General features: G+C 40.4%; 3 protein-coding genes and 1 non-coding gene across 14 annotated transcripts; 2 read left to right on the top strand and 2 right to left on the bottom strand.

Annotated features, from left to right (window-relative positions):
- Positions 1-4,289: 4,289 nt before the first annotated feature.
- LOC129178205 (protein MTSS 2-like) lies at positions 4,290-47,702 on the bottom strand. 8 transcript variants are annotated; one of them, XM_054770206.1, is made up of 15 exons: positions 47,400-47,702; positions 37,534-37,595; positions 37,324-37,397; positions 21,349-21,433; positions 19,452-19,543; positions 19,274-19,348; positions 17,867-17,875; positions 16,332-16,489; positions 16,142-16,249; positions 14,430-14,527; positions 13,581-13,848; positions 13,430-13,504; positions 10,967-11,143; positions 9,804-9,969; positions 4,290-9,733 (listed from the first exon to the last, which is right to left on the bottom strand). In XM_054770206.1, the coding sequence occupies exons 1-15, from the start codon at positions 47,484-47,486 to the stop codon at positions 8,883-8,885; spliced, it is 2,385 nt and encodes a 794-aa protein (XP_054626181.1). In that variant the 5' UTR covers positions 47,487-47,702; the 3' UTR covers positions 4,290-8,882. The 8 variants fall into 8 exon arrangements, with proteins under 8 accessions (XP_054626181.1, XP_054626182.1, XP_054626185.1 ...); XM_054770207.1 differs by having other exon boundaries at positions 13,581-13,845; XM_054770210.1 differs by having other exon boundaries at positions 13,581-13,728.
- A 7,960-nt stretch (positions 47,703-55,662) lies between these two features.
- On the top strand, positions 55,663-61,655 carry dhcr7 (7-dehydrocholesterol reductase). 4 transcript variants are annotated; one of them, XM_054770733.1, is made up of 8 exons: positions 55,663-55,886; positions 57,027-57,132; positions 57,212-57,434; positions 57,500-57,590; positions 57,650-57,863; positions 57,968-58,172; positions 60,190-60,321; positions 60,435-61,653. In XM_054770733.1, exons 2-8 carry the CDS (start codon positions 57,029-57,031, stop codon positions 60,897-60,899), a joined length of 1,434 nt encoding a protein of 477 aa, XP_054626708.1. In that variant the 5' UTR covers positions 55,663-55,886; positions 57,027-57,028; the 3' UTR covers positions 60,900-61,653. The 4 variants fall into 4 exon arrangements, with proteins under 4 accessions (XP_054626708.1, XP_054626705.1, XP_054626707.1 ...); XM_054770732.1 differs by having other exon boundaries at positions 55,664-55,807; positions 60,435-61,652; XM_054770731.1 differs by having other exon boundaries at positions 55,699-55,807; positions 56,967-57,132; positions 60,435-61,655.
- An 8,748-nt stretch (positions 61,656-70,403) lies between these two features.
- mmp15b (matrix metallopeptidase 15b) lies at positions 70,404-99,722 on the bottom strand. The gene is made up of 10 exons (XM_054771002.1): positions 99,135-99,722; positions 87,511-87,659; positions 87,230-87,352; positions 86,848-87,155; positions 83,327-83,488; positions 83,013-83,209; positions 79,867-80,005; positions 74,779-74,929; positions 73,770-73,888; positions 70,404-73,555 (listed from the first exon to the last, which is right to left on the bottom strand). Exons 1-10 carry the CDS (start codon positions 99,246-99,248, stop codon positions 73,053-73,055), a joined length of 1,965 nt encoding a protein of 654 aa, XP_054626977.1. The 5' UTR covers positions 99,249-99,722; the 3' UTR covers positions 70,404-73,052.
- trnag-ccc (transfer RNA glycine (anticodon CCC)) lies at positions 82,897-82,967 on the top strand. The gene has a single exon. It is a non-coding gene; the product is annotated as a tRNA-Gly (tRNA).
- Positions 99,723-101,711: the final 1,989 nt, after the last annotated feature.

The raw sequence follows: 101,711 nt of genomic DNA, 5'->3' as shown, positions 1-101,711 counted from the left end.
TGCAGGTGTGCAGTAATTAAACGTAGTCATAGTCGTTACTGGCATCTTTTCATGTCACATTCCTCCAAATTGCTCTCTAAATAGGCCCTAAAAAACACATCTTTAACACTGATATTTCAGAGGCTCAGTTATATAAATATAATATAAATATTATATGTATAGTTATATAATGTAAATATTTTGACGATTTAAGAAGAAAAGGATCAAGATTGATTGCAGTTAGCATGATTTGCTCACAGCTATCAGCACTTGTAACTACCGGTAGTTCATTTCAAGGAATTTGTACCCCTCGCCTATCTGAGTTAAAGTTGAGGGAGTCAGCTAGCAGTTCTGATCTTGTGTTCGTGATGTGTAGTCAGTAAAGCACCAAATAGTTCCATTTTCCAGTATCGTCAACAGAGTTCCTGCCACGGAAGCCCTCCCCAGTCGACAGCAAGAGGAAAACAAACAACACTTAAGTCAAAAATTTTTTTTAAAGTAGACATAACAAAAGTTATCGGTTATTGATATCATATCAGTCTCGAGAAGTAGAAAGTTATCAGTGTTGGTTTGAAAAAAACAGATACAGTCAAACCTGTCTATAGCTGCCACTAAAGGGAAACGGTAAAAGTGGCCGCTATAGGTAGGTGGCCTTATAGACAGGTTGGCGGCCATTTTGAATTTGTGCGCGCACATATTAACGTGTCTGTGATTAGAAGCTTGTTGTGTTTGCAGATACATATAATTATACTGTTACATGTTGACCAATAGAGGGCACTGTGGGACTGCGGATAAAAGAACTACTAGGCTTGTTATTCTACACCACCCACAGAACAAAGCTGTGCTACTATATATACAGCAGAGTGTCATTACAGCTTTAGTTCATCAGGGAGTGACAGGAAGTGACGGTGCGACGTCACGAGCAGGAGAGCTAGGCTCAGGGCTAACTGTGAGTGTCGAGAGAGTTGGGAAGTGTGTTTATGTTGGCGTGGATGTAAAGTCCTGCAGTGTTCTCCGCTGTTAATAAAGCCATTAAAGTGCATCGGCCACGTGAGTCTCTCCTTCCCCACAACAAGGGGCATTACAGTATTGACCAGTGCACATTGTCTCACACCAGGAAATAAACGGTGTCACTGTCTGCAACAAGCTCCAAAGAAGACGGCTTTTTTTATGTGGAACAACTGACAGTTTGTGTGGATCTTGTGAATGATTGTGACTGAGCTAGGACTCAGTAATTAAAGTCTACACACGACGGCTTCATTGATTAAAAAACAAAACTTTTTCGTGCATGAAGCTTCTGCTTGAGTCGGTATTTTGGCCGCTACAGTATATGCGGTCAGATATTGACCAAGGGATACAAAATGGGTGGCCGCTGGCCGCATTAGATAGGTGACCGCTACACACAGGGTCTATAACACGTAAATTTTCCGCGTGAGATTTTTCAGTGGCCGCTATAGGCAGGTGGCCATTATATACAGGTGGCCGCTAAGACAAGTTTGACTGTATTGTGCATGTGTGAGAAATGTGGAACTTTGAAACACCCCTTATTCATTTTCAATGTCCTTTTGTGAAGTGATCAAAACGGGATCCCACATAGTATGGCACAGCCCAAATCTGTTTGCAATCTGTCGGCTATCTGCCTCGTATCCATGGTTGCGATTTGGGCTCATGTGGTAAAAGTCTGTAGGGTGGGTTCAGCAGAATACGAGCCCTGGTCTGCGACTGGTTCTAACCCAAATAGCCTGCTTCACGTGCGTTTTACAACACGGGCATATGGGCAGCATATTTTTTTTGTTTTCTTGTTAATTTATTGCCATGGGCCAAAAAAACCCAGAATGTATGTAATCCATCTATCTTGAGTACATATGCACTGCGTGTGTGTGTATTGTGTATGTATGTGTTGTATAAGAGACAAAACTTCACCAGACACACAGTTGAAGTACAACTTTATTAATACTGGAATCATCACAGTGCGTTTTGTTACATCAGCGAGTGACTAAAAGTTAACCCAAGGAAATAAAAGTCAGATTTTTACAACAACAACAAAAAAAGGAAGACAGGAAAATAATCTGTCAAGAGATTTGCAGAGGCGACTGAACTTTTTTTTTTTTTTAAATTTCACAAGAAATCAAGAGGAGAAGGAGGACAAAGAAGACCGACTAGCGACACCTGCTGGAGGACAACATCTGAGACGTGATTGTTTTGTTTTGACTTGACTGAAGATCCAAATGACGTCACATGAAGTGCTTAAACACACTTTGTTGTCATTGACATACTGGGAAGAGTCACGACAGTGCATGATATGCTGGACAAGCCCATCAAACACAATTTGGGGGGGCCCAACATCAGTGACCTCTGACCTCGCAATGGAGAGAAACATCTCCAAAATGCGGTGAAAAGTCTTCCTGGAAGAATGGAAGCCGTCAAAGATGCAAAGGCGCCACATTTTCTTTACTGCGAAAAGTTTGGAGACACTTTCCCATCCTAATGAATGAAAGAATGTCTCCAAACTTTTGACTGGTTCTGCATGTGTCCCAAAACTTGCGTAATTTGTGTACCTTAAGTAAAAGATTAAATGAAATTAAACAAATCAAGATTGTTAAAAGCAAAGCTTAGTTTTTTTTGGTGTTCTTTGTTTGCTATTGTGCTTGTGTTCATTTTTGTTTTATTCCCCTTCCAGGTGATGAATACAGGCTTTTCTAATTCAATGAAAACTGCTCAGAAGGTGCAGAGCAGCAATAAAAGGTGATGAGGAATCATGGAGTGTACGTTATTGCTGTTTTCATTCAATCAATCAATCAATGACTAATAAGCACAAATGTTGATGACGTTTTGGAACGATGAAGCCTACAAAAATGATGTGAAGTATTTCAGAGTGCAACACGCATGCCTGCACACGTGTATGTTCCTAATAATGAGCTTCTACAAACACACTGGAGATACACGACATTTATTGGAAAACACATCCGAACACAAAGATGAAAAGAATTGTAAAATGTGGAAATTATATGAGTCATTCTTTCATGGAAAAGTACGTCTTTTCTGGTGGTTCTTCCAGAACCTTGAAGAGATCCTTCCAGACATTTTGTGTCTTCATTTTTATTTTGAAGCTACACCGGTCAAAAGTTTTGATACACTTCCTCGCTTCATAACATGAAAAAGTGTCTCAAAACATTTAGAGATGGTTTTGATCAAAAGTTTTGATACACTTTCTTACTTAATAGCATGACGTGTCTCAAAGCATTTGTAGATGGTTTTGATTAAAGGTTTTGATCAACTTCCTTACTTAGTAACATGACAAAGTGTCTCAAAACATTTGGAGACGGTTTTGATCACATTTTTTTATACAGTTTCTCATGTTATTCAGTCACCAAGTGTCTCAAAACTTTTGAAGAAGGTTTTGATCAAAAGTTTTGATACACTTCCTTGCTTAATCAAAAGTGGCTCAAAACCTTTGGAGATGGTTTTGATCAGAGATTTTGATACACTTCCTTGCTTAATAACATGGCAAAGTGTCTCAAAACTTTTGGAGACGGTTTTGATCAAAAGTTTTGATAAACTTTCTTACTTCATAACATGAGAACATGTCTCAAAACCTTTGGAGACAGTTTTAAGTTTTGATACATTTTCTTACTGCATAGCATGACAACATGTCTCAAAACATTTGGAGACAGTTTTTGATCAAAAGTTTTGATATACTTCATTACTACATGAGAAAGTGTCTTTTGGAGATGGTTTTTAATAAAAAAAAAATGTATACACTTTCTCGTTATTCAGTGACAAAGTGTCTCAAAACATTTGGTGATGGTTTTCATCAAAGGTTTAGAGACACTTCATTACCTAATAACATGACAAAGTGTCTCAAACCTTTTGGAGACGGCTTTGATCAAAACATTTGAGACATTTTCTCGTGTTATTCAGTGACAAGTTGTCTCAAAACCTTTGGAGACGGTTTTGATCAAACATTTTGATCCACTTCCTTACTTACTAACATGAGAAAGTGTCTCAAAAGTTTTGCAGACCGTTTGGAGAAAGTGTATCAAAGTTTTTGATCCAAACGGTCTGTAAAACTTTTGAGACACTTTCTCACTTAATGACAGTGTGTCTCAATTGTTTTGTGTTATTGTGTGTGTTAAATGAACACAAGTGAGAATCTTCGTCTTTAAAACATTTAAAAGTCCTTAAACGAGCTGACAACGTCGACGTGACACAAAAAGTCACACATTTGTTCCTTGTGACCAAAAACGTCCCATTTTGGATTTTTACATAAATGTACATCGTGCTTTATGATCACATTTCCTTTTTTAATGTATATATATATATATATATATATATACCTGTATATATATACACACATATACTGTATATACTGTATATATATACGTATATTTGCCCACAAGATGGTGCTACTTTTTCCCCATTCAAAGCTTGCAGCAATGCAGCATTTAACAAGTGTGTGTCACTCTTATTTGTTATTATAATTTTTTTATACAAAAAGTGTCAGAGGTTATGTAATATCTTGGCTTTTGAAGGGTAAAGAAACTAAATAAATATTTTATTCCTTTTACTTCAGCAGGTTTTGAGAAGCAGACATTTTTGATCATTTCGACCTTAAATCAAACTTGTCTATCGCGGCTACTAGAGGGCATCTGGACAGGTGGCCTCTATAGACAGCTTGGTCCAGTTTGAATGTTGACCAGTAGAGGAAAAAAAAAGGAAAAAAAGGGAAAAAAATTAATAATAATGTTGACTGTGGGACTGCAGATAAAAGTTGTACAGCACTACTAGGCTTGTTGTTATTATCCACGACCCACAGAACAAAGCTGTGCTAGTACGTAATGTCTTACGCTTGTTTTTAATATTTTACTTTTTATACGGCAGTGTCATTACAGCTTTAGTTCATCAGGAAGTGACGGGAAGTGACGGTGGGCGTCCCGAGCAGGAGAGCTACGCTCAGTGCTAGCTGTGAGTTTGGAGAGAGTTGGGAAGTGTGTTTATGTTGGCGTGGATGTAAAGTCCTGCAGTGTTCTCCGCTGTTAATAAAGCCATTAAAGTGCATCGGCGACGTGAGTCTCTCCTTCCCCACAACAAGCGGCATTACAGTATTGACACACATTGTGCACATTGTCTCACACCAGGAAATAAACGGTGCCATTTCTTACAGGCATTGCCGGGACAGCTATGTATGGGGCTTGTTTAACCTTTGCCTTGTGGGCAAGCAGGAAGGAGAGACGATGCTGAGAGATGTGTGTGTGTTCTGAGCTGCTGTCTGGTGGCCACGTTCAATAAATAAAGTTGGCAGAAGCAACAGGAGAAGTTTCCTTCTTTGCTTCGGAGCTGAATAACACTGACAAGTTAACAGACTAGTAGCGAACGGAAAAGAAGACGGCTTTGTTTGTGTCGAATACAGAAGATGAGGACTTTGATGGATTTGTGGATGAGGATTGATGAAAAATAACGTGAGTACATTCTAAAATACTTCAATTAAGTACAACCGAACTCAGTTTTGCTCCCGCTGCCGCATGCATGCTAGCGTATGTTTTTTTTTATTGTAGCGTCGCTGGGAGCACGTCCTGTTCCCAGCCTAATTTGTGGTAATGTTTTGGTGCAAATGCTCTTAAAGTTACATGTTTGACCAGGAAATAGCAAGCTCAAAAGAAGACGGCTTTTTTATGTGGAACAACTGACAGTTTGTGTGGATCTTGTGAATGATTGTGACTGAGCTAGGACTCAGTAATTAAACTCTACACACGACAGCTTCATTGATTGAAAAACAAAACTTCTACTTGAGTCGGTAATTTGGCCGCTATATGCGGTCAGATATTGACCAAGGGAGACAAAATGGGTGGCCGCTGGCCGCGTTGGACAGGTGACTGCTATACACAGGGTCTATAACATGTAAATTTGCTGCGGGGGATTTTTCAGTGGCTGCTATAGGCAGGTGGCCCTTCTATAAAGGTGGCCGCTAAGACAGGTTTGACTGTATATATATATATATATATATATATATATATATATATATATATATATAAAAGGCCTCAATGAGGCGCTACAGCAGGTATAGTTGTACACTGAGTGTGTTTCCAGCAATTTTTGTGAAGCGGAGAATTTTGGCTGTGAGGAACACATGAGTGACTATATTGAAAGGACCTCTTCAGGGCTCATGTGTGAAGTTCTAGCAAGTTCTGGTCCATGTTTGAAGACTTGATGGACAGTTCTGTCTTCAAGGTACTCAAAGCGTTTTGTCACCTCATTCACAAACTGATGACTCAGCATCAGGACTACCTTCTGGGGATAGAACCAGCAACCTTCACCACTCTGGACCTAAACCAGGTCATGTGGGCGGAGTTTAAATAGCATGGCGATGTCAGTGGTCTCTATGAAAACAGTATCCAAAATAAATGAACAAAACATCGCCCCCTGCTGGACACTTCATAGTGTCAATAAATAAAAATGTGACGATAAAGAAGAACTCTGGACCCGTACATACTACATCATTATGTTACACACAGCAGGATCTTTTTTTTACACGATAAAGAAAGAAAAATCATCTGCAGAAGAAAAGAAAAAAAAATCAGTCATCCTCATCGTGTCTCCATCATGCCCTCAATGTGTCTCCATCATGTCCGCATGTCTCCATCATGCCCTCATCGTGTCTCCATCATGCCCTCAATGTGTCTCCATCATGTCCTCAATGTGTCTCCATCACGCCCTCAATGTGTCTCCATCATGTCCTCATCGTGTCTCCATCATGCCCTCAATGTGTCTCCATCATGCCCTCAATGTGTCTCCATCATGCCCTCAATGTGTCTCCATCATGTCCTCATTGTATCTCCATCATGCCCTCAATGTGTCTCCATCATGTCCTCATCGTATCTCCATCACGCCCTCAATGTGTCTCCATCATGCCCTCAATGTGTCTCCATCATGTCCTCATCGTATCTCCATCACGCCCTCAATGTGTCTCCATCATGTCCTCATCGTATCTCCATCACGCCCTCAATATGTCTCCATCATGCCCTCAATGTGTCTCCATCATGTCCTCATCGTATCTCCATCACACCCTCAATGTGTTTCCATCATGTCCTCATTGTGTCTCCATCATGTCCTCATGTCTCCATCATGTCCTCATCGTGTCTCCATCATGTCCTCGTCATGTCTCCCTCTGGTCCTTGTAATGTCTCCATCATGTCCTCGTCGTGTCTCCATCATGTCCTTGTTGTGTCTCCATTATGTCCTCATAATAATTCCATCATGTCCTCGATGTGTCTATCTCATGTCCTCATCATGTATTCATCAAGGTGTCCACAAACTGTCTTGTTTGTCCTGAGCTGTGTGTATTTTGTGTTGCATTTTGGCGACTAAGTGAATAAAATGTTACATTCAGAAGTGAGTAAATGCTGATTTAAATGCTTCTCTCCAAATCTCAAACTATCAGTGGATCACTGAAACTTTTTCCCGCTAGACAACGACACTTTTTTTTTTTACACGTTTCCAACGCACTTCCAACACGTATTTTTGTCCACAGTGCTAACCATGCAGTTGCTACATTGTCCTAGCATGTGAATGAAACTCTTTCTCCTATAAAAAAAGACAAAACGCGTCCCCTTTTAGCCAAACCTGACTTCTTAAAAGAAGCTATTAAAAGTGGAAATGTAACTTTTTCATGACCTTATGACAGTAATATGTTAAGTAAACTTAACTTTTAATGCTGTTGTCTTTATGTGCACCAAACGTGATAAAAATCTATCATCTCCCTCCACTTTTGAGATGCTCACTTTTTAAGTTGCATCTTTTCACAACTTCCCCGGGCTTCGCTACACATCTTAAAATGCAGCCTGAGATGTTGTTGGGAACATAAAAAGACTACCTTCCTAAACGTTTTGTTTTCTGGCGATTGTTTGGACAGCATTCAAGACTTTCTTTCAACGTCCACGACTTTGATTTCCTCCAGATTCATCCTCATCACTTCCTCTCATCTTCATCATGTGGAAAAACAGTCTCATCACTCGTCCTCCTCCATCCTCCAACGGGCGTCAAAAGTGCTTCTTCATCCCCAACATCCTCTCCCTCCAAGCAAGAAAATAAAACACACTTATTGCTGCCTTTCTCATTCTTCTTCTTCTTGTTTCTAGAAAATATATATTATGTATGTATATTTCATATGTACTAGTATATATATATATATATATATATTTATATATGTGTGTGTGTGTGTGTGTGTGTGTGAATATGTCTGTACGCTTCTCTCACAGCGGCGAACAAGGAGAACGACGTCACAATAGAAACGAGAAGAAAGAACACTACACACATGAGAAGAAGCCTCATTGGCTCAACGGCTGGCCTGCAGCGGAGCCCCACCCACCGGCCCCCTCGCACACACACACACACGCGCACCCGCACACACAAGAAACAGCAGCACGGTTCAATGCCTACAAGCAGGCCGACCCACAGAGGGCGCCATAGCGAGTCAGCTCCCCGCGCTGGTGCAGAAGATTCAGTCCAAAAATCCAGCAGGTCATGTGATGATTTAACCCCTCCCCCTTCTGCCACTCCCTCCACTTCCCGCACAGGCCCCTCCCCTTTCTCTCCATCCTGGTATTCCCTGCCCCTCATCTTATTAGACAGTCTGGTTAATTGGAGAAGAAGATGCTAGAAGGTCCCGTGTGGAGTCGAGAAGAGAAGCATGCGTCCGACACACACTAGTAATGGCGGCCGCTAGGAGTTAGCATGTTAATATTAGATATGGTGGACCCTAACGGTGTCTTTATGTTTTCATTCATCTTGAGTTATATGAGAGAATTCTCCTACATGGTTAAGTTCTCACGAGCGCACTCGGTGTGCAAGCCACCTGACTCCCTGGCGGCCGGTGACGAACCTCCCCCTTCCTGACGGGAGTCCAATCACAAGATGCGCGGTGCCGATCGGTCGTTGGAAACCGTCTTGCGGAGGCGGACGCCTCTCCTAATGGTGGTCAGCATGTCCCCAGATGAGTCCTCCGCCCCCTCCGCCCCCGTCACAGCATCGTTGAGGCCGGCGGACGTGGGGGCGGGGTCATCCGGGAGGGCGGGGAAAGGGAACTGGCCCTCGCCTAGGGCGTGCGCACTGGCGACCAACTCACCAATCTTCTCCACGAGGCTGTGCCGGTTTGCCGCTATCATCTTCTCCTCCTCTGACCCGCTTCCCAAGCTCATGCCGTGCTGCTGGGCGTAGACCTCCAATGCCGCCCCAGATCCCCAGGCGGTGTTAGGTAGGCTGAGGCGTTTGGGCGAGGCCTTTACGTAATCAAGCACGCCCTGTGCGTCATCAGCACCGGTGAAGAAGACGCACTCCTCACTGCCCACGCGCACCGGTACGCCACCAACGTACCCGCCTGCCCCGGGGGAGTGGGAGTCCCCGGGAATGGTGGGGGTCTTGACAGGCACGATGGGAGGTCGGATGGGAATCGGGCCGGCGCTGGACAAAGTGCGCCTCACACCCGGTTTGGTGGACGGGGTTCTACGAATGGTGGCGGTTCCCGGAGTCCCTGATCCGCCTCCTGTGGCTCCAGCCTGCCCAGGTATCACGTGACCTCCCGAACCGAGGGCCCCGCTAGGTAGACCAGCCGTGCTGGCAGGCCTCTTGGTCTGGATCATACGACGGTAATTCTGGGCAATGTTGGAGTGACGAGGAATAGTGGAGGACTTGTCAAAGTCTGATTGACCATCTGGACCTTCAGCATCACCATTGACTGAGTAGCAGTCGTAATCAGAACCTGAGCAGGAAAACCAGGCCTCAGGATTAGATTCAAATGCAGATGAGGACTGAAGGACAAAAGGACTGACCTTGAGAAGGGATGGTGTCCTCCGAGCAGGACGGGGTGGTGGTCTCTGTGCTGTAGCCGCTGGAGTACTGCAGCGAGTCCCTGCTGCTTTTCTGCTGCTCCGTGCTCAGACCTCGGGTCAGAACCATGGCCAGGTCGCTGGCTGCTGGAGGCACCTCGTCCCCGTACTAAAGACAGGACAATCTGTGTTTTCATGAACTCTTTCCTCAAGGACATAGCACCTCTTACCCACCCTGAGCTAGATGAGCCCGCCCGTGTATCCGCCCACCACTTGGTAAAAAAAATAACTCGCTTTGCCAATTGAATGAATCTTAGCCAGGATTTGTTTTATTTATTCTTATTTTAAATTCAAGGGCTGTAGAACAGGAGATCTGCATATACACTAAGTCCCCTACTAACGAACATCCGACGTGCGAACACTCGTAGATACGAACACAAGCCGACTGGTCTATTTTTTTCATGATTTTTTTAAAAAATTGCCATATTTTGTCATTTTTTAGAAATACAAAGGCGCTATTTTTGTATTGCGTGCCATTCCGCCGCTACGAATGGTGGGTAGCAGCATCCCCCTCGTGTGATCTTTCTCAGTTCGTCTGCACTTGACGCTGATAACATCTCGGAGCACGCCGTTTGCATCCCATTTGACTCCCTTAGGAAGCACATATTTTTGATATACTGAGATATCATAATGCTTCACTCCTAAATACTCCTAAATAGCGAATAAATTGAAGCCTACAATGCCCACCACTTGACAGAGGACGGCATTGTAAAAAAGGTAGGCTTCACTACACATATTAAAATGCACCTTGCAGCTCTGCAAACAAGGCTACAGACGAGCTGTAAATTTTATTATTTTCCTTTATTTTCTTTGTTGTTTTTCATCTTAATCCTTAAACCCGCCCCATGTATTCGCCCCATGTATATGTAAAAAAGCAGGCCTCTCTACACATCTTAAACTAAAGCTCTGCCAACTATCCATCAATCATCTACAACAAGCTGTAAATGAGTGGGTTATTAATTTTTCTTCTTTTTCAGCAAATAGGCTAACCTAGCATGATGTTCAAATGTACTGTTAGCACTTTAGCTCACAAAGCTATGCTTGCGTTGTTAAGGTTTTAGCATGTATTACAAGTTGTAAAAAAGTGGTTCAAGTCTCAGCGTTACCTTGGCAGTGATGGCAGCTGAAGACATTCTTGGCCTTTGACCGTCATCAGCGTGCGAGGGGCCGGCGTAGCCCTGAGCGCTGGGCGAACCCTCGTTGAGCGGCGGTTCCTTCCTCCTTTGAACGACAGCGGCGGTGGCGGCGATGGGCTGCTCGTAAGAAGCTGCTTTGGACCAGTCCTGAAGAGGCGAGGTAGTTAATAACCAGGAAGCAGCCAGAGAAAGGGGCGTGTCAAAGTGAGACTTGTCTATCCAGCAGTTTGATGCTCAGAGGGGGCGTGGCCTGCATTTTGGTGTGTGGCGTTTGATTCTTTCAGACTGATCAGCTCTCCACAACCTGCTTCGTTTCAAACAATCCCCAGATTGTAAAACTAGCCAGCGACACAAATAACACAGCATGGGGCGGAGTCAAATGGATGAAAATGATGCACATTAAAGCTTGAATGAATGAATGAATGAATGATATGCCAGGCAACGGAAGCTGATGGAGAACAAACCTTCCAGATAGGAACCTTGGATGTGGGAGAGGAGGAGCCGGACCCGGGGGGGCGGTAATAGGGTGGGGACGCAGTAACGGGAAGAATGACAGAGTGAGGCCTGGGGGAGCCTGAGTGAGAGAGAGCGGGGCGGAAGGTAGCGAAGGACGAGCCAAACTGCGGGACGAGAGACAAGGTCACATGATCATCATCGTAGGAGAAAGAGGAGAAGGAGGAGGAGGAGGCGGGAGAGGAGGGTAGCGCCCCCCCCCAGAGGCGCTGGGTAGAACAACACAGCAGTTTAGCAAGATGACAACAAAGCCAAAGATGCGTTCCATGCGGCGCAATGAAGCAAAGTAGAAAGTAGATGCTACTTTGTGTTAGGATGACATGACTGCTACCTCACAATACATCCAATCAATATATCAATATGTCACATCAATATATCAACACGTCAAATCAATATATCAATACGCCAGATCAATATATCAACACATCGAATCAATGCGTCAAATGAGTCATACTTTCGTAGATCCACTTCAATGTCTCATATAAGACCTCCATTTGTAAAAAAATACAATGTACAGTATTTATAAGAATAAATGTTAATAATTTTAACAACTGTAAAATGTATAACATTTAAAATATATAATGATTATATTTTGATGATAGTGCAAATATGATTTCATTGAAATTGGAAATATAAGTATTAAATATATATACAATTAATTAATTAATCTATATACAGTATGTTATTTTATTATATTTACAATATTATCGTGTAATATTACGTTTTCTTACTTCTTTAGTAAGAAAAATATGATTGAACAATAAATGTCATATTTTTAAACAGTCCTATAATAAATACCTTGCCCCAAATAAAAGTCTGGTATGTTCCAATTTATGGTAAAACATATTACACTGTAATATTTTTCAATTATAATTTAAAATTGGGGTGGCGTTTTATTAGTACGCTTATCCAATCGACACCTTACTTTTCGTAAATGCATGATACGCTTTGCTTTATGGCAATACACATATATCATAATTTTGTACATTAAATATCCTTATTTGTAAAAAAAGATTTAAAAAATATGTAGTATTTCCAGACATTATTAGTCCTCTCTCTACTTAATACCTTACTACTAATAAACGCCTGATATTCTCTGGTTCATTACACTACTGTGCATATTGTAATAATCTTTATCAAATATTTAATAAAAAAACATATATCACAGTACATTCGGTATTATTGTAATATTGCAAATTACTAAAATATTACATAAATGAGTAATAAAAATGAAATAGCAATTTTAAATACATTTATACAAGAAAATATTGAATTGAAAATGTAATAAGTATTTATTTGTGAAAAATAAATACATACTGTAAATATCACTCCTCTCTACTAAACGCCTTACCACTAATAGTTGCCTGATATTCTCCGCTTCCCTGTAATACTGTTCATATTACATTGTAATCTTTTTTATTAGATAATTAATAAATAATATTTGTATTAATATACCACAGTAAATGATATATTATTTTAAAATTGTAAATAATTACCAATAATATTATATTTTAACATATATGAAATAAGTTATATAAATAAAGAAATAACATTAGTTCTACAATAAAATATTACATATAAAATGTAACAAATATTTATTGATGAAAAAGAAATATATAAATATCAGTCCCCTCTACTCTGCGCCTTACCACTAATAATTACCCGATATTCTCTGCATCCTTGTAGTCTGTATTACATTGAAATATTTTTCAGGAAATATGAAAACACGCCTTACTTCTAAAAAAAAAAATGGCTTGGCACTTTCTGCAAATTGTACCATTGTGTTGTTTATTGTATTAAAAATGTCTTTTTTTGCTGCTGTAGTTTTAGAATGTTATTATTGGCCCACAGCTATTTTGTTATTGTCCCTCTACACCTGATTATGAAAGGTGTTATTAGATATGGCAGTCAAGTACTCACGGTGGTCGGCGAGCTGCATTCGCTGACCGACTGACACGTCTCCGAGGCCTCCGATGATGCCGAGCTGGACGACTTCTGCCGTACGAAAAAGACAAAAAAGTCAAAAAGACGAAACGTGGGCCACGTTCGCGTCCTTCTACGTCTTCCCTACCTGGCTGGTGAGGTCAGAGGGCATGGGCGAGGACGGCTTGGAGTAGATATTGGCGTCCTGGGAGACGAAGCCGGAGTCGTGAGACGAGACGCTGCTGAGGCGGTGGGCGGCAATGCCCCCCGGTGGCGGGGGTTGGCAGGGCAGGCTGCTGCGGTAGCGATAGGAGGAGGAAGAGGTAGGTGAGTGGGGCAGCGAGCCGCCGCCGCCGCCACCGCCACCACCGCCCCCCGATGAGCGGGAGGCGCTACTGTGGGCGCTGTTGACGCTGCTGTGAGGAGGAGGGGGTGGGGGCGTGGCGTGATGTGATGTGCAGGTGATGTCGTGAAGGTCGCATTCAGGAGATGAAAGGTCGTTCGGAAGTGGTGAATGATTGGATTGGTCCAAGTGTGTGCAGGTTAGCGACAGGCCGCCAAAAAGTTACATTTAGAAAGAAGAACATGGCGGAAAGAGGGCGCACACGCACACACACACATACAAATACACGTGTGATGGACGGAAAGAATGGATGATATGGATTGGGGGGGGAGTGGTTTGGGAGAAAACGGGGGGAGAGTGTCAGATCATGAGCATATACGTTACATACACACACTAATACACAGTGACACACACCAGAGTGTGTTGATATACTTTGATGCACGCATATCCACTGATAAACACTACAAGACAGAGTTACACACGATGACACACACAGATACACACTGGAAGGACACACACGTTGACAAACTGCTCCTCTTTCATTAAACCACCGCTGTGCACTTTGTCACGATTCATCATGTCTTTTGATTTGGAGGCCCAAGCTTCACGTTAACTTGTGACAACGCGCATGTGTGTGTGTGTGTGTGTGTGTACCTGCACATGCTGCTCTTGCGTGAGCTGGAGCTGCTGGGGGACGAGGGCGGAGTCTGATAGGACCAACTGTAGTCTGACCCCTTTAGATCCTTGATCACCTGAAGTCACATGACACGTCCTCAGTGTGTGTGCATGATATTTTACTGCAATATTTCTTACCTCAGAAATTACACCTTAGGTTTTTATTTCTAATTTGCTGTATATAATTGTTATTATAAAATATAAATTAAATACACAAATAGATAAATGCATAGAACTATAATTAAAAATAATCAACAAGTGTAATATTTTTTTCATTGGGAATTTATTCATTAAAAATAATTACAAGCTAAAAATATAAATATAATGCAGTGGTGTCCAAAGTGTGTCCCGCGGTACATTCCTAAAACATAATTTAACAATACAACTTAAAAAAAAGCAAAAATAATAAGAATAAATTTAAAATATTAAGAGAAAAAAAATGACATTTATAAAAATAACAAGATATTATGAGGAAAAATGATAAGGAAAAACATTACATTAGCAGCATAAAGTTTAAAGAAAGAGGTTTGTTTTAAAGTCGTAACATTATGAAGAAAAAACAACAAATAAAATTGTAATTTTGCACAAATTAGGTTGCAGAAAAAGTTAAGAGAATAAAGTAAAAATATTATGGGAATAAAGTCACCATTATGAGAAGACCGTAAGAAAATAGTTCTGCTGAGTTAAACAAAAAATTTTGTTTTAACTCAGCAGAAATAAAAAAAATAGCAATAATTTTACAAGAATAAAGTCAAAATATCAAGAGAAACAAGCAAAGTTTACAAGAATAACTACATATGAGCCAAAATAATATCATGTTAGTAGCATAAAGTTTAAAGAAAGAGGATTTAAAAAAAAAAAAATTTTTTAACTCAGCACAAACTTTAAAAAACAGCAGTAATTTTACAAGAATAAAGTCAAAATATAATTTTTTTTTAAATTAAATGCTACAAAAATAATGAGGTATTATGAGAAAAATTATGAGGGAAAATAATGTAGCAGGATAAAGTTTAAAGGAAGATTTTTTTAAAATCGGAATATTATGAAAAAAACCAACAAATAAAATAGGAATTTTCCACAAATTAGGTTGCAGAAAAAGTTGCGAGAAGAAAGTCCAAATATTATGGAATAAAGTCATAACTACGAGAAGAAAATTTACAAGAAGAAAGTTAAAATAGCTGGAATTTTTTTTTTAACTGAGCAGAAATTAAAGAAAAAATAGTAGTAATTTTACAAGAATAAAATTTTATGGGAGAAGAAAAAAGTTTAAATAGTTGGGAAAAAAAACAGCATAAACACAAAAAAAACCCTGTAATTTTACAAGAATAAAGTAAAAGAAATTGTCATGTTAGTAGCATAGAGTTGAAATATTAAAGAAAATATTTTATTTTGTAAAAGTCGTAATATTATGAGTGAAAAACAAAACAAAATCTAGTTGTACATTTTGGAAAATTAGGTTGGGGGAAACGTTATAATGTTACAGGAAGTCAAAATATTACAAAAAGAAAATTTACAAAGATTACATCAGAAAAAAAAATTGGGGGGGGGGACAGCAAAAATGGGAAAAAAGCTGTACACTGACGCCTCTAAAAGTGTCTATAGCATTGTACCTTGGCAATATGGACTAAAATGCTTGCTGGAGTGTGTACTGACTTTGTGTGTGTGTGTGTGTGTGTGTGTGTGTGTGTCACCTGTTCACTAGCAGGGGGTAGTTTGTGAGGGTCAGAGGTCAGCACAGTGAGGTCATCAATGATGGCCTGGAGGTGTGTGATCTCTCCCAGCATGGCAATCTCTCCGTTCTGGACAAAACAAAGATGGAGGGACGCGAGCCGGTTAGGTTCAAAGCTCACGATGGCAATGTAGGCTTTCCCCGCTGCATACCACGACCGGCTGAAGGAAGCCGATGAAGGTGCAGAAGCGACCCCTCTCCTCCACCAGGGCGCGCCGCACCGCCTGCTTCTCCGTCTCCTCCATCAGCAGGCACATGTCTGTCACGTCCTGCATGGCGCTGTCCAGCTGGGGCTGCAGGTCGCCCCGCCCTGACAAACATGTACACGTGAGTACATATAAATCTGTCCACAGGGGGCAGCACAGCGCTATCATGTAAATCAGTGGTTCTCAATTGGTGGATCAAGAATTGTGAAGTAAAATTGAGCAATATAGTCAACACAATAAAAGTGTAAAAAAGAAAAGATCAAAAATAAAAATGACTTAAATGAAAGTGTAAAAAGTGTATTTTGTTTTTACACTTTTCAGTCAATTTTGTTTGTCTTTATTCTTATAATAATTGTATTTATGCCCATTTTCTTTTTTTTTTTACACTTTAAATGAATTTTATTATTGTGTATTTTTTTATTAAAGTGTAAAAAACTCATGAAAAATGAATAAAAATAATAGTGTAAAAACTTAAATAAAATACTCTTAAATACAAGTGTGAATAACAATAAATATTGTTATTTATACAAATAAATACACTTAAATATAAGCATAAAAAAATCTAATCAATTACAGTACAAAAAACAACTTAAATGTAAAAAAATTATAAAAACAGGATTAACTGAAAAGTTAAAATAAAAATACATACAATACAAAAAAATTAAATAATACAATAATTGAAAATGAAATTCACAAAAAAATTGAGAAAAAGAAATAAAAATAAAATTCACAGAAAAGTGAAAAATTAACTTAAATAGAAGTGTAAAAAAAAATAAAAGTGATTCAAATAAAAGTGAAAAAGCAATAAAAAATGTACTTAAATTAAAGTGTAAAATACAATTTTAGAAAAACCACTTACACAATAAAAAAAATAAAATTGAATAAAATTCACTGAAAATTGCAAAATAAACATAAATATACTAAAATACAAGTGAAAAAAATAAATGTAAAAAAAAACCTGACTTAAGATAAAGTGTAAAAAAAAAGTAATATAAATAAAATTGACGAAATACAAATAATAAAAAATACATTGAAATGAAAAATAAAAATGTGTTCCGACTTAATGCCCATTGTAAAATGTGGGTCCCAGGTTGAGACCATTTGAGAAGCCCTGATGTAAATGATGTGTGACGCCGAAAATGAAAGCCAGTCGAATGATGCCTTGTAGTTTTCCAGCATGCAGACAGGTGGCAACCAGTGAGAAGAGCGACACGTGCTTTCACGTCGTCTCCAAAAGTCTCTTTGCTAGATTTGCCGCTATAGTCTTTTTTACTGGCTAAATGTAGCATCAAAGGTCATGACGAGATGAAATGGAGATGTAGTTAAGATGTAGCTGCTAGCTCTCTGGCGTAGCGTGAATGAGTGCATGCAGGATGGGCGGCGTTGGAGTAGGATGCTAAAATGAAGACGCCTGGTAAATGCATCTTCATGAAACGCTGGATGATGGCATCACATCTACGACTGGACACGCCCACACTTACCCTGCATCTCTATTAGAGGCGGCAGCCAGCGAGGGGGGTGGGGGAGAAAGCCAAGGGGGAGGGGGCGTGGAGGGACAAAAGGGTGGGGGCAAAGTGAGGGCGAGCACAATTCATCGTTCAGATTAGTACAAGAACGACAGAAAAAAGCATAAAGGTCATGTGATTCACGTACGTTTCATGTAATTTATTATCCTTCATTTGCTTTGCATGAGTCATGACTTGCTCTCTGCCTGGCAACTGAGCGAATGAAAACACGATTATGATTGGTTGAGAACAAGGGGGAAAAAAGCCTGTCTGTGGCCACCAGATGTCGCACAAACCTCACATCTTCAATTCGGGCAGTTCATGATGTCACATTCTTTGTGCTAATCATAATATTAGTAATAATAATAATTATTATTATGAATGAACGCTTTTCATGATGAAAAAAAACTTTGAAATATTCAAATAAAGCAATATATGTGAAAACTGAAACACCGTGTATGATGGATTCACAATTAAATAAAAAAATATATTAAATAATAATAATAAAAATAATTGTATCATTATTAATTATTTTCTAATTTTAAAAACAAATAAAATAATATATAAAACAGTAATTAAATAATAATCTATTAAACAATGACAATAATAATAATATCATCATAAAGAAATAAAATAAACAACAATGAAATAATAAAACAATAATATTAAAATAATGAAACAAAACTATAAATAATAATATTCATTAATATTAATAAATATTAATACTATAATAATTTCAAAAACAAATAAAATAATAAACAAAATAAAGAGTAAACAGTGAAATAATAAACTAATATATACTAAAACTTATAAATGAAATAAATAATAATAGTAATAATGATACTAATAAAATAAATACAAATAATAAATGAAACAATAACGAAATTAAAAAAAGTATTAATTAATAAAACAATGATGGAAATAATTATGGAATAGTACTCATTTTAAAAACACATACTGTAAAATACTAAATAAAATGAACAGTAATACAATAACAACCTAAGAAACAAAAATAATAACAACAACAATAACCATAATAATAATAATAATAATAATAACCATAATAATAATAATAATAATAATAATAATAATAATAATAATAATAATAATAATAATACATCTATAGGCTCCAGCATACCCGCGACCCTAGTGAGGACAAGCGGCATAGAAGATGGATGGATGGATGGGTAGTAATACATCTAGTTTGTATAGCACTTGTCCTCACTAGGGTCACGGGTATGCTGGAGCCTATCCCCACTGTTAATGATAATAATAATAATATTGAATAAAATAATAATAATAATGATAATAGTAATGAAATAAGTAGCTCGTTTGAATAAGAACAATAATGAATTAGTGTTTTAAGTCCGCCGACTCTCTCACCTTTACGAGCTTTCTTCTGGAGCTTTATGGTGTCCGAGGACTTCTTCTTGATCTCATGCCGTGACCGTTTGTATTCTTGCGCAAGGACCAGAGAAAGAGCGCGAGAGAGAGACGAGTGAGCGGCAAAAGACGGAATGATCCAGATGATAAACTGATACTTGTGTCTGGGCATTGGCACCTTTGGCGTGGTCCTTGTCCAGCTGGTTGGCTGTCTTCTTCCAGTCCTCTATCTTGTCCTGCAGAGGAGTGATGAGGCTCTCCATCAAAGCGCTGCAAAGGAAGATGAATAATTCACTCATAGAAAATAATTCCGATGCATTCAAGGACCGCCAAGCAAAGTGCGAAATCTTAATAGAAGAAAAACACAGTCAGTGAAACAAAAACAAAAACATGTCAACATGGTGGACTTTCTAACAGAGACTCATGAAAGCACGTATCGCTTTTCTCAACAAGCGGCGGGTGCACTCACAGGCGACTCCGTCTTGTTTGTGACATTTAAAAAAACAACAGAAAGAATGTATGAATAATGTTCTAGTCATATTTGTGGTGCTTTTCATGTTTTTACTCCCTTTTTTGTCTCCCACAACATTATTTCTCCCTCCTATGGCATCCATCACAGCAGGGTTCTCAAATGGCATCCACCTGGGACCCACATTTTCCAATTCAGTCGTGATCCATTTTTTATTCTGATTTAGGTTTAGGTTTAGGTTTTTGTGATACTTTTTTAAAAGTCAACTTATTTGTTCTTTTTTTACACTGTTATTTAAGTCAATTTGTTCATATCATTTTTTGACACTTTTATTTAAGTTCATTTTTAAAATAGATTTTTGTCAGATTTCAGTCAATCTTATTTTTTATTTTTTCACTTTTATTGAAGTCAGTTTTATTTTTATTTTTTTACACTGAGGTAAGTGAATTTTATATATATATATATATATATATATATATATATATATATATATATATATATATATATATAATTTTTTTTACACATAATTACATTTTTTATGTTTACAGGTTTTTTACACTTTTATTTAAGTCAATTTTATTTTTATTTTATTTTATTTTTATTTTTATTTTATTGTATTTTATTTTATTTTATTTTATTTTTATTTTATTTATTTACTTTTTCACTTTTATTTAAGTCATTGTTTTATTTTTTGCACTGTTATTTGAGTCAATTTGTTTGTATTATTTTTTCCACTTTTATTTAACTCAGTTTTATTTATTTATATATATATTTTTTACTCTTACCCGGTATTTAAGTACATTTTCTTTTTTTTCTTTTAATTTTTTTTTAGACTTAAATCAATGTTATTATTTTTAGTATTTTTTTACACTTTTATTTAAGCCAATTTTATTTATTATTATTTTTTTATTTTAATGAAAATACATAATCATAAAATTCACTGGGGAAAAAAATAATACAAACAAAATTGACTCAAAAGTGTCAAAAAAATAATCAACATAAAAATAAATAAAATTCACTTATTTTTGAAACTTTAATTGAAGTAATTTTTCTTTGTATAATCATTGTTATGTTTTTACACTTTTTTAGATGAATGATGAATGAATTTGCTTTAAAATAAGTAAGACACGAGTTACATGACAGATACTCATGTCATTTTTGTATTTACTGTTGATGACCCACCCAGAGTGGATCTGCGACCTACTTTTGGGTCCCGAGCCACCAGTTGAGAACCACTGCTTTACAGTACCAGTGACATTGCTTAACTTCTTTTTACGCTTGCATGACAGTTAAGGCTGTTTAACGTTAAGCGTGGTAGAGCCTTTATGACGGCCAGAGATTTCCAAAGGCAGTTACTACTGGTCACGCTTTTATTCTGGTGAAGTCATTAGAGGAAGAGTTGCCTGCACACAAACCCTTGTGGCGCGTTAGCTATGCAGAGCGGAAAGCAACAAAACCACACAATCCATCTCAACGTAACCTGCAGCTAAGGTCGGACGGAGGTTGTGGGATTGAAGGGGTGGGGGGTGTGGTTGATGACCCAAACCACAAGGATTCTGGTCTGACAGTTAGTCATGTTAACAAGACAGGAAGTAGCGAGGCTTACTTGGTGAATTGTCGAAGTTTGGCCTCAATGCTGCGATGCCTCATGCACATCCTGGTCAGCGCTGATCCGATATCTCTGGTTGCCCCTGGACACGCAAACACATGACATAGTTTACCTCCTGTGATGCTAAAGTGACTTTTTAGCGATGTAGCAACACTAGTACGTCTTTATGAGCACCAAAGGTGATTCAAATCTATCATCTCCCGCACTTGTTTGCTTTACTTTTGAGAGAAGAGGCTTTCAAATGCTTGCTTTTCTCGTAGACATGATAGCGCTAGACGTGGGAGCTGTCAGTTTGATGGTGCTAACCTAGCGTCATGTTCACATGTAATGTTAGCACTTTAGCTCACATCCTGCCTGGTCCAAATAAAGCAGTGTCTTCCAAGAGTGTGTTTGTGTGGAGGGCTCAGCAGTGTCAACCCGTAAGTGTAAACACTGGGGTCTATTTCAGGACTCGACTCGGAAAAAGTCAACCCCCCCCGGCTTTGAGCGATGGCCACGCACACGACTGATTTCCAAACAAGGCGCTTAGAGAACGTCACGGCTGACACGGACGTGTACACACTGGAACCTTGTGATTTAGGCGGGATTTCCTGGAGCTTAGCGACTTCCAAGAGTTTACGCGCAGGCGAAAGTGAGGAGCGCTGCGGTTAGCACGGCAGATTCATCATTCCAGCTAACAACATTGGTCTTGAAATCCAATAGTCCTCCCAAAAATTCATTCTGCAGCGTCAAACATGTTAGCATTTGTGGTACAGGGTTGAAAATACAATGGACGGTGGAACACCACTTGGAACCCGAGCAAAAAAGATTTTTGGGAAAACGGCCTAACTCACGAGGGCACGTTCTTAGCTTTTCCTTTTATCAGTGTAGTGTTTCCCTTACATTCATTTATTTGTGGCGCTACCTGTTGGCCCTCGCTTAGAAATAAACACATTATAACGGGACCATCCGTGAATGGAGCTTGTCCTTCCAACTCTGTACACTAGATGGCATTGTAACCCCGCTTACTAACACGCTTCATACGCACCTCCTCTGCCAGAGAGTAAGAACACGGAGCAAGAGGGATCAGTGTTTTTTTAATGTAATTACATTTTTATATTTATTTCTGAAATAATACAGTAATAAACACATATATTAAATAAAAATAAATAACAAATATAATAAATACAATAAACAATAATAAAAAAATAAAATCAGGGAGGGATCAGTGTTTTTTATTTTAATTTTTTACTTGAACTTTTTTCAAACAATAATAAACATATATCATAAATACAAATGAATAACAAATATAATAAATAAAGTAAAAATAATTTTAAAATATATATATTAATTTGTTTTAATTGTTTTGTTTTAATTAAAGTTTTTCCTTAAATAATAATAAACATAATAAATAAGAAATATAATAAATACAATAAACCATAATGTGAAAAATAAAAATAAATCAGAGAGGGATCAGTACACTAGATGGCATCGTAACTCCGCTTACTAACACCTCATATGCACCTGCTCTACCAGGAAATAACAACACGGGGGATAAATACAAATACGCTAGGAAATGTTTTTGTTTGAATATTACGAGTGGCCAACTTATTTATCCACTTGTACAGCATGTCCGTTTAAAAACGTTTTATGATCATGAAAACGTTTGACCTTGGAACAGACAAATCCTCTCCACCCATGCTAGTGGCAATGAGAATAATTATTCATAATAATAATTGTGCTATTGATGAATCAGCCACATCTCACACACACACACACACACACACACACACACACACACACGCACACTTCTTCTGTGCTCCATTCATAATTAACAAATTCCTCCCTTGTGCCTCCTGTTCTACCCGGCAACCGTTCAATAAGTGGAGCCACCAACCATCCCACACACACACACACACACACACACACACACACACACGCACACACACGCACGCACACATGCATGCCGCTCTGGCCTGTACAAGTGAGGCATTATTTTGAATGCTGTGCAGACAGGAAGTGTCATCCACTACTAAATGACGATCATGATGATTATGATGATGCAAACACAGAAAGGGTGCGTGCGGGGCTGCGGGGGTGGTGGGTGACGGTCAGCGGACAAAAAAAAGAGGACGAGTGGCAGAGAGGAGAAGAAGGAGCGGAAGCGATGGAGGAAGTGTGGAGACGGGAAGGCTCGTCTCACACATTTTAATGAGCTCAAACAACCATGGGACTCAAACTACTGCCAAGTGCGTGTGTGTGTGTGTGCGTGTGTGTGTGTGTGCGTTTGATCTCTGCATTTATGATGCTGCTCTTCCTGTTTGCCTCACATTAACATGCCTTTCCAACACAGCAGGAGATCAACAAGATGAGGAGCAACTCCTTAACACACAAACTCTCACATCTGGAATACAGCTACACTCACTGTATGTGTGTGTGTGTGTGTGTGTGTGTGTGTGTGTGTGTGTGTAGCTGCATGTTCCAATCAGCCTTAATGACAACATGTACGCAACGTCAATTCCAAGCTGTTAAAAGTGACCATTTAGTAGAAACACATGAACTAAAACTCATATAAGAAATATACTGTATGTACGTAGCAGGGGTGTCCTAACTTTTCCCAGCGAGCGCCTCATCGTGAAAACTGAAAGGATGCAACTTGCCATTTTGTAAAGCAAAGCATGTAGATATGCTAAGAAGTTATATATATTTCATTTCAGCGTTGTTGTATAGGTGAAAAAGCACATTATTAATATCAACTTCACTCTTGACTGCTCTTTTTTCCACATTTGTACTTGTTTTTTCCAAAAATGTCAACTTTCTTCATAAATCATCTGCATTAATGTTCTTCTTGTGATATTGTAATTTTATTCCCATAATCTTATAACGTTTTGTTTGTTTCTCATAATATTACAAGTTTGAAAAAAAAAAAAATGCCACTAAATGCCACTTAAATGACATCAGTTTTATTCTCGTAAAATTGCAACTTTTTCCTTCGACTAAATACAAGTTTTTCCTCTTGATATTTTTTTATTTACTTTTTTAATTAAAACATTTTTTTTATTTTATTTTATTTTTTTTTACTTCAGCTTTCCTCTTAAATAATCTTAGTAAATTTTGTACTCGTAATATTTTGACTTTATTCCCATAATATTAAAACTTTTTCCCCAGCCTACTTTTCCAAATATGACAACTTTATTTTGTTTTGTTTGTTTTTCATAATATTATGACTTAAAAACAAGATATTTTTTCTTTACTATTTCAACTATATGCTACTAAACATAATTTTTCTTCATAATATTATGAGTTTATTCTTGCAAAATTGCAACTTTTTTCTCATTAGAATATGAAATTTGTTCTCTTCATATTTTGACTTTATTATTGTAAAATTGCAGCTGCTTTTTCATTTCTGATGCTGTTATTTTTTTTAAATTTTCAACTATGTCAACTTTCTTCCTTTAAATTTTCCTTCTTTCTTTCCCATAATATTTGGACTTTATTCCCATATTATGACTTTATTCTTTTAACATTATCACTTTTCCCGCCTCCTAATGATCAATTTTATTTTGTTTTTTTCTCAGATTATTATGACTTAAGAACACATAATTTTTTCTTTAATATTTCAACTTTATGCTGCTAAAATTACATTATTTTTCATTACATTATTTAACATTATTTTCATGAAATTAAAATTTTTTTCAGGTTAGATTACAACATTTTTTTCGTCATATTTTTTATTTTATTGTAAAATTACTGCCGATTTTTAAATGTTTATGTTGCTGTTGTTTTTTAGTTTCATCGTCAGGCTGCATCTGGCACGCACTGTACGTATGTGACGTAATATTCGTAATAACTAAAAAATGAACTTCATGAGTTGAATGAGTGAGTGTTTCCCTCCAAATATTGCCTGCTTCCACTTTAGGTTAATTACAGCATTTATGCTTTCCTGGTCCATCATTCCAGGTGGACGCACGCACACACACACACATGCACATGCACGCACACACACACACTGCAGATAACATTGCCGTTGCCATGGCAACACGATACATCTTTTGTGACTTGCATCTTGTGAGCCTCACAGAAAGATCGCAGTGGAGCATCAAGAGGCAGCCAGGTGTCAAATTCTAAAGCGTTGTCACGAGAATCTCTCTGTGGTCATCCAGCTGCAGCGTTCCCACGGCAACCGCTATCCATCATGTTGCAGAGGCATTACATCACACTCCGTGCCTGCCTTTGGCCGCACAAATTCTTTTCTTTTTCACATCAAGAACAATCATTCGGAACAAAAAGAAATAATGAAAAGTTATAAAAAGCAAAACTGTAGCTTGGGCGGCTTCTTATGTCCCAAACAAGATGGAGCCGCTCGTCAGTGTAAGGTGCCCACAGCGGCTCCGCTCAGTGCTCATTGAAAAGAGCGATACGTTTAAATATACTTTTAAATAATACTTCTTGGTAATTGCATTAGTTCTCAATTTTGACAGAAATTTTATTTTTTTTACTGTCCAATTTAAAAATATTAAAAAATAATGTTTAAACATTTAAATCATTAAAAATAAAATGTATTGTTAATTCATAATTAATATAATAATGAATTATATTTATTATTAATAAAATGATGACTATTAGAGTTATACAACAGTAGCATACTCAAATTTGCGCTTGGGAACTTGACTTCTTTCAGTGTAAGTTTGTTGGTAAAACTATGCAACGTGATGATAATATCATTAATAACCATAATAACAGCGTTATTATCTTTGCAAGCTATCTCTTGTGTTGGAAGTGTGGCTAATTGTGGAACAGACCACAAACCTGCACTGAAAACGAGCACGAAGGTGGGAGGAAGCCATGAGCAGGTAAGGTCTGCGTCACCATGACTACAGCCGTGTCCTGCATGCGTGACACAGCAACAATAAGAGGAGACAAAGGAGGTGGGCGCCGATGATGATGAGGAGGAGGAGGAGGCTCGCTAACGAGGCAGCGAGACTGCGGCGCCGGCGTGCGGATGAAGAGGAATTATTCATGAGGAGCATCCCAGATGCCTCACACGAGAGACGCAAACCTCAGCAAGGGAACACGGGACGCTCGTCGGGGTCGCTTGTAACCTCCGCCAAGGCCACGCAAAAACAACACACAAGGATTTGTGCCGAGAACCCGGCGATGCAAATCCATAAAAGTCACATTGGAGGTTCTGATCCGTTTTACCTCGGAATAAATACTGATGGGGGACGTTTACGCCCTGCGATGCGAGACCTAATTGTGAGACTTCTAATGGACACACCTGGCATACACGCGCACGCACACACACAGTGAGGCATGACTTTGGGCAGAAGGTCACAGCATGGTGCCTTCCTGTCACAACGCATCTGTCGCCATGGTAACAAGACTCCAGAAAGGACAAAAATATGGCAAACCCTCACACCAGGATGTTTGACACATTTTGCACATTGAAGTAACGATGTAATCGTCTATTTTCCATAAGTGTCCGTGATGCACGTGTGTGTTATTGTAGCGGGCGCTGCAGCAAAAAGGAATAACGTAAACATGAAAGCAAGTTTTACAGCGTTTAGAGCAGGCGTTCTCAAATGGTCTCTGCTTGGGACAAATATCTTCCAAACGTCATGAAGTCACGACCCATTTTTATTTAAGTCATTACTTAAAAAATATATATATATATTATTATTTTTTAAACATTTTTATTTAAGTCAATTTTATTTTTATTTATTTCAGTTATTTTCTTTACACTTTTATTTACTTTAATTTTTATTTATTTTACATTTTTCTTGACTTTCATTGAAGTCAATTTTACTTTTATTATTCACTTTTATTTGTATGTATTTCAGTTATTTTTTACACTTTTGTATAAGTTAATTTAATTTTTATTAATTTTTATTTTACACTTTTCAGTGAATTTAATTTTTTATTTTATTTTTATTTTTTTACACTTAAGTTTTTGTTTTTTACACTTGCATTGTAGTTAATTAAATTTTCTTTTTGACACCTAAAAATAAAATTCCCTTATAGTGCAAAAAAATTAAAACCTAAATTAATAAAAAATAAAACTAAAATCCACTTAAAGGGTAAAAAAAAAATAAAAATAACATTGGCATAAATATAAGTGTAAACAATAATAACAATTCACAAAAAATAGTAACTGACCAGACTTAAAAGTGTAAAAAAATACATATAACTAAACATAAAATTCACTTATTTTTTTTACACTTTTATTGAAGTCACTTTTATTTGCAGTCTTTTTTTTACACTTTTATTGTCAGGAGGAAGACGACTAAAAGAATGGACCCAGAATGGATCCACGACCCACTTTTGGGAACTGCTGCTTTAAAGCAAGTTTCTCTTTTAATGTCACAAACAAGACGGAGCCGTCCGTGAGCCCTCATGTAGCTAATATTGTGTTGTATAATTGTATAAATATTAAAAACGTGTTGGTATGACACAGAGCAGTTCACCATCTCCTCCTTTTATGTTGGATGTCATCGCATCGTGCACCCGCAATGGCTTCCCCCTGAAACGACGACACTTCCCGCCGTGACACGGACATGGAAGGAAGCGGCACGTCTCCAGGAGAGCAACCTTGACAGCAAACAGACAACCTTGACCGTAGACAGGACGTCCAGACAGCACGCACACGCTAACCGGGAGGCCTGCTCACAGACTGACTCAGATAAACGGCTGCTGAGGAGCTGCTAAAAATAAAACACAGCTTCCCACGTGGAAACAAAAACACGGCGTCAGTCTTCCACTTCCACTTCCACCAAGCCAGCAGCAGCCCAAAAGCCGAGTCTGCGTTTTGTTTCGCCAGAGTTCATGCTAACGTTCACGTGTCACGCCGTGATAGCATCAAACCTCTCATCTCGCCGCTGGCTTTCAAGCGCCAATCAGCCAATCGGAAGACTGGAAATGCCTCAGCCACCGCCTTAGTCGCATATTAGAGATAAAACTTATCATGCTTATGTGTAAACATACTTATCGCTATATGCTTTTAGTAAGCCCTGCTATGTCTGTGTGTGTGTAGCTTTAATGCTAATGAGCTGTGTGTGTCTCCAAGACGTGCTGTACTGAAACGCTGCACTTGTCCAAGGTAAACGATGTCATATATCGCATATGACAAAGTAACACTAAGGAGGGTTAGCACATTAGCAACACCAGCAACGCTGTGTGATGCTAAAGTGCTAACATTACTTTTTAGCATCATGCTAGGTTAGCGTATTGGCTGAAGAAAAACAACACGGTCAAACTCACAGCTCCCACATCTGTATCTAACTGACGGGTAGCTAGCAGAGCACCAGGCTGCATTTTAAGATGTGTGCCTTTTTACAACACTGTAGGCTTAAATCTATGAAATATTTATGAAATATTTATATTTATATTATATCAACAATACACTATGTGCTTCGCACGGGTGTCAAATGGCACAAACTTCGTCCCGAGGTTAAAAAGTGTGAGCATATATGAAGATCTCCTATTCTGCACACCCTCCAACGAAGGGGCTTGTTGAAGTTTAAAAATAACAAAAAATAAAACAAATCCTGGCCAAGTTTCATTCAATTAGCCTTCATACTTTTAAAAAAATGTGTAGCAAAGCTTGGTGGGCGTATACACGGGGCGGTGAGCAAATCAAGCGCTCCTTTTTCCTCCTGCCTGTGACGTTAACGGCCCCCTCGAGCTGACTTGTAAACAAACATTCACTTTCCGAGGAAGACATTGGTGCTCATAAACACGTACGGTAGTACTGTTACAACATCACCAAAAAGTGACTTTTGCATCACAGGAGACCTTTAAAGACAAAGCGTACATTACGCTACACTACGTAATGCATACTGTATAGTCAACGTGATGAATTATGCACATTTCCTTTAAAAATATTGACTTTTGAGCCAAATATGGTGACGATGATTTGATTTTGCATGTCACTCTATGACATGACCACAGCCTCAGGTCAGCCATTACACGTGAAACCACGTGCACAGCCTTCAAGACACACACACACACACACACACGCACGCACGCACACACACACATGCGCATGAGTAGCACAAAGTGCACATAACGGATGCAGGTCACCATCACCACAGTGCTAATAATGCCTCATCACCAGCGTAAGCGGTGCTGCTGGGCTGGGCCGTGCTGAGTCATACACTGCAGTGGTCTAAATATAGCATTGTGGGTAATGTAGTCCCCCACCCCTCCTCCCCCCACATCAACACCATGCTGCTTCATGGCGAACGGAAGATGTCAACATTTCCAGGAGTCCTGCGCGGGAGGGAGGGAGGCTTGGCGAGGCTGGCGCTGTCGCCACGGCAACGCAGCCCGTGGGAAAGCTGGCGAGTGAGAGCACGGGAGCGACGGCGGCGCGAGGAATCTCTGAATGGAGGAGGAAACGAGCGAGCGGCGCGCAAACAAACACACCGACAAGCCTGTTGATTTAGAGTGTGGGGGGGTTGCAAAGTGCGGCCCGGGCGCCATTTTCAGCTTTTTATTGGTCCTCGCTATGTTGTCAAAATAAAGTCAATGGATTAATAATAAGACAGATAATTAGATATGATTGGCATGTGCTTTGTCAGCTATAAAGCAAAGCTAAGATGATTTGTTCATGTAGTTAGCATATATTGACATACATCCAATTGCTTTTAGCATCTTTTACGTCTGTTCCCTCATCCTTTCATTTTCCCAGTGTTTCCCATACGTAAATTTGGCGCTATCTGTTTAGCCTCACTCACAAACACATTGTAACGCACCGCAGAAGAAGACGTAGCAGGAGTGACCGGTGGCGATACTGTTGCTATATACAGTACAGTATATATAAATACAGTATATAGCCACAAACCAGACCCCATTCAAAACTGCCATTAGAAAAGGGCAAAATTTTGCATGTAACCTCTTGAAGTGCAGTTTTTCCTATTGAAATGTCTCATGAGGGAACAAAGCACAGTTTACAATGTAACCTCTGAGTGCACAGGTGCTCCCATTCAAAATGTCACTAGAAAAAGGCACAATTTAGTATGTAGCCTTTTAAGTGCAGTTTTTCCTCTTAAAAAGTTTCAGGAAAAAAGCACAGTTTAAAATGTAACCTCTGAGTGCACAGGTGCTCCCATTCAAAAGCGTCATTAGAAAACGGCACAATTTAGTGTGTGACCTCTTGAAGTGCAATTTTCCCGATTGAAAAGTCTCATGAAGAAAAAAAAGCACATTTTAAAATGTAACTTGTGAGTGCACAGTTGCTCAGTTGTTACATTCTAAATTGTGCCTTTTTCCAATGACACTTTTGAATGGGGCAGCTACTGTTGATACCATCCATAGTCTTTTTCAAAAAAGCAACTCAGGACAAATCTAGTGAAGAAATTCTGACATGAAAGGACGCTTCCCTCTTCTGCCGCGGTGGGCCCCTCCCCCATCTAAATGGGTCTTGTTTGAGAAACATTATTAAACCACTTTTTACTCACTTTTTGCAAATGCATCATGCAATGTCAATACCCCCTACCCCCCACGCCACCACAGAAAAATTGCAGGAAAATGTTTTATATCCCCAACACTGCAAAACGGGCTTCACTACACATCTTAAAATAAAAGTCCGTCAGCTCCAGACGTGGGAGCTGTAAGTTTGATTTTTTTTTTTCAGCGAACATGCTAACCTCGCATGATGTTGCTGTTAAAATGTAATGCCAGCACTTTATGCCAGCTATGTCAGATGGTATAATATTGTAATTACTTCTTCGCAACACACTCTGTCGCAGACAAACACATCTCATTAGCATTAAAGCCACACACACACACACACACACACACATATATGCATTCACACTCGCACATGCACAGCATTGGTCAGCCTCTCGTCTCATTAAACACAAGTTGGCCTTGGAGCAGAAAAACTCACTGAGCTTTCCCATGTTCACTGAACCACTGTGTGCATGTATGCAGGCGCGTGTATGTGTGTGTGCAACAGAGCACGTCTGTAGCTGACCTCCGGGACAATGCAGGATTGTGACACGAGGAAGTGTCCTTCCAGAGAAGGATGCAGGGAAGGAATGATGGAGAGTTTGATGTTGGGAGGACACAGCGAGTGGAGGCAACAATGACGGGAGGGAGGAGACTCAGGGGGGCCCCTCTCATGGCCATCGTGTTTTTGTGGCCTTCAACAACAACATACGGATAGAAAAACCACATGGGCTATCAAACTGCATCAGAATCAGACCTCATTCAAATGCGGATCAATGTCACCGTAGCTTAAATGGACATGATCAGTCAACATCCTGCCTAATAATTTTAGCCAATTCTTGGGGGTCACACCCACGACCCCTCCCAGACATCAATTTTCCGTCAGATAAACACAAAAGCCCCCAAACAAGCAACTCATTTGACTTAAGAATAATTTGAAATTTGCAAGAAATTTTAAAATAGCTAAAATGCTATCTTTCTAACAGGTAGCATGCTAACTACTGAAAGTTCTGAGGTGGTTCAATAGTGTCCCGACATCCTGCCATGTTGCATTTTGACACGAGTAAAAGAGCTAAAATGCTATCATGCTAAAGTGCAGAGGAGGTTCTATAGCATGCCTACATCATGCCATGTACACTGCATTTCGACGTGAGTAAAATAGCTAAAGTGCTATCATGCTAACTTGTGAAAATGCCGAAGCGGGTCTATTGCATCCTGAAAACATCATGCCATGTTTATATTTACCTTTTGACTTGAGTACAATGAATAAAATGCGATCATGCTAACAGTTAGCATGTTATCTACTGAAAATGCCAAGGCGGTTCTATAGCGTCCCAACGTAATGCCATGTATATATTTGCATTTTGACATGAGTAAAATAGTTAAAATGCTAACAGTTATCATGCTAACTACTGAACGTGCCGAGGCGGTTCTGTAGCATCCTGACAACATGCCATGTTTATATTTACATTTTCACATAGGTAAAATAGAGAAAATGCTATCATGCTAACTGGCATGTTAACTACTGAAAGTGCCAAGTCAATTCTATAGCGTCCCAACTTCATGCCATGGTTATATTTACATTTTGACTTGAGCAAAATGGATAAAATGCTATCATGCTAACAATTGGTAACTGGTGAGGCGGTTCTATAGCGTCCAGACATCAAGCCATGTTTAGATTTGAATTTTGACTTGAGTAAAAAAGCTAAAATGCTATTATGCGAACTACTGAAAGTTCTGAGGCGGTTCCATAGCGTCCCGACATCATGTCATGCTTATGTTTGCATTTTGACATGAATAAAAGGGCTAAAACGCTATCATGCAAAAGTTAGCATGCTAAATACTGAAAGTGCCAAGGCGGTTCTATAGTGTCCCTACATCATTCCATGCTTTTATTTGCATTTTGACATGGGTAAAATAAATCAAATGTTAACAGTTAGCATGCTAGCACCTAGCAAGATGTGTCATCTGGCCCAAGTTCAGTAGCAAGGTCAGAAAGCCCACTTAAACAGGCAACATGCTAGCATGCTAGCATTTCACCCAAAATCCACAAGTCAAATGGCATACGTTGACACAGCATGATGTCAAATCACAATAGAACCGCCTTGGTGCTTTGGCTACTAAGCTTTAAACATTTTTCATGAAGGCTCGTCTGTCATGAGGACTCCTTGTTTGCCCTCCGCTCACAGCAACAAAGCTATTTTTCTCTCATTGCCTCTTCACTTGTTGCCTGGCAACTGCCCTCGCACATGTGACCCGGCCTGGCTTGGGTTGGCTGAGGATAGTCCGTGTCAGAGGAGCACACACACACACACACATGCACGTGTGTGTGTCGCTAGGAACAATCTGCCACTGTCGGCCTGTCATTGGTGCACACGAGTCATCTGTGGCTCGTTATGTTCGCCAAATCAATCGACTCTACTCTCATGCCAGCGCTTTTTAAACTATAAACACATGTCACTCTGGCAACACACGGACAAGGCCTTGGATCAGCAGGAGGGTTGTCTCCAGCACATATTGCTACAACACAGCAGTAACAGAACCAGTGTTGTAATGGCGGTAAGGAGGAAACCGCGCCACGATACGTGTAACACGTACGACTTTCAACATTTTACAGTGCATACAGAGCCAGATGAAGCTGCTGGATGATAACTGCTTGTGATATGGCGGCTCGCCACAAATAAATCTAGACCGCCACAACTCCATTCGAGAGTGTCTGTGAATGTATCTCGTCATTCCAACTCCGTACAGTAGATGGCATTGTGACTCATTGTGACTGTTATGTGCAATGATATGTGTTTATATTTTAAAATTCATGTTATTTACATTACGTAATATACTGTATGTAGTGTTTTTTTTGTCATAAATCTTTTATGTATTTAAAACATTTTTTTTTGTATTTTTCTGCGATTGGCTGGCGACCAGTCTAGGGTGTACCCCGCCTCATGCCCGAAGTCAGCTGGGATAGGCTCAGCATACCCCCGCAACCCAAATTAGGATAAGTGGCATAGAAAATGGATGGATGGATAATTTGTATTTTTAAAATTATTTTTAAAAATTACATTTTAAATATTAAATATTTTAAATGTTAACACTTTACACATGTATAATTTTATCATTTTAATGTATATAAAATATATATAAATATAATATATATTAAAAAATATACAACTTCAATTAAACATGAAAAACAAACAATTTTTTGTAATATTATAATATTTATCCATCTATCCATCCATCTTCTACCGCTTATCCAAGATCAGATTGCAAGGGCAGCAGCCTAAGCAGGGAGGCCCAGACTTTCCTCTCCCTGGCCACTTCGTCCAGCTCCTCCCGGCGGATCCCGAGGCGTTCCCAGGCCAGTTGGGAGACATAGTCTCTTCAACGTGTCCTGGGTCTTCCTCGAGGCCTACTACCGGTCGGACTTGCCCTGAACATCCCCCCAGGGAGGCGTCCGGGAGGCATCCTGACCAGCCACCTCATCTGGCTCCTGTCAATGCGAAGGAGTAGCGGTTCCCGGATGACAGTGCTTCTCACCTTATCTCTAAGGGAGAGCCCAGCCACCCTACGGAGAAAGTTCATTTCGGCTGCTTGTACCCGCGATCTTGTTCTTTCGGTCATTACCATAGGTGAGGGTAGGAACGTACATCGACCAGTAAATTGAGAGCTTTGCCTTTCGGCTCAGATCTCTCTTCACCACAACGGACCGATGTAGAGTTCGCGTCACTGCAGACGCCGCACCAATTTGCCTGTCGATCTCGCGTTCCATCCTTCCCTCACTCATGAACAAGACCCCGAGGTACCTAAACTCCTCCACTTGGGGCAGGAACTCATCCCAGACCTGGAGATGGTACTCCACCCTTTTCTGGGCGAGAACCATGGACTAGGACTTGGAGGTGCTGATTTTCATCCCGGCCGCTTCACACTCGGCTGCAAATCGATCTAATTAAAGCTGAAGTTTACGGCTCGATGAAGCCACATCTTCTGCAAAAGGCAGAGACTCAATCCTGCAGCTACCAAGCCGGAACCCATCAACGCACTGGCTGCGCCTAGAAATTCTGTCCATAAAAATAATGAACAGAATCGGATACAAATGGCAGCCCCGGCAGAGTCCAACCCTCACTAGAAAGGTGCAAAGCAAACTCTGACGCCGGTCATACAGGGAACAAACAGCCTGAATTAGCTGAATTAGTGGCAGCGACAGTGAGACCTGGAGAGGCGTGATTGGGAGGAACGGCCCCCCTGATCTGAACCCGAGCGGTGCTTTGTTATTGGACTTCTGTGCTTATCACAGATTGTTGATAACGAACACTATGTTCAAGCACAAGGGTGTCCACATGTGCACTTGGTACCAGGATACCTTAGGCTGCACTTCAATGACTTTGTGGTCGTATCATCGGACTTGTGGTTTTGGACACTCGGGTGAAGGGAGGGGCGGAGCTGTCAACCGATCACCACCTGGTGGTAAGTTGGCTCCAATGGTGGGGGAGAATGCCATTCAGACATGGCAGGCCCAAACGTATTGTGAGGATCAGCTGGGAACAAGTTTCAACTCCCACCTCCAGGAGAGCTTCGACCATGTTCCGAGGGAGGTGGCGGACATTGAGTCTGAATGGGCCATGTTCCATGCTTCCATTGTTGACGCAGGTGATCGGAGCTGTGGCCGTAAGGTGGTCGGTGCCTGTGGCGGGAATCCCAGAACCCGTTGGTGGACACCAGTGGTGAGGGATGCCGTCAAGCTGAAGAAGGAGTCCTCTCGGGCCTTTTTGGCTCATGGGACTCGGGAAGCAGCTGACAGGTATCGGCAGGCCAAGCGGTCTGCGGCCCTGGTAGTCGCTGAGACAAAATCCATCATCCGGCGTCTCAGGAGGGGGAAGCAGTGCACAGTCAACACCGTGTATGATGGTGATGGTGTGCTGCTGACCTCTACTCGGGATGTTGTGGATCAGTGGAAAGAATACTTCGAAGACGTCCTCAATCCCACCGACATGTCTTCCTATGAGGAACAAGGGAATCCCCTGAGGGAGCACTCTCAAGAACTCCCTCTAGAGACTCCGAAAAGGGTGGGTATTCTGAACTGCTGTTAATAATAAGCACAAACAGTCTGGACCTGTCCCCCCACCCTATGGCGGAGGGAAACTGCCCTCTCATTCATCGGGTTAAACATACAGGCCACAAGCCGGGGTGCAACAACAATTGTCACCCCTGTTCTGTAGCCGTGGATCGGACCGCCAAGGTCCCTGCCTTTGCGTGCCACTCAGCTCACTCTGCACCCGACCCCTTTGGCCCCGCCCATGAGTGGTGAGCTCATTGGGGTGGGACCCATGTCGTCTCTTCGGGCTGTGCCCGTCCGGGCCCCATTGGTGTAAGCCCGGCCACCAGATTCTCACCGTCGTGCCACTCCTCCAGGCCTGGCTCCAGAGGGGGACCCTGGTGACCCGCGTCCGGGCAAGGGAAAGCATGGTCCAGTGGTTTGTTTCGTCATAAGGGTCCATTGAGCCACTCTTTGTCTTGTCCCTCACCTAGGACCTGTTTGTTGTGGGTGACCGACAACTTAGCTCCTAGGAACATCGGGACACGCAAACTCCTCCACCACTTTAAGGTGGTAGCTCAGGGAGGGGATGATATTATAATGGAATATTTTAAATATTTGTTTTAAATAAAAAATAATAACAAGAATATAAAAATATAAAATAATATAGTAATATACATATATATAAAAACATAATAATAATAGTAATAATAATAATAAATACTTTTCAAATAAAGTATAAATAAAATAAAATATTTTAAAATATTTAAATAAATAACTCAAATGTATTTTCCATTTTTTAGATCATAAAATCATAATAAATATTATTTTAAAAATAAAACAATTAAAAAATTGAAATATATATTTTTATGTATATTTACAATGAATAAACAAACATTTTAATAAAAAATACTGAAATATTTTGAATATTTTTCTATTTTAAATGTCTATCTTATATAACAATTTTAATTAAACTATTACAAATATTTTTATTTAAATTATTTATTTTTTATTTTAATTATATTTTTCAAATAATATAATATGTATTATATATTTTTCATTTATTTAAACATTTTTACATTTATTTTATTTACTAATATATGTAGTGTTTTTATTATAAATCTTTAATATATATATATATATTTTTTATAATAGTTTTATCATTGTTAAATAAATTTTTTGTTTGTTTGTTTTTTTTACTGCCACAAATACAGTTTGGTCCACTTCTTTTCACTCCTACTTCCATTGAGTCCAGAGTGCATGCGTGTTCAATATGCTGACACAGCTTGATGACTTCCTGTCTGGTCTCTTCAAGCGTGCTGAGTCATCGTTGGTCTCATAGGAGACCACCTGAGGTCACACACTTTGAAACAGTTTCACCCAAACGTCCCTCTTTAACAAGCTCCTCCCCCTGCTGATGTGTGTATTTCTTTAAAATGCCATCAATCTAGACATTCTATTTTTCAGCATTAAAGCAGCAATACTTAACAACAGGCAGGCTGTGGTCCTACCTCTGGTGTTGGTCGCCATGTCTGCAACCTTCTGAAAGGCATCCAGGAAGGCCACGGCTGCCAGAACCGTGGTTCTACAGAGACCATTACAGTATAGCATTATTGGTATTATTGTGAATTTCTCTTGGAGAAAGTATCTATCTATCTAGCTCTCTATTATAATACACTCCATACAGAGCATAAAGCCTGGAGACGCACGAGTGGACTCACCTCAGCTGTGAATGGAGTTTGGTGGCCTTGGCGCTGAAGTCCTCCCATACGGGATACGAGCACTGGGAACACACAAAATGACGCATGTCAAAAACCAATACGATCATCAAACCTTACCTTTTTTCAGTCATTTTCTGCCCCAAAATTCAACATCATAAACCATCACAACCAAACATCTTTCATCAAAGGTTCTTCACTCACTACAGCGATAAACTTTGACCTCGCCATCACGCTACCTTGCTAGCTGAGGCTTTAAACGTGGCGTCCTCACACTGCGCCATCTTTGTACCGCGCTTATTGCTCACACCCCCACTGTGTCTCCTTCACCCCCCATAACAGAATCCTCACCTCCTTATGCCCGTTCCTAATCTACACGCACACACACGCAGCATCAAAGCGTCGTTGCTAATGAAATTCCTACCCCCGCCCTCTGCTGCTATCTCCCCCACCCCACCCCCCAGCAGCAGCCCAGATGACATTACACTTGATCCACATTGACCTTTCACCCCCATAAAACAACTGCAAATTCACCACCACAGCCGGACCCGTCAAAATGAAGGAGGCGAAATATGTGTGTGTGTGTGTGTGTGTGTGCGTTGGGGGTGGAGCTTCCTGTTGTGATGTCAGCAAACGATGCACTACGCTTTGATCTTCTTTGATGTAGCATCGTTTACACACACACCCCCCCCCCCCCCCGCCCCGGTACCACAGAATAGCCCCCCCGACACGCACACGCACACACGCATGCTCCCTCCTCTCATGGCTGTTTGAAGTGCACCACGCATCTTAGGGAGGAGATAACGTGCAGTGACCCCGCCCTGCTCCTCATTAGCATATTTGACAATAACATAAAACTGTATCGGCATAGCATCCTGTGTCAGGCGACACTGATAATGGTGTGATGTTAGCATAGCGCTCAGAGTGAGTGAGCGTGATTCTTCTTGGATTCCAGAATGTTCTTTGGCTGCACGGCCTCACAGGCTTGCACCACTTTCTGTGTCACGCAGGCCGTGGGGCAAACATGCATGAGCCTGCCACGATTGCACGCCGTGTTGTTACATCATCACTTCCTGTGTCACACAAGTACCTGACACACACACACACACACACACACACACACACACACACAGCTTTGTCAGGCGAGGTGTGATGACTGAACTCGAACTTTGGCGTTCAATAATAGTGCCACCCTGTGGCATATTTGTCCAAAAGGTAATAGCACAGGCAACACAGTAGGGATGCACGGTTTGACACATTTTCACCCTTTTGTGTGCAGCACTTCATGTATCCTCCCTTCCTGCCGGCCTTTCACTCTTAAGGATGCTGTGATTACTTCCTGTTTATCATTCCGCACCCTCCCTTTGCTTCTCTGATGCTCATATGGCGTTGAAACCATGCTGTTTCTCACCAAAGGCTCTCTTTAAAATTTTTAAAATTATTATTATTTTATTATTATTGAGATAATGTAAACCGACCAGTCCAGGGTGTACCCCGCCTGTCGCCTGAAGGCAGCTGAGATAGGCTCCAGCATAACCCCGCGACGCTAAAGAGGAGAAGCGGCATATAAAATGGATGGATGGATAATGTAAACCTGCAATAAAACCTGTTGATCAAGTCTGGTGCTAGACACAGCAAACAATTACTGACACCTAGTGACCAGTGTAGTATACTACATTCACTATTTAAATGCGTTTTTTTTATTTCCTTGTATTTGCATTCTGGTTCATTTTTATACTTGACAATGTTTCATTTAGGCAGGAAATAACATTAAAACTGCTTCAATATGCATATTTTTGGACTAATAATAGGCCGTATTCAACCACCAAACATATGCTCGTAATAAAAATTGTAATTGTTCCTGGTGCTACCCTACACTAAAAAAGTCATGTTTTTTTCTGTCTTGCTTGTGGCTAACGCTCGCTGTCCTCCGGCCTCGCGGCGGCTCCCAGTCCAGCCAGTGTTCCCAGTGCTCCATGGAGATCTCCACTCAGCGCTGCCATGGATGAGGAGCTTACTGTCTCCTCCGGCTCTTTTGTTCCCTTTGTTTCTCCCGCAGCCGCTCAGCAAAACAGAGGAAATCCAGCAGGAGCGACAGAGAGCAGCCGAGAGGGACGGAGGGATTAGTCTCATTTTTTTGTTTTTTATGTGGTATAATTCACACCTTAAAAAGAGAGGCTAATGTCACCGCCTTCATATGCGTTAAAATCTATTTTTTGTATTTTATTTATTTGATGTTCTCCACAAACAAGCGACAACGCTAACAGCATCCTGAAAGGTGGTCCTCCATCTAACCTGCATGGATTTAGTGCTACCTGTTTGCCGTCGCTCACAAACACACAATAACAGGCTGTGTCTGCATAGCTTGTTCCATGAAATGAAATCAACACCCGTACGTCAATAACGTCATGTTCTCTTCTTAGGGATTTGTGTTAGAGGGGTTTGGTTTGGGGGCTCGGGTTAGGGTTAGGGTTAGAGGGTTTAGGGCAGTGGTTGTCAACTATTTTCTGTCATGCCCCCACTGGGGTACAGAATTATTTTCACACCCCACCGATATGAAATACTATTGTGAAACTGATAGTATCTATTTATTTATCTGTACTGTACAGACTGAACTCAAAACTGAAACCAGCAAAATGCAACAAAAGGGAGAGCAGTGAAGCATACAAGCGTATTTAAGAGTCAAATTGCATGCTGAGTACGACAATTCTTAGATGTTGGCAGGTTTGCTCGAATATTCAAAGTACTTCCTGCTTCTCACGCTCCCCCCCTAACAGTTCACATTAAATAAATTGACATGTGCATCCATTTGTGTTTGTATTCCTTGTCTCTCTTTCAGGCTGGATGACAAGAGGTTTCACTCTGCAGCTGTCTGTGCGCTACAGTGGAATGAACAGAGAGAGTGAACCCTCCTGTCGCCTCGCCCCTCTTTGTCCCTCTACGTGGAGGAGCACCTACCTTGGCTAGCAGCAAATTAGCCTCGTGAGCCAGTATACGCTAACATGAATGACGTCACAAAAGCGATAGTTTCTAAGGCGAATGCCACATTTCCCAGTGTGAGAATATTTCGGTTTTAAAAAGACAGAACGTCAGCAACATTGCATTTTACTCAAATATGACGCCGTTACATTAATTCAACAATACACTGCACTACAGTGTTAAATACTTTTGAGAAATGAAAGTTTTTTGCTTTTGATACGATGTGCTCTCATTATTATGCCATATAATTAACGAAAAAAACGGTCTCAAAAAGTGTCAATAATATCGATTACCAACAATAATTTGCAAGGCAATTATCGACCAGCAAAATTTGTTATCGTGACAGGCCTACGTCAAAATCAATTGTTGAACTTGTCAAAACTATCAATATTGGCTATATTGTGAAAGGGTTCTTACGACAAAAATAAAACAGGAAAAAAAACATGGAATATAATGAATAATGAATAATGAATTACACACAACTTTATAGTATCCGCGTTTATGATAGGGATTGTTTTGGGACGGTAACCCTGTGGACATGATTAGACACTCTGACCCGCTCCATGTATACTTTGTTAAAAAGCAGGCTTCGCCGCACATCTTAAAGTACAACACTGCCAGCTATCCCTCAGTCAGCCACAGACACGGGAGCTCTAAGTTTCATCCTGTTGCTTTTTCCCTTTAGCGAATATGCTAACCTAGCATGATGTTAGCACTTTAGCATCACATAGTCGGACGTCTCACGCAGAAGCTCCTCTTGGAGACAAACCAGAGGAATATTGATTGAGGAGCGGCTCCAAATGATGAGTGTGATGAGAAGGCTTTGACAGGCCTCACAAAGGCAGGGAGGCCATCTTGGCCGCCTCCCAGCCGCCTCCGCTCCCACCCATTCAGCGTCACTTAACGAGCCCCGGGACTTCACCGAGTCAGAGATTTTAATGAGCTGGAGAGAGGGAGATGATCCTTCACACGTCCTCCGATTGTGTCGGCTTCCTGGTTATCTCCTCGCTCGCTGAGCTTTTGTGCCGCCAAAATAAAGCTTCTCTGTAAAAGTGGACGGTTGGGAGCAACATCCAAACCGCTTCCAGCTCCTCGATGATGTTCTGCCGGAACAGGATTTGGAAGGTCCGCCGCTGCAATACAATCAGGTTGCTCATCCCTGATTCTAGTCAGCGTTCTACCAGCATTAGTTTCCATCCAACTAAACAAACAATCTTCTTTTGGAGATTATTTCCTGATGCAAAAGTTGGGGTACACATTTCCCCTTGATGAACCACGGCTCCCCAAGCACCGGCAGCACTCCTGCACGTTACCACCATGTGTGATGATGATGATGAAGGTCACGCAGCATCAATGTTCATGAACACACACACATGTGAGGTGTATATATCTTAATTGATTGACAGCCCTAATAAATATATATATTGTGTACAAACATCTCTACAGTATCTCTATACCAAATATATATATATATATATTTGGTATAGAGATATATATATATATATATATATATATATATATATATTTGGTATAGAGATACTATATACATATATATATATATATTTGGTATAGAGATACTGTAGAGATGTTTGTACGCAATATATATTTATTTTTATTATATATATATATAGTATAGAGATACTGTAGAGATGTTTGTACACAATATATATTTATTAGGGCTGTCAATCAATTAAGATATTTCATTACAATTAATCGCATTTTGTTCAGTTAACTCATTTAGTTAACTCATAGTTAATCGCATTTAATCGCAGATAGAAATACGTTTTTATCTATAATAAGTAGGGATGTAAATCTCTTTGTGGTAAATGATTCGATATTCAACTACAACAATGACATTTTATGTAAAAGGATATACATTTTGGAAATATGGGCCAGTATTTTATTCAAAAAATAATATACAGTTAGACATCCCCAAGTTTTGAAATGTTTAATGCGAACGGCGATTTGTCCCACTGTTTGACGGTCCTTGAACGCATCATTTACGTTCTCCCATGCTGCACAGATAGTAGGGATGTAAATCGGCTCGCATCTAAGAAACACTCGTATGCCAAGGTACCACTGCATATGATAATAAAAACAATACCTGCACTGCTCTGGCCGGCGACATAATCCATGATAACTCAAATCACAACGACAGCAGATACAAAAACCTTTGGTCTTGTTGCAAGAGCCATATGCAAGGGCTTTGAAGCTAAATTTACCTATCAAAATGCCCTTTTCTTTCTCTATTTGTCATCAATATTTGTTCCCGCTTGTGGCTACACAGTCACTGGTGCATCCTCAAACTACGTTGTGGGCGGAGGATCAAACAGCATGTTTGTGCGTGTCAAACCAAATAAATTTAAATATTACTCAATGACAACCCAACTGAACATGAGCTGCAGTTTTTAAATGACACTTTTGATTATTAAGGGAGGAAAAATCCAAAGCTACATGGTCCTGTGTGAAAAAAGTGATTGCTCCCTAAACCTAATAAGTGGTTGAGCCACCCTTAGCAGCAACAACTACAATCAAGCGTTTGTGATAACTTGCAATGAGTCTCTTACAGCGCTGGGGAGGAATTTTGGCCCACTCATCTTTGCAGAATTGTTGTCATTCAGCCACATTGGAAGCTTTTCCAGCATGAAGCGCCTTTTTAAGGTCATGCCACAGCATCTCAATAGGATTCAGGTCAGGACTTGGACTAGGCCACTCCAAAGTCTTCAGCCATTCAGAGGTGGACTTGCTGGTGTGTTTTGGATCATTGTCCTGCTGCACAACCCGAGTTGGTTTCAGTTTAAGGTCACCAACAGATGGCCGGACATTCTACTTCAGCAGAATTCATGCTTCCATTTATCACAGCAAGTCTTCCAGGTCCTGAAGCAGCAAAACAGCCCCACACAATCACACTACCACCACCATATTTTACTGTTGGTATGATGTTCTTTTTCTGAAATGCGGCGTTACTTTTACGCCAGATGTAATGGGACACACCTTCCAAAAAGTTCAACTTTTGTCTCGTCAGACCACAGAGTATTTTCCCAAAGGTCTTGGGGATCATCAAGATGGTTTCTGGCAAAATTGAGCTGAGCCTTAATGTTCTTTTTGTTCAGCAGTGGTTTTTGTCTTGGAACTCTGCCATGCAGGCTGTTTTTGTCCAGCGTCTTTCTTATGGTGGAGTCATTAACACTGACCTTAACTGAGGCAAATGAGGCCTGCAGTTCTTTGGATGTTGTGGTGGGGTCTTTTGTGACCTCTTGGATGAGTCATCGCTGCACTCTTGAGGTCATTTTGGTTGGCTGGCCACTCCTGGGAAGGTTCACCACTGTTCCATGTTTTGGCCATTTGTGGATAATGGCTCTCACTGTGGTTCGCTGGAGTCCCAAAGCTTTAGAAATGGCTTTATAACCTTTTCCACACTGATAGATCTCAATTAATCTCAGGTAAGTTGTTTTAACAGGGGGCAGTCACTTTTTCACACAGGGCCATGTAGGTTTGGATTTTTTTCTCCCTTAATAATAAAAAATCATTTAAAAACTGCATTTTGTCTTCAGTTCTATTGTCATTGACTAATATTCAAATTTGTTGGATGATCTGAAACATTTAAGTGTGACAAACATGCAAAAAAAAAAAAGAAATCAGGAAGGGACAAACACTTTTTCACACCGCTGTATACACAAAATTATGTTTTAAATATCTTTAGTTGTACATGAATTATTTTTGTATATATGTAGAGTGGTTTATATATATATATATATATATATATATATATATATATATATATATATATATATAAAATACACATACACTAAGCCCCCAACTAACGAACACAATTGGTTCCAGACCGTTCTTAAGTCAAATTGTTCTTAAGTCGGGGAAAAGGTAATATTACCAATGATATAGGTACTACATGCACGTGTATACATCCATCCATTTTCTATGCTGCTTATATATATATATATATATATATATATATATATATATATATATATACCATATATTTTAATACAATGTATGCAAAGTTTATATATCTATAATATTAATATTTATATATTAAAAAGTGCAATCAATATTTTATATATACAGTAGATACAGTGTATACTAAATTCTTTTTAAAAATCTTTACAATTTTTCATGAACGTATTTTTTATAGATGGTTAAATCACACGTTGATGACGTTGCCATGGCAACAGGGAGCCAACAGCAGAACATCTGTAGTGGAAACACACTGAGTGAACACTCCTGAAGTCGTACAGGAAGTCCAAATTCAGACAAAAATTTTGGATGGGGCGGGGGACACGAGTTCAAGCCCATTTAATCCAGCGGGTGTCAGAGGATTAGCTTTTGCTTTTTTTGCAACATTGGTGGGAAGAAAAGAAAAAGACAAACAGGAAGCTACGTGAAGTAAAAAGGGAGCAAACTTAACATTTGATACGAATAAAACTGCTCCATTTCTTCCATGGCACCACTGACCACGCCTGAGACCTCTGTGTGACCTTTGTGTGTGTTTAGAATGGCACAATGTATGTCTGCCTGTGTGTATCCCTAGGGGCTAGCTTTTATCTCTACTCTATTACCACACACACACACACGCACACGCACAGGACTAAGATTTACGAGCATGTGGGAAGCTTTCCAGGGGTGTGTGTTCATGTCTACACAGCACAAAAGAAACCAAACTACTTTGCATGTTTGCCACACACACACACACTTGCACTTATGTGTGTGGACAGCAAAGGGAAATGGAGGATGGGGCATGATGGGGGTGTTTATAGGAAGTGTGATGATGATATATTACACACAGCTCTCAGTGTAATGCAATACACCACTATCAAACTACAACATACCCCTTAAATGATAATAATAATAATAATAATCCAAGAAGAAAACGCAACACATAAAGCTGCTTCGTTTTTGTGGAAACAGCTTTCACAATTTTTAAAATGAAAATTAAAAAAAAGCAAACTTTTGACAGGCAACCCTCCAGTAAATAAATAACATTTTCATTTTATCCATCAAAATGCTGACTTTTTTCCATAATATCAGCAGTTTACTCTTGTAAAAGAATGACATTTTCTCATAATATCGTCGTTTTATTTCTGCTAAATTACGACCTGAATTATGTAGAGGTAAGTGCAAGGTGTGATAGGTTTGGATTATACGTGGATTTTTATTTGCACTTGTAAATATTTTTAATGTGCTAAATAGTGCTATGCTAAAAATGCTAAAAAAGAAATTCTCATAATATTTTCCTGTCAAATGACAAATGTTTCCATATAATATTGTCACTTTATTCTTTCAAAATGACCACTTTCATCTTTTACAATTGCAAATTTAATCTTGCAAAATTTGCTCTTTTTTTCTTATAATATTGCCGCTTTATTCCTGCTAAATTATTATTTTTTCTTCATAATATTGTTATTTTATTCTAGCAAAACGACATTTTTTTCCTCATAATATTGCTATTTTATTCTTGCACAATTACAATGTTTTCCTATGATATTGCTACTTCATTCTTGTAAAATTCCGACCTGAATTACATAAGTGCAAGGTATGATATGTTTGGATTTTAATTGGATTTTTATTTAAATATTTTAAACGAGTGATAAATAAACATTTTCTCCCATAATATTGTAACTTTACTCTCCGAAAAGTACCATCATTTCTTTTTTCATCATATTTTTTGTAATATTCTGAGTTTTTTTATTTTACATAAAATTAGACAAAAAATCATCAATCATGAAAATGATTTTTTTTTCCTCACAGAAGTTCAGCTTTATTTCTGGTAAAATTACAACATTTTCTCATAGCAAGGTTTTTTTTTTCCACATTACAATACATTTTGATGATGATGATGATGATGATTTCTCCCTTCACATAAACTCACGGAGCCGCACAGACGCTGTGTCACAAGTGCGGATGATGTTGCTAGGCAACCCTTCTACAGGCATGAATGATGAAGCCTCAAAATGGCAGCAGAGACTTCCCTCCTACACGTCACCAGGAAGTGTGAAGATGATCAATACTTGCTGTTTTGTGACGTTTCGTACTATTTCACGGTATTGCAGAGCGTGTTGTATTGAAGAAAAGTGTCCTTATCACCTGCCTGGAGATCATGTGAACCAGGACAGGAAGTAGTTCCATGCGGCCTTGAGGGCAGCATGTACAGTTAATAAAGCTACCACAGCCGCCACGGTTTGACCCTGGAACAGACTATTTGCATTTCTAGCGTAATAAATGGCAAACCATAAGTGATTAGTCTAACAAAAATGTGTTTTTATGTATCAGACACAGTGCCAGAATGACGGGATGCGTTTAAATGCACCGTTAGTGAACATGGAGGAGGACACACACAAAGACCATGCTGGAGGAGACACAAAAAACAATAGATAGATAATGGGAAGGGGGGGTGGGGGCTGACGGCTGCATTGCTTCTCACGCCGTCATATTATCTAATCAGAAGATCCTGACAAGAAATCAATGAGCACAAAGCAACGATGAAAACGCGATGAAAGGGGGAGGGAAGGTAAGGAAGGAAGGAAGATGGCGTCACGTTTTTGACGGCGTGCACGCGCTCCAAATTGACAAGCGAGGAGGTCGAAGCATCGCTGACACCCCCCCCCCCCCCCCCCCCTCCCCCGGGTGTTTCCGCGCACAGGTGCACAGGCGGTGCCTGTAGCGGAATGTGACGCAAAGGCTGTGTCCGATAATGGAAGCAGGAGGTTACAGTATTGTAATGATGGATGCTGGCGGTGGGGGTGGGCCGGGGGGGGGGGGGGGGGCGGGGGGGGGGGGGGGGCGATTACCGTCGTTCCTCTCATCACTTTAAATTGAATTACATTTAGGATGACGGGGGGGGGGACAAACACACGCCACGCACATTTACCTACCTTCATGTCGTTGACAATGGCCTGGAAAAGCCCCCCCAGAGCCCCGCATTCCTTCTCCACAGTCTCCATGTTGGCCAAGTCCACCATTCGGCACCAAAGATGCAAGAAGAAAGAAGAAGAAAAAAAGAAATAGAAATGTATTTCCACAACGATCCTCTCTCCCGTTTCTCCCGGGAAAAGCAGACAGCGGCGGCACGAGAGGAGGAGGAAGAGGCGGAGGAGGAAGAGGAGGAACGTCTCTCTGTGTTGCGACGTGACGACTGCTGCTTCTCTCTACCGCTGTTCACACGGTACCGGGACGCGCACGCGCATTTTGGTGCAGCCGGCGTGTGTGTGTGTGTGTGTGTTTGCTCACGAGGACTCTTATTGGTTGCACGCGCTGCACACACACATACGACAGATGTGTAGCATACATTTAACATCGTGCATGACGTCACCATATGAATAATTTATTCTTTTTGCTTCTTCCTTGGCTTTTTATTTGTTGCAACGCAAGTTTCAAGAGCTGTAAAATATCCCTTATGATGCAAAAGTTATTTTTCCATGTGTAATATTTCTTTTTGAGCACCAAACTACAATCTACAGTCTACCCACTCTCTCACTTCTTTGCTTTTGGGGGGCGGAAGTGCACATACACTGGACATCTTCCTCCTGGCCATAAAAGTGTAAAGAATAAATGGATTAAATTTTTATTTATTTGTAATTATTTTTTTACACTTTAAAGTATGTTAAAAATTTATTGTTTTTATATTTTATACTACTATATTTATGCCCTTTTTATTTTTATGTTTCGGGTCCCAGGTTGAGACCATTTGAGAATCCATGCTAGGCTGCAGAATGAGGGACAATAAAAAAAACAGAGTCCAACGTCTCCTTCGTTTCTGAGGGGTCAGAAGTCAGCTGAGCTGAAAAGTGGACAAGTAAGCGTTTTTCCAAAGAGGAAGTGAAGCGAGCACGTTCCCTCCCGAAAGCAGATGTGAGCACTTTAGAAGCAGTTTGAAGCATCCAAAGCGTTTATTCCGATACCTTCTCATGACATCGCGTCCCTATTGAAGTGGCTGCAGAGTCTTTGTCTTTCCCCTCCTCTTCCAGTGCCATTATTTTGTTGTCCCGAGCAGCGTGACTTCCTTTCTGTGTGCCCAGTCAGCATGTCAAAAATGACAAAGTGGCAGCAGTGGCATACTTTTCTTTTTCACTTTTGCCACTTTATTCTTGCAAAATTAAAGTTTTGGTTCTTATAATATTGCCATATTATTTATGCAAAATTACAACTACTTTTCTCATAATATTGCCAATTTATTCTTGCAAAATTACTTTTGTCTTATCATATTGCCATCTTATTCTTGCAAAATTGCTTTGTTCTTATCATATTCCCACTTTATTCTTGCGAAATACATTTTTTTCCTCAAATTATTGCCATATTATTTATGCAAAATTACAAGTTTTGGCCTCATAATATTGTGGCTTTATTCTTGTCAAATTACAATCCAAATAATATTGCCATATTATTTATGCAAAATGACAACTTTTTTCTCATAATATTGCCAATTCATTCTTGTCAAATTATAATTTTTTCCTCATAACATTGACATTTTCTTCTTGCTAAATTAACATACTTTTGTTATAATATTGTTCCCTTTATTCTTGCAAATTTAACATTTTTTCCCCATAATATTGCCATTATATTGTTGCAAAAAAATTTTTAAAATTCTCATAATTGCCACTTTATTCTTGCTAAATTACAAGCTTTTTCTTCTCAGCAGCGTGACTTCCTGTCTGTGTGCGGAGTCAGCATGTCAAAAGTGACAAAGTGGCAGCAGAGTGGAGGGAAGCCAACGCGAGTAAAGTCTGCTAATAAGAGGGAGGTTAAGCACGGGGTGGGGTGGGGTGGGGTGGGGGGGTTGGGTTGGGTGAAGCCTAATTTTCCTTCACCCCCCAACACCACCCCCACCCCACCCCTTCCTCGCCGCCCTGGTCTGTATGGAAGAGCAGAATGTAGGTCTGTGCTCGCCTACAGCCATCAGCAACAATCAGTTCTGCCCCACTTCCTGACGCAAACACACACACACACACACACACACACACACACACACACACACGCAAGCGTAGTTCGCGAGACGTTTGCAAACATTGGAAGCTGATCACTTTCACCCAAGGAGGATTGCAGAAAGTATTTTGACATTTAAAATTACAGTACGCTTGCTTGCACGCACACAAAAACACACACTCGTATAATGTTTTTTTTTTTTTTATGTTAGCTTAAATAGAAAGCGTTTAGGTGGGTTAAAGCCCTGCCGCTGTGAATCCAGCAGAGGGCGTGGTCTCACAACTGTATACCGCATGCCTGCAGTTTCTTCACGCGAACAACTGGATTTAACATGCGTTTAATAAGTCTCAGAGGGTTTAGAATATAAAAATAATTATTTTTAGGGATTTTAATGGGTGCACCCATTATTGCGGGGCGGGGGTCTTGGAAGGCAACTCTCGTGAGTAGCAAAAAAATTAGACTTTCCCCATATAAAATAATGTCAATCCTTTTAACCCGTTAAAAAATACTGACAAAGAAGACATTTTATAAAATACGGGGGGGCTGTTTTTTATTGGCCTGCGACATATTTAAAAAATATACTTTAATGAAAAAGAATAAGCAGCAAAAATGGAAAACTCAGCAGCAATTTAACAGGAATAAAGTCACAATATTAAAAAAAAGGTTGTCATTTTACAAGAATCATTTTAGTAGCATAGCGTTGAATTATTAAAGATATTTTTTAAGTTGTAATACTATGAGAAAGTTGAACCCTTCCTGGGGGAAAAGTTATGATATTAAGGGAATAAAGTCATAATATTACGAGAAGAAAACTGACAAAGATTATTTAAGAAGAAAGTTGAAATATTTTGAAAAAAAATGCAAAAATGGAAAACTCAGCAGTAATTTTACACAAATAAAGTCTACATATTTAGTGAAAAAAAAGTTGTAATCTAACAAAAAAAAGGTTGTAATTTTGTGAGAAGAATGTTGTAATATTATGAGAAAAAATAATCTCATTTCAGTAGCATCGAGATGAACTATTAAACCAAAAATACTTTTTTGTAAGTTATAATGTTATGAGAAACAAACAAAATAATGAATAAATTTGTCATTTTTGGAAAATTAAGTGGTGCAAAAACTTACAAGAATAAAGTCAAAATATTACAAGAAGAAAATGTACAATAAAATTAAAATAGTAAATTATAAATAGTTGGAAAATAAAGAAAAAGAAGAAATACAGCAAAACAGCTGTAATTTTACAAAAAAATAAAACCAAAATATTTAGGAAAAAAGTCATATGCTAACCAAATAAAGGTCGCAATTTTATGAGATTAAATAATTTGAGGAAAAATAATATCTTTTTAGGAGCATAGAGTTTAAATATTAAAGTAAGATTTCTTATTTATAAATTTAATATTTCGGTCGTTGGAGCATAGAAAACTTGTTTGCCACCTTCTAAATAAGACCCCCATAGTTACCTTTGCACTCCTATTACCTAATGTAGTAGACATAATATGAGAAAATAAGACATATTACGCATAGAAAACCCATTTATAACCTTCTAAATATGCTTTTTTAACATTATTAGAACCCTCTAGACATGAACTAGCACCCCTATAGTCACCTTTACAATCCTATTACCCAATATCGTAGACATAATAAAATAAAATAGGACATATTAGGCATACAAAACCATTTATAACCTTCTAAATATGCTTTTTAACAGCATCAGAGCCCCCTAGACATGAAATAACACCCCTATAGTCACTTTTACACTCATGTTACCCAATATAATAGACATAATTAGAGAAAATAAGACATATTAGGCATACAAAACCTTTTATAACCTTCTAAATACATTTTTTAAACTTTATTAGCGCCCTCTAGACATGGAATAACACCCCTATAGCCACCTTTACACTCCTATTACCCAATATAGTAGAAATAATAACAGAAATAAGACATATTAGGCATACCAAACCATTTATAACCTTCTAAATACAGTTTTTAACATTATTATAGCCCTCTAGACATGAAATAACACCTTTATAGTCACCTTTACACTCCTATTAGCCAATATAGTACACATAATATTAGAATAAGGTTCGTGCTCGAGTGTGTTGCTGTAAATGTGTTCCTGTTCAGTGTATGAATGTTAAGTTTGTCAGAGGCGTACTTGTGTTGATATAGTTACGTAACACGTCACCCACAGGCATGTTTCCATGCATCCATGCACAGATTTAAGACGTTTATTTATCTCCCCAGCAGGAAATGCACTTCCAAAGTCACGCCTCATTATGAATGTTTGGCTGTCATCATGCCACACTTTCCCACGCTGCGTTTGTTACTTGAACGTGTCATTCCCAGTAAGTAGGTCCTTACTGGGAAAGGATCATGTTTGAGTGTATAGTAATTGTGTTTATTTACCATGAAGCACAGAAGGAGATGATGGGAGGGGCGGGGGGCACACACAGAGGGGAGCAACCACTGGCATCAATATTCATGGACAGTAAATTATTGAAGAGCCGTGTCGCCTTCATAAACCACTTGAACGCCAACAAAATGTATGAGGTGATACACGCGTGGGTCATAAATCTGAATATTTCACGTGTACACGCACACATGCTGCATCCCAGGGGAGCTGATTAGGGGAAGATTTGTCAGCACCCCCAAACACACACCCCAACCCCCTCTTGTCTTCATATTCACACACTCACAATAATATTTATAGATTCTTTGTCACACACACAAGCCAACAGCGAAAGAACGCTTGAAATCGTTTCGGGGTTTTTTTTGTTTTTTTTAATGGGAAAATTTAAACATTTCATTGGCTGACGCATGAGATTTTTTAAATTCCCTAATATTGAAATCGCCCTCCCAAAATTACCCACTTATGATGAATGAGATGTTTTCCTATTTTTGGAGATTTTGTGTTTGTTTTTTTGACCAAAACTCCACAAATTTGCAGGGCTGTGATTGCTGAATCGCAAATCAAATAGTTGGCTGTTTATTTATTGGCCAACGGCTCATTCTAGAAGTATAATTTAACAAGAAAACAAAACCAAAAAAAAATGAAAACACCAAAAATGGAAAAATCAACAATGATTTGACAAGAATAAAGTCAAAATATTCTATAATATAATACATATAACTAATATAATATAATATAAAAATAACATATTATATAAATAACAAAAAAAAGGTCGTAACATCCAATATAGTCATAATATTATGAAAAAAATAACATAATTTTAGTCGCATAAAATTGAAATAGTAACATCCATTCTTTTCTTTTAAAGTCATAATATTATGAGAAACACATAAAATGAAATAAAGTAATTTTTGGAAGATTAGGTTGGGAATAAAGTTTAAAAAATACACTGTACAAAAAGTATCTATGAGGCGAGTTGAAAAATTTGGAAATGTAAAAAAAACCCCAGCAAAAATGGAAAAATCAGCAATAATTTGACAAGAATAATGTCAAAATATTCAGTGGTTGCACAAAAAGTTAAAATGTTACAAGAATAAAGTCAAAATATGTGAATGAAGTCATAATTACGTGAAGAAAAAAAAGTCATATTCTAAGGAGAAAAAAGAGAATAAATAACATGAGGAAAAAATTAATTAATATGAAATATTAATTAATTAAAATAAAATGTATTAAATATATATACATATATGTGTGTGTGTGTCATTTTTTAAAAGTCATAATATTATGATTAGGCCTGTCATGATAACAAATTTTGCTGGTGATAATTGTGCTACAAATCATCGCCGATCTTTCATATTATCTGCAACATTTTTTGAGACAGTTTTTTTCATTAATTATTGTCATGAGACGTGTAATTCACATTTAAACCACTAGATGGTACTCAAGTATAGTGTACGGTGTACCTGTGTGAGACATTAGCCGGACACAGAAGTTGCCTGTATGTTTTTGCAATGTAGCCAGCGACTTGCTGTCTGTGGACGCGCCCCATTTTGCACTGTTTGTTTGTATTTGTCGACCAAACGCTTCAGTAAGATTTGACTCCGGCTCCGTTGCCTGCGCGCCTCTATCGGTATTTTTCTTTTTGCTGAGAAAACTGTCCGTGGCGGTTGTCGGTGTTCATGCGCTCACCGTGTTCATACACAGACAGATGCAGAGGGAACCGGCTTAAAAAAAATGGGGAAAAAAAGAGCAGAGTGAATTTGATATTAATAATATGCTTTTTCGCCTACTGTACTGTATATGACAAAGCTGAGATAAAATCTCAAGAACTTCTTAGCATATCTACGTGTGTTGCTTTACAAAATATCAAAGTGGCAAAGTTGCATCCTTTCATTTTTCACTGTTTGACCCTCGCTGAGGAAACCTTTATTGAATATTACTTTTTCTGCATTTTTTTTGTACATTCTGTGTCTCTCCGTTACCATCACGTTACCATAAAAATGATGTAGCGTTCATATTTTTGTAAGTGGGGGATGAAATGCTTATATTCCTGCTGTAGGGGGAATATGATACAAAAAACTATTTGGAGAAAAATGGGTTATAGGTTATTGACAGTGCAGCATCAAGCTCTGCATTGTGTGTGTGTGTGTGTGTGTGCGTGGTGTCAGACAACGTGTGAAACGTTTGGCCCAGATACTGAGCAGCGCAACATCACACAGTCTGCAGACGCGTCTGGAGGAGGAGACGTGGGAAGACACCATCGACACAGAATCCACGCAGACGGAAAGAGAAGACTGAGGGGTGGAAAAGGTGGCGGCTATTTGCATCTCAAGGATGCTGTACTGTATTAAGGAATCGTGTGTTGTCCGGGTATGGTTGCTTTCACGTGTCTGGTCTTTACTACAGTGGCCGGGAAAATGCAACTCATGCAGCAGAAAGAACCACAAATGAAATGTTGCTTTCTTTGTTGTTTGCTGAGGCCCAGAAATACATTTCATGTCAGAATGACAGCACACTAATAATGCTTCTGCTTTAAAAACACCACAACCCTGCAGTGCCTTCCATCTAAATCACAAGTGACAAACGTCGGACAATCAGTTTATGTGGCCCTCAAAAAGATACTCATTTGATTTTATTATTTAAATATGACTTTTTAAAAATATTTCTATACATATTTGAACTTTATTATTAAATTAATTTGTACATATTTTAATATAGTTATATTAAATTTGATTTGTAAGTTTATCATTTATTATTCATATTAATGTATTATTCAATGTTCTTATATATAAAATTTTGTACTTATTTAAATATATTTGTTATATAAAGTAAAAAAAAAATAAAAATATTTGCTTTCAATTATAAAGATCATCAAAGTTACTTTTTAAATATAGTTATTTATTTATTATTTTATTTATTATTTTTAATGTAGAAAATACATATATACATGTTATTATTTTTAATGATTTAAATATATTATTATATGAAGTAAAACATATTTTTTTAAAATCCAAAACACTTAATCTTTCTTGATAAGTGTATATGTTGTCAATTCTGACTGGAAAGTTATTTTTTTTCTCAAAATGATTTCAATTATTACTATTACTTTTATATTTTAACCTTTTTAAGTATAGTTAGTTATAATTCTTTTATTCATTGTTTTTAATATTTTTATATTGTAAAAAAATGTATATATTTATTATTATTATTATTATTTAAATATATTTGTATTATATTCAGCAACGATTGTTAGCGGGCAACCGCATCTGTCACAGCTAAGCATCGCCCCCTGGCGGATTGATCACGCACAAGCTCTTGAAACAGCCTTCTACAGTTTCATAAAATGTTTATCTTGAACTATTATATATACAGTACAGTATTTATATTCATTTTATGCGAGTTCAGCTACAAAATTGTTAGGATGTATTGTTTACATGTATTGTCTATAGAATTATTTTAGACAGTTAGAATAAAAGTTTTTTTTAAATCAACAATATTGTGCTTACTTTTTAAAATATTGTATTTTTTTTCACTTTAGGCTCTCTGTTTGATTTCACTGTATTTTGCTGTGGTGTTAGTGTTTTTTATGTTAATTAAAGAGTGAAATGTTATAAAGTAAGTTAAGCATTGAGGTGTGCTGGCTCTGTTAGCCATTGAAATGAAGCCCAGCTGTCAGGCGCTGTGGCTTCAGCGACTGTGAACCAATCAGAGGACAGGAACGCAAATCAGTTTTGCCCTATTCACCTCGACCAACCAATTGGGTGTTCACATGAGGCCTTGCCTGTTAGGGGCGGGGCCATGTTCCATAACGGTGAGCTCCCATCCAGCTGTGTACGGAGGACAAGACGAGCTGATCACGGACGTGAGAGCGAACGAAACCCTCCCGGTGTTTCTACACGGTTGTCCAGCAGTTGGTGAGAAGGTGGTGCTGCTGAAAAGCGTTAGCAGGTAAAACACCCGGCAGCCCGTCATTTTGTGCACAGAACATCAAGTGCGATTCGGGAAGACAAGTATTCAGCACGAGCAGGTAAACTCTAGCTAGCTCGCATGGCTAAATTACACAAAACTGATGTATCGTTTTTTGGTTCTACAACATAACTTGTTCTAAACTATTAACTAGAAGCCTTAACGATCAATACATTTTCACGTTTTTTTGTTTTGTTCCTATGACGACCTTTCCCCACGGAGGACTAATGACGTAACACCTACTGTTGCGTTTGCTTTCCGCACGGATGAGTACTGACGTAACACCTATTGTTGTGTTTGCTGGACAGTTCTGATAAACATCACGCATCATAACACAGGGAAAAAAGTGCTTCTCAACTTTGTGATTTTTTTCCTTTATTTTTTTCTGTTTTTTTATTTACAAATATTTCAATTTTCTTCTCAAATAATGTTTTGACTTTATTCTCATAATATTATAGTTTTTTCTCCTTCCTAATTTTCCAAAAATGATGACTTTATTTTGTGTTGTTTCTCGTAATATTACGACTTTAAAAAGCAAAACATGTTTTCTTTAATCTTAACTCAGTGCTACTAAAACATTATTTTTCCTCATTTATTTATGCTCGTAGAACTTTTTTCTTGTTAAAATACAACTTTTTTCTGGTTAACATTTTGACTTTATTTTCATTAAATTACAGCTGTTTTTCTACTTCTGCTGTTATTTTTTAAAATGTTCCTTTATTCCCGCATTTTGACTTTATACCCATATTATAACTTTTTCCCAACCTAATTTTCCAAAACATTACAATTTTATTTAGTTTTGAGTGTTTCTCATATTATGGCTTTAAAAAATAAAATATTTTTTCTTCAATTTTCAATTTTAACTCTATGCTACTAAAATGTAAAATTTTCCTTTCGTAATTTTGACATTATTCCCATATTTTGACTTTATTCTCATAACATAATTTTTAAAAATAATTTTTTCCTCTAAATATTTTGACTATTTTCTCTTCTTTATTTTCTTGTTAAATGATATTTTTAGAATAAAAAAAAAACACGCGCGGGCCGCAAATGACCCCCGTGCCACAATTTGGACACCCCTGTTCTATTCCTCATATAACAACAACTGGGGGCTCATACTGTACTTGTACGGTACATCAAGAAGCACGGAGCATGGCTCACCTGTCACGTTTCCACGCTGATCACATGATCCTTCGGCCAGACATGAACGGTGCAACGTCCACCGAGGTGACCAGGAGGCGGGTCCAGAATGGCGGGGCTGGGCGGGAACAGAGGGAGCAGCAAGCGGCGCAGTGGGGGAGAGCCTGGTGAGATGCATCATAGCACATCATAGCAATCCCCAGATGACACGGTAACATGCCCACTGCTGACTTTGGTGTTCCTCAGGGAGGTGGACTGGTTCTCCCTGCTCAGTGTGGTGGCCCTGCTCTGCTTCGCCCCCTTCATCGTCTTCTTCTTCGTGATGGCGTGTGACCAGTACCAGTGTTCCGTCTCCCAGCCCCTCCTCCAGCTCTACAGTGGCGAGACCACCCTGCTCACCATCTGGGCCCGTGTACCCTTCTTCACTTGGTCAGTCGCCAAGATCTACGGCGTTTGGGTGGCCTTCCAGGTATGACTTTAATCGTAGATGTATGTTCTTTTTTTGTCTTTAGATGACGGTGTTGTTGCTTCCAGGTGGTGCTGTACACGTGCGTTCCCGACGTCATGCACAAAGTCCTTCCCGGCTACGTCGGGGGAGTCCAGGAGGGAGCGAGAACCCCCGCAGGTAACGCCGCATGGCAACAACAGGGAAGCATGGCCTTGACAGCGCGCGTCTCCTTGGAGGTCTGATCAACAAGTACGAGATCAACGGGCTGCAGTGCTGGCTCATCACGCACTTCCTGTGGCTGGCCAACGCTTGCTACTTCCACTGGTTCCCACCCACTGTCATCTTTGACAACTGGATCCCGCTGATGTGGTGCGCCAACGCGCTGGGCTACGCCGTGTCCACGTTCGCCTTCGTCAAAGCCTATTTGTTCCCCACCAACCCGCAGGACTGGTGAGAACACACAAACTCCGTTAACTTCTTTTTACTCTTTTTAAACGATGATTATGTCCTATGAAATGGGAATAAATAACATTGACAGCGGTGTCTCCACACAGCAAGTTCACGGGCAACGTCTTCTACAACTACATGATGGGGATAGAGTTCAACCCTCGCATCGGCAAGTGGTTCGACTTCAAGCTGTTCTTCAACGGGCGCCCAGGCATCGTGGCGTGGACCCTCATCAACCTGTCCTACATGGCCAAGCAGCAACAACTCTACGGCCACGTCACCAACTCCATGGTCCTCGTCAATGTGCTGCAGGTGAGCGCGGAAAAGAGTTAGGGTGTACCAACGGGCGAGTACAGTGGTTCTCAACAGGTGGATCGCCAACAGTAAGTCAAAAGATTGCATGAAAATATGTCATATATATATATATATACACACACACACTGCTCAAAAAAATTAGAGGAACACTTGGAAAACACATCAGATCTAAACTGGGGGAAAAATGATGTTGAATATCTTTCCTGATAATAAGTGGGTGATGTATTAGTAACAAAATGATGCCACATCATTTGATAGAAATGAAAATGAGGTTCAACCTGAGCACATGCAACAGACGTGAAAGGGTCTGGAGATGCCGTGGAGAACGTTATGCTGCCTGCAACATCATTCAGCATGACCGGTTTGGTGGTGGGTCGGTGATGGTCTGGGGAGGCATATCCCTGGAAGGACGCACAGACCTCTACAGGTTAGATAACGGCACCCTGACTGCTATTAGGTATCGGGATGAAATCCTTGGACCCATTGTCAGAACCTACGCTGGTGCAGTGGGACCTGGGTTCCTCCTGGTCCACGACAATGCCCGACCTCATGTGGCTAGTGTATGCAGGTAGTTCCTGGAGGATGAAGGAATTGATACCATTGACTGGCCCCCACGTTCACCTGACCTAAACCCAATAGAACACCTCTGGGACATTATGTTTAGGTCCATCCGGCGCCGCCAGGTTGCTCCTCAGACTGTCCAGGAGCTCATTGATGCCCTGGTCCAGATCTGGGAGGAGATCCCCCAGGACACCATCCGTAGTCTCATTAGGAGCATGCCCCCACGTTGTCAGGCATGCGTACAAGCACGTGGGGGCCACACAAACTACTGAGAATCATTTTGAGTTGCTACAATGACATTTTAGCTAAAAGGACCAGTGTGCTGCATCATTTTTTCACTTTCATTTTTGGGGTGTCTTTGATTTCCCCCCTCTATAGGGTGATCATTTTCATTTCTATCAAATGATGTGGCATCATTTTGTTACTAATACATCACCCACTTATTATCAGGAAACATATTCAACATCATTTTTCCCCCAGTTTAGATCCGATGTGTTTTCGAAGTGTTCCTCTAATTTTTTTGAGCAGTATATATATATATGTCTGATTTATTTTTATGTCAAATTCAGCAATATTTTAGTCATCAGAATTTTATTTATTTATTAATTTTTTTACACTTTTCAGTTAATTTTTTTTATATATTTTTTCCACTTTAAATTAATTGTATTTTTTATTTATAAAATAATACAAATAAAATGGATTTACATACAAGTGTCAAAATAATGAATGAAAAATATTAAATCGACTTAAGTGTAAAAAAAATGGAAAGATAAATAAAATTGGCTTGAGTAAAAAATAAAAGAAAAAAATAAGTGCAAAAAAAAAATAAATTAACATAACACTGTAAAAGAAATCATTAAAGTAAATAAAAATAAAACTGACTTTCATAAGTGTAGAAAATACAAATAAAATTGACAAGTGAAAACATTTTATATAAAATTGACTTGAATACAAGTGAAAAAAATATTTTTTTTAAGTGTAAAAAAGTACAAATAAAATTTTGTTAAAATAAATAAGAAAATTTACTTACATGCATTTAAAAAATAAACAAATACAAGTGAAGTTGACTGGAATACGTGATAAAATAAAATAAAAATAAGACTTAAATATAAGAAAATAAAAATACATTTAAAAAATGGCATAAGTATAAACAAATACAAATAAATTGATGTAAATATAAGTGTAAAGAAATAAATACAAATAAAATTTGCTTTAAAAAAAGTATAAAACAACAAATTTACTTAAAAAAAAAAAGTGTATAAAAATAAAAAAAAAAAACCATGGAAATGAAAATAGGTTGCGACTAAATAACCATTGGAAAGTGTGGGTCCCATGTTGAGACCATTTGAGAACCCCTGGTTTAGTGTGAGTACGTCCTACATCAAATTATTGATGAAAGTTCCCTACTGGCCGAATACCAATAATTATTTGTATTTTGGAAATCTTCTGTCAGGCCATTTATGTGTTGGATTTCTTCTGGAACGAGGCCTGGTACCTGAAGACAATCGACATCTGCCATGACCACTTTGGCTGGTACCTGGGCTGGGGGGACTGCGTGTGGCTGCCCTACCTTTACACGCTGCAGGCGAGTCACCCGCCCTCGCCAGAGTCGCTACAATGCGTCTTTCCATGAGGGCTACACACAAAAAAAGCAGCCTTCCTGCGACATGAACTAAAGTGGTGTGTGATGTTGTGCAGGGTCTCTACCTGGTCTACCACCCGGTGCATCTGTCCCACCCTCACGCCCTGGCGGTGCTGCTGCTGGGCCTGGTGGGCTACTACATATTCCGCTCCACCAACCACCAGAAGGACCTGTTCCGCCGCACCGAGGGCGCATGCACCATCTGGGGCGGCAAGCCGACGTACATCGAGTGCTCATACCGCTCGGCCGACGGCGGCGTGCACCGCAGCAAGCTGCTGACATCGGGCTTCTGGGGCGTGGCGCGCCACTTCAACTACACGGGCGACTTGATGGGCTCGCTGGCGTACTGCGCCGCCTGCGGCTTCGGCCACCTGCTGCCGTACTTCTACGTGGTCTACATGACGGTCCTGCTGGTGCACCGCTGCTTGCGCGACGAGCATCGCTGCAGTAGCAAGTATGACAACGACTGGCGGCGCTACACTGATGCCGTGCCGCACAGGCTCATCCCCGGCGTCTTTTAGGCTGGAAGCAAATATCTGAAACTGCTGGATGGATTTGTTGACTATTTACATCTGATTTACAAAAACAAAGGAAGACACACTTAAAATGTACACACCAATCTGCTGCTTTTTTATACTCAACCTGAGCAGACATTGAAAATACTTACAGTACACAGTAGTACTGCACGCCATGGAGTTGGACCAAACCTCTCATAAGATACAATACATCATTATACAATAAATAACGTTATACTGTACGCCACATTCTTACTCCTGTAAGCTAAAAATACGACTGTTGAATAAAGTAAATACTGACTGTGAAGCACATGTGACACTTAGAATGGGAAGGTTCCGTGTTCGTATCGCCAGCATGATGACCTGTAATAAACCCCATGCGTGCTAATAAATGATAAAGTTCCTGAAATGACACCCAAGCAACTTCTCATCAAGCACACATGATGTTTGTTGTCAGATCAGCACGCTCCAACTTGTCTCCTTGTCTGTTCTGCTGACAACTTTTTTCTACTAAAGACTTCTACTTTCTACACTTGTTGTATGTCATGCTTCGAACCCCACCAGTTAGTACACAAGACCCTACTAGTTAGTGCATGAGACACATCTTGTAGTGTACGAGACCCTACTGGTTAGTGCACAAGTGTCTATTATGAAATGACTTGGGCAGCAAGGGTGTCAAAGACTATTTGGACTAGATAGGACAAGGGTATCCAAGCATTTTCTAGTGAGGGTGCATACATAAAAATAAGGGATGGGGGGGCGCATTGATACATTTTCTACTTTAAAGATGCTAAATAAATAATAAATCCAAGAAAATGACCTAATTTTGGTACGTAAATGTTTATGTAATGTTAGAGCTTATGTTTCAGGCTGTAAAGCGCTTGGTTAACACTAGGGGGATGCAGAGAACAGGTAATCATTAGGAGCAATGTTTTCATTAATCAACTAATCATTGAGAGATTGTTCTGTTATGCTCCTGTTGTGCAATGATGTACTTAAGAACAATAAAGTTACAAATAAAACAAATTTAATCATGATTAATTCTCCAAAATTATTTATTGAGCATGTTTGGCCAATGAAATATTTTATCATGCGATTGAAGATTATTGTTGTATTCTGCAGATGTCAGTAAGTCTTCCTGATGAGAAGACAGGGACGTGAATAAGGCGTCATTGTCCTATCAGGTTCATGGATTCCTATAAAGCAGGAAGTGCATCACATGACACGCAGCCTCGTTGAACCAGGAAATAGAACGAGGGACAACCTTTTTTTGGACTCCACTAAGCTCTGCACTATTGGATTTGCAAGTGAGCGTGAAAGAGGCGCATTGTGGAGGCCTCCTGTTGCAGCTGCATGAGGGGGCAGGTGGGGGGCAGGGGGGCTGCCAGGAACCCTGGGAAGCGAGAGAGAAGAGGATAAGAAAAGCACAATGGCAGGACTCACAGCTCTTTTCTAGTCAAGGTGATTTCCCTACAGAGTTTTTATGGGAGGTTTTGCAGGGTGAGAGCGGCATGCCAGCAGGGAGGGGTGGGGGGGGCCTCCCATAGAGGAAAGTACATGATTTGTCAGCAAAACCTTTGCATTATAAATAATGCAGAGTGGTAAGAAGTGGTAAGTCAGTGGGAATTCCTCTTCCTGACGTGTGCAGACTTGTTACAAGCCTGCACATCAACGCCATGGCGCCAACGACAGGTGGCTCTGGTCCACAGGGAGGATTCCGTCGCGTGTTTGGTTGCCACGGAGACGGCTGCTGGAAATCCATCAGTGTGTGTGTGTGTGTGTTTGTGTGTGTGTGTGTGTGTGTGTGTGTGTGTGTGTGTGTGTGTGTGTGTCAGAATTCCCCGGGTGGCGGCCAGTTGTCCAGAGAGTGTGTTAAGGCTCAACCGTCACAGCCTCACCGGGCCGCACCCCTCCCAAGTATTTGGACCACAGCTGGCGAGCGCTGACCTCTGACGAAGGTCGCAGGGTCGGAAATGAATGACAAGATTGGAAGTTCCCACAAAGCAAAACGTGCACGTTTCCATCGAAAGTCTTGGCAGTCCGCTGTGATGTTCCTCCCATGACGACAGCAGCTAACAGCTTTCTCTTCCATAAATCACATGACCATCGATGGCGCTCACCACAGTCCAACATGATGACAGTCATCCTTTCACTTGTTAGCTAAAACAACATTTCACTCCCACTCGTCCCACAATGCTTGACTCCGTCCTCCTCCAGCATGCTCCTGTTTTTTAAGGAATCTGTTGCAAAAGCACAAGTCAAAGATCCTCTATATCACAAGCGCGCTCTGCTGTTTTCAAGGAATCCAAAAAACGTGAAGCAAAGATCCTCTATACTGCAGGAGCACAATGTTGTATTTAAGGAACCTGTTGCAAAAAAAAAAAAAAAAAAAAACACAAGTCAAAGATCATCTATTTGACAGGAGCACTCTGTTGTTTTTAAGGAATCTCGTGTAGCAAAAACACGAGTCAAAGATCCTCTTTATAAAAGGGAGCATGGTGTTGTTTTAAAGGATTCTGTTGCAAAACTGCAAGTCAAAGATCCTCTACATGACAATATGACATAAAATGCTCTCAGTTTTTCAGTGTCCCACAATGCTTCACTCTGTCCTCCTTGCTTTGTTTGGCGAACACGCTAAGCAGCAGACGCTACACGTTATTAGCCGTGACCTTTACATGGTGCTTTTAGCACTGACATGAAGCCAGAGACAGAAATAAACGGCAAACACATGTTGTATTTAGCGTAGGAACATGCGTGGAGACGGATGACAGTCAGCGGGAGACGTTCCAACCACGCCGGCCGCTCCCGTCCACGCCCTGCGACTCCCCAAGGCCCCGCGAGGATGTGAAGGACGGCCACACCTTCACTTTCCTCCTCTTCTACCACGACTGACGACATTCTCATTCTTTTCTTCTTTCACTTCATAGCAAATATAATATGAATCATCTATATCTAGATCATCTGTACATCATCCAATCATAAAAGCTGTACGTATTCCTCACATTTCACCATTCATGCAAGTGTAAAAAGAAGTTAACCACTGTTAATATGCACTTTACACTGTTCCAATAGCTAAACTACATGTTCAAATATGCATTTATATATTTATCTACGACTACTCCACAGTGTAATTTGTTGTGGTTGGCTCTGTGCTAACTAGATGTGATAATTGTTACGTAATCTCATCTCAACGTAATGGACGCTTTCACCAGCAGAGGCGCTGTTGCTTCACTCTCAACCACTTCTCTGTCTAAAGACGAATACGTGTAAAAAAAAGACTACTCAAAGATCCTCTATATAACAGGAGCAGCAGTCTGTTTTTAAGGAATCTGTTGCAAGACCACGAGTCAAAGATCCTCTATATGAAAGGAGTACCCTGCTGTTTTTGATAACTAATCCATATCATCCATCCATCTGTCATATCACTGACATGATATCACTACATGTTGATATCATTCCACACATCAATGCGAGAAACGTATTGATTTTCAATCATTTTAGCTTTATCTAGCTAACAGGAGCGTACCCTCACAAAGTATGCTTCCTGTTGCAGTAGGATGCTGGTCATGATGTCATCACCTACAAGGGCGCTTCCTTTCTCCACTTTCTACATCCTGTCTTGACTTTCTACTTCCTGTCTGGCCGCAGCACTCCTGTGTGATGTGGAAGGAACATGTGTACAGATTTTTTTCCCTTCAGGAAGGATCCACCTTCTTCACTTGTGTCTGTACATGTACATGTACACTCAGTACTGTACATGTACACTCAGTACGCAGTACATGTATACTCAGTACTCAGTACATGTATACTCAGTACTCTACATCTACATTCAGTACTCTACATGTACACTCAGTACGCAGTACATGTATACTCAGTACTCTACATCTACATTCAGTACTCTACATGTACACTCGGTACTCAGTACATGTAAACTCAGTACTCTACATGTACACTCAGTACTCAGTACATGTATACTCAGTATTCTACATCTACATTCAGTACTCTACATGTACACTCAGTCCTCAGTACATATACTCAGTACTCTATATGTACACTCAGTACTCTACATGTACACTCAGTACGCAGTACATGTATACTCAGTACTCAGTACATGTATACTCAGTACTCTACATCTACATTCAGTACTCTACATGTACAATCGATACTCAGTACATGTATACTCAGTACTCTACATGTACACTCAGTACGCAGTACATGTATACTCAGTACTCTACATGTACACTCAGTACTCAGTACATTTATACTCAGTATTCTACATCTACATTCAGTACTCTACATGTACACTCAGTACTCAGTACATATACTCAGTACTCTATATGTACACTCAGTACTCTATATGTACACTCAATACACAAAGTACTCTACAAGTACACTCAGTACTTTACATCTACAGTAAGTATGTTAAGTTCTTTAGGTGTACACTAAGTACGCTTCATACTCCATCTAGTATGCACAGTAAGTACTATACATGTACACTAAGTACACTATATGTACACTTAGTACTCTACATCTACATTTAGTACCGTAACTACTCTACAGCTACAGTAAGTAGCGTAAGTACACTACATGTGCACTTAGTAGAGTAAGTACACTATGTGTACAATAAGTACGCTACATGTAATGTACGCATCGCAAATACTCTGCACGTACAGTACAGTAAGTACACTAAGTACTCTGCGTCGACACTAAGTACTCCAAACTATGAGTACTACAAGTGTTGTAGTAAACGTGAAAGTGAGTTGTAAAGTTCACGCTGTAATGAGGTTGCACAGGAAATACTACAAGCGAGGATGATAAATAAAAAGTGTGTTTTATTTTTTTTAAATGGACACCACTGACACACACACACACACACAAATAATACACACTACATCTCCTCACCAGGCAGCTGGCAGGACACACACTGCTGTCTACTTGAATAAAGTATGCTCATGTACAAGACTGTATTTGTGTGTGTGTGTGTGTGTTCCTGTAAACGCTCCCTTGGCACAGAACGTCATGTTTCCACAGCCACTTCCTCTACAACTTCATGTAGACACACACACACACACACACACACACACACAAAGACACACACACACAACAGCTTGCAGCTCCTCAGTGCCGGCAGCACTCGTGCGCTCTGCCACAATGATCTTGCAACTCGCTGGTGTTGCCATATTTAAGCAATAATGCCTGTGTGTCGCTGGTAAATCGATACTGCTCTACCAGCTGTACACTGGCTACTCTAAAGTATATGCACGTATACTTTATGGAATATATACTCTCATAAAATACCTTGATATTCACGTGCACGTGTGTGTGTGCGTGCGCGCATGTGTGTGTCCTTTTAGCAATGTTCCAGACACAGAGTGAACACCCATCCATCATCCTTCTGACTCCGCCTCCTCCATCACAAACTGACCAGCCGTCATATTTTTCGCCTCCTTTTTGCTGCCTCGTCCACTTCCTTCCTTGCTTCCTTCCTTCCTTTCCTGCTTTGTCTTTGGTTGCCCACCTTGTGTATATTTATGTTAGCACATTGTGTCCATGCTAATGTTTTCCCACGCTACTGTGTGTGTGTGTGTGTGCGCGCGTGTGTGTGTGCAGGAAGCCCAGCAGTCAGTCCATTAGCCTGATGGAGTTTCTATTAAATTACAAAGTCTCTCTGTCTCTCTTGTCTTGTGCCCCCAGCCCCCCAACTCCCCACAGCCAATCACATTAGTACTCTTATCTCATTTGGTGAGACTGTGCAGGCACTGGGGGTGCATGTGGCGGGGGGGAAGGACGAGACCTCATAAATAGAGAAAGGTTAATTGATATCAGTCTACAGTACACGCGTGTGTGTGTGCCATCACTTCATAATACAAGTCTTTTTGGTGTATTTTTATGAAATATATACGGCGCATGCACAGGAGAATATCGTCTGCAGACCAGCGCCTACTTCTCCGAAAGGGTCAGTCGAGAGTGGGCGTCATCATGTCGTCAGACGGTGCCTCTGCTAACAAACGCGACATCATCAGATCAAGAAAGTTGGACAGACGGGAGACAATGTGTCCCTGGAATGTTCCATTATCACAATCATTACTCTAAATGAAGGTCTGCATCAAGTATTCTAATAATGACTGCCTTGCACACACCAGCTAATGTACCCGCGGCGTCTGCATCGTCCTTGCCTGCGTGTGTGCGTGTGTGCGTGTGTGCGTGAGTCAGGACACATACCTCTTAAATTGTCCAAGGTGACAGTCGGTCTCCGCGCGTAGACGTCCTCTAGCCCTAATTGTCTATTCGCCCCAGTTTGAGGTGAGAAACAAAGTTGTGATTTTTTTTAGGCTGTTTCAAGAATCAGCGTGTTTTTTTTTGTTGTTGTTGTTGTTTTTTTTTTTTTACCAATTAAACGATCAAGAGTCAGCGTGTTTTTTCTAACAAAACAAACGATCAAGGGTCATCCTGTTTTTTTTTAACCAATCAAACGATGAAGAATCAGCGTGTTTTTTTTAAGCCAATCAAACCAACCAAACGATCAATAATCAACACCAACACAAACATGTTGTTACGTTTGAGTGTGATTGTATGTAGCGTGACCCAGGATGCAAGGACATGGTGGGAGGTTGCATCAATGAATGAATTTTTAAATATTCCAAATATTTCAACTTTTTTCTTCATGTTCATAATTTTTCTTTTTGTAATATTACAACTTTTTCTCCAACCAAATTTTCCAAAAATTGCAACTTTATTTTGTTTTGTTTGTTTGTCATAATATTACAACTTTTAAAAAATATATACATTTTTTATTTAATATTTTATCTTTATGACATTATTTTTCCTCATAATATTACGAGTTTATTGTCATAACATTGGGAATTTTTTCATGTTAGAACAGGACTTTTTTTCTTGTAATATTTGGACTTTATTGTTATAAAATTACAGCTGTTTTTTTCCATTTCTGTTGCTGTCTTTTTTTGTCTTTTCCCACTTTTTCAACTTTCTTCTTGTAAATTTTCTTCTCAAAATTTTGATTATATTTCCATAATATTTTCACTTTATTCTTGTAACATTATAACTTTTTTCACAACCTAATTTTAAGTTTATTTGTTGTCTTCTCACAATATATGACTTATTTTTTTAAAAAATTCTTTAATATTTCGAATATTTCATTAAAATGATGTTATTTTTCCTCATAATATTACAACTTTTCTTGTTATATTACAACTTTTTTCTGTTAATATTCTGAATATATTCTTATAAGATTACTACAGATTTTTCCGTTTTTGCTGTTGTTTAATATTTTACTTTTCTTGCTAAATTCTATTTTTAGAATGTGCCCGTGAGCCAATAAAAAAACATCTCCACCCTTACCAAAGTCCAAAAAAATAATAATACAAAATCACACGCAGCCAGGTGCGCTCCCCAGCTCCCTCGAACCACAGTAAAGGTGAAGCAGTCCTAAAAGTCCAAACTCATCATGTGGAACATGACTTCCATCCTTTATGTTTATTTTTGCATGCGACCGTCACGGGAAAAAGTTTGGACATACGTACATTACAAACACTAACAGTTCCATCTGAGCTCATGCTTGCAATGATCGGTTGCGAAAATGATGCAGCAATGTTAGCATGATGGCTAAAGCAGCTAGCAGTGTCGTCTAATTGTTGTTTTTCTCTTGTGTCTTATCACGAATGCACTCAGTAAGTCTAAGCATGCCAACCAGGTCTGAACACGACCACGCAGCGCCACGAGATGGCACATGCCCGCAGTTCTTGGCATATTGAAGCGCGGCATATCATATGATTACCATGTAGTAGTATCATATGATGTACCTTGTAGTAGTATCATATGGTGGACCATGTAGTTGTACCATGTAGTAGTATCGTATGATGCACTATGTAGTTGTACCATGTAGTGGTATCATATGATGTAACATGTAGTAGTATTGTATGATGTACCATGCATGCAGTTGTACCATGTAGTGGTATCATATGATGTAACATGTAGTAGTATGTGTTAAGGGACAGGCGCATTAAGGTGTATTAAAGTGTATTAAGGTAAGTTGAGGTGTGTTGGACTCCTAAGAAGACATGCAGCAGACATGTTATATTTAAAAATGTTGTAAAAAGTCCAAAGCAAGAAAAACAAAGATTTTAAGAGACAATAAGGAGAGAAGATGGAACACATGTGTTGTTATTTCCTCCAGCTGGCATCCACACGTTGGGGTTGCGTGTCATCATTCCTTACCAGCTGTTTGGAAAACCTGACATCAGCACAACAACCAGGGTGCCGCCCCCTGCTGGGCGGCCCAGGAACGCCGCCCCTCGCTAAGCTGGAACAAAAATATGAAGAAATTGTATTTTCCGTTTTCGGGAAGCTGAGGGACAATAAATGTTTCTTCATGGACACACCGGCTTATGCTAGCTAGCTAGCTGCGCTGCTTGTCCGCATGCAATGTTTTCCTCGTTAACTTTACTGCGTAATTTGATGTGGCGTCTCACTGTTGTCATGATAACAGCTTTAACAAACAGACGCTACGTGCACAGGTGGAATGTGCATTGTTTTTTTTACGACACAGGTGGCATCCTAATGGAAGCCAGCAGTGGAGGAATGTGTCTTCTAATGAGGTGAAACGGGTCATGCTGGTGCAGGAAGGACCATAGGAGCAATGGACAGGTCTCTCTAATGCACATACAGTATGTACTAGTTGCACTGCTTCACTTCTTTTTACACAAACCTTTATGGTGGCCACAGTTTGACCCTGGAACAGATCAGTTCCATGTACTTTATTACCTGTGTGAGAAACTGTGTCATGTTGCACTTTAGACTTTTCATCCTGTTTGACTTTCGATGGAGTTAATTATTCACTTCCATGTTTGTACTTGTGTTTGTATCGCCCCCATCCTTCCATCTGCAGGTTGCTCAAATAACACTAGTCAAAGATGCCATATGAGAGGAGCACTCTGCTGTACTGTTTTTAAGAAACTACTGCAAAAACACAAGTCAAAGATCCTCTATATAACAGGAGTACTCTGCTGTTTTTATAATCTACTGCAAAAACGCGAGTCAAAGATCCTAGCTATGACAGGAGCACTCTGCTGTTTTTATGAATCTACTGCAAGAACATGAGTCAAAGATTGCCTATAATGACAGGAACACTGCCGTTTTTAAGAAACTATAGCAAAAACATGACTCAAAGATCCTCTATATAACATTCTACTATTGTGAGGAATCTGTGTTGTGAGGAATCTGTGTGAAAATTGTTAGTTGACGTGATCCTCTTATTTTGGAGATAAATGCGTTTCCTGCGAGTTTTGGCACAGTGTTGCCTGTGTCGTGTCTTGCAGGTTGAAAGTGCTGATGGCGCTTCCTGCTCATGTGACCAGATGGTGCTCAGCCACGTCCTCTTGTGTCCCGTGTGAGACAGGAAGTGGAGAACCATGGACCATGACCTCAGCGCAGGAAGTGGAGTCGAGGGTGTGTTAGCGTGTTGTGAGTGTGAAGCTAACACGAGACACCTGGTAAGGTTTGTATTTTTTATTGTGTACATGTCCAGCATGGCTTGTTAACACACTCAACTACTACAACACAAACGTATAAAAGCTTCTAATCACAACAACAACCTCATTGGAATGTCAACAACACAAAATCACCCCAAAATCCAAAAAGACATGAAGCATCAAAGACTAACGAGATGCTGACGGCCGCTGACGACCTCCTGAGCGTTACGTGGCGTCCTGTCTCAAGTGGTGGACAAAAAAGGACGAGTGGTTTGTAGACCGTGGGAAGGAGCGTTCGCAGGGTGTCCACGTGTCTCCATTTCTTTGCTAGTGGTCGTAAAGCAAGATGGCGGACACCGGTGACCTTTGAACCGGCATCATTGATGGTTTCAACAGGAAGTGGCTTTTCATGTGAAAGGATGTTTGGGCGAGGTGGGAGGAAGGACGCAATCTCGGACTGAAGTCCTCGGTTGTCCCCGAATCTTCATTTGAACAAGACATGCCTGGAGGAGTTTGCTGTGGAAGAACTTGACTTCGATGAGGTCACAGGAAATGAAGGACAAACTCTGTTTCTTGTTGGAATAGTCGAGAGAGCGCATGATATGCTGAACCAGCCCGTCAAAGAGGACGCGGGGGGGCCTGTCACCTGCCTTTGCTGAGCCACTTCTGTGGCGTCGACTGATCATGTCTGGACGTGCAGGAAAGGAGAGATAATGATGACGGTGTTTGGGGCTGGGGGGTTGCTCTTAGCACTGATTAGCTGCCACCACCACCCCTCCCCCACCTTTGAGGTGAAAGACGGACAGATGACACCGTTTACTGGCAACCGCCATCGAGCGGCAGCGGGTCAATCGCCGTCCTTCCGTTCTGTTAAAAGTGTCCCTCCCTCACCCCCCGCCTCCTGAGTCAGGCTAGGGAAGCTGGGTGGGGGGCTGGGGAGCGTCCGTCAGTGTTCATTTTCAGGCTTTAAAGTCAGTAAACACAACAACGCAAAACTGAAAGCTCAGGTTTCCTCTCAGCTGCTGCCGGGCCACCAGGAGGAGAATTTGGGTCAAATGGACCGCTGCCAGTGCACCCCCCCACCCCCCTTTCCCTCACTATATCCTGACTATATCACTGGCTTTGTACTCCCCTTCCCCCTCCTTGCTTGTCTGGAAAGGCAGGAAATGTGTTCTCTCGCTAACACGAGCTGGATGAATAGTCAAGACAGTGCATGATATGCACGCATGACGTCCAGCCCCATCTCCGTTGCTTGCTACAATGATTTATACGTCTAGTCATTGCTTTTCTACATCAGATTTAGCACAAACATGCTAGCTAGCACCAGTCTTTTGTAGTACCACGTAGTTCCTGGCAGGGCGGTGAAGCGTCATCAAGGTCTGCTGCGCGATGGCGTAGTCAACTCGCGCTAGTTTGGAACAACTTGTTCGAGATGTCTAACGAGGAGTTTGTTGAAGTCGATACACTGGAAGCGGACAAAAGAACAGAAAAAAGTACAACACGAACGAGTGCGTTTTGTGTTTTCTTTGGCTTTTTGTGTGTGGCGTCACCACAGAAGGGTGGCAAAGAGATGAAGAGGAAATATGTGATAACCATAGGGTAGGTTAGGGTTAGGGTAGGGGTAAGGATGTGGTTGGGGTAGGGGTAAGGTAGGGTAGGGGTAGGTTCGTTTTAGGTTTAGATTTCAGATTGGAGTTGGGATTGGGTTAGGGTTGGGGTAAGGATGGGGTTGGGATTGGGTTACGTGTAAGGTTGGGGTTTAGGGTTCAGAGTAGGGTAGGGGTAAGGATGGAGTTGGGATTGGAGTTAGGGGTATGATTGGGGTTAGGGTTGTTGTTTTTTACACTCGTATGAAGTGAAGAAGGCAGGAAAATGTTGCTCCTGTGAGAAAATTCTAAATCCAGAACCAGTCACCTTTGAATGGATTCTTTTTAAACGTACGTCCGTGCTTCTCGGGCCACAAGGATAGAAAGATGTCAAAGTTATTTGAAAATGGTTTGGGGAAGAAGAAAGTGCAGATTTTCTTCCTGCCAGATGAAAGCGTGTTTGGGGTTCTGTCGGTTCAAGGTTTCGGGTCAGTAGGGGCCAGCGGTGTGTGCCCACACCTGCTGTTTTTTTAATGAAGTGGATTAGCTGGTGTTAGCCCACCCTGCTGCTCGCCGCTACGCCGTCTTTACAATAAAGTCCTTTAGAGGCTGCACGCTACATTAATGTTGCATTTGGTACTTCCTGTTTGAAGCCCTCAAGACGGCGGTAGGAGACCCCTGCAGACGCACTAAGTGCGTTTTCACGTGCGTCTGAGAAGATTAGACACATAAAGTTGAAAAGACGCTCCTTTTAAAGTCTGTTTACAACGTTTTTAACAGCTGCCAAAGAAGGCAAAGAGAGGACGAGCTGATGGTTGATCATGTGACCGAGTGTACCGCCGAGAGGAGGTGCTGTTTCCAGACCAGGAAAAGGCTCCGCTGAGATGAGGGGAGGGAGGAGAATTGACTTCCTGGTTTGAAAATCAACAAAGTGGAGAAAAAGGATGTGCAAACTTCTCTGCTATAAATAGACTACAGTGGATGCACCCTGGGGGGTGAGAGTACAGTACAGGAACCAAAAGGATCTTAAGAGCGACTAGAGCGGACGGGATGGAGGGGAAGTTGATCCAAGTTCAGTGAGCGGGTCAGACCCAGTCCTGCAGCGAGCGCTTGCAGTGCACCAGCAGCCGCGGCGCCCCCTTGCTCTGCAGGGTGTTGATGATGGCGTAGATCAGGCCCAGGATGCACAGCACCAGGACCAGCGGGATGGTCACCATCAGAATATTCATGGTCCTCTCCTGGCTGTCATCCACCTTCAGCACCACGTCCACCTCGTTGGTGTCCTCCTCCCGATTTTCGCGCTCGTCTTCGTCCACATCCGAGCCTCTGTCACCATCATCCTTGTCGCCGCCGTCAGGGTCCGTTGCGACTTTGTCGTCGTCGTCGCGCCCGGCATCCGGGTTGAAAGGCGGCTGGTTGACGTCCGGGTATTTGTCACCGGAGTCGGTGTCCGTGTCTTTGTCAGGGTCCAGGTCCACGCTGCAGCCCATGAAGTCCCGCAGGATGGACTTGGGGTAGCCCGGCTCGCTCTTCATGCGGTGGTTGTCAAACTTCCAGTACTTGGACCCCTTGTAGAAGTACGTGTAGGCTGAAGGACACAAGACATGTATAGGTCACTGATTAGCTTAGCTTAGCATAATATTCCACACAATCGTGTGGTAGCATTGTGTCGACTCAGCAGTCACACCCTCATTCTTTGTTTCAGGCTGCAAACCCCCTCACCCCCCACCCCCACCCCCGCAGCCCACCTTTCACATTTATCACATTTACACTCTGGGAGCACTCTGCTCATCTCCGCTCACCTCCATCATCACTGAGGAAGGCCCCCTTGGGAGCCGGGGGCACGGACGACCCCCACACGCTGATAGGTTTCGGGTAGCCTGGGTCGGCAGAGCGCGACTGCTCGTTGAAGCGCCAGTACCTGCACACCGGCAAACAGGAAGCCACATCAGTGCTTCCAATCGATCGTGTACTTCCATTAACTAATACTGCATAGAAATACATGACATAGAACGTACTCCTGCTATTTCACTCATTAAAATTGGTCCGTGAGCCCTTTGTGAGTCTAACTACCCAACTAAAACTAAAACTACGTTTAAAGCACAAACATTTTGACAATTTCCAGATCTTGAAAGCACCACATCAATCAATTATTCATAATAATTCATAATTTTAAGCACTCACATGAAGCTTGTAGATCTTTTTTGGTTTGTATTTTGTTTCAAATAAAAACAAAGCAGGAGTGTCCAAAGTACAGCCTGTGGCTTGTTTTTTTTTTGGCTTGTGGCACAATGTAGAAATAAAATTACCACCCCCCCCCAAAAAAAATACAACAAAAATGGGAAAAATAGAGCAAAAACACAGAATGTGAAGACAAAAAGCTGAAATGCTGATAATAATACCTGATAACAACACAAAGCTTTGTTGTGACATTTTTCCAAAAAACTTACAAAGAAAATATTCGTACAAGCAAAATGAAAAAATTACAAAAAATTAAACACAGTTTTACAAAAGCTGCATTTTTTTAACCAAAAAAAAAAATTAAAATTTTGATCATATTAAAAAAACACGTAAAACTATCAAAGCGGCCCCCTGCATCTTTTAATTTGATTTTTCGGTATGTGGCCCCTAAGTGGAAAAAATTGGGTTGCTTGCCGACACAGACTCAAATCTGGAACCCATTTACACCCATTTTTTGATGTACACACGCGCGAGAGTCTTATGAGTCTTATTTACTGTATGTCTTATTTTCTCTTATTATGGCTACTATATTGGGCAATAAGATTGATAATAAAAACTGCATGTGTTTACCTGTCTCCTTGAAAGAAGTAGGTGTAGCCGGACGGCTCCCACCAGATGGCGGCGTCTATGCGGTCGTAGGGAATGTCGTGGCCGTAATCAACCAGCTCCAACGGGTAGCCTTGTTCCAGGTTGGCCTCCCGGAAGAGCCAGAATCTGTGAGCTGGAGGACAGGAGAGGAAGAGAACGGAATGGTTGAAGAAACAACACACAAAGCAATGCTGCCATGCACAATATCAACGACTCGACGTGTCCGAAAGCAAGAATCGCTAAAAAGTTTGGCATGTAATTAGTGCGTCTTACAGTATGTCCGTCTTTTATTGTTTCTCAAACTCCAACATTCCTGCTGGCACAATTAACCCCCCGTACCCCTCCTCCTCTGGTCCTCCTTTCTAGTAAAAAGTCTCCACTCAGCATCTGGAGAGGACAAAGAGTTGACGTCATGCTTCTCCATGGAAGATCCCATGACTCTACTCCAAGACTTTCTATAGGTGGGATTTCTTTCCTTCTACAAAAAGCCAAGAGAGTGCAAACCTTAAAAGGCTCCTATCCTGCTCATTTCAAGGCTTTTTAAACTTTCTTTTAATAAAATACTCCATAAAGCTGTGTAAACATCAAGCTAATTCATCCCAAACAGACCGCACGTCTTCAAGCGTGTTATGGACACTAGTGCAAAATTTGACATTTTCACGGGCGTCTCTATTGTGTTTTTTTCGCCACTTGCGGGTGGTCTAAGAACGCAACCTCCTCGAACAGTCCACATGGCACAGTTGCAGCAATCCATGTCCTTAGTCTGATTGTCTTCAGCAAAATGTTTGTCGAACAACAATTATTTTTTTAGAGAGTTCTTTGCCATGACGTGCCATTTTGAACTTCCAGTGGCCAGTATGAGAAAGTGTGAGAGCGATAACACCAAAATGAACACACCTGCTGCCCATCCATACCTGAGACCTTGTAACAGTAATGAGTCATATCACCCCGAGGAGAAAAAAACGGTGGAAAAAATGTGTAGATTTCATGAGGGGTGTCATTTTGGTGATCTTAGGGCCCTGTCACACCTTGACGATTCAGAGGGCGCATGCCTGACGTGATCATTTTGATGGCATACGTTGAACTGCCGACGTTTTTTTTGCAATTTTGGGCGTATACATAGCGTATTCATAACGAGTTTGACGTATGCATGACGTATTAGTAACTTATATAGAACGTTTCTCTAACTTATAGACAATTTATAGTATGAAAAATTTGGCCAATACGCTGGCGTACGTTGTAGTACGTCTAAGTCATACAAAAATTTTGTGCACACATAAAACTTTTCGACGCATGTCAACGTATGATTCATACGTCCCGCATACGCGGGCAATAAGTTATGCGATCGTTGACGCCCGTTCACACACGTTATTTGTAAGTTACACACAAGTCGTAATACGTCAACATACTGAGACAAAACTGTCTTCTTAGCGAGCGTTGGCTGAGAGGAGATGAAGGCTGTCGTGTTTGCATTTGCAGACAAGTTTGCAGCTTGACCAGTAGAGGACACTGTGACACTGGGAATGGAACCAACTTTTTTTTTTCAATCAACTTTATTAATGCCTTACAAATTACACTAACAGTGCATCAAACCTAACGCTAACTTGGACAGTAACATGCTGTATCTCTCCATGCTTTTTGAATGTAAATACTCCTATGCACTTTATATTGACGTGATCAATAATGCTTGATTAAAACGTGCATTGTTTCTCTCAGACAAAGAGCAAAAAATAAAATAAAATAAATGTTAGTTCCATTCCCAGTGTCGCAGTGTCCTCTACTGGTCAAGCTGCAAACTTATCTGCAAATGCAAACACGACAGCCTCCATCTCCTCTCAGGCAACGCTTGCCAAGAAGATACAGTCAACTTATTGCCCGCGGATGCGGGACGTATGAATCATACGTTGACATACGTCGAAAAGTTTGGTTCATGCACCAAATTTTTAGACGACTTGGACGTACTAAGACAAATGCCAGCGGGCTTCCGCGTGCTGTTAACATATACAAAACTTACCCATAACTTATTCGACATACGCCAGCGCATTGGCCAAATTTTTCATACGTTGGTATAAGCTTGCTAAATCGTCAAGGTGTGACAGGGCCTTTACAAAAGAATAGCCTCCAGGCCTGGATAAGTTTAGCAAATACGTCATCAGTTCTCCTAAAAAAACATGCAAAAGCAACACTGGGCATCCATTAGGCCACATAGAGTACAAGTATATCCACTGTAAGCATGCCATATCACAACCTGGTGCAATGAGATAGAAAAGATGAATGGGATTTTGCTTGTAAAATTGAAATTTCAACCACATGTGACAAAGTATTGCCCATGAAACACTGGAATCTGTTCAAGCCAGTAAAACCATTAAGCTGCATAAAAAAATGCTTCTGATGGAGGTTAATGAAGGAAAAAAGACGCACTAGTAAGGTATGGGGACAGTGGAAACTGACGTGTCCTAAAATAACTTTGATGAAGGTGGGATCGTCTTATTTTAACATCGTTTTCCTTCTTTCACTCTTTCTCAAGGTCTGCCAGCTCCTTCCTTCCTTCCTTCCTTTCCCTCTCCATCCTTAGCGCTGGCGTGCGTCCGAGTGTCACACTGGGAGGCTTGCCGATGACATCACCCTCCTCCTTTCCCCCTCATCATCAAACCTGGCGTCCAGCATCAAAGCCTTAGATTGTCCGTCCTCGCTCCACTTGTAAAAAGACAAGCTGCTCTCGGGGACTGACAATATAAATAATGAGCTGCGCTAAAGGAGATTTATGCGTGGTACTGTATGTAGAATACATTATGTAGCATGCTTGGGGAGGTGTGGTCATCAAGTTCTTAACATCATGAAAAAGCTTAACAATCTGTTTCACATTTGGAAGATGATGGCATGAGATGACGACGCTGGACTAATATCAGGTACAGTAATCCCTCGAATTTTGCGGCTGCACTCTATCACAATTTTTGGGGGAAACAATGCCTATTTAAGCAAATGGTTCATATTTTTGGCCTAAATAAGCATTTTCAAGCATACAAATGGCTAAATGAAGTAAAATACAAATATTAGGCATTCAGAAGACGCATTCAAAGACTCTGTGATGACATGTAGTATTCTACACTTGTCATTAGGTGTCAGTAATGATACTGTAATGTTCGGCGAGACATGCAAGCATTAGACTTGGTCGCCGGAACAACAGGCTTTTATTGCAGCAGGCACAATAATCCCTAACACGGACTACTGTTACGGTTGTAACCCACACCAAGCTAAAACTCAACTCTTATTTATGTCTTATGTCTTATTTTCTCTTATTATGTCTACTATATTGGGTAATAGGAGTGCAAAGATAACTACCGTAAATCACGGTGTATAAACCGCACCTTTTTTCCACCGGTAAGAAGCAAAAAATCGGTTTATACACGATGACAGGTCTGTGACCAGACTCGGACTGAAAAATAATATCAGACAACGCTTTAGCGGAAGATCACTCGTACTACAAGCCCGATCACACCGCCTGAACTTTGTTGTAGCGTTCCTGGAGCGGTGAAAAAAATTCATCACCGCTCGTAACCGTTCACCACCGTTTAACAGAAGTTGGCCCCCGTTAAGGCAACGCCGTATCCGCTCGGCCACCGCTGATGGTCCCTCCTACCGCTCCAAAAGTTTTGAGCTGCACAAAATATTGCAAGCAGTGAGGAGCGGCCAATTTTCCGCCACGGCAAAGTTCATTACCGCTCCAACAATGCCCAGTCAAAGTTTGGCGCCGCTAGACGCAAGTTCGTGGACGCTTGGGTCCGCTAGGCCAGAATTTGGCTATAAGTACGGGGAGAAATTGACCAGAAGCCCATTTGGGAATAGCCGTCTGTGGGTCAGACAGTTGCTTTGACTTTAGCGCCCTCTGCTGTACAATTGCTGAAAATGCTTGTGTATGCAATTTCTTTCTAACTTATCTGACTGCTGCTGTCTGTATTTTCACACAGTGAAACGATCTCCATATACACTGAAGCTAACCTAAGCTTTGATTTAAACATTGCAGATGATGTAAAATACAATACAACGTTGGAGTTTATTTAAAAATTATCTGATGAGGAAGACTTCTTTGGCTTCTAGAGAAAAAGAGAAGCAGTGAAAGATAAGATATCAAAACATCTCTGATTGCAAATTTCTCTATTTTTATTTATTTATTTATTATTATTATTATTACTATTATTATTATTATTATTATTATTATTATTATTATTATTAATCTGTGCTTAGCCATAATATTAAAGATCTAGATGCCGAAGTTGGGCATGAGTGTTACGTTTGAGTGTTACTTTGGTGTGTATAATATGTGTGTGTATGATTGGCAGGTTGTGTCGGAAATAAACTTTTTTTACATGAAATCCTACTTTATGGAAATGCCCATACGTGAATTCATGAACACATTATAAAGTGACTGTCTGTGAACGTAGCGTTCTTACACCTCTGTAGAGTAGATAACCGTATGGATCGCTAATATGCTTCTTCACACTCCTCTAATCTCCACCAGAGAATAAGAAGGCGTAGCAGGAGGGATCGTGTTGCTGACTTTCGGACTTTGACGCGATTGTGGGAAGCCTGAGTCACATGGAAGCAAACTTCGGCTTCTTTAACGAAGCACTCTTCATTTGCAGTTATCAGCTTCCCAAATATAAATTTATACTACACAGAGAAACAGGAAGTCGCTAACCCAAACCACTCATGCAACAATAAAAACAGGATGTTACCATATATGGAACACACAATGCGTCTTTTTGACCTTACGATGGATTCGATTTTATACTGCGCTTTTCAAGGTGCCCAAAACGCTTCACAGTGAAGTGAACCTATTATTCATTCACACAATGGTGGTGGTAAACTATATCTGTGTTTACAGCTGCCCTGCGGTAGACTGATGGAAACATAAAGGGGGTGAAGTGTGTTGCCCAGGGACACAACAACCTTCAGGTTTCTGGGCGACCTGAGCCATCTCCTCCAGTATTGTTTTCAGGCTTTCATAAAATGATAAGGCCCCTGCACCTTGGGTTTGACACCCCTGACTTAAAGCACCGTGCAACGTACCTTTGAAGAAGACAAATCTGCCGTCGTGCCTCTCGTATGCGGCGTCAATGTCTCCTGGCAGACCTCTCCAGAAGTGGCCGATGGGCATGGGGTAGTTGTCCAGAACCCTGTTTCTACGCACTCTCCAGAACCAGCGGCCCTGTTGGGGACGAGACGGCCTGTTTAGCTGTTTACACTTTTAAGAGCAGAATAAAGAGAATTCCACCATGTCAAACATGGCCTTAAAAGGTTCTCATCAGACAGCAAGCATGCGAACAATTTGTCCCAGGGAGGTGGGGGTTCACAGCTGTAAGTTGAAGTGTTGATTATGTAGCAGAAGCAGTGAGTAATGGATGCTAATAAAAGGTATGGATGTATTCACAGCAGCCAGCAGACTGATTTACAAGCGGCGACTGTCCGGGATAAAGTACCGCTAAGATGCTCAGAGCGGCTTCGTCTTGGCAAGCGCGCTCACATTCGTCCTTGGCCGAGCGTCAGACGAAGGCCCAACAAGACGGAGTGCTCGCTCCCTGATTTGTGCGGGCGCCTGTCGAGATTAGGGCTGAATCAACCGTCGCGAGACGGGCAGATCGTTGAGGCTACACACGAAAATCGGCTCGGTGTCTTAATGTACGACCCTCTGCTGGGAACAAACGGCTGACTCGGGTAAAATAAACGAGGGCGCTTCTGTGCTTCCAGTCTTTTCCTTGTTAAAGGAAAGCAACAATAACGACTCCTTCACTACACTCTCGAAACATCTAATCAGTCTAATTCATACCCACTGCCAATTACGCAATAAGTAAATATAGCCAACATGGCAACAACGTATTGCAACATGCTAACAGCTAATTCCAACAGCTAAGAGCTCATTCCAACAAGCTAACAACTTATTCCAACACGCTAACAGCTAATTTCGAAATGCTAACATTCCAACATGCTAACAGTTAATTCTAACAAGCTAACAACTCATTTCAGCATGATAACAACTCATTTCAACATGGTAACAGCTAACTGCAACATGTTAACAAATAATTCCAACATGCTAACTAACACGTCATTAACGCTGCTTTTTTCTGTTTTAAATGATCACATATAAAAGTATTAGTCATTTTCTTATCATTGCAAGAATTTAGACCGGTATATAGAAATGATCGGCCAACTCTAATGCTAACACACTAATGCTAACTGCAAATTCCAACATGCTAACAACTCATTCCAGCATGATAACTGCTAATTTCAACATGCTCACACCTAACTCCAACATGCTAACAGCTAATTCCACAATAAGTAAATATTATTAGACGCTGATACCAAAAAACAACATTTGCTGTCAATGAAGCACATGGGGCAGAAGCCATTTCTCTGCAAGTGATTAAGTGACAGTAACAAGGGAGACTTTGTCCTCTAAGTGTATTTAAGAGCTAAATCAAAGCTTAGAGCGCCAACATGAGACACCAGACGCATGGCCAGTGTCTCACACACACTTCCAGTAAGGATAGGAGACAATGGCAGAGGGACAGGACACTCTGCAGAGCACAGCTGGTCGTTAGATCGAGACATGCTTGACTTATCGGTGTTAGGGAACTGAAAGCAGACCATACAGGAGGCTCCCGACCTGAAAAGCAATCAAAATATTTGGGAAAAACGTGTAAATTAGGGGTGCACTCATTACAATTTTATGGCCGATCACCGATCTTTAAAAAGCCTCATGTCCTGACTCCAATTTTGTCTGATAACTGACAGCATAGACCTTCAATATTCCAATCTTATTTTGTTCCAAAACATTGAATAATACATGCAGCCTAAAACAATGCAAACTTCAGTCTGGCAGAGCAAAAGGGGACAGTGGCTGACGTTCAGACCTTTGTGGCGGTAGATAAGATCGGTGGATAAGTTTCATACTGTATGTAAGGATCGGCCGCTTGCCCATCCCCCTAAATAAGGGACCAGTCAAAAGTTTGACCGCCCTTCCACATGCTATTGAACAATAAAGTGTCTCCAAACCTTTGACCGGTAGTGTAAATGCAAATGTAGATGTAACTGAACATACAGTAAATGCACCTGGCTGAGATGTACAAAGACAAGTTGGCCATAATGAAAAGCAGCTGACAGAACTTGCACTTAGAAAGACGGCAATGAAAGTCGTATCTGACAGGCAAACATTTGGCTCAAAGTAAACTGTTTCTGCAAATTTGTGTGGATCCAGAGGCTCTTTAAGGCCAACACCTGACCACACCTCACTGTTTTATTAGTGTTCCGTCTCATAAAACACAGCCGCCCTGTGGTTTTACAATCTTCCACGACATGATAGAAAACAGGCCCACTGTGGCGTGCGCGTGCCATTTGGCTGAGAGTGACTCTCCAGCTGACAACTCATTCTAACATGCTAACAACTCATTCCAACATGCTAACAGCTATTTTCAACATGTTGACAACTCATTTCAAGATGCTCACAGCTAATTTCAACATGTTGACAACTCATTTCAAGATGCTCACAGCTAATCCCAATTGGTTTACAAGTCATTGCAACATGGTACCAGCTAATTTCAACATGCTAAGACCTCTTTACAACAAGCCAACTACGTATTCTAAGATGCTAACAGCTAATTTCAATATGCTAACAACTAATTTCAAGATGTTAACAGCTAATTTCAACAGCCTAAAAGCTCATACCAACATGCAAACAACTCATTCCAACACACTAACGACTCATTCCGACATGCTAACAGCTAATTCCTACATGCTAACAACTAATTCTAACATGCTAAAATATTATTCCAACATGGTAACAGCTTATTCCAACATGCTAACAGCTAATTGCAAAATGCTAACAACTCATTCCAGCATGTTAACAGCTAATTTCAACAAGATAACAACTTATTTCAACATGTTAACACCTAATTTCAACATGCTAACAACTCATTCCAACGTGCTAACTGCTAATTCCAACATGCTAAAAACTTGTTGCAACATGCTAACTCCACAACTAATTCCATACATATAGATCCTGACACTTATTAGCAAAACCACCTCAAGCAGATTGACACACAGGCGCCGCTGGTGTAATGGTATCATACAAGATTCCCATTCTTGTGACCCGGGTTCGATTCCCGGGCGGTGCAGCACCTATTTTGAGGTAATAAAAACTCTTAATGTGGAAAAACTACCTTAAAGACAAACATTTCTCCTCGCAGCATGGCGACAGTGTCAAAGTTTCCTTCACAAATGTCTGGGCCATAGTGGTCTGGTCTGTCTGTGGTCCTGGGCCGGTCCGGTTGACGTGGAGGATTGTGAGGTGGCCGGGGGTCTGGGCGACGCGGGGTCACAGTGGGGAGGGCCTGTGTGGGCCTGCTGTCTGGTGTACCTGTGCAGCGAGACATACAGCATCTGTCACATCATGTGCTACCTTGGAGGCTCCGCTGTGTGTTTGTAGTGGTGTAGTTTGGTGTAGAAAGGTACTTTTTCAAATGCTTTTTCTCACCGTAGATTTGCTGAATGCCTCGTCGGTCGTCCTCGGGAAGCTGGAAGTTCTCCGTCTCCATCCACTGGTAGAAGGGCGCCATGATGGCCAGCGGGTTATTGGAGTGCTCTAAACCCAGCGCGTGGCCAAGCTCATGGATGGCAACCAGGAAGAGGTCATTGCCTGTACAGAAGATTGTAAAAGTAAAAAGGTTTGAATTCAAACGTTTCTATTTCTTTTTAAGTTATTTCCACCACCTTCAGCGAAGGGTGTTGCTGTTCAAAGGTGAGTATATAGCAGTGCTAGTGTGCAAGGAGGGATTGTAGGGAATAATAGTTCAGTTTAATACTGCAAATGTAGTCACTGATGCAGGCAGAAATGCTTTACTTATCCCGCCAGGGACATGAAGAGACATTATTAGCCGTGATGATGAACATGTGTTTCCATGCTATGAACACGCAGTCGTTGAAGGAGAATCTGGGGGAAAAATGGAAAGCAGCAGTTGATGATGTTCATCATCAGGGCGACGATGCAGGCTCGTCCGCATTCCAGCGTATGATGAATAGCGCGGTCCGGCAGAAAGTCCCTGTGCGTCTGTGCAAGCTTGGCGTCTGTTCATTGTTCTTTCATGATGTCACCTCAAAAGGGGGCTCACGCAGGCATGCTAATGGCCACGCCGATACGGATCGCGCATTTCTACAGCATCAAGGGACACCGTTGTCCTCCCTCACGCGCAGACGAGGCAGTGACACGGCAGTGACACGCTGACGCCGTCATATTGCTGGGACTTTTGACCCCTTCAACTCAAGTGAAGTCCCCGAGGCTGTGTGAGACATGAAATTTGACCTAAATTCACACTTCTCTCTCCTCCACCGTTCTTTGGAATTCCGTGCAAATTAGACGACGACAACCCACTGCCATAAATAGATTGCAGTCCTGTGAGAAACTCTGCATTTGTTATCACGTGGATGAGATGGTGACGTCACCATGCACGGGGAAGTGGAGATACTCCGGATGTCTGGGATGTCCTGTCCTCTCACACACACACCATTTGCGAGTCACATGAATGTGCTCAAGCAAGGGAAAGAAGCGCAGGCAAAGATAGCCAAGAGGGAACGAAGAGCGCAGATAAAGAGGCCTTTGTGAGGTAACCATGACGACTCCTCATTTGATTGTACGGGGTTCCACCAAAGTTCAGCCTCTGCATCCATCGCGAACACCGACCGGTCTCCGTGTGAAGCTTTGTGTCTCAAACAAGTCTCGCACCTCATTGAGGATGAGCAACCAACGGCATGACGGCCGCACGCCGCCAAGAATGGCTGACTCACCCGAGTGCAAAGACGCTCCAAACTTTATGACCTTTAACTGCCGAGCGACTGTCAAAGTTGTTCTGATAAAGATGCCGTGTGCGTCACTTGAAATGAGGTCTAAGTTTAAGCAAGATGTTCTTATTAGATAGCTCACGTTAATTAAAATGTTCTTACTACAAGGTAAGATTTAAAGGAAACGTGCACCTTTTTTGGGAATTTTGCCCATCATCCACAATCCTTCCATGAGAGATGAACACACGTCTTTCTCTTTTCTGTGCGTTCTACAAAAATATATAAAAACAGCTAAAAAGAGGCAGCTGAGAATGCGCGTAATGGGACGCACCTATTCTGCCTATAAAACCTTCTGAAAAACCTCCAAAAACAGCCAATAACGCTCCAGTTCCATAATGTGACCTACATGTTAACCAAGTTACAACAACATTGTTATTATTATTGTTATTACCATTGTTACGACCAAGAACTACATTACTGGCGTAGTGACTCCTTGCCACACCACACCGGCTAGCTACCAGCCGGCTAGCGACTAGCTTCACCACACACTCGCTCACAATGCGTCAGGCCACTAGCGAAAGGTCACGCTACATACTGGAGCTGCCGCCACTCCTGCTGTGTTTTTGTTTTTGAGTTTGTAAAAGTCAACGCTAGGTGTAGCGTTCCTTTCTATGTTGCTATGTGAAATCAATGCACCCAGGAAGGAAGTTCATGTTACCACATGCTCACAGCATGGATACAAAACCATAAAACCTTGATGGAGGTTTTTGGAGGCGTTTTAATAGCGGCCTTTCTAGGTAGAATAGGTGTGTCCCGTTACGTGCATTAATTAGCTGCCTCTCTTTACCTGTTTTTATATCTTTAGAACACACAGAAAAGAGAAAGACGTGTGATGATGCATACTACAGGCAGAAATATAAACTTTTTTTTTTACTGCAAATGATCAAAAAAAATCAATGCAGAGGATATTGTATACAAAAATTAATGTTTTTTCTGATATAAAAAATATTGAAATGAATGATGCTGTCACCCAGCATAATTAATTCATGCAAAAAATCCACTTCAATGTTAGCGTGTCTAAGGAGGTAAATGAAGTTGCAGTTGCCGTTGTGTATTCATGAAAGGATTATTGTAGCCTTGGTGGTCCAAGTGAAGTATTTCTGTGTTCTTAGATGCTAACAAGATAAACGCTCCTGGGTCTCACTCAATCAAGTGTAGAGACGTTGTCAGTGTTTACAAAGAGCAGCAGAGCGAGACCAGGCGGAGACGTGTCCATCTTAAAAGTCAGATGAGTCGTTTGGCTGCACTTTGTCTTTAAACGGGACAACAAAGGGAGCGGTCTGCACGCCGCCCGAGTGGAACGCCACACTCCCACTTACTGCGGCATTCTGGCGCGCCTGTGATCTCTCCCACGTCTGTTGTGTGTTTGCAGATAACGAGAGCGGTTCTTAGGGGGATGTGCAGCGTGATATGATAGACTGTGATATGGCATCATGGTGGCCTGCGCCATGGCCGCATGAGAGACGACGTGTGGCTTTGGCGGAAGGAAGCAGCTGCTGCCATCCGTCAGCCAATGAGGATTATTTAAACCTAAAGAGCAAACAATGGAAGCTCTCAAGATGAATGGGTGGAACATTTGGGGCTCACATTTTGTTTTGCATGGTGTGCTGAGGTGTGTTGTGCGTTTAGGGTTAACACTGCTTCACTTCTTTTTACACTTGTACCCTGGGATAGGCTCCATTTCTGTGTCTGTTTGTCCCATGGTATTGTCTGTTCAAGAGTAATAATATAATAATAGAAATAATAGTCATTTCCATTCATAATAATAATCAGAATATCATTTGTATATATTATAAAAACCTAAAAACCTTGTAAACCTTGTGTGACGTATTGTATATATTTGTATATAATAATATTACTATTGACATCATTATTTATTGTTATTTTAATATGACTAATAATCATATTTCAATAATACTATAATTATAATTAATATAATAAGGAAGACTTCGGACCTCAAAGTTGAGCTACAGGCTCCCTCAAAACCTTCTAAACTGTCAGTTTAGTAACATACAACCTGCGCACACACACACACACACACACACACACACACACACACACACACACACACGCACACACACACACACACACGTCAAACACGTAGTCTGTTTGAGAAGTGATCTCCAGGGAGGCACTTGTTTCCGAGTGGAGGCTTCCCACCTTGTACATTCTGGTTTCCGATGGTCCAGGGCTCATCAGAGTCAAAGTGAGTGTCTCCTCCCATCCCGGGCCCGGGGAAGTAGGCGTGAGCCAGGAAGCCCCCCTCCCCATCAAAGGGGGAGCTGTCACCGTGGAAACCCGAAGCGAAGAACAGCATGATGTCGGGCTCCTTGCGGCGTCCGTATTTGATCTCCTGGTAGGGGATTTCATCAAAGGTCAAAGGGGTGACGCTCTCCCAGACTTTGAAGGCCTGGCGGATGGCCGTGAAGGAGTTATACTCTCCGATCTTGGGAGTGTAGTTCTGGATGCTGCGGGAACAGGAAGATGAAAGAGAATGAATATATGTCATGAAGAAGAAGACACGGAGTAAGAGCGTTCTCACCTGTATGTGAGATGGCTCTTGTTCCATTTATGCCCCGTCAGGGCGTAGCGTTTCCGCCGCACGTTGGTTTTGATCTGGCCTCCAAACTTGTCCGGCACGCCGCAGCGGGGTCTCCTCATGGCACTGCAGGGAAGGAACATGAAGTGCTTACGTGTGACGCACCAGAGAAAAGGTGAAGAACAAACAACATTTGATGTTTCTAAGCATTGCTTCTGCTGCTTTATTTCTGCTGGGCTTCACATGGATCGGTGGATGATGAGTCCAAGCCATGTCCTGCTGACCTGATGGTTTGCAGGTCCATGTTTCCCGTGACCTCAAGCCCGTAGAAGCGCTGCATGTCGCTGATGGCGCTAGACAGGATCTGAGTGGAGCGCATGGTTGACATCTGCCTGCTGGCCTGAGGCAGGTAGCCATACATCCTCAGCCACGACTGGACACAGAACAACACAGACAAAGACGCTCATGAAGGCTGCCATCTTTTACATTTAATTGACATATACTTCTAAAATGTACCTTTAAAGAGCTTTCATTACATATTATGTAAAGTAACTCAAATATTCCAAACCAAAATGTTGTCTGCGTGTTGAATACGTAGCTTATTTTTTACATTCAGCTTAAATTTCACAAACACCTTGTAAAATATACGTTTAAAGCGCTTTTGCAACATATTACTTGACGTGACTCAAATATTCCATACCAAAATGACATCTGCTTGGTCATATGCATAGGTTATTTTTATATGCTGCTTTATTTAGCAGCTTAAATTTCACATAAAGCCCGCAAAATATACTTTTAAAGCGCTTTCATAACATGTTACTTAACCTACCTCAAATATTCCAAACCAAAATGATATCTTCTTGGTTAAATACATAGGTTAGTTTGGTATTATGCCTACCTTCAAGCTTCGATTTGACAAAAAGCTTGTAAATTATACTTTTAAAGAGCTTTTGTAACACATTACTTAACGTACCTCAAATATTCCAAACCAAAATGACACCTTCTTGGTTAAAAACATAGCTTATTTTCATATTCTGCTCTACTTGCAAGCTTACATTTCACAAAAAGCTTGTAAAACATACTTTGAAAGAGCTTTTATAACATACTGTATTATGTGAGCAAACTCAAATATTCCAAACCAAAATGTTGTGTGCTAGTTTGAATACGTAGGTTATTTTTTGCACTATTTGAAAGCTTATTTTGCACCAAAAGCTTGTAAAATATACTTTTAAAGAGCTTTTGTCGGCTATTATTTAATTTGACTCAAATATTCCAAACCATAATGACATCTGCTTGGTTAAATACATTGGTTATTTTGGTATTCTGCTTACTTTCAAGCTTACATTTCACAAAAAGCTTGTAAAACATATTTTTAAAGAGCTTTCATAACATATATGTGATGTAACTCAAATATTCCAAACCAAAATGTCGTCGGCCGTGTTGTGTACATACTTTATATTTTAATATTCTGCTATTTTTTAAATTTCACAAAAAGCTTGTAAGATATACTTTTCAAGAACTTTCCTAACATATTTATGTCACGTAACTCAAATATTCTAAAGTGGGCTCAGTCTCACACTGGTCCAAACCAACTGTATGCGGCAGAACCAATGTGTGTGTGTGTGTGGGTGTGTGTGTGTGTGCGTGTGTGTGTGTCCTGTGGGGGGGTTGGTGGGGGTTGTGGTTTCATGACAGACTGCAGGGAGAAAATGTGATACTTGAACCAATCGCAGATGATGCACAGCCTGACCCACCTGTTGTGTAGAAACCTAATATCACTCACACACACATACACACACAAGGCTGGGACACTAGATATGTCCACACAGGGACACACTCCCTATGGTGTACGTGTGTTTGAACTGTTCGTGTTGTGCAAAGTGTTGCTGATAAAGCTCAGTGTGTACACAACCACTCCTTCCAAGTCACTTCCTGCTTGGTCTCTTCTTTCATTACATATCAATTACACACCCTTTTTTTGTGTACATAATCAAGAAATGGAAGAGTTTGCAGCCTCCATGACAATGCTAAACAAACATGCCTTGAACTAAATAAGAAAACGACAGAAAAAAAAAGCATATATTAGGCTACAGATAGAAATCCAAGTTAAATTGACGTTTCTTTCAGCTTTACGTTGATGCTGAGCATTCTTGACCAACAGATTTAAACAGAAACAACCACAGAGTAAGACGTTCACGTCAACCCGACCATCAATGATCTAACCTCACCCAATCTCCATTCATGCATTTAAACTTCAATTGATCAATTAATAAACGTTTTTTATTTTAAAAAAGTCTCACATTCAATTCCTCCGCCACGTTCTTTAATGTCCTTGGTGGCAAACAACAAAGCAACTTTCAGTGTTTCCCTCAGATTTGGTTCTCCTTCTTTTCTTAGATTCTAATTTCAGTTATTTGTACAGTATAGCACCAAATCCCAACAAAATTTGGCACTTTTTTCATTTCATTTTTTTCTTGGCGCTACTTTTTTTCTTGATTTGGAGCCAGCTGTTTTAGAGTCAGCATTTTTTGGGGAACAAAGGTGTGTTGTTTTTGTTTAGATTGGCACTATTTTTTTCTCTCAATTTGGCGCAAGCTTTAAAAATTTTTTTTATAGATTTGGAGCTACCTCTTTAAAATATTTGGCACTACCTTTTTCTAGATTTTGGCGCTACCTTTTTTAGAAGTGGCGCTTTGTTTTATTTGGCGCCACTTTTTTTTAGATTTGGTGCTTTTTTTTCTAGATTTGAGGTTACCTTTTTTTAAAGATTTGGTACTAACCTTTTTTGTTTTAGATTTGCCGCTACCTGAGTTGCTATTTTCTTCTGTCTGATGCTTCCCATCTCCATAAAACCTCCTCACGTAATCACTTTCCAGAAGCAGGAAGAAATGTCAAATCCAGCATAGAAATACTAAACCTGGATGAACCTGGTAAGCACAGTGAGATGACAACACCTGAGAGCTCATTTCTGTCGATAAAACACTGGAGGCTTTTGGCCTGAGAAGGTCAGACCTTCACCATCTCTTTCATCTCCTTCAATCGTTACCTTCAGCTGCAGAGTGTGTGTGTGTGTGTGTTTGTGTGTGTGCGTGCGTGTGTAAAAGCTGGAAGAGGAGTACAGAAGGTTGACCTTGACCCAACTCCACCTTCAGAGAGCGTCACACAATGTGAAACATCATTACACACACACACACACACACACACACACACACACACACATAGAGCTGTGTTGTGTAAACAGAGGGTTGGAGTCATTTCTGTCATTGTGTTGGATAAACACAATGCTGATTTTCTTCACGAGTAAACCTTGTGTGACGTGAGTAATGGTGTCATTTCATGCGCGTGGGAAGAAAACAATGAGAAGTTGTAGAGCAGCTGTTCATGATCCACTAACAGAAACACACCCAGTGGGAGAAACGGTGGTTGCGTCGAGTTACACTTCCCCCAGCAACGACAGAAAAGGTAAATAGCTACTGTCGTGTGCATTATTCCACCAATCAATAAAGTGAGAAAAGTCATCTTTACCATTTATGTTTCCTTCTGAGTAGCGGTGGGGCACCTAAAGTGAACTTTTGACATATACACGGGACCTCTGCACTTGTCCAACGTTATAAATGCCATATATCGCATCCAACATAGCGGGACACAGGTTAGCAACACAAACATAGCTGTGAGTTCAAGTGCTAACATTGCATTTAAACATCACACATGAAGAAAAACTAAATGATCAAACTTGCAGCTGTCAGGTCTCTAGCTGATTGACGGATAGATGACAGAATTTTTTTTTTTACAAAGTCATGGACATAGAGCAGGGGTGTCCCAACTTTTTCCACCAAGGCCCGCATACTGAAAAATCAAAACATGATATTGATATTTTTACATATTTGCTTAAAACTGTAAAAATCTGTAAATATTTTGTAATTTTCTTGAAAAAAATTCGAAAACACATAATTGCTTTTGTATTATTGCACAATTATTTTGTGCTACTTTTTTTAGATTTGGCTTTATTTTTTTTTTTATTTAGCGCTACGTTTAAAAAAAAATTGTCGCTTTAGTTTTTTTAATTTGCTGCTACTTTTTTAGATTTGATGCTTTTGTTTTTTAGATTTGGTGTTTTAGATTTGGCGCACTGTCTTTTTTTTTCTTGGCGCTTTTTTTTTTTTTTAGATTTGTTGATACTTTTTTTTGTATTTTTGGTTTTAAAAATGTTTTTTTATTTTTTTGTTTAAAAAAATTAAGTAGTTTTTGTAAAAAAAATATTATTTTTGCTGAAAACAATTTTTAATTGTAATTTTTTTGTAAAAATTATCTTAATTGTTTGGTAAAAATGATGATTTTCTTTGTAATTTTTTGGTGAAAATATATGTAAAGACAAAGTTTGTGTTATTACATATTGGTATCAACATTTTAGCTTTTTTGTCTTCACATTCTGTGTTTTTGCTCTATTTTTTTCAAATTTTTGTTGTGTTTTTTTCCCTTTTTGTTTCATTTTATTTCTAAATTGTGCCGCAGGCCAATATGAAACAAGCCAAAGACACCCCTAACATAGAGTATGCATAGGGTGGGCACATATTACTGTTAGAGCATCATTTTTGCATAACAAGGGGACCTTTAAGTAAAAATCTGAATTAGACATGAATATCTGTGGTGTAAATCTAAGTCTAAGAGTTATTCTCATTGACGACCTCCACCTCCGATTTAGTAAAGTCAATCAGGCGCAAAAGCCGCTGACGCGAGGACACGCTATAAAGAGGGGTCCATTCCTGGGGAGTATTTACAGCAGGGCACGGTTTCCTGCTAAGGCAATCCAAGTTGATACCCTTCGCTTGTATCTTCTAAAACTATGAAACCTCGTCTTCCCTCGTCAGACGGCCTGAATACAAAACAAGGCTGAGATGACACTTGGAACTCGGAAGGTGTGTGTGTGTGTGTGTGTGTGTGTGTGTGTGTGTGTGTGTGTGTGTGTGTGAAATGGTCTTTCAAAAAGTCCTTGATGGTACCTGCCAAAAGGCTGCTATATACACGGCGTTGTGAAAGCCAGGGTGTGTGTGCTTTAAGTGTGTGTATATGTGTGTCCACTACAATGTCAGCCAAGATACGAACAGAGCTTTTATTTTGAGGTTTGGTCGGCTGCCATCTCTGCAAAAGTCCTAGCAGGAGGATGGTAAGTGGGTGGTTCGTACGTGTAATTCAATTGGAAGACTTCATAAAGCACATGTGCTGTGAAAAGGGTAAAATTGACCTAAACGTTTTTCACAACACGCTAGTTAGCGGTTCTTTCAAATACGGGTATCCGTCATTGCAGAACCACGACACGCAACATTATCCATTACAATTAAGTCAAGTTAGTGGAGCCGAGCAGAGCCAAAAAGCATCCCAAGGGCAGACGAAACTCGGCTGGAATAACGAAGGAGAGCACTTAAGAGCCAGGAAGCGCGGGGGGGGACAGTGACACGGCAATTGCGACCCACGAGGACGTCAAAGAATCAACACAGAAACTTTGAACAAGGGCAGGCTCCAATCTGATTGGGTGCCACCGAGTTGGCAAGGACAATGACACAGCATTAAGAATGGGAAAACAACAATGGACAATATAATTGACAAAAGACAATATTCAGACGATCCGTTCCACAGAAGTCCAACACAACCTCAACGGTCCACATGGGACAGGAAGTGGAACCAAACCAGAGACCTAATCACATTTAAACACAGCGGTGTTTCACATACAGCAGCGGTGTCCAAAGTGTGTCTCATTTGCAGTCTCATTTGGGGGGTTTTCTAAAAATAGAATCTCGCCAGAAAACTTTAAAAAATACCAATTGGCATAAAAATGTAATATCGGTCAATATCAGTATCAAGGTTTTTCCTCTAATGAAAACCGACTTTAAAAACTGTAATATCGGCCTATGGGCTCCCGTACGATGGAGCCGGCACGTAAATTATGACCTCACCAAACGTCGTGAAGCGTGTAAACAAGCCGTGGCAGCTGCAGAAACAAGGTTTCCAAGTGTCTCCTTCTGACATTAAAGTTGTGATTTGCAATGACAGCAAAGTGTTGGTTTTGCGAGGCGGAACCAAGACTTCTTCCTTCAATACTTCCAATTCCCAGGACGAAAGCCATCAATCGGAAAATGTGTGTATCGCACTGGATAACGAGCCCTTTCCTATCATGCAAGACGCCGGATTCACCAAACGTGGAGTTCCTCGAGCCACGCTTTGCCATGCCCAATCGCAAGTATCTCAAGTTTTACAATTTTGTACAATGTTGTTTAGAGCCACGTCAAGAAGCTAATAGCTGATGCTGTATCCATTAGCTTCACAACAGTTATCTGGTCTTCAAGCGTTAGCCAAGTTAGCATGTTGAGTTTGACTGCTCAATGGCTAGATAAAGGCTTTGCGTTAATTCCACAACAGGAGATATGTGATGTTACACATATGTAGGCCTGTCACAATAATGGATAAATCGCTTTCTAGAAGGATAAAAAAAAAAAAACATAAGTATCAGCCCTCGATAAACCGACATGCACTTATATGCACGTCTGCACCATCGCTTAGTCTCTCTGTGGTACACAGGCTGGATGACAAGAGGGTTCACTCTGCATGTCTATGTGCATTGGCTCTATATGAAACGAACACAGATGAGAGTGAGCATCTTCTCAGCTATTAAGCCTCTTTGTCCCAGTAGTGGAGGTGGGGGCTATGTACACAGATTGCTAACAGTTAGCAAGCAGACACAAATGGGAATGAAGGCACAGAAGCGATAGTTTCTAAGCCGAATGCCACAGTTCCAGTGTGGATGCGCTTCAGAGCCTTCCTACCGACAGTCAACGCTTACTGAGGCATTTGATCGGCGGAGTAAATATTAAACGTACTAGTGTCGCTAGCTGCATTGCAAAAGAAATGTAACCTTTCAATACAGTTGAAAAGCCAACATTTGGGTAATGTAAGTAGGAATTGCCTGGGAGAACGTACATGCCCATGTCACAAACCGCAATATAAGTGAATGAAAGAATACGCGTTGAAGAACATATCAGCAACATCGCATTTTAGCCCACTCAGCTGTGGTCCAGCTTGTCATGTATTGTGTGTATAAGAAGCGGTGATGTCTTTAGTGTCCCTCCTGAGCTGCCACAGCTTGTGCAGTGAAGTTGTCTTCATGCATGTTATGACGTAAAAAGATGGCTACCATCTAGCACAATTATCAGCTAGCAAATGTTGTTATCGTGGCAGGCCTACACATATTGGTATCAGTTGACATCGGAATCGGAAATTGAGAGTTGGCATATCAGATATCGGCAAAAAATCCAATATCGGACATCCCTGATATATATATTATATATATAATATATATTAGATTTGGTGCTACTTTTTTTAGATTTTGTGCAATTATTAATATAGTGTATATTTATATGGATTTTTTTTAGATTTGGTGCTAAAAGCACCTATCGCTCTTCTCAATGAGCAGCGGGTCCTGCCCTAATCTAATCCCAATATTTCTAAACATATTTGTTTAGCGTCTCACGTATTTTGGTCGCTTTTTGTGTTTGGAGCCCATAAATGATGCAAATTAGACAACAACGTCGTCAAGCTCCTTCGCCTCACATTTGCTACGTTTTCCCTTCAAACAAGAGGACACATTGTCTTCTTCACATGCCTCAATGTCCCAGAACCAGCATGCCTCTGCACGCACACGCACGCACGCACAGCCAAGCACACACACACGCACACACACACACATACACACACACACACACACACAGTCCTCCTGCTTGTGCTGAGTAGGATTTGACACACTGAACTCTCTGACGTGCTTTCACTTTCAAACGGCGGACAATAATTCAACGTTTGTTACTAAGAACAATGCAATAAAAGACCAAAACTAATCAACAGAGGCCTGTTTTTAATAACAATAATAATAGTAACGTGCTTTGATCTGTTGTTCAACATAAATCTGCTTTGCATTTTGGAGCAGTAATTATAGGATGGAGTACTATAGTAGTACTAGCTTGCACACATTGATGGCAGCTCGTTATCTGCCCAAATGTGCTGACTCGTGCAAATTCAAAAAAAAAAATCCCTTCTTCCTGGAGAAAATGCCATGCAGGAAGAAACATCCACTTCCAGAAGAACCTCTGAGGTTATTTGGAAACTGGTTTCCCTGTAGGAAATATTAACGCTAAATAGAGATGATCTGTTCCAGGGTAAAGCTGTGGCCATCATAAAACCTTCATCGTTATCCTGCTCCTTTTAAAATGACACAGTCATCCCTCACCGCTTACAATTTCACACCTTCACTCTAGCACTCTTTTTCAAAAATAGATTCATAAATAAGTCATTCCTGTTTTGTGCTTGAGTACAGCCTATTATTAGTTTTTAAAAAAGCATATTTAATCACATTTTGCATATTTCTTTGCCTAAAATAAGCATTTTCAAACATAAAAATGGCTAAATGAAGTAAAATACAAATACCCGTATAAGGCATTCAGAAGACATTCAGCAATGTTGATACGTAGTATTCTACACTGGTCACTAGGTGTCAGTAATGTTATATTAATGACACAAGTTCCAGTGTTTGCTATTTATAAATGGATCGGTGGAGACTTGCCAACCATACATTTGGACTGCAACAGATAGTTTTTTTTAGATTTGGCACTATTTTCTTTGTTTAAATTTGGTGCTACTTTTTTGTTTTAGATTTGGCGCTAGTGTTTTTTTTTATTTGGCGCAATTTTTTTAAATTTGGTTCTGTTTTTGACTTAGATTTGGTGCTACTGTTTTCTTTTTTAGATTTGGCGCTACTTTTTTATATTTGGTGCTAGTTTTTTTGGCGCTAACTTTTTTAAAGATTTGGCAGTATTTTGTTTGTTTAGGTTTGGTGATACTTAAAAAAAAAACATTTGGCGCTACCCTTTTTTAGATTTGGGGCAATTTTTTCGCTTAGATTTGGCACTTTTTTCATTTGGTGCTACTTTTTTTCCATTTAGTGCTACTTTTTTTTACATTTGGCATTTGGTGCTACCTTTTTAAAAATTTGGCGTTATTTTCTTTGTTTAGATTTGGTGCTACTTTTTAAAAAAAACATTTGGCACTTCCTTTTTTAAAGATTTTGCACTGTTTTATTTAGATTTGGCGCTCATGTTTTTGTTTTTTTTACATTTGGTGCTACCGTTTTTGGTGCAATTGTTTTAAGTTTTGGCACTATTTTACTACTGATTGCTACTGTTTTTTCTTTGGCGCTTTTTTTTTTTAGATTTTGCAACATATCCTGCAAGGGTTCTTAATGTTGTGACCTGAGAGTCTTCCATTGCAAATGTAAGTGTAGGCTGCTGACACACACAAAAACACAGTCATTAAGCAACAAGTGCTTGGGGAATGGCTCATCAGTCCACACAATGTGTTAAACCTCTGTCTTTTGTCTGAGCGAGACACGCACACACACACACAACCACACAGCAGAGCCAAGCTGTGTTAATACACCATCATCATGTGTCGTAACGTGACTGACGAGCAGAGCAGCCTTTTGTTTATCCCGGCTTTGTCATTTCGAGCTCACCTCCACAGAGCAGGAGGTCACCGCATGTCCGTCTCAGCCGGCAGCCAAACGGTCGGCAAAGAAGATCTCTAAATATTTAGAAATTTTAGTGTAATCGAGACTAAAATTCGCTCTCATCTCATCCTTTGTCTCACCTGACTAACACCTGACACTCATCAAACATGCAGACACAGCAGCACATTTATACAGGCCATATTCATGTGCATGAAGGAAACTGATACAATTTTAGATTTGGTGCCACTTTTTATCGTCTGTAGGAGCTATTTGTTATTGGAATTTTTTTCTAGATTTGGTGCTACTTTTTTGTGAATTGGTGCTACATTTTGGGGGAATTGGTGCTACCTTTTTTAGATTTGGCACTTTTACGTATATACTGTAGATTTGCCGCTACTTTTTTTTTTATTTGGCACGACCGTTTTTTAAGACTTGGAGCTTTTTTATAACTTTTTAAAAAATTTGCCGCTACTTATTAAAATTGTTTGGCGCTATCTTTTAAGATATGGCCCGTTTTTTGGGGGGTTTTTTAGATTTGGTGCTACTTTTTTTCAATTTGATGCTTTTTTTGTAGAATTGGCGCTACCTTTTTTTTTAGATTTGGCACTTTTATTTATAGATAGATTTGGCACAATTTCAAAAAATTTAGCACTACTTTTTAGATTTGCCGCTACTTTTTTCAATTTGGGGCTTAGATATATATATATATATATATATATACACTAAGTCCCCTACTAACAAACATCCGACGTTCTAACTTTCGGAGATACGAACACAAGCCGACTAGTCTATATTTTCATGTGTTTTGCCTTATAAGTCCATATTTATACTGCTACATGCTTGACCAGCAGAGGGCACTGTGACACTGCTAATGGGACCAACAGCGGGAGAACAAGAGGAGGAGGAGGGGAGGAGAGAGAAAGCTAAATTGTAGCTGGATTATACAACCCGGACAGAGCATGTGATTAAAGTTTATGAAGAGTTAATAGGCCTGCTTAATTCTACACCACCCACAGAACACTACCTCTTTTAGAAGAGTCTAATGACGACGACCATTTGTCCTTTTTTTTCAATAACTCCTCCTCCACCACTACCAACGACGTATGCTCGACCACTCCTCTCCAAAGGTAAATAACATTTATCATTACGTATTATATAATTTTTACTATTGTTTTTTCATGAATTATCCTTGTTTAATATTACTACTGCATCCAAACTCATATTTACATACATACACATATACTGTATATGTATACACGTACATGTAGTACTTATATCATTGGTAATATTACCTTTTCCCCTACTTAAGAACAATTCGACATAACGGTTGTCTGGAACCAATTGTGCTCGTTAGTTGGGGACTTAGTGTATATATACAGTATATATATATAGACAGAGAGAGAGGGAGAGAGAGAGAGATATTACTTATTTTGATTTGCCACTTTATTTGATTTTTTTCTTTTTTTTTTAGAATTGGCCCTCCTTTCTCTTTCATTTGGCAGAGGTAATCAACTCTTTGGAAAGCAACATACAGTAGAAGGCTTGAATGCCTTTGAGGTTGCACAATTTGTAAGAAAAGCAACACGTTTGTATCTAAAGTCACACAAAACTTTGATCTCAAGCCAGAAAGGAGCCCCTTGGAGGAAGAGAAACAGACATTGTGTATCTTTTTCCACTTGTTCATGAAAAATGTTCAATGTGACCGAATGCACCACATGCACAGGTAATAAAAGGTTATACTATGGCCACAGTGTGACCCTGGAACAGACAATGGTAATGGTTTAATTTATTTTGAACATGCATACAAGTTATATTGGAATACATCACATTGTACAATTCACAGTTCTTCATGTCTGAAAAGGTGTAGGAAGAAGCAGAGCTTATTTAATCCGAGCCGCCATCTGTTCCATATCAAGTGCAATACATTTGCTCCCTTCCTGTATTCTTTACCAGTTTCAATACATAGGAAAATGATAAGGTAGTGTAACAATGTGACAAATAATCATGAAAAATAATAATAAATAAACAATAATGATAACTGATGAAAGGTTAATAGGTGACAGAAACATTTAGATAATGAGTACAATGTTCCTATTATGATTATTCCTATTAACATTGTTTCCAACTAGGAAAAAACTGTTCAAATCTTAATATTTCGTGTACTCCCTTGTTCTCTCAGTACCATGCGTCCTGTTAAACCCGCAAAAAAAAAAAAAAGTTTTTTAAAATAAAGTAACACAATGGAAGGATGCCCAGTGGGATACATGGCGGTGGTCTACAAGTGTACATTTCTAATTATTGTTGTTAAAGCGTACAAGCGCGAAACGTGCAAAAAGACAAGGGTACTACATTGTGTCCTACCTCCGCGTTGAAGGAGCCGTCATCCTCCGCTCCGAGCACCCCGAGCACACACATCCACACCGCCAGGAGGAGGCTCCGTCTCCACGGCAACCACAGCGGCCGGGAGCCGGCCATGGTGCGGTGGTAGTCGGTGTGGTTCGCGAGAAGGAGAGGGTTTTATGTTCAAGGAGGTCTTCTTCTTGTGCGTGTAGAAAAAACAAAAAAAGCAGGAAAAAGAGTCACTCGAGTCCGCAGGAAAGGCTAACTTGCATCCCGCGAAGGACCTCCACGTCCAGACCCTCCATGGATGAAGGTGCCGTATGTTACTCCTAACGAGGAACCTTGAAAAAGTGCACTTGGAGCGAGGAGGAGGAGTGTGTACAGTTTCCTCCTCCTGAAAGTAGGCTGACAACAAACTTTTTGCTTTTGAAGTGCTTGAAAGCAACACGAAGCGATTGAAAGCCTTTCCTAAACCAAAAGCAACACTTTAAGCTAGCAGCTTCTAGTCAGCGTCCTCCATTGTGGTCCCTCGTTCCCTCGGCAGGACGGACAAGACTGACGCTGCGCGTGAGTGCCTCCTCGCTGCCTAGCAAGCTGGAGAGACGCGCACGAGACAAGTGTGACTGCCCGGAAGCGACAGGTTCAAAGCGGGCTTTCAAAATAAAACCCCCAGCAGCGACTTGCGCCAAAAGAATGCCAGAAAAATGGAACCAAATGATTTGGCTAGCATTTTTCACAGTACAGGAAGACGTTTTTAGCCATTCTCGATAATAAGACTAAGTTTAAACCTTGCATGTTGCAATGGTTCAACGTATGATATTATGAGTTTATCCAATTTAGAATGTACACATGTGGAAGTGAATGATATCAAAATCCATCGTTGACAATTTATGTTTTATTTTGAAAGACACGTTTTTTGCTGGAATTACAAAGTATGGGTGGAGGCAGGGTAGAGGATGGAAACAGGGAGCATGAATGATACTAAATGGACTAGCAGAGCTGTACGCACACACAACACACAGACACACACACACACACACACACACACACACACTTCGAGTGGAAAGCACTGATAAGCCGTATGGGATTTGAAAACCTCCACAATGTGCGATAAGATGATTATAAAGCTCCAATTCATGAACAAAGTTGCTATAGTTACCCCGGCACTCACGCACACGCTCATACCGAAAGATTTTAAAATGTGACATAAAAGCTTGTTTACCATGCTGAACGCCAGGCTGTGCTGTGGTGGTCCTCGTGTGGTCGAGTCCAACACTGCAGATGGTCGGATAAGACGTGGTTACTTCCTGCAGACACAGTCATTTCCTCGGAGTGATGGAGGCTGCAGAGAGACATGTCAGTGTGATCTTTATCTATGGATCTCGCCTCTATAGGAAGTAGCTGCTCACGTAATTGCTCACTTTAAACGTCGTTGCTGTGACACAGACTCAGCGCTTTCTGGTGGGGGGGGGCGAGGCCCACTGGAACAAAGATTGGAGCGGCGGGGTCACATTTTCAGAAAAATAAGAAATTTATTTTTATTTTGTGTATAATATATGCACTTTACACTTTTAATTTAGCAAATGGCTAATACAGTATAAAGTCAGAAAACGGAAACTGATGCACTATGTTAATCCAAGTCAAAGATCATCTATGTAACAGGAGCTCAGACGTTTTAAGGACCTATTGCAAAATCTCTGCAAGTCAAAGATCTTCAATATGACACTGCTGTTTTTAAGGACATGTTGCAAAAGAAATTATATGCTAGTCACAGATCCTCTATCGAACAGGAACACGCTGCTGTTTTTAAGGGACTATTGCAAAAATAATATGCTCATCAAAAATCCTGTATATGACGAGAGCATTCTGATGGTTTTTAATAACCAACTGCAAAGATCGTCTAAATGACTGGAGCACTCTGCTGTGTTTTTAAAGACATAATGCAAAAAAGCTAATCAAAGATCATCTGTGTAACATGAGCACCCTGCTGTTTTTTAAGGAATCTGTTGCAAAAATGATAGTCAAAGATCCTCTATATGACGGGAGCTCTCTGCTGTTCTTAAGGACCTACTGCAAAAAAGCTGCAAAAATCAAGGCAAAGATCCCCTAAATGACGAAAATGCTCTGCTGTTTTTAGAGACATACTGCAAAAAAAGCTGGTCAAAGATCCTTTCATAACAGGAGCAAGCTGATGGTTTTAAGGACCTACTGCAAAAAAGCAGTCACAGATCCTGTATATCACAGAAAAACTGCCGTTTTTAAGGGCCTACGACAAAATTGCTCTTTAGTCAAAGATCCTCTATGTGGCAGGCGTGTAAATCTGTGCAAGGTTCCACATATAGTACTACCAGCAGATACTTTACTGCTTCCATTGTACCATATGGAATTGTATGGGAGTCTGGGGAACCCCCCCATTGGTGTACTTGATCCACTTGCAAGAAAATATGTTTTCTTCCAAACAGCTGCTGCGGCATGTGAGTCATTGTCTTCATAGAAGACATCGGGGTGGGGCAATGAAATATTTGACATGATCAAGAAATAACACGTAGTGCACATAGCATATACCACGAGTCAGCCATAAACGCAAACGCAGCAGGT

Source organism: Dunckerocampus dactyliophorus, chromosome 3 (genome assembly GCF_027744805.1).
Source record: "Dunckerocampus dactyliophorus isolate RoL2022-P2 chromosome 3, RoL_Ddac_1.1, whole genome shotgun sequence".
In the NCBI taxonomy this organism is placed as follows: domain Eukaryota; kingdom Metazoa; phylum Chordata; class Actinopteri; order Syngnathiformes; family Syngnathidae; genus Dunckerocampus; species Dunckerocampus dactyliophorus.
Note: the sequence above shows the minus strand (reverse complement) of the source record. Positions and strands in the feature narration are given on the sequence as shown.

Excerpts from the sequence above, each read along its gene's own strand:
- LOC129178205 (XM_054770206.1), bottom strand. The coding sequence starts at position 47,486 with ATGGTGGACTTGGCCAACATGGAGACTGTGGAGAAGGAATGCGGGGCT. Across the intron at positions 14,528-16,141 it reads TACCCCCTGCTAGTGAACAG|GTGATCAAGGATCTAAAGGG; the intron begins GTGACACACACA and ends ATGTGACTTCAG. Across the intron at positions 9,734-9,803 it reads GGACACCATCCCTTCTCAAG|GTTCTGATTACGACTGCTAC; the intron begins GTCAGTCCTTTT and ends TTTCCTGCTCAG.
- dhcr7 (XM_054770730.1), top strand. The coding sequence starts at position 56,876 with ATGACCCCCGTGCCACAATTTGGACACCCCTGTTCTATTCCTCATATA. Across the intron at positions 57,435-57,499 it reads GCGTTTGGGTGGCCTTCCAG|GTGGTGCTGTACACGTGCGT; the intron begins GTATGACTTTAA and ends TGTTGCTTCCAG. Across the intron at positions 60,322-60,434 it reads CCTACCTTTACACGCTGCAG|GGTCTCTACCTGGTCTACCA; the intron begins GCGAGTCACCCG and ends GATGTTGTGCAG.
- mmp15b (XM_054771002.1), bottom strand. The coding sequence starts at position 99,248 with ATGGCCGGCTCCCGGCCGCTGTGGTTGCCGTGGAGACGGAGCCTCCTC. Across the intron at positions 80,006-83,012 it reads GAGAAATGTTTGTCTTTAAG|GGCCGCTGGTTCTGGAGAGT; the intron begins GTAGTTTTTCCA and ends CGTCCCCAACAG. Across the intron at positions 73,556-73,769 it reads CTTCCTCAGTGATGATGGAG|CCTACACGTACTTCTACAAG; the intron begins GTGAGCGGAGAT and ends TGTGTCCTTCAG.